This window comes from Gopherus flavomarginatus, chromosome 3 (genome assembly GCF_025201925.1).
Source record: "Gopherus flavomarginatus isolate rGopFla2 chromosome 3, rGopFla2.mat.asm, whole genome shotgun sequence".
NCBI classification, from domain to species: domain Eukaryota; kingdom Metazoa; phylum Chordata; order Testudines; family Testudinidae; genus Gopherus; species Gopherus flavomarginatus.
Genome location: NC_066619.1, coordinates 176,736,042 through 176,880,220, shown reverse-complemented (window position 1 = coordinate 176,880,220; position 144,179 = coordinate 176,736,042). Strand labels below are relative to the sequence as shown.

The 144,179-nt window shown below is 41.5% G+C and overlaps 1 protein-coding gene across 20 annotated transcripts; it reads right to left on the bottom strand.

The window, feature by feature from the left end:
- Positions 1-39,139: 39,139 nt before the first annotated feature.
- EMCN (endomucin) lies at positions 39,140-143,080 on the bottom strand. Of its 20 annotated transcripts, none has more exons than XM_050944474.1 (16): positions 142,924-143,080; positions 111,634-111,687; positions 108,578-108,631; positions 105,071-105,118; positions 102,300-102,347; positions 100,003-100,056; positions 97,156-97,209; positions 94,359-94,412; positions 82,021-82,089; positions 70,426-70,455; positions 66,444-66,497; positions 64,498-64,593; positions 62,627-62,651; positions 61,711-61,772; positions 45,655-45,728; positions 39,140-39,241 (listed from the first exon to the last, which is right to left on the bottom strand). In XM_050944474.1, the coding sequence occupies exons 1-16, from the start codon at positions 142,982-142,984 to the stop codon at positions 39,236-39,238; spliced, it is 843 nt and encodes a 280-aa protein (XP_050800431.1). In that variant the 5' UTR covers positions 142,985-143,080; the 3' UTR covers positions 39,140-39,235. The 20 variants fall into 20 exon arrangements, 1 of the variants encoding a protein (XP_050800431.1); XR_007773215.1 differs by lacking the exons at positions 39,140-39,241; positions 45,655-45,728 and adding exons at positions 54,177-54,405; positions 54,521-54,667; XR_007773222.1 differs by lacking the exons at positions 39,140-39,241; positions 45,655-45,728; positions 111,634-111,687 and adding exons at positions 54,171-54,405; positions 54,521-54,667.
- Between the last annotated feature and the right edge of the window lie 1,099 nt (positions 143,081-144,179).

The window sequence follows — 144,179 nt, the reverse complement described above, 5'->3', positions numbered from 1 at the left end:
TTAGATATATTCAAGTCATCAAGGGCTTAGTTTAGAGGCCTCCACCCTCACAGAAGGACCTTTACTCTTTCCAAGACTTGCAGCACTGCTAACCTGCCCAAAAAAGCACCAACCTGCAATGGCATATATACATTTGAACTCTCAGTTTACTGTGCCTTTGGAGATGCACAGGAAAACTTTCAGAGCAGCAAAGCAGTACTCTTGAACTCCTTTGCATCTTACAAGGTCTACAGGGATCGAGCCAGTGGCTCCTGAAGACAGACATGGTGAAACAGGGATATACAATACACAGAATTTAAGGCCAGATCTGCACTACAAAGTTTTGTTGGCATAGCTATGTCAGTCGAGGTGGGAAAAAATGACATCCCCCAGCTGCCATAGCTATACTGGCAATACCCCCAGTATAGACACTAGGGTGCCATCCAGAGTGCTTGGGTCAGCATAGCTAAAGCTGTTCAGGGAAGTGGTGACAGTGCTGGCAGGAAAACTTCTGTGGGCATATGTTCTGTAACACTTGAGGGCGCTGTTGGCAGAGCTAGATCAGGCAAGCCTGTGTAGACTTGCCCAAACGCTGAGAGATCCCACACATCCCATCAGGCCCTGGTTGGAATATACTGAGCACCCTCTTTTCCAGAGAGCCTGAAACAATAGTGTCAACAGCCCCATTCATCTCAATGGAGTATTAAAGCCTAATTACAATAATGTAATGCTAATAATGCTAGCTATTTCACTGCTGATCATTCTAGTAGAAACATCATGCTCATGTGGTTATCCATCCTTGGTGGATGTACTGGCAGATACCAGGGACAGGGCTATTTATTTTTGTTAAGGGTTACTGGAGCAGGGGATAAGGAATTCAACTCTATAAAGCAACTTCTAACATGTATTTATGAGTTCCATAAAAAAGAAAATCTGTGGCCCAATGAAAGTTTGAGGGAAATGTAAAGTAAATGGAATTTAATTTCCCTTTGAGTCAATTGTACTTATTTCACTTTGCCAGCTTTTAATCCATAGCCAGCTTCATAGCATAGGCCTGTGTGACGGCCACAGCCATTTATTCCAAGGCCTCTTTAAACATTTTTGTCAGCAATATATTTTGCAGTTAATCTGTGCCAGTATGATGCTACCTCCAGGCTACTTGCAGGAATGTGCTTTGGAGATTTTGGACAACATTTTTTCATTAATATATAAAAGCATCACAGATAAGACCCTGTCAAACAAAGTGCCTTTCTCAGCACTGAAAGTGGAGCATAATTACTGTACAGTTCGTGTGAGGGGGCTGAAGCTCTCAGTTGGAAAGACTTCAGAGGATATCTTGAGGCAGTCAGGCTAAAGGTTGAGTAAATACTGCAGTGTTCTGATACTCATTCACTACCAATTGATCGCCAGAGTTTGAAATGAACTCCCTAAACCGAGTGAAAGAATAATAATTACAAGCACTTCAATCTTTATCAGAGAGTATCAAATTATGGCACATCACAGTTAACTATACTAAGCATCATAACATTTCTCTGTTCTCTTTCTGTACCCATTACATGGTTTAAAGTGAGGTTAATGTTGGTTAAAAAAGGTACCAAATTGATAGCTTGGGGACAAAGTCCCAGATCCTAGAGTCTAAGGTATTTAGGTGCCTAAATCAATGAGAGTTAGGTGCCCAGATACTACTGATGATTAGATCAGAATTCCTCTGAACCCCAGTATTATTACAATACACAAAGCAGCACTGCCCATTTTGCTTGGATGTATTCCTGGAGCTATCACAACATGATCTTTAATTCCTGGACACGCCAGGGCAATCCTGGAGGTTTGGCAACCCTACACCCAGCACCGGCCAGTGAGTCTGATCTTGTACTATAGAAGCAATTTACTTCCGTCAGTGCAGCATCAAAGCCAACATGTCAGTCCTTAGGAGGAATTTCCACTAGGTGTGGTTCACACTCAATGCCCATTTAATACTTGCTCCCCATTGAGAGATGTTAGTATCTTATTCAACATACTGCAGGTTCCTTCCCTGGCAACAGTCCAGACTTCATTTACAGGAGTTTGACTACAGAATTTTGACATTATTACTGTAGAATCCCATGGAAACTTTTAATAAAGATGGGCTCATAACTAGGGATGAATGGATTCTCCAGAACTAGCCTTGGTCTCAAGTTTTGATGTTCAATAAGCCTCTCCTTTTATCCTATTATAGGTAGGATCTCAGCTGCCTGCTGCTACTCTTGTCTGAGGCTTCCAGTAGAATGGGTCTGCGCTGCTGTGCACTTTCGGTACTCATGGACAGGAAAGCATTAAAGATCAGCATAAGAAGGCCCAACAATGCTGACTGAGGTCAGGGGAAGAGTGTTGGAACCTCCTGCTAAAAAGTTTCCCTTTTCATGGGGAAAAAAGGGATTTCCGCCTTTCCTTTAAAGCAGTTGCAGTCAGGGTAGAAGGCTCCTCACAAACATACACTGGAGTGGAGGGAAGAGTAAGTCATGACAGAGAGCCTTCAAGTACTTAACTCATCTTGAGTTGCTTGTCTGAACTACACTTCTGGTAATTTGGAGATTTGCTAGTCACTATCATAACCTACTGCCCTTCAAGGAATCCACTCTGTAGCCATCACTATTCTTCCATGAATTCTCCCCTACACCCATAAAAGACCACTTTATTGCTTTACCTTTGATCCCACTTTGGGGGCATAGCAAATGTGCAGCCCTCTGCTTGGCCCCATTCAAACCTCACATGTGTTGGAGCTTCTCTCAAACAATTGTTTCAATGAGGCCTTAAAACCAAGTTCCTGTCTCTTATCTGAGGACTTTAAAGATCACATAGCACATTTTCTAGGAGTTTACCCTGTCTACCTGGTGGAAATTTTAGTTGCCTTTTTTGCTGTTCTATGCTATTTTTCCCCAGAGGTATCTGCATTTCACAGAAGTGCTGGGATCCTTACAGTTAAGGCATCCTGCCCTGGTTAGCTTAGCTCCCTCTTCCAGGCCCCTTAAGCACTCATAAGGCTCACAACACCCACCTCTTTCTGGGGCTGGTTTAATATCAGATTAAGGTCAGAGTTCTTAACTACAAAATAATCCAACCAGTCCTCAATAAATTCCCAATGGAAAGCCCAAAATCATAATTCAGCAGTTCGCTATCCTACATAGCTGTAATTAGCTCTTCCCTCTCAATACTACCTTCATTGGTCTATAAGTTTATTAGTATAGGAGAGAAATACAGTAATTGATAGAGGAACATAGCCCAACTTGTTCTCTTTTCATTTTATAGGAGTTTGACAGCAGTACAATTTGAGATCTAATCTGATGGTAATGCTACTACATTTGAGGTCTGACATTCACAGAGGGATTGAATTTTACAGACAAAGTAATTCAATACAATTGAGTGAATGGCATATTAAAATGTAGCCTTAATTATGCTATTGTGGTCTTAAATTAATCCTTTACCCTACTGTAGCATTGCTTACAAAATCTAGATTTGTTTAGTGTGTTTTTTTTAAGCCAGTGATATTACTCTTACATTGGATACTGCATTGATAATGTAAAAGATCCTTTGAAACTGACACTAAGAGCCCATGACCTAAGCAGTAACACAAGTTTTGACATATTCCCCATCCACATTGCAAACAAAGCAGGCATTAGACATAAGTACCCCTAATTGCACTAGACAGCCATATGCCAGAGTTAACTCATTTTTCAATTTGAACAAATAGGTTCATTCACCCAGTTCTAAGAGGCAGGTTTTAGCTACCTATGGCAGAGAGAATAGAGATGAGGTGACCACAAATTGAAAAGCAATCAATCACTATAGATGTGTCATGGAAAATGCACAATGTGGTGAGCATCTTGTAATAGACTCAGATTTCCACTATCCTGCATCTGCTGTGATGCCTGTATCACTGCAGTATGAGCACCAAACCACAGAGAACGTGCACATTGAGCGGTCCATTCTCTCCTGCTGTTTGGAGTTTTTTGTTTGTTTCCTGCCCCCATTTTGAGGCTTCTCAGCCTACTCTTAGCTGAGCTCATAATCATTACAGTGTCCAAATGTGCAACCTCTGCTACATGTCAGACCTCATGGAAATTACATCTTAAACCTCACGTAAATCAGAATGCCTCCATCAGGTGCAGTGTATGGAATATCCTTCCCATACTTAAAGTCCTCCCTTCATCTCCTCCTTCCTGTCTTGTGCCAGAGCTCCAGGACTTCAGCTACTTGGATTCATGGCAATTAAAGTTTTCTGCAAGTTGTACTTTAGAAAATAGAAGGGCCCAGCCTCCACTAGCATGAGCCCTCAGAGCTGCCTGTGTTGCCAAAAAATGGATCCCATCACTTAAAAAATTAACTCCCTAATTGCTCCAATATTTTCGTATCACTAGCTCTCACTGAGGACAAGAAAAATCACACTTAGTTTCCAGCCCAAGCCATTCCTGAAAGGAGACAAACTATAAAAACCTGGACAGTTTTCAGAGAGCACCTGATTTTTCCAAAGTGTCCTACCGCTTATAAATCTCTGGTCTGATTCTCCTGGAGTCCTCCTAAAAAGTTATATTCTGGCACTTAAATTTCAGACGCCTCATTGTTTGGAATATGCATAACAACTCTTAATCCAAGCTTTCCTACAATACCTTGACTCTCAGTTCCCTCTATACAACAGAAATCAAAGTCAAAATGAACCCTGACCTTGCCTGATACCAGTAGGGAAGGGAGGGAGAGAGATTGGCACTATTCTTAGTCTTGAGAAGCACTCATACGATGGAAATCTTTGCCTCTACAATAACCTCAGCTGGTTTAGTACATTTTTGGCAAAGTTAGTGTAGGGTGTCAACAGTAAGCTGGTGATAATCATTCCTATGGAGCAGTTACCATCCCTCCATAATTCATCATGTACATGGGAATGACTGTACAATACCCACTGTGCCTTTGGAATGCAAGCTCCCTGGGCAAGGACCAACTTTGTTTGAGCACAGAGCAGGTGCTGAATGAATCAATTAATGAGGGAAAGTGACGGCACCTGTGCAAAGTACTCTCAGGAGCAGAGCAGTTCTGAATTTTAATTCTGCCGATGGACATCTTAAGCCTGTTTGGAGTATCAAAATGGAGGAATGGATTTAGATTAAAGCTTTTGGCATGTAATTATGCATCAGGTTTTCTTGTTTTGCATTGCTGGGCACTAAAGTTCTCAGCCTCTATGTTGTCAAGTAGCTATTACATAATCCTGAAGCAGTGAAGAATGCACACACTGGATCTCACCATATTGGATTTCCATGTGTATTTGCAAAATTTTAGTTGGTGTCATTTTACATATATGCAGCAGCTGAAAACTAATTGATTCTGATCACGTTTGCTGTTTTAAATCAGGGAATCCCCATGGACTTCAGTGGAGTTGCACCAACATAATGCCAAAGTCAGTCATTGGCATCAAGCTTGCCAAGCTCTGCATACCCTGATTGGCTGGACCTTATTATGTTCTTCCTCCTGGATGCTGTTTTCCTTGGTCAGTGACCTCTGATGGTCTGTGCAATGTTCCAAACCAATTAACTTGACTATGAACTGCAGCCTAAATCCTGGTTTTATTAGTGTCATTGACACCTACTGGCTTTAACTGAGCCAAGATTTGACTTTGTTGCTGTATTATGCAAAATTAAGATCTAACAATCCATGTTCCTTATGGCTGGGAAAGGACACCAAAAACGTACCTGCTAAATTCCACAGCTATTTCTACAACTGTAACACTATCTGAGAGACAGCAAGTTGCTAGATGCACTTTAGATCCCTTCTATATCTGTCACTTTGGCAGCATTTGAAGCTGATCACGAGAAAGGCCGGGCAACAATCCACACTAGCAAAAATAGTTGCATGAAGAGAAACAAAACCATTGCTTTCCACTTTAAAGGCTTCCGCACCTCAAATCCAACCTTCAGCTCTGCTAAACTTCTCCAAAAACTCAAAAAAGCTAGCAATGCAAGAGGGGAGCAATTTCCATTTTAGCCAGACATACAGCAAGTCATTTGTCTAGCAAAGGCACTCTCACCACCCTATCTGGGACACTATGCAGAGGATCCTCCTGATGTCATTACTCCATTTAATATGTGATAATTACATTAGGCAATGTGGTGAGAAGCCACTCCACAGACTGTCCCACTGGGAAGATCCCCTTCCCCCCTACTCCAACTGTCCTGTGAGCAATGAACTGGTTAATGCAGGGATAACAAAAGACAAAGACACCAGCAGCTCACCCTATAAACATGACTAATCCTTCACTAGTTCATTTCATGTTTGTGTTGCAAAAGTAATTACTGGAAATCATCATTTTAGCATTGTAGTTAAATCCAATCATCATTGCGTAGACTTTCCACTGTACTCTACTTTTACAAGCTCAGTATTAAAGACCATTAAAAATGGATTTACATGTGAGCTTTGCACAATGTGTTTTTATTCTTGAATATAAACTGAACTTCCTCCCTGCCCACATGCTACATTTGCACCCTCTGTTGCTCCTGTAGGCCTGTGCTTGTTATCCAAGCCCAGAGTCTATGTACTCTATTCAAAGCAGGGGTTCTCAAACTTCACTGCACTGTGATCCCCTCAGGAGCGGCACCAGAGTTTCTGGCACCCTAGGCAGAATTCAGGGGGCGGCATTTTGTGCACTCCCCACGGGGTGCGCGGGAGCTTCCGGTTCCACTCCCGACGCACCACCGAAGAAGGACCCTCCGCTGAAATGCCACAGGCAACAGCGGCAGTCATTGAGCTGCTCAGTTGCCTGCCGCTGTTTTCTGCGGCATGTGGGTAGAAGGTCCTTCTGTGGTGATGTGACAGGACCAGAACCGGAAGCTCCCGTGTGCCCCATGGGGAGCGCACAAAATGCCGCCCCCCCCCGAATCCTGGCGCCGTAGGCGACTACCTAGTATCACCTAATGGAAGCGCTGGCCCTGGATCCCCTTCTGATAAAGAAAGTTACTACATGACCCCAGAAGCAGGAACCAAAACCTGAGCCTTGCTGGCCTAGGTAAAGGGGCCAAAGCCCAAGCCCCATCACTTCAGGGGAGGCCCCAAAGCAGAAGCCCTCAGGCTATGGCCCCAGGCAGTGAGGCTTGGGCTTCAGCCCCAGATCCCAGCAAGTCTTAACAAGCCCTGGGGTTTTGGACCCACGCTTTGAGACCAATTGTTATATTGATAAGTATCTCAGAATACACAGATAACCTAGCAGCTAAAAATCCTTTAAATATTTAAAGGGGGATGGGATCAGGTGCAGTCCAGCCAAGTAACTGAGCACTGCAATCCTTGCACTTAAGTAATTAGGGGCACAAGTGTGACCCGTGTAGGGAATAAAAGGCATAAAGCACCTCCCATGCCCCTGCCCAGCCTACTCATATTTGCAGGTTGCAGCACACAGGAGAGAAAACAGCAAGCAAGGATGGGGAGGGAACAGATCTTTGGCTCTGCTATTGAATGGACCAGTCAATGCAGTTGAGTCATTATGGAAGTAGTAATATGCCCTAGATATAGGGCTGGAGCAGATTACTTCCTTGCCCTCTGGAACAAGGAGAAAAAAATAATCAAGGGCAGTAAAGACCTTTATGGCCATCTAGTCTAACCTTCTGCATTGCACAGTGTGCAGAATTTCACCCACTAATTCTTGCATTAAGCACAACAACGTGGCTAAACTTGAGTTTATCTTTAGAAAGACATTGGCCTTGATTAAAGACCCCCAGAGATCGACAATTTACTATGTTCCTTGGCAATCTGTTCCAATTACTGTCACCATTAAAAATTTGCATCTCATTCCAGTTACTTGGCTGCCTTCAGCTTCCAGTTAGTTATAGCTCTGTCAGATGACTAAAGAGCTCTGATCTCTTTCTGCGTAGGTACTTCTGTACACCACTATCCAATAGCCTCTTCAACTGCTCTCCAGTGAAGTGTATAGATAGGCTACGCCTATACTGCAACTGGGAGTAAGCCAACTAAAAATGGTAGTATTGATACTGCAGCTCTGACAGACAAGCTGCACTGCTAGCGCGAGTCTGTCGACTGGTGCAGAAACACTCACTCCTAGTGGCAGAATAGACAAACCCTCAGTGATTTGTAGTCTAGAAAATGTGAATTACCATCTTGTAGTTTTTACTATCTCCCATCTGGCAGTTGAAGCCCAAACCAAACATGTAAATCTTGCTGAGAGATGGCCAACTACTCCAGTTTGCTCCACAGTCTCTCTGTGCTAGAGGAGAAGGCAGCTTATTGTCTACCCCCTTCCTAACATGCCCTGATGTGGAGGCCCACAAATTGCCTGAGCCCCCAGAACAGCTTTGCAGGATTCCTTCTGGATGACAGAAGAGGAGGGGCCTGGACCCATCCAATTCTTACAGCTCTGATTCCACACCCTAGACAGTTGCATTCTGGATTTTCTCTGCCTACCAACTGCCACCCCAGGGCCACTTCTTCCCTCATTGGTTATTTCCTGTGTCTATGGGGTCTGACTTTGCAGAACAATCCCTGGAACGGAAAATATAATTCTGGAGACTGATCCACAGACTTAAAGGTCACACCTTTTGTGACCATTGTGCCTACAGATTCACCTGAATTGTGAACTTAATTGTAAAAAGTTCTTTAAAGTATTACAATAACCTGTAACAAACATGGGTGGGAAAAGGTACAAAAGGAGACAGATTCACTGAATTAATCTAAGCAAAGGCTACATTAATATGATTCAAAGACTGTGCTGAAATGATGCTTGTTAAAAACAGAAAATGTGTAGCTGGAAGTTAATAAGCCAAAATAGGTATGTCAGCTATTAAGCCTAATTGGTGGACAAAATGAGGGGATGGGCTATTCCTACTTATCACTCCATTTTAGGATCCTTAAAAAGAAATGGAAAAAGAAAGACAAAGAACATACAGGTCACTTTCCTTCATGGCTGCCACTGCCACCGCACCCCCAGCCTTCATTATTCTGGTCCAGATGACATCATCAGCCCAACCAATGCCAGTGAATCCCAACCACCACCTAGGAAGGGAGCTATTACATTCTTTGATACTGTAGGATGCTGTCAAACAAGGGAAGGGTTTCCTTCTAAAATTATTTCCAGGGAAAGAACAAAAAAAATATTAAAATAAAAGCTATTTAATACTTAACATTTCTAATGTTTTAACTGTTTTTCCTTCTTTTATCTTTAATAAAGAATTTTAAAAAAAGGTTGTTAATGGTGTGTTTTCCCAACCCTGTGTCTACCTTGTCTAGTTAGATTGTACATTCTTCATTACAGGGACCATCTACTACTCTGTAGAGTGCCTAACACAAAAGGATCCCTGATCTTGGTTGGGGTCTATATTTGCAATTAGAACTTCAATATTAATATGCATTTCAGATATGAGGATAAGAAATTCTTTTCAGTTCTATCGTTAGCAACAAACCAGTTTGTCTGAAGCTAGTATTGCCCAGGCAAAATTCTCTGTAAGCCCTAGGTCTCCTGTTAATCAGTGCTTCTCCATGCGGCCACAATGAAAACATCCTACCTCACATCATGCAATACAATATGCAGTTCAATCCTAAGTATCCAGCATCAAGGTGCTCAGATAAAAATTCATTTTGGGGCTAGGCAGCGGTAGAAGCAAAAAAATCCCTCCTAAAAATGGTTAGCAAGAGTCACCACCTGGGTATCTACTTCTCTGAAGGTAGAATGAGATTGTGACCACAGGCATAAAGAAATTCAGGGAAGCAATGTCAGCTGATGCAGCTATACACACAGCAATATACTTCTCTATTGTTCTGTGAATTGCTCACAGCCTGCTAGCACACATGCGTTAAGGACAGAGGATGAAGAACACTTCCCACAGGAGGCTGTTGGCCTCACTTGTTTCTTAAAAGCAGAACTAGATATGCACTTCGAGAGTGTACTTCAGAGTAAAGACCCCGGCCAAGCTCAGCCTTAGCATTACTGCAAGTAGCTCTCCTAACCAGTTGAGTTACACCTGCTAAGACCAGAGCTGGATGTACCTTTTATGTGTAATTCTTGGCTGAAACTTTAAGATCTTGTTTTGCAGTAGGCAGGCACAAGATAAATGTGTTGTCAACAAAGACTCCCAAATGAGCAAAAGATATTCTCAAAATGAAACAGTGGCATCTTTTTCCAATCACCCCAGGGAAACCAGCCATCTTCTAGGTAAAAACAGATAGTGGTGGTGCTTCTAGTCACACTCAGCTCAGTCTATATGCATGAAGTCTGTGATATGAATGAGGTTGCAATTGTAACAGAGGAGAATATGGTCCCATAGCTTTATATTTGGTTCTAATCATATAGATTTCTCTATTAAGTCTAATTAATTCCTGGCTTCCTGTAAGAGACTTACATTAACTTTAGACAGTCTGTTAGGGCACTTATCCACAGATCTTCTCACCCACTATACTCTTCCAATCTCAGTCCTTGGCATGCAATTGCACATCAAACAAGAAGAGATATTGCACACCAGAAGAGTACTATGACAGCCATCAGGGAGGCTGCTTAGCACAGAAGGATAATGGAGGCTCCTCACCATTTCAAGCTAGACACTGAACATGTGAAAGTGAACCTACTACTGTCCAAGGCTGTGGTTAAAAACAGTGCCTTGAGAAAAGCAACGTGGCTCGCTCCCTCCCTCCCTCCCAAGAGAGGGAGACTAATAAGACCATGGAATTTTGCAATCCAAGTATAGGGGTATCTGGGTGAAAATTTATGGCCTGTGATGTACAGGTGGCTTAACTGGATGGTCTAGTGGTCCCTTCTGGCCTCGAACCCTATGAAAGTATGGAAAAGACTTGATCTATAAGTCTGTTCCCATGCTAGTGGTAGGCGCAGTCTCTGGAGAGAGGATGCATCAGGTAGCCAAAATTAAGCATAGTAACATTTTATTAATGGCCAAAGGAAAAAATTCCTAACAATTGCTGTGCTGACTGTCCTGCTGAAGTTTGACATTTAGACTCAAGTATAAGTCACTGTGCATGGGGAAATACTTGAGGAATGTTATTTTGTATGGTGGAGCACCAGAGGACTTCCTACCTGTCTAGCCAACAGGTGCAGCAATGACAGCAGCTACTAGCATCTTCAGGTGTCAGTTACCCAACACTAGAAGTGGCATGTATTAAAGAATCACACTGCACTTATTTCTTCTATTGTGAAATTTACACTGCTTATTAAAACTGAGCCTGATACCTGAGTCAGAGAGGAGCTTACAGTCATAATGAAACAAAAACTTCTACTGCTTCTGAAATTTGTGCCTTGGTTTATCACTTGTTTACCACAGAGAGGAGAGATGTGTCTTCTGGTAGTTCACAATCAGTCCAATTACACTGCTCTACAGCCAAAATGCTTCTGAAATGTAGTCCAACTTTACTAATTCTGGGTCACTGAGAATGAAAATGATGCTTAAAATTGTTGATTGGCTCTAGTTTTCAAGATATGCTATTGGGTCAGTATATACAACCCTTGACTTGGGAATGGCAGAGGATAAGTGAGTTATAAAGGGAAGGGATCTCAATTTAAACCAGAAATGACTAAAATACATCTTTGATTGGATCTATGAATAAATCTATGACTGGGTTTGGACAGTACTTGCTTTTTAGGCAAAACAATGAATGATGCAATCTGAAGCTGGTATTGCATCATACATGATATGAATTGCATCATGTTATTCCTAGAAGTCATGGATGATGCAATCATAACGAAGCTTACATCACTCTGCTGAACAAATTGCCTTATATCAGCTCTAGAAATCATACAGTGTCGTGCTCTCTTATTTGTCAGTGTTTGATTTTGCAAAGGGACACATTTCTGTTTAGCCAAAGTGAGCAGAGGTGCTTCGTACTTGTGTGAACAGTGCAGATAACTTCTGCTATGTTTGTGGTGAAGTGACTTTTGCATCACAAAAGTGCAGTATAACCACTATGGTTAAGAAAGCCTATCACCTTTCTTTTGGCTGCAAAATTGGAGATCAGGACAAGAGGTGGGCCCCACACATATGCTGCAACACTTGTGCAAGAAATCTTCGCCAGTGGTTGAACAGGAAAAGGAAATCTATGCCTTTTGCAGTGCCAATGATTTGGAGAGAGCCAACAGATCATACCAGCAATTGTTACTTCTGCATGGTGCCTCCAGCTGGGAAAGGTGTGTCAAAGACGAAGAAGTGGACTGTGCATTATCCAAGCATTCCATCAGTTATACACCCAGTATCCCATGGAGGAGGACTGCTGGTTCCTGATGCACCAGAATCATTCTCACTTGAGTCAGACGAGGAAGAGGATGAAACTTCTGGTCCTGAACCATCAATGTCACAGGACCCACATTTTCTCCCATCCTCCTCCTCTGAACCACACCTCATAACACAAGGTGAACTGAATGACCTTGCCAGGGGTTTGGAACTACCCAAGAGTAAGGCAGAGCTGTTGGGCTCCAGACTACAGCAGGGGAATCTCCTGGCAGGCTATCAGGGCAAATGGAGCCCATCAATGCTTGCAGACTATTGCTGGACAGTGACAAGAGATGCTCCATTTAATGAATACAAGAGACAAGCCAAGAAGTGCTGAGTAGACACTCAATAGGACTAAACTATGTACCTAATAGTTTTTTGCCTTTTGTTTCATAATAAATTTTATTTATATAACCCTTTTGCTGATTTTTAAAGTGTTACATGAACAGGACAGGTGAAATATCATCATGTAAAGCAACCATAAACACATGAAAAAACCTAGGTTTACAATTTATGATTAAAACTCTATCTACACAATATACATAGACATAAAATGTAAAAATCTTAGAAAGAGTAGCCAGTTGTTTTAATTGTCATATTTGAATTCAGCACATCAAAATACATAATAGCACATTTTATCTCTGAAGCAGACGACTTCTCAAAAATTGTAGACCAGTGTTATTAGAGGCCTACTAAAGCTGTGGAAAGCCTGGGGGTGGGGTGGGGAACCTGAACCCACCTGCTGCAACACATGGGTCTTATTGCCAAATTTAACTGTGCTATTTGTAATAGTACTGCATAACCTTACAGCAAATTGACAGGTGATTATTGTTAGCCTAGCACTGGGCTCTGGCTTGAAGGACAAATCTCTGCACTGGGGGCAAGGGGTTATTTGTGCTTTGTACCAAAATGTATCAAATTAGTTTTAAGACCTTGGATGGAAAATGCATCAGATTTTTTAAAGTAGCTCAGCCATCATTAATGCCTCTCAGAAATCCACAGAACTTATGAGAAATTCAAGAAGGATGATGCTATTTAAAGCCAGAATGCCCTTTAATCCCTGAAGTATAGTGAAAGACAGGCAAGAAAATTATTGGTATGTAGACTCTTTATAAACCCAGTCCAGGGAAGTTCAAAGCAGAGGAGACAGTAACATTCAGATGTCGTGTTCTTCATAACCAATCTCTACCTATATATTAAACATAGGCAAATGTTTTATTCCTAAGTTCTGATTGCTTTTGAGTGTTTCTAGGTTCACATTCTAACCTGGCCCCCTAATATGATTTCTTGCTATTACATTGCATTATATTTTATTAGGTAGCTGCTCAGCTAGATGTTCACAGCTTTAGATAAATCTGCTGTACTGTTCCCTGGACACTTAGGGCACAGTTCTGAACTTTTAAAGATTACCCTATTGACTTCAGTATCAATCAGGTATCATTTCATGGATGTAAGCAAGATCAGAATTAGGCGACTAGGGTTTACACCATCTCAAGTTCTTATCTCTGGTTTGCACATTCTGGAATCATGAATAGGACTCATTTTGCTCACAAACTGATCTTGCCACACGTGGAACTCTAGACAGCTGGTGTTGCTTCTCTGATCACTTTTAAAATTTAAGCTTGTCTACCAATGCACCCTCTGTTCCCTACATGAGCAAAAACCCAACATTTTCTCTGTAGTTTGTTTTATGGTCTGTTCTTATAAAAGTTTCCTCCTATTAGACAGTCATTCATAATAAACAAATCATGCATCTAATTCTGTGATGATCATGCCTAAAGGACTCTCAGTTCCTAAAAAGCTAAAATAAGAAACCTAAACACAAAAGCAATGAAGCTTCATGAATCAGAAGTGTAGCTACAGTATCAGAAATACCAACAGCTCACCTCCACCTGCAGACATATAATATGGCTGCATCAGCAGCTCTGGAATTCCAGTCCCATGTTACTTCTACAGGTCCTCTCTTATTTTGTATATTAGAACTTGCTTGTGGAAAGTTATCATTGACTTTTATGCAAGACACATTACCAACACAACCACTGCACCATAACAGAACTCAAAGCCAAGCAAAAAAACAGAACATAAACCAAAAGGATATGACAAATATAAGCCCTGACCCTGTTATAGAGTCCTGAGCCCACAAGACTTGCATCGATTTCAGTGACGGTTCTGCATGGATAGTTTTTGCAAAATTAGGCCTATAATACTCTTTATATGGAGGAGAACAATCCAGTGCCATGGAGTTTAGAAGTCATTCTAACAGATCAGCAAATCAGATTTTTGCTGTGCTCCTGCAAAGAACCTTTAAAGAAAAACCTATTCAAGCATTTAGTCCATGAAGATTTTTTTGTATTACTTGTTTTTAATTTTGATAGCAAATAATTTTATGCATTAAACAACTGAATGACTGATAAAAATAAATCTCAGAGCTACATCTCTTGGGAAAACCAACAGGATCTCCTCTGATGTTCTTCCACTAAAGTCCCCCACGTACACAAGATTATGCTCTTGATATGGCAATATACATAGATAGGGCCCTACCAAATTCACAACCATGGAAAACATCACGGACCCGAAATCTGCTCTTGTGCATGCTTTTACCCTATGCTATACAGATTTCATGGGAGAAACCAGCATTTCTCAAATTGGGGGTCCTGACCCAAAAGGGAGTTGCAGAGGGTCACAAGGTTATTTTAGTATTGCCACCCTTAATTCTGTGCTGCTCTCAGTTGGACAGCTGGAGAGCAGCAGCTGTTGGCCGGGTGCCCAGATGTGAAGGCGATGCCCCACCAGCAGCAGTGCAGAAGTAAGAGTGGCAATACTGTCCCACACCACCCTTATTTCTGCACTGCTGCCTTCAGAGCTAGGCAGTGATGGCTGCTGACTGAGGGCCCAGCTCTGCAGGCAGCAGTGCGGAAGTCAGGGTGGTAATGCCATACCATGGCATCCTTACATCCGTGCTGCTGCTGACAGTGGCTCTGCCTTCAGAGCTGGGATCCCAGCAAGCGGGCAGCCGGAGAGCAGCAACTGCTTGCTGGGATCCCAGCTCTGAAGGCAGAGCCGCTGCCAGCAGCAGCGCAGAAGTAAGGGTAACAACACCGCAATCCACCGCTACACCACCCCCCGCCACTTCTCCATTTTGGGTCAGGACCCCCTACAATCACAACACCATGAAATTTCAGGTTTAAATAGATGAAATCATGAAAATTATGATTTTTTAAAATTCTATGACTATGAAATTGACCAAAATGGACTGTGAATTTGGTAGGGCCCTATACATAGATGTCATTTGATACATGCAGGCATTCATCCAGAACTGCTGCAATTAAAGCTGGGCTACTCACATTAAAGAAAATTCCAGTGATCATATCTGCTAGGATACTGTGCCATTGTATTGAGCTGCTAGTGGGGCAGCCCCTTTTTGTCACACACGCACAATACTCTGTCACAACTCTCTAACTCTGCTAACAGGGATAGGACTAGGCAATACCACCATGAAACAAGTTGTTTGCTTTTAATATTAAGAATTAACACTTTAATGGAGCTTTGGCACATTATATATTGACTTAATTTTTGTTAATTTATTCTTTTCTGTCAAGCAGGACCCCAGGGTAGATGCTGTTGAAAAAAAGTTAATAAAGGTAGTGTTAAAGTATTCCTGTCAACACACATTCCTAACTCCCTGTGGATTCCTGAAAGAACTAGTTGCTGAAGACAGTTTTGAAGCCTGGTTGGGAAAGAGTTGTCTGGAGGGTGCTTCTATCACAGAACAGCGCTCAGCTTTTGGATATACCTTGGCCATAAGTCAGAAAGCATAAAACTGCCTGAAAAAAAATATCTGCACCATCAAACTCCAGAAATTTCCTTTTGGATCAGCATCCAAGCCTACAGTTTTAAGCTTAATTGAAAAACTACTTGTACAAAGATCAATAGTGCTGTGAACCAAAAGGCTTGCAGTTGTTGTAAAGATGAATAAGCCCACTAGTCATCTTTCATTATGGTTTATCCAGTTACTTTTTAGTATTTATAGGGCACCATAATACAAAAATAAAGGTAACATTCAATTTTATCAAAACCTGAGCTTCAGCTAACCCTACTATATTCCTAACAAGATAAGCAACATCATTAGACTGGGCTCCCACACCCTGGATCCCTTTACTGCAAACAGTGCTCACATACTGGGAAGTTCAACACCTACTTCTCTATTTACAGAGTGAACATTGGTTCCCTACAGCTCAAGGTTCCTACCTTCTCCCTCCCTCGGCACAGGGTGGGTGAACAGAGATCTCACCTCCCTGAGATCTTTGGCTTCTCCAGCTGTTCCTTCTAGCCTTGCCTATTCGCTATCTCTGTCAGCTGTCCTCAGTTGATGAGCTGAGCCACCCTGTTAATTGGTTAACCATTTGCTTTTTAATCGATTCTCTCCCTATTCTGGCACCTGTGGGGATGCTTACCCAATTTCTACAGGTGACAGCCTGTGAGTAGCTTGAGGCTGGCTCACCACTGTCACAGGGAGAAGTTGGAGAGAGTCATTTTTACTTTAGAGCTGATGAGGATTGAACACAGGACATCAAATGTTCATTTCTATAAGCATCTGGACCTAAAGCATACAGAAAGGTCTCTGGTTTTGTGGCACTCTTATTTAGCAGACTAGAAATTGTGTGGCTGCTTCATTTAATTTATTTTCCAAAAGCTGGATTTAAAATCAAATACAAAATGAATAGAAAAAATACCGATAAATTTAATTTCATACCAGTTCAGTTCATTCCTTATGCGAGGGCTGTACCGAGAAGTGGGTGAAGTTGGAAGGCTTGGCAGTTTGGTCTGAGATATCTAGGTATTTTAATACTAAAGGATGCAGGTGGAATTGTAGGGTGACAATCATTACTGGATATTTCTGTTAAAAATCACTGACAGTTAAATAATTAGTGTGATTTTAAACTCTAAAACCTAATGCTGAGAGTGAGAGTCATAAGTGGCCTGATTCTTTTTAAAGAAAGGAGACTAGAACCCAGAACTCCCATTGGTTTCAGTTACAGATGTTGGTGCACAGACCCCCTGAAAAACACTAATGGGCATTTAGCATATGCTGTGAGTGCAGGGTCAAGACCTAATTGTTCATGTAGGTACAGCTAGGGGTCAGTATGGTCTAAGTGGATAGGGCACAGAATTGTAAGGGCTTGTCTACACTTAAAACACTACAGCAATGCAATTGTGTCACTGTAATGCTTCAGTGAAGATACTACCTACACCCCTGGGTGGGGTCCTCCTGTCAGCCTAGGTACTCCACCTCCCTGAGAGGCAGGTTGACAGGAAAGTTCCCCTGTTGACCCAGAGTGATCTACATCAGGAGTTTGGTCCATTTAACTGTGTTCCTGAGGGGTATGGATTTTTCTTGCTCCTGAGCAATGTAGTTATAGTTCCCTAATTTCCTAGTGTAGGTCAGGCCTTAGAGTCTAAAATAGAATCTGTCACTGACACATTGTGTGCTTGGGGCAAGTCACTTCAATTTCCTGACAGGGAAAACTGGAAATCAGGAGATATAGGAATCTCTCTTCTTTAGAAAGGACTTTGATCTCTATGGATGAAAGTTACTATTCAAATGTTAAGTGTTATTCTCTGTTTGAGGTGGATTCCTGAATGTAGGAAAATTCTTTTCTCTAGTATAATTAAAGCTCCCAGTTCTTCTTCCCACATTCATCTTATGAGAAGATAGATTTCAGGATCCAGAATGTTCAGTTCCCTAACACCATCCATTAATTTTTCACTATTTCATCCATCAGATATGTTGTCTTTGTATATATTCTATAATAATTCATATTGGTTCAGAAACCTGCTGGTAAGATAGCAAGTTTTACATATCAGACCAGCCTAAGCAAAGGAAGAACATATTTGCATAATGGCTTCTACGCAGTTAAACAATATAAAACTAATTCTGCTCCTGAAATTGTTGCAGTAAACAGGCTTAGTCAGCAGCACAAGCTCAGCATAACGTAAGAGGTCCTGAACATTATTAAGGAAGCATTTATATCTCCAGAGGTCATCCCTCTATTGAAATCCACAATGAATTTCTGCTGTCCCAAATATCTTGAGATAACTCTAATTTGGGTACAGCAACGGCCCATCTTTCTGCTTTTTTCTCTTTCCTGTCATCACATCACTGGCCTTGCTCTTATCCCCCACCCCCCCCAAGTTGTATAATTCCCAAACTAATAGGACTTCTAATAAATATCAAGAGCTGTCATGGGGTACAGCACTCACCACTGGTCTGACATTTCCTCCTGGTCACTCTGAGCAGGAACTATTGAGCTCAGTCAACATCCTCTTATGCAGCTTGCACACTTATTTCATCTCTCACAGGTCTGCAGCTCTTCTATCAACCCAGGAACCACAACATCCTCTTTGTGACTCAGCCCTCCAGCCAGATCACACAGCACAGTCCCTCCTCCCTAACACTTCTAGGTAATCCTCCCTTTCACTCTCTCAGCAACTGCTACAGGAGCCCTAGCCCACCCTCTCCTCTGGGTTCCAGTCCAGAGACCCTCAACTCAGCATTTCTGGACTTTCTTCTCTTAGCCCTCACAGCTTTTTCCCTGGACTGTTTCCTACCACACCTGGCTCTCCTTCTTGCTCTCTAGCTGTATCAGCTCCAAAACCCTCATTCCAGGGAGCAACTACTACCTGTTTTTCTACTGCCTACCCCAGCAACCCCTTGCTGGGCAACACTGCTAGGCTTTATACTCACCTCCACCTGTTCCTGCCCAGCTGAGCCCACTTCTGATTAATGGCATGTTCTGCTCCTCCTCCAGGTGCACCCTGTGGAGTTAATTGGCCTGCCTGGCTACATTAACCCCTTTCAGTCCTAGGGTGGGAGAGGGGGTAGTCACCGCATAACAAGGGCTAAATGGAATAGTTTGGCTCCATCTGGATGCCTGTTGTTATTAACAACTCTTTGTATCTGTCAGTTTCCAAGTGCTCCCATTTTTGAACTGAGATGTAGTGAATCACCGATACAGTCTAGGTCCCACTGATGTCAACATTCCCATGGATTTCAGTGGTGCCAGGATTTTACCCCATATGATTTTAGGCTTAAATTATGCCTCTGTACTGGGATGTAGAGGAAGTGTAACATCTGAATTAGTCAACGGGCCTGATTCTTCCCTCTTCTGCAACTCATGTCATCTCTGTATCTGTGCAAAGGGAGTGTAGCATGCTACCACTCTTATCTGGTAGTGTTTTACACTCACTGTGCAGAGGTGTAAATGACCACACATGGCGCAGTACAAGGGAGAACCAGACCCAGAGTGCCTATGTACGATTTAATACCACCTAAGCTGCTGGAGAAGTGCAGTGAGAGGCTGCACAGGAGACACAATTTAAAAGGTAAAGCTCTGCGCTCCCAGTGCCGCACAGGTATTCTTGTGCCCTGGGCAGGGCCATAACCAGGGCAGGGTGAGGAGGGCAGCCGCCCAGGATGCAAAACCATGAGGAACAGCAGAAAAATGGAGTGGAAATAGAGGTGTCATGTAAAACCCCATGTGACGGGGGTTGGTCAGGCCAGCCCCACACGGCAGGACACACCTCTTCCACTTCAACTCACCTCAGCAGCCCGCCCACCCAGGCTGTCTGGATTGTAGGAGTGTAACCAAAATATCTGGGGGTGGGGGGGAGACCTGACCCTGCCTGATCCCTCCCCCATGTGTCACCTCTGGGTAGAAAAATGATGGGGAAAAACCATAGAGGGCTCAAATATGCTTGCTTGCCCCAGGTGCTAAAATGCCTACTTATGGCTCTGGCCCAGGGGCCAGGCCAGAGGCCCCAGCCTTTTCTCTACCCAGGCCTGGCTGCTTTGAGGGCACTAGAATGCAGAAGGCAAACTGTCTGTGCACTGGAGAAAGCTGGAGGAGGAATCATGAGGGAGTTCCTTGTGCCCTATCCTCCACCCCTGTCTCAGCACACCCACCCCAAAGGGCTAAGCATAATCTGACCCTTAGTATTTGCTTTCCTTTATTTTCTGAGGGTCTAGAAAGTGCAATTCAAATAACTTAGGAACTCCAGGAAGTGAGCGTTTTGATTCAATTGTTGTTCTGCTTGTAAAGTTCTACATGGCCTGGATGCACCAGAAGGGTTTATAGCATTTTCTTAGATCTACACACTGCCCCCCAGTGCAGCTTTGTCCAATGGCCTACTACTATAAGTCCTCTTTTCACAAGATGTTCTGCATATCCAAATAAATGTGTGGGTTTTTAAAGCACGTCCTATTTAGAACACCACCGCCAAAGTGGGCAAGTTAGGTAGGTTTGTTTGCAAATGATGCACTACTATGAAATATTCTATAGGAGAGAATGAAATCAACAACTTGTACTGGGAAAAAAGGACCTCAAGGACCATATCCTGCAAGCCCCTGCTCATTGAAGCCCTCAGTTACAGTAGCTCTTTCTGGCCTGCCCATTCTTTTCTTTTTCAAGTTTGTTTTTTTTTTAAAAAGTTTCCTTTCGCTCCCTTTGCATGGAAACTTATGTCCTGTTTTATCTTGTCTTTCATAAAACAAGTTAGTGTCTACTGGTGCCTGTTTAGTTTTGCAATTGTGGAAAAGGGCTTATTGTAAATCCTCCTTTGAATGAGCTACATTCTCTCCCTTCTGCATGTGCTGGCTCGACATTTAATAGTTGGTGAGGCCTGAAAGTTGTCAGTATTTGCAGCCTGAAAAGAGAAGTGCGCCACATGCTAATCCTAGAAAGTGTCCCAAATTATTAATGCCCCTAACAGAGTAGCCCTTAATATGAGAACATTGGCATTGCCAAACTGCTCTAGCTACCCCGGCATTTTGTCTTTGACAGGGGCCTACACCAGTCGTTCAGAAGGCCAGCTTGAGCTGAGCGGTGATGCCCAGAAGAGAACTGATCCCCAGGTTCTTATCAACTAAAGCCATGTGACCACAGGCCATTAGAATTCTTATGGCAGCTGTGCAATAGCACTATGCTGCTTTGCTATTCTGGGAGCAGTATAGCAGTAGCAATAAATTGTAAAGCATTCACATGTTTTATGAAAAAAGCATAAGGGCCAAATTCAGAGATTTTAGGTTACACTTAAGTAAGAGGTGTCTTCCAGGCCATTTTCATCACTGGTGTAACGCTATGGTTTGGAAAGCAAATATAAGTAGGGGTAGCACCTTTTTCTCTGGCCCATTGAAGTGTATCACAAAAAGCAAGTAACAAACCTTTGTGATGGTTGAGTTGAACACCAGTATTCCAACAGGAATAGCTTATACATCACAATCACACTTATGGAGCCTGTTGATCTTTCTGAGACTGTTTCTCTGACCACACTCATATTTCCACACTATGGGGATAGCAGCCTCCTTTTGGATTTACATTTGCTAATAGCAGGGTGTCATTTAGGCTTGCAATAGAGCTATTCTTGCTTTGAAGACTGTGAATTTCTACACATATGGAACAAGCCACAGTGGTTCTCAAACTGTGGGTCAAGACTCCGAAGTAGGGTGACCAGACAGCAAATGTGAAAAATCGGGACAGGGGGTGGGGGGTAATAGGAGCCTATATAAGAAAAAGACCCCAAAATTGGGACATCTGGTCATCCTACCCCGAAGTGGGTCATGACCCCATTTTAATGGGGTCATCAGGGCTGGCATTAGACTTGCTGGTGCCTGGGGCCAAAGCCCAGGGGCATCAGCCCCGGGCAGCAGGGCTTCGGCTTTAGCCCCCACCTGGGGTGGCAGGGCTCAGGTTTCGGCTTTAGCTGCCCACCTGGGACAGCACCTCAGCAGGGTTTGGGTGGGCTCAGGCTTCAGTTCCCTCTCCTCGGGTCATACAGTAATTTTTGTTGTCAGAAGGGGGTCACGGCGCAATGAAGTTTGAGAACCCTGAGCCAGCAAGAATAGTCGTTTTTGGTTTTTTGTTTGTTTGTTTTCAATGGAGAGAGAATGGCACGTGGAAAGGTGTAAGGCAGAAAAGCCAATACTCAGAAGCTGGTTTCAACTTTGGTCTTGAACAATTTAAATGATCTAGCAATAAGTAAATTAAAAATGGAGCTAAGCCATTTGGATTGAGGCATCTGGTAGAGATCATAAAAAGACAGAGGCAAGCGGTAAACACTGGATCCTAATTCAGATCTGCACTTCCTCAAATTTCAGCAGCGTTCTGCTCCAGGGTTTTGGTTTGGACCCAACTCCACTACAACTGTGCAATTCTGAGCGCTGAGGGTGGAATTGGATCTAATATTAAAGTCCAGATCTCTCTTCAAGCTGTGGATTTGAATCTACCACACCAACCCTGAGCTTTAAGATGCTTGAAATTCAGATCTGAATTTTATGGCTTGAGCTCAGCTGCATTTATGGGGCTAAAAAGATTTGAATCCCCCCAGCCAAAATCCCCCCTGGTGGAACACTATCAAATTGCTTAGTTCAATAACTTGTTATGATTATGAGCATTTCACTGTAGCTTTTAGGGCATTGATTATTTTGGATCCAATTACCTATTTAGTATACACCCACAGGATGAAATTCTGGTCCTACTGAAGTCAGTGGGGGGTTTGCATTCTCTTCCAGGATTCTGTATAAGGTATCTTGGCTTCTTGTAAGGATTGAGATCTTTGAAGGTTCAGCTCAAGAAGGCAGCTAAGCAAGTGGATAGAGCTGATAAGTCTTTTTGAAAACAAGGTCCTCCATGTTTGTATTGTAGAGAGACAGACAAACACCAGCAGGAATATGTTAAATACTATTAAAAGCAACTGAAAAAGAGTGAGTAAATTAACTCTTTCAGCCAAAAGGAGTTTGACATGGTTGACATTTACCACACATCATCTTCAATCATGTTCTCTTGAAGCCAGTGGCAGTTTTGCCATTTGAAGGGAGAATGAACAGGCTAATTAATTCAAGCACAACTTTACCTGTAATTATGCTAATATCCTTGACTGCCTCAGGACAGGTGACTATGATGAAACAGCAACCAAACAACAATTAAGATGAAGAATGAATTTAAAAAAAAAATAAAATTTAACTATTACTCATCTAAGTTGTCATAAAAATATAGTCTGTTTTACCCAACCCTGCAGCATAGTACGTAGAGTATATGTATACTTTAAACTGTAATTGTCTTGCCTTATAAAAGTCTATTTATATTTTATAACATATCCACAAGAAACACAGATTTGATTGAGTTTTTAATTTTCATTTTACATTGCTTGACATCTGAGTGATTCATTTTCCAATCTGATTGTTGCCTGAAAGCTTTTCATGTTTGCACACTTAGAATGCAGTGTGACCTGTGTGGCTGTTTCTTTAAAACCAGAGAAAGTTCAATCAATTATCCTTCTATCAAAGTCATGGGACTAACAAGACTTATTAAGACATGGCTATTAGGTGAGTATTATTAACTATGTCTATATTGGGTAGTTCATAAGGTATTTGCTTATGATCACCTCATCACAACAATTCCCTATGAAGAGAGACACAGCAGGACCTTTCTAAGAAAAAATGCTTGTGAATAAACACCTCCTTTGCATCCCTTCATAAACAAATCAATGCCAACACCACAAAGACATCACAGGTCACTTGTATACAAATAAGGCTGGATTGACAATCAACTGCATTTTCTTTTAAGCTTTTTAGTCAGTTTGTAGTACCAAAACAAAACAAAAAAATCCCAGCAAACTATATTGGAGTCAAAGCAGGAACAAACCACAGATCCTTAGAAATCATCATGAGGAAGCCACCAGGCAAAGCAAATTGTCATCAACTTCACAACAGATGTTACTGAGATTGCTGTAATAGAAGCTCTATGAAATGGATCTCTGCAAGGGTATGTGACAGATACTGGATCAAGAGCTTATCCTGAGACAACGCATATGATCGATTGGCTATAGTCATGGGGAAATTCTTTCCTTAACTGTTATAAAAATGACAAGAACTAAAATAGCTGAACTGAAATACAACCCCTGATAAAATATGATTGATGCAGAGGACCTCATTGGTATTATGGTGCATTGCTGAGGACGAGGATGTTTTCTCTCAGCTTCTATTTGGATCAGTTTGAACTTGTTACTAATATTAAAATAGCAGTTCAATAAATTAAGAAGATCTGATAATAGGGACACAGTTGAAGTAAGACTTTTATTTAACAAGCATATTCTGTATTTTAGTTACCAATGTAGATTGTCTGAAGCATCAGAATTAAAAAAGAAAATCAAGTTTACTTGTACTTATTTCTTCTGTTTGCTTACGTTTTGCATTGCACTCAGCTTGGATAATAAAAATCAGCCAGTCAAGTTCACCTTCTTGTGTTCATGCACAATGCTGCTGAGCTGAGCTTGCAAAACTACAGAGGAATATTTTAAAAATCCTTTCTTTGAAAGGTTTAAAAATCGTAAACATTTCTATTCACGTTCAATTCTGAGAAAACACTTCAAAAGAATGAAGCTTATCCTCAGCTCCATCACACCTCTATTATATTGATGGAAAAGAGGGTTAAAGAAAGTGGAGAATCAGGCTCCAAACCTAAGTTTCTCTTTATTTAGCAGCATCACTTTCAAAGTGAACCTGTAATCATTATCAGGGCTGGCGCTTCCATTTAGGTGACCTAGGCGGTCGCCTAGGGCACTAGGATTTGAGGGGGGCGGGCACCATTTTGCCACCCTTGGCGGCAATTCAGCTGCGGGGGGTCCTTCCGCACTCAGGGTCTTCGGCGGCAATTCTGCTGCGGGTCCTTCACTCACTCCGGGACCTGCCACCAAAGTGCCCCGAAGACTGGGAGCCGCGGAAGGACCCCCCCCCCCGCCGCAGAAATGCCGCCAACAACCGGGAGCGTGGAAGGACCCCTGCCTAGGGCTCCAAAAACCCTGGCGCCGCTCCTGATCATTTTGCATAACTGTACACTTCACTATCCTAAAGGGTGTCTGAGGGTGTGTGTGGCTGCTTTTCAGCTCATGTGACAGAAGGGATGTATGTTAAAGGAAACTACAATAGAGGCTGGAAACAGTGATAGCCTTCTCAAACTAAACAGAGTTACTATTGCTATGTTACCATCTTTTCATGTGCTGTATATTTATGCCTCCCTACTGTCTTTTTCACTCTGCATCTGATGAAGTGGGTTCTAGCCCACGAAAGCTTATGCCCAAATAAATGTGTTAGTCTCTAAGGTGCCACAAGGACTCATTGTTTTTGCTGATACAGACTAACAGGGCTACTCCTCTGAAACATTTCTACATGATATGGGGCAAAAAAGCTTTAAATTGCCCCATCTAGTGGTCAACAACAAATGATACATGAGATCTATTGGTGTGAATGGGTTTCTCAGAGGACGTTCAGAAAGGCTGTTGACATCTGATATAAACATTAACTGAACATTGGTGTTCTCAGATGAATACAGCTTGTCTGGTACAAATCTGAGTTCCATAAATTAAGAAGCCAAGGCAGGGGTCGGGGATGGGAATAACTAACCAGAAAACATGCTTAAGCCACTACAAACTGCTTTGCTTGACCATAACCCATTGGATATGGCAAACTACTAATTGATTCATTATTGAAATTGAAAATAGGCTTTTTTTAGATGTGTTGATTGGGAGTGGAATATATGAGGAAGCTATACAAGCTGGGTCTGTGGTTCTTCAGCAGGTTTGGATTGGGAGCATGGTGAACTAGACAGAGGAAATAACGTAAGGGAATAGAGGTAGCAATAAATATACTGTACATTCTATTTTATATTTGCATCAAGGCTCCAAGGCTAATATTGCAATAGCAGAGAAAGTGAGAGCCTGTAGCCCTACCGCAACAACCAGTTTCACAGATAGCAATGAATCTTGTCACATAACACTACTGCAGTGCCTTAAAAATACTGCTCTGCCATTCTTAGCTGTTGCATGATACTATTTACCATGCAGATCCAATGCAGCCATGAAATATGATGCATTTTGGGAAATGGTATGCTGAGATGTGATGTAAATATGCAGCAAAGTAAGTTTGTATAAGCAAAGCTTTGGCATTTTCTTTAAAACAAAGAAACAAACAAACAAATAAAGTGCTTTGACATGGCTTTTAGCTGTCATTTATTTTTCCATTCCCAATCAAATAATGTTCAGTAAGTATTTGCAGGCATTACTGTGTGTCTGGCCTAGAGAAAGACTGAGAATCTGAATGAGGGAGAAGAAAGCAAACATAGGGAGCCTAATTCTGTTCTCCCAGCAGTTCAAGTCAGGACTAGTGTCTATTTCACATCTCTGCACATTACATGTACTATTGCAAGGCTGAAGCTCATCTGTGCAGGAGACAGAGTATTCTTGGGGACTGCTGCAGGAAGTGGAAACTGGCTCAGAGCTTGCCATCTTCCAAACCATTGCATGATGCACGTCTTCAAGCTGGCCTTCATAAATAAGAGCACTTACCCACAGGGAAAAAAAAATAAAAACACAAACCCACCCACAATTTTCCACTTGGGACGAGGAAAGGAGAAAAACCACATGGGACAGATAATAGTCACTTTGCTTAATGCATTGTCCAGAAGGTATTCAGTAACCATGGTGTGGAAGCAGGGAAAGAAATAGAGGGTTTAAGTGCAGCCATTTAAGTGTTAGAGACAGAGCAACTGTTGAGCTAAGTTTTAGCCTAAGATCGCGAGTCCTGTAGAAGCAGGGCTCATGTCAGAAGAGAGTAAAAAAACAGCAAAATAGTCAGTGTAACCTAGCTTTAAAATAACAATATTTAAAAAAGAAAAAGTAAAAAAATACTAAAATAAATAGCAAATAGCCTAAATAAAATGCAAATGTTTTTTAATCAATGAACGTCACAAAGAGGTATAAATGCTTGTGTAATTTTGCTTGTATTTTGAAGAAATGGAGGCAAAAGTGCTCTCTGCCAGCTGTGTTCTTCCCTTGCAATTGCTTAAATAAAGCTGTCTCTAATTTTGTTGCTTCCACCATAAAAGTAAAGTTTGTTTCTTCCACAATGGTGATGGGAGCAATATAAGAACCTGAATAGATTAGAAGAGAGATAATGGAAGCCAAGTTTTCTTCAACCATAACCTTCTTCTCTAATATCTTCTTGGACTAAGTGCTATATTTTAATTCACTCAGTAAAACAGGATATTGCTAGAGATGGTTAAAGCACAGGGTGGTTTTGCAAAGCTAGCATTAGAGGTGGTTCACCTCTGGGTCCCATTTTATCTCAATGCCCAATGGGCCTAATTAATTACTTTTGCCCAGAGTTCTCAGCAAAATCTCAGCTATGCAGTAAGATTAAGTCATTGCCTTTTGCATTCACTATAAAAATCCCGATAAAGTACTCTGCTATGTATCCCATGCAGACAGCAACTTGGGAAGTCAGAGGGATGATCCTTGTTGCTGGTGGCCATCTCCCTGGCAAGTGGTCCAGCAGCACTCTGTTGCCTGGTAGCCAACCTCCAACTGCAGCTTGCCAAAATGTCTCCACAGAGGTCCACCTCCATGTCAACCTGGCAGTGCGGACCTGCCAACTCACTGTCTATGCTACATGAGTGTGTACACCCACAAACAACAATCCTGACAGAGAATGGAGGTGAATGGAAAGGGAACACCTGTTTTCATTCTCTTATGGGCATTAGTCTTAAGTCAGTCCTATGCTCTGACACGTACATGCTAGAAAATATCACTGTTCCATAGCGCACTACCACGTGCACATCAGGGAAGCTGCTATTGTTAGCTGGCTCATCCCATCCCTACAGGAGAGGCATGAGACAGATGTGTATTATATGTGTAGCAGCGGCCAAACCATCTTTTCTGGGCTGGGATATCCAACATTCACCACCTCAGCCAGTTCCAGCCTTTTTTCCCCACCTGTACCAGAGAAGAGCACTGGCTTCTGTATGAGGGCATGCCTAAGAAGGTAGAAAATCAGATTTTGAATTTGGAAGCGAATTTACTCCACATAGCCTTGCTTATTTGACCTGAAAGTTCAAGCACCTGGTGCCAGAAATGGACATATTGAACTTAGGATGTGCAGAATGACTGACGGAAACTAAGTAGTTAATGAATTTTGTTATTACTTTGTCTGGCTGATTTTCTTCTTTGAGATAGTCTCTTAAATAGGCTTGGTTTCACTAAGATAATCCATTAAATAGAAGGCTTGGTTTGGGGAAATCCTTCCAAATTTTGGATTCTTGGCAGTGTAGTACTTCCACTAAAAAACAAAATTAGCTGAAGTCCAAGCACTAAGTCTTTTGAAAGAGAAAGCTCTAGGGATTACACTAATGTGTTCACAGTGTTCCTTTCCTTTGAGTAAGACTTAGAAGAAGATCACTGGAAAATATGACAAAGACTGATGAGGATGATCAAAATCCAGCAAGATCAACTCCCCCAGTCCTTATTTAGGTGTAGTGCCCTAAGAGGTGGCTGGTTTTATGGCGTTTAATTGTTAACACAGGAAGAGTACATATCACTTTTCATATCCCCAAGGGACAAGGTAACATTTTACTTTGCTGCACAACTGTCCACCCTAGGGATGGGTCTGAGCTGCATAGTTCAGAGCCTGATTGTAACTTTCCTAAGGTCGCCAGCCCTAATCCTCACTGGGTACGTCTACACTATGGGATTATTCCGATTTTACATAAACCGGTTTTGTAAAACAGATTGTATAAAGTTGAGTACATGCGGCCACACTAAGCACATTAATTCGGTGGTGTGCGTCCATGTACCGAGGCTAGCGTCGATTTCTGGAGTGTTGCACTCTGGGTAGCTATCCAGTAGCTATCGCATAGTTCCCGCAGTCTCCTTCACCCATTGGAATTCTGGGTTGAGATCTCAATGCATGATGGGGCAAAAACAGTGTCGTGGGTGATTCTGGGTAAATGTTGTCACTCATTCCTTCCTCCGTGAAAGCAATGGCAGACAATCATTTCGCGCCCTTTTTCCCTGGATTGCCCTGGCAGATGCCATAGCATGGCAACTATGGAGCCCGTTTTGCCTTTTGTCACTGTCACCGTATGTGTACTGGATGCCGCTGACAGAGGCGGTACTGCAGTGCTACACAGCAGCATTCATTTGCCTTTGCAAAGTAGCAGAGACGGTTACCAGTCATTCTGTACCGTCTGCTGTGCCATTGTAAATTGGCAATGAGATAACAGTTATCAGTCATTCTGTACCATTGCTGCTGTCACGGGAGTTCCTGGCTGGCTTTTGCTGAGGTCAGCCGCGGGCGCAAAGACAAAAAGGGGAATGACTCCCCGAGTCAATCCCTCCTTTATGGTTTATCTAAAAATAGAGTCAGTCCTGCCTAGAATATGGGGCAAGTGTACTAGAGAACCAGTGTATCAGAGAACCAGAGAGCACAGCCACTCCATGTCAGATCCCGCAGAAATGATGAGCTGCATGCCATTCATGGGGGGTGCCCCTGCAACAACCCCACCCATTGCTTCCCTCCTCCCCTAACCTTCCTGGGCTACCATGGCAGTGTCCCCCCATTTGTGTGATGAAGTAATAAAGAATGCAGGAATAAGAAACACTGAGTTTTTAGTGAGATAAAATTAGGGGGAGGCAGTCTCCAGCTGTTATGATAGTCCAGGCAGCACATTAAACGGTGTGTGGGGGGGAAAAGCGCAGCATCTCGCTGCTATGATAGTCCAGGCAGCACAGAATCTTTTCTTTAGACATGAAAGCTTGGGGTGGGGAGTGATGGAACTCAGTCCCCAGTTGCTATGATGAGGACAGTTACCAGTCGTTCTGTACCATCTACCGAGCATGACCGGGAGTCATTCCTATTTTTATCCAGGCGCCCCCAGCCGATCTCACCTGAGGCCAGCCAGGAGCACTGATGATGAGGACGGCTATCAGCCCTTTTGTACGGTACTGTCTGCCACCGGGGAGGGGAGAGGAGAGGATGCTGCTATTCAGTGCCGCAGCACCGCATCTACCAGCAGCATGCAGTAGACATAGGGTGACATATAAAAAGTCAAGAAACTATTTTTTTCCCTTTTCTTTCATGTGGGGGGTGGTGGTGGTGGTGGTGGTGAAATTGACGACATATACCCTGAAACACCCTGGAAAACGTGTTTGACCCTACAGGCATTGGAAGCTCAGCCAAGAATGCAAATGCTTTTTGGAGACTGCGGGGACTGTGGGATAGCTGGAGTCCTCAGTACCCACTCCCTCCCTCCATGAGCGTCCATTTGATTCTTTGGCTTTCCGTTACGCTTGTCACACAGCACTGTGCTGTGGACTCTGTATCATAGCCTGGAGATTTTTTCAAATGCTTTGGCATTTTGTCTTCTGTAACGGAGCTGTGATAGAACAGAGTTGTCTGCCCATACAGCTATCAGACCCAGTATCTCCCGTACGGTCCATGCTGGAGCTCTTTTTGGATATGGGACTGCATCGCCACACCTGTGCTGATCAGAGCTCCACGCTGGGCAAACAGGAAATGAAATTCAAAAGTTCATGGGTCTTTTCCTGTCTACCTGGCCAGTGCATCCGAGTTCAGATTGCTGTCCAGAGCAGTCACAATGGTGCACTGTGGGATACCGCCTGGAGGCCAATACCGTCGATTTGCGGCCACACTAATCCTAATCCGATATGGTAATACCGATTTCAGCGCTACTCCTCTTGTCGGGGAGGAGTACAGAAACCGGTTTAAAGAGCCTTTTATATCGATACAAAGGGCCTCGTCGTGTGGATGGGTGCAACGTTAAATCGGTTTAACGCTGATAAATTCGGTTTAATCGTGTAGTGTAGACCAGGCCACTGTTTCAATTTTAACAGCTGAATTCAAGGGCCCCATCTCCTGCAGAAGAGCCTGCAAAAGAGAGTTCAGAAGCCTTAACTGTAACTAGACAAGGCCTTAACTGTAAAGCTTACGGAGCCCCTGAAGAGCAGCAGCATGCGATGGGTCACATACATTTGTTTTAATTTCTCAGAACCACTTTCATCTCCAGTTCTTAATTCTATTGCAATGTGCTTTGAAGCCGCTTTTGAGTCATTTACAACTAGGTCTTACCCTGCATGCAAAATGACTTTAATTATTACTTTGCTTTAAAAACAAAACAGAAAAACAAAATCGCAGATTTGCCTATATCCGAAGGCTGAGAGTCAGTCTTTGATCCAGATGCAGCCAATCCACATCATGTTCTGCTCAGTTGGCTTGTTGCTATTTTATGTTCTTCTTTTTGTGGTGTGTTATAAGGGCATTGTATTTTAGTTGTGTGTTTAGCTCCCCAAGAACTTCAAGCAGGGGTGGTGGATTTGCTAAGTAATATAAGAAAGTGAGGAGGGAGGACAAATGACAAATCGCATCAGTTAAAGAACACAGTAGTGCACAGAGAAATGTCCCACTGATCTAATCAGAGAGTTACAAGTTGTTAATAACAGCAACAACAGTATTAGCATAGTCATTCCTCTATTGAATAGAGCCACATCTGGAAAAATGTTAAATAATTGAAATTAGAAATGAAAAAAATCATCTAGCCCCCATGCCTGCCAGCATAGAATTGTTCCCTATAGTAGGTTTAGTTTTTTTCTTGTTAGAAGAATTTTGAGTCAGATTCTCTGCTGTAAAAGAAACTTTGAATTCCCTTTGTATTCCCTCAGTTCAGAGACTGCTCTGTGCAGTGCCATTCCCCTGAGTGCTGCTCTAACTTGTACCCCTATGGCCCCAAGGACTCATAACGGCAGCTGAGGATCTTTGGTGGGCAGACACACGCCAACCAGGCCCATTGTACTGGCATTGCTATGGTAGTTCTATGTTATCTGAGGAATCCCCTCCTCACAGAGAGGGGGGCATTTTCCAGGGGACAAATAAACTTTGCATTGGCAGGTTGGCACTAGCACAGCCTGAAGTCTGGCCCTTTATGTTTGCAATAGGTACAAAAATGCTGTTGTAAAGATAACTGTATGGCAGGTCTTGAATGAAACTGGAATATAGAGTGTTATTCTCCAGCACAGACATAACTATGCAGCACAAATTAAAAATACTAAAGAGAGAGAGAGTTTGAGAATTCTTGGTTTGTTTTCTTTCCATAGCAACAAGATCATAGATGAGGAAGAAAGTCTCTTTTAGGGAGAGATGCTACTAGTAGTAGCATAAAGAGAGGGGGTAGGATTAAGAGGAATGAGAGGGGTATGTTTATGTAAAGAGGGGGCATTACACATAGATGCAGGTATGATCTGTGCTCACATATAGACTGAATGAAATGAGAGGTTTAAAGACTGATTTGTGTCCTGACATCGGTGTGCAAATGGGAGAGAGAGCGAATGATGGGAACCTTCCCCATACAGGGGCTGAACACAGTCCCAGTTTGGCATTCAGGTAAGTGTAAGTGTGGACACAGACTAGCACCGTAAGGGCAGGGCCGGTGCAAGGAAGTTTCGCGCTCTAGGTGAAACTTCCACCTTGCACCCCTCCCCAGCTAACCCTGCCCCCCCCCCACGGCAGCTAACTCAGCCCCCAACTCGGGAAGCCCCCCTGCAGCAGCTACCCCCCCACCGTGACAGCTACCCCTCTCCCCCCTGTCCCCACCCCGGCAGCTAACCCGGCCTGGGGAGACTTCCCCCCACACCCGGCAGCTAACCCGGCCTGGGGAGACCTCCTGCGGAAACTAAGCCTGCCTGAGTAGCCAGCCCCAGCTCACCTCGACTCCGCCTCCTCCACTGAGCACATGGGCCCTGCTCTAATTCTCCTCGCTGCCCAGGCTTGCGGTGCCGATTGGAGGAGACTTAGAGCTGGGCTGTGTGCTCAGTGGAGGAGGCAGAGCGGAGGTGAGCTGGGGCAGGGAGTGGTTCCCCTGTGCGCCCCCCCTCGTTATTGCGGGCAACTCTCCCCCCCCCCAGCTCACCTCCACCTCCTCACCTGAGGGGGCTTTTAGGTGCCCCCAACCACTAGGCGCCCTAGGTGGCCGCCTAGTTTGCCTAAATGGTTGCACCGGCCCTGCATAAGGGGGCAAAGGAAGGACAGAGAGGTGGCTGGACTATCACTTGCCTTGAGTACGTTTTGCAGGTGGCTTTCTCCGTGCTGTCATTGTAGCACAGGGCCAGATCCTCAAAAATATATTTAGGTGCCTAACTCCAGTTGATTTCTATGCAAGTTAGTTTACTAAATACCTTTGAAAATCTGAGCCATAATGTCTCCCAGAGCTCTTGCTGGGGCTGTGTATCTCTGCACCATCTCCAACCCAGGGCAGTGCCTATATCTGGTAAACCATATACAACTGTTTAACACTACTAAGGCCACGTCCAGACTAGGAAATAAAATCGATTTTAGATACGCAACTTCAGCTACGAGAATAACGTAGCTGAAGTCGAATTTCTAAAATCGAGGTACTCACCAGTCTGGACGGGGCGGCATCGATGTCCGCGGCTCTCCGCGTCGATTCCGGAACTCCGTTCGGATTGATGGAGTTCCGGAATCGATGTAAGCGCGCTCGGGGATCGATACACCGCGTCCAGACTAGACGCGATATATCGATCCCCGAGCAATCGATTTTAACCCGCCGATGCCGCGGGTTAGTCTGGACGAGGGCTTAGTTATAGCCCATCCTTCCAGCAAGTTGGCACAGCACAATAATAAATCAACATTCTAAAGTGGGATCTGTTCAAATGTGTTAACCAGAGTTTCTAAAAATGAGCATAAACTCTAAAAGGCAGAATTAGCCAGAACTTTCAAGTCAACATTAGAAAAAATACTTCTTACAAGGCTGCCAAATCTTCTGTAAGTCTGGGCCGGAACAAAACCAAAGAAATGCAGACACCATATGAAATGTAGACACTCTATGGATAAGCACCTGGACTCAAGCTGAATGCTGCCTAATACAAACACCGAGCATTCTTCTCCCCTGACTAACTTGACTCCCAAGTGCTTTCTTAATCATGACTCAAGACCCAATATATCTTTGAAGGAGCTGAACATAAATTGTTTGCCGGTCAAAAATGTCCTTTATTCCTGAATTGCAGCAATGCACATTAATTGCCTTCTGATTATGTTCAGACTGTCGAAATTTTTGAATTGGTTCGTATTGCCACACAGAACAAATATAGGCAAGATTCATGCCTTGGATCTAGCTGTTGGTTACACAGAAGGTCAGACTAGATGACCTAATAGTCTCTTCAGGCCTAGGTTCTATTTCAGCCATGTTTTACTGACAGGTATCATCTCACTGGGCTTGATTTTGCATCTCACCTAGAGATTCCATGAGTGTTTTATGTGTGTAACTGTTTACCTTTCTGTTAATTTAAAGGCCTAGTTTCTCTCCTTGCTGGGTAGTTTGTGCCCCAGCTAGACCTTAAACATCACCCTTTTGGGATAACAGAGTCCCAAAAGGGACTTTTCTAATCTCTTTCCCTGGGCCACAGCACTTCCTCAAGCATCTGTCAATCTTCTCCATTGTACAACTCAAGTACCCTTTACTGGTCATCCAGAGAGAAAGCCTTGGCCCCTCAAAAATGAAGCAGGGGCAGGTCTGACCACTAGCTTGTCCCACTGAGAATATTTCCTTTGTTCTGCTACAAACATCCACTTCTTGGGCTAAATTAGCCTGTGAAATTAGCCTGGCTGTCTTCTGAAGCCTCTTCCCAGGCCTTTTGACAGAAGAGAGACAGAGCGCCTTCTCCTTTCCTACTCTCTCTCTTGCTGCTGAGACCGGCTCCTGCCCCTCTCTCTCCCACACTGAGAAAGAGAGCTCTTTATATCCCCAGCCTCTTCCCCAGTATGCTTTGCTGCAAGGCCTAAAACTCACTGGTGTTCCTTGGCGCCACAATGCCAAGAATGCTTTGCTGCAGAAACAGGGTAACACTTGGACCTGAGGCCTGCCTCATGCAGTGTGCAACAGGAAAACAGGGTCAGGTCCAGTATTTGTATTTGGTGTGGATTATATATTGTGTATTTGCAGAGAGAGAGAAGAGAGGTTCTTAATACAGATACAAAGTTTTATTGTAAGATTAACATTATCTGGACACTTAATGACAGTTTCTGCACACTGATTTTGCATAATCACTTATATTAATCTTCCACACTCACATTTCTCAGCTCTTTCAAACTGCCCTATAAAGAATGTGTGACGAAACACCTAGTTTACATTTACATGAAAACTCGGGCATAGATTCTTCTTTCCATTATCAATCCTCAGCAGTTAGGAAGATGAAGTGGGTATAATATTTTGTATAAACTCTAGAATTGCGCATTTTAGATGGCCTCACCTTTTGAAAGTACAGACATCATGATGCTTTTGCTCAGCCAAACTCCCTCGAGTCACTCAGATGATCCAGCACAAAGAACGCATGAGCTTTCGTGGATGAATTCGATGAAGTGGGTATTCACCCATGAAAGCTCATGCTCCAATATGTCTGTTAGTCTATAAGGTGCCACAGGACTCTTTGTTGCTTTTACAGATCCAGACTAATACGGCTACCCCTCTGATACTTATCTAAGCATAAAAGTTCAGCTGCAGTCTGTAGCACACTGGTTGTGGACTTGGTGCCCAGCTTTCACAGTGCTTCATAGAAAAGTTTTCCTTTGAGTCTCTTAGGGTACGTCTACACTACAGGATTATTCCAATTTTACATAAACTGGTTTTGTAAAACAGATTGTATAAAGTCGAGTGCACACGGCCACACAAAGCACAATAATTCGGTGGTGTGCATCCATGTACCGAGGCTAGCATCGATTTCTGGAGCGTTGCACTCTGGGTACCTATTCCATAGTTCCCGCAGTTGCCCCCGCCCATTAGAATTCTGGGTTGAGATCTCAATGCATGATGGTGCAAAAACAGTATCACGGGTGATTCTGGGTAAAAGTCATCACTCATTCCTTCCTCCGTGAAAGCAACGGCAGACAATCATTTTGTGCCCTTTTTCCCTGGAGCCCGTTTTGCCTTTTGTCACTGTCACCGTATGTGTACTGGATGTGTACACTGTCACCGTATGTGTACTGGATGCTGCTGACAGAGGCGATACTACAGCGCTACACAGCAGCATTCATTTGCCTTTGCAAGGTAGCAGAGACTGTTACCAGTCGTTCTGTACCATCTGCTGTGCCATTGTAAATTGGCGATGAGATGACAGTTATCAGTCGTTTTGTACCATCTGCTGCTGTCATGGGTGCTCCTGGCTGACCTTTGCTGAGGTTGGCCGGGGGCGCAAAGACAAAAACGGGAATGACTCCCCGGGTCATTCCCTCCTTTATGTTGTATCTAAAAATAGACTCAGTCCTGCCTAGAATATGGGGCAAGTGTACTAGAGAACCAGTGTATCAGAGAACCACAGAGCACAGCCACTCCATGTCAGATCCCACAGAAATGATGAGCTGCATGCCATTCTAGGGAGTGCCCCTGCAACAACCCCACTCATTGCTTCCCTCCTCCCCCAACCCTTCTGGGCTACCATTGCAGGGTCCCCCCTTTTGTGTGATGAAGTAATAAAGAATACAGGAATAAGAAACACTGAGTTTTTAGTGAGATAAAATGAGGGGAGGCAGCCTCGTGTTGCTATGATAGTCCAGGCAGTACAGAATCTTTTCTTTAGACATGAAAGTGGGGGGGCTGATGGAGTTCAGCCCCCAGTTGCTATGATGAGGATGGTTACCAGCCGTTCTGTACCATCTGCTGGGAATAACCGGGAGTCATTCCTATTTTTATCCAGGCGCCCCCGGCCAACCTCACCTGAGGCTAGCCAGGAGCACTCACAGGCTGATGACGAGGATGGCTACCAGTCCTACTGCACTGTACCGTCTGCCACCGGGGAAGGCAGGGGAGAGGATGCTGCTGTTCAGTGCCCTACCACCGCGTCTACCAGCAGCATGCAGTAGACCTACGGTGACATTGAAAAAAGTCAAGAAAATTTTTTTCCCTTTTCTTTACGGGTGGGGAGGGGGAGTAAATTGATGAGATATACCCTGAATCACCCTGGACAACGTGTTTGACCCTACAGGCACTGGGAGCTCAACCAAGAATGCAAATGCTTTTCGGAGACTGTGGGGACTGTGGGATAGCTGGAGTCCTCAGTCCCACCTCCCTTCCTCCATGAGCGTCCATTTGATTCTTTGGCTTTCCATTACGCTTGTCACACAGCACTGTGCTGTGGACTCTGCAACATAGCCTGGAGATTTTTTTCAAATGCTTTGGCATTTTGTCTTCTGTAACGGAGCTGTGATAGAACAGAGTTGTCTGCCCATACAGCGATCAGACCCAGTATCTCCCGTACGGTTCATGCTGGAGCTCTTTTTGGATTTGGGACTGCATCGCCACACCTGTGCTGATCAGAGCTCCATGCTGGGCAAGCAGGAAATGAAGTTCAAAAGTTCGCGGGGCTTTTCCTGTCTACCTGGCCAGTGCATCCAAGTTCAGATTGCTTTCCAGAGTGGTCACAGTGGTGCATTGTGGGATACCGCCCAGAGGACAATACCATCGATTTGTGGCCACACTAACCCTAATCCGATATGGTAATACCGATTTCAGCGCTACTCCTCTCGTCGGGGAGGAGTACAGAAACCGGTTTAAAGAGCCCTTTATATCGATATAAAGGGCCTCGTTGTGTAGACGGGTGCAGCATTAAATCGGCTTAACGCTGCTAAAATCGGTATAAACGCGTAATGTAGACCAGGTCTTAGATACAAGGTGAGACTCATCAAAGAGAAAACAAGAAGCTGATAATGCCTACCACTGGAAGAGCACTTTTCATTTTCAAAGTACTATACAAACATTAACTAATTAATCCTCACAACAGCCCTGTGAGTGGTAGGTAGGTGTTATTGTTGCCACTTTGCAGAGCAGCAAAACTAGAAAGAAGAGCTAAGTGACTTGCCTGAATGCACAGTGGAAAGAACTAGGATTAGAATGCTTGGTTCTCAATCCTGTGTTTAGACCACTAATCAGACTCGTGTGTCTCATTTTCATATTTCAGCAAATAAATAGAACTTGAATCAATAGATTGAGATTGATCAAATTATTGTAAATTCCAAAGGTTTGTATATCTAGAAAAGCAGGCCACATGGAGATAGCAGTACTATTTAGATACTTACGTAAGTGCTTTCTGAATTGAAATCTTCTGTAATTATCACTGGAAGGAATCATTAAATTTCCAGAGTTGATAAATAATGAATAGGAATTCCATGCATTACTCAGAATTGGAGAAACAAGGCCTATCACGGTTGTTATTCCCTTGACAAATGCAGCCTGTAGTATTGTAAATGCCTTGAGTCCTCACTGTACATTGGAGATTAAATCTGAAAAAATATTCTTACAGCAGATATAACAAAGTGACTACCCAAGGAACAGTAAAAAAAACAAACAAACTCTATAATATTTGTTTGTAATTCGTTTGCATTTTAAGGCCCATGTGCAGCAATTTACAGTGTTTTAAAAAAATCTAATGTAAAATGTAATTGGTAAAATCGCCCCCTTCATGGAAACAAACAAAAAACCAAAACCACTTTGATATTATCTCCAAGTGCCCCATCCTGCAAACATTTACTACCAGGTGAAGTGCTTCCTGCTATGAGTAGCCCCATAGAAGTCAATGGATGTACTTGTAGTGATAATTTTGCATGCTAGTGTTTGAAAGATCAGGCCCCAAGTCTGCAATCTACTACATATGATTTGAGAAGACTATTTATTGAGCATAAAAGAAAATATATTAACATATTCCTTCCTGTATGGGAAGAAAACTTTTCTATATACAAGAAAGACATCATTATTAGTCACACACCACCAGATTTTTACAATATTTGTATCATTTCTGAAAGTTTCTCTGCTTTAATATGTGTAGAAATAATAAATATGTACAGTACACCAGTTATGTAGCCATTAAGAAAACACAAGAGTCTTTCCAGCAGAAAACACGAGGCATTTAAAGTATGGAAATTAAGAGCTAATCATAGAACATTAACACAAATGTTCTGCCTGTCTATAGGAAGCTGCAGCTGATCCACATGTCCCCTGTGGAACTATAACTTCAGAGGGCAGTTCCTTTATTCTGTAGGAAGCTGCAGCTGATCCACACGTCCCCTGTGGAACTATAACTTCAGAAGGCAGCTCCTTTATAATGTGGCAAAAGAGGCAGCTTCACATCTGAAATGGCAATAAAAATCTCAAGATTATCATCCCTATTCAGATTAGTCAGTATCAACTATTGGCATACAAACAAGGTTGTTATATGGTGCCAAAATCAAAAGAAAACTATTGGAATTATAGATGGAATGTTTCTTCTCAATTGCTTACATCTGTAGGAATTCACATTATTTGTTCTCCCGGGGCAATATTTGATCAAAGGCCTCATTTGAGAACAAGGACTTGCCTCAGTTTATAAAATATTAATTGATTTCAACTGAGCAGTAATTTCTCACCAAATCTGTCTGGTCACTGAATGTGCAAATTCATGAAAGAAAACGTGCTCCTTTAAATCATTTGCCTACATCAGGCGCACATTGGTGAAGTCTAACCGAGCACCAAGCAGAACCCCAGCCTATAAGAGCACAGTGACCAAATTTCCCACTATGCCCATACAAAGACTGACCCTATGAATTTACTATTATTCTCCAAAAGGCCTTAGAATGAAGGACAGGGGCAAGTTTGGCTATTTGTACAATAAGACCCCCCCCAAAAATGACCAGTAAAAACACTGAGTGAATGCATTGTTTAGGAGCTGTTCCTGCTGCACTCATGAAAGCCAATGGGAGTTTTGCCACTTCCTTCAGTGCAAGCAGGACAGAGCCGTCTGTACATTTCTCATCTGTTGTTTCTTACCCATACTCATTCTGAGACCTATCCTGTGATGTACTGAGCATCAACTAACATTGGCTTCAAAAGGAGTTGAGAACCCTCCCTCCTCCGATAAGGAACTTTGCAGAACCATGGGTTCTTCCCCAGAAATGGTGCCTCATTAATATATTTTTCACTGGTAGGTACTGTAATTTAAATGCTTTCTTTTTTTTATCTACTAGAGATATAAACTGCTTCTTATGTAAGAAAAAGGTTTATGCATTTTGATCTGAACACTTTTTGTCTAAATGTACATAGTCTTTCTAATTCTATTTAAAGATTCATTTTTTCTGATTGTCTGCTTGCTATCCATATCTTCATGCAGGCTTTGGTGCCTTGCTTTGGCATGTATTGCTTGGTAGTCTATGCATCCTATGTTCCCCAGAATTGTATATGGTCCATTTGGGAAGTATATTTTTAAATTTTATTTGACTTTAGCTCTCTGTGCCTATACTGCTAATTCTCATCTATCCTAATATTGTGCAGCATGCTGCTCGTTGATTGGCTGCCAGCCTGAGCCCTGGAATGGCTGCGTTTCAGTGCTGTTGATTGTTTGAGTCCTATTCCTGCAATCAGACCCATGCGGTTAGACCTCTGAGCATACTTGGAGCACCAGTGAATCACTCATGTGGATCAGCTTGCAGGATTATGGTCCTGCTATATAAAGCTCAGTGTAGTAGAAAGTGCTGTATGAATATAAATGTGTTTGCATTATATACATGAATTATAGAAAGAAAATGTAACTTTTTTGCATGGTAATAGTGCTCAAGCTCTCTGTACACTACAAAAGCCACTTAAATGCCTCTGAAAATATTAATATTACTTTTAACTTAGCAGCTTCATTCACTCACAGCAATCAGGTTTCTTTTCAGCGCTACAGAACTGCTGCTCATTACTGCTTCCAGTGGAAGCTGTTATGACTTCTAGTTAAGGCAGCAGAGTCTTAAATGGCAAATAGCTGTGTACACTCAGGCCTTTATCTTCCTTGTTGCACTTCAAAAGGCCAGTCTGCATTCTGCAGAGAAGTATAAAGAGATATTAAAAACCAACAACCAATCAGCTAATTAAAATTGTGCACTTTGGCAGAGGCCCTTTGGGAAAGGTCAGACAAACAAAGGAAAAGTGTGGCCGCAGCCATCTTGGGAGAGGTGCAACAAACAAGGATTTAAGATAAGAAGATCTAGGTGTCTTGAAAGGAAAGAGATTCCCCAGTACAAAGATCTGTCTGCCCTAAAACAAAGACATGGCCACAAAAGAAATTAACTCTCCCTCCAGTAAACAAACTATGGATGTGGGTGGAGAAGCCCCAGTAACTAAGGCTGACTTGAAAGATCAACCATTTAGAAATCAGAACGATCAATAAAGGAGATGAGGGAAGAGTTCCAAGTCTCCTAAAGATATTTAAAAAAATGAAATTCTAATAGACACCGAGAGCAGATATAATTTAAATTAAGGGCTCCTTCAAAAGTAAACTCCCAATCAAGGGCAAGCTTCTTTTTCTGATCCTTTTTTTAGGGATTTCAGAAGGTTTAGGGAAGGGAGGATTATTCTAGGGGGATTTTAACAAAGTACTTAATCCCAATGAAATGTACACAGAGCAGCAAGTGCAAATTTGTTGCATAATTAAGAAAATAAGGACCTGGATGTATGTCTGGTGGGGAAAGAAACTGGATGTCTTCTACTCACGAATTCAAGGATTTATATGATTTAAATGTTCTAGGATGTTGGCTAATCTGGTCAAAAATCCTAATCCAGAAATGATATCTTGATCTGATCATGCTCCCTGCATATATTAATTTAAAAGATTGGGACTCAGAGGAAAAACAAAGGGCCTAACAGTACAATAGAACTTTGTTATATGACCCCCTTAAAATGTTCAGCAATATATGGGAAAAAAATTATAAAGGAAGGATCAATAAGTGTTTTGGGGATGCTCGAACGGCAGTAATGAGAGGGATAGTAACAAATATAGCATCATACCTCAAAAAGATGAGAGCTCTTGAAGAAGAGAGATTGGTTAAAGAACTTTCTGTTTTGGAAAGTAAACATAACTCTACAGGATCTAAAAAAGAGTGTATAAGAAAATAAAAGAGATAAGAGGGAAGATTAATCTGTCACAAAGAAGAAAAGCTGAGCAAACACATATATTAAACAAAGATATTATGAAAAGGGCAATAAAGTTGATAGGGTTTTATCCAGAAATTTAACAAAGAAACAGAATAAATCATCCATCCCTCTGATTAGAAATAAAAAGGCAGATTAGTGACTGGCATCAAACAGATCTCAGAAATGTTTGCTAACCTTTTCCATACTCGGTACACTTCAGAACATCCAAATCCTGAACTTATAAGTAGATATTTGAGAAGCATGAAAATGCCTCAGCTCTTAGAGGATGATGGGGCAGCTCTTGATAGGCAAATTGCTGCAGAGGAAGTTAAAGTTGTAATTAAGAATTTAAAATCCAATAAAGCTGCAGGTCCCAATGGGTTTTCTGAGGCGTATTATAGAGTTCTAATGCAATTGTTAGTCCTTATTTTAACTGAACTGTTTAATAGTTTAATAATATTGCCGGGGAATGACATTCCAGATTCACTGAAAAAGAGGCAAATATTGTGGTCGTTCCTAAAGAAGGAAAATACCTTACCAAGTGCTCATGCTACAGACCTATTTCTTTAATTAAAGTGGATACTAAAATTTATGCCAAGGTGCTAGCAAACAGATTAGGTGTTATCTTGTACAAATATATGCACCCTGACCAATGTTGGTTTGTTGCTGACAGGCATCTGTCTGATAATAGCAGAAGAACTCTGAATTTGATCTATAATGTGCATTCGAGCAGTTCTTCCTGTGCACTGCTTTTTTGGACACTGAGAAAGCCTTTGACTGGCTGGAGTGCGAGCACCTCAGACGGATTTTGGTAAAGTTTCATTTTGGAAATCAGTTTTATAGGGGCATATTGCCCCTACGTACTCATCCTCATACATCTGCTTTAGTTAATGGTCATCGATGCCTTCCTTTTAATTTGTCTAGAAGCATGAAACATGGTTGCCAGTTATCTCCCATGTTGTTTGCTTTGGCAAGGGTGCCATTTGCGATATACGTTTAGAAGCAGCCCCTTGATAAAGAGCATCAAAATGCCTTCTTGGATTAGAACACAAAATAAGTTTGTATTCTGACAACATCTTGTTATATTTGCAGGATCCAGAAGCCTAGATAGAAATTACAGATCAATTGGCTTTGGAATTTGGATAGCTATCGGGCTTCAAAATAAACCATGATAAATCTGAAATTTAGGACATAGTCCCAAAAGGATCAAAGTAAATTGTTATCAGCTATATACATTTAAATGGGTAAAGGAATCCTAAATATTTTAAAGAATAAATATAGTGGAGAAACAATTGTAGAGCACACTACCAGTTCGGGGTGTCTGCCCTGTTTTTGACAGTCTGCCCTGTGGTGAGCTCTCATGGTCATTGAGCCATTCTAGACAGCATGACAGTGCGCTATTAAAATTTGTATGGAAACATAAAAAACAAAAGGTGAGTTTTAAGCTTCTATGGCCTACAATGTGGGATGAACTCGCTTTCCCTAATCTGGCTTCTTATTATGCATCACCATTAAAATACATGATTCAAGTTAACACTAGACCATCCAAACATTGGGTATAACTCAAACAAAACAGAAGCCCAAATAAACGTATTCCTAGTAATTGTTGGGTTAAAAAGAAACGTAGGTCACCAAAAAAAAAAAAAAATCACCCATTCAACCAGACATCCTTAGCAGCTTTGGAGAAATTTAGTCAACACCTGTTGCTTAAGCCCTCTCTTTTATCTACTTTCATTAATGATCAGGAATGTACCCCTAGGAAGTAAAATGACTATTCAGTGTGGGTATGAGCTGAGATTACTCAATTCTCACAACTGTTCCTGGGGCCTGATCTGAAATCATACAAATATGAAAATCCCATATTTCCAATATTTACAACTCAAATGTTTTATTGTGAAAACTGGACACAGGGCAGCTCTATCTAGACCTTGAACCACATTTGAAGAGTTGGCCCAGGAACAAATAAAGTAAATAAATACAAGATTTAATTTCTAAGATGTATACAGTTTTGACTGGAAAAAAATATTGATAAGAAAACAACCCAGATGAAAAGATGGGAGAGGAATTTGGACAAAGAAACTGATCTGGATGACTCAGTGTCCATGTAGGAAAGGGGTTATGTGTCTCCAATGTGTGTAGCTCACAAAGAAAATGTTTATAAATTGCTATATAGATGGCATTTGACTCCATTATATTTTTGCTAATAGAGAGGTGCTCTGTTGGTGGGGTTGTGGTGAAAGAGTAAACATACTTGCACATCTGGTGGCTATGTCCAGGAACTGGAGAGTTTGGGGACGAAATTATTAAGAGATTCACTGACTGCTGACTTAGTGCTCTAGTAAAGGATCTGTATTTAAACAGCATGATAAATACATTTATTTTTTCTTGTAAGCAGCTAAACTTTGTTTTGCACATTAGTGGTAAAAGGTGACTCCTCATCCTATGGAATTGTGGTATAGTAAAATATGGACTGTCCTTTTCATGGAAAAGCTTTTACACTAAGTTTATACACAAGCTAAATGCCAAAAAGAGGAAAGATTTTTAGAAATGTAGGTACCCTTTGTAGTGTACCCAGAGTAGGAGATCTCCCTAACCAGCCAGCCAGAATCTTTAGCAAGGTTCTTTGAATATTAACCGGATCCTGAGTAATAAGTAATGTATGGAATAGCATGTTAACATTTTATTATAACTTTGCCTTAATAAAAAGTAAATAAAATATGATATAATAAAAATGACAAGTGATTACTGTGAAAAGAAGGGCAAGGGTACAACCACAGGGGGGAAAGATGGAAAGACATGACTGCCTGAAAAGACTTTATATTTGGAGACCACCACAAAGACCTTGATGGGTTTCAAGTTTTGACCTGGATGGATTCTCCAGAGACCCCTGTTTTCCTATATTCAAAAACGTGGGACAACATTCTCAAATTTAGGGTGACTGAAATCTAGCACCTTAATCCACATTGAAGCACCTAAATAAAAATGGACTAATATGTAGAGGTCTGAAATGTGCACAACTTCCTGTGAAGCCAGTGGGACTGAGGTCTTAGCACCCCTGTAAATCTGGCTGTTTTTATTTAGGCACTTAACTTCATATGTTTAGTTTGGGCTCACATACAAAAACGTAAAGCTCCACCCAATAGGAAATAATAGTCAACAGTCAAAGCGAAGAAATGCACTCGTTAGCCCCATCCTGCAAGGTGCAGGGTACCTCCATTTTCATTGGCTTCAACAGATATTGAGAAAATAGCACCTCTTAGAATTATTTCAGCACAAAGCAGGATTGACTCTTATTTCAGTAGAATGCTACACATGATATCAGCTGTAGCCCATATAGAAATCTTAACTTTTTGAGTACATGAGCGGCAAAATATCAGGCCAGAGCAATGGAGTAAAATTCTAATATTGCTTTTACAACATGGGGAAAACCCCCCAGCTAATTTGTGATTCTAGTTCATGAAAGTTTAAGCAAAATGGCCTTAAGGTTCTTTCTGACAGAAGTCATTAGTTTTTTCTGCTTATGATTTTTTGCTTTTTGTTTTAGCTTAACTGAACCATGCTAATGATAACAGATATTAATGAAAGTTACAGAAAACAGAATGAAAGAGCAAACATACATATTTATTGCCCAGGTGTGAGGAGGATTCATCATGTTGGTGAGTTCTATTCTTTCCCTGAGAGGAGTGCTCACCTAATGTAGAGAAGGTACATTTTGATTAATTAGGCACAGAAACATAATGAGAAACAAGTGCAGCAAGAATACATCACAGGCTGCTTTGCAAAATCAGCCCAGTTTCCCTGTCAGAATTACATTACATGCAACATTCTCCATTCCACTCCACACAGTGGATCTTGACTTGGCTATTCTATATTCTCTGTAGCTTCAATTTAGAAAAACAGGGATGGACTTAAGCATTCACTTAAGGCTTTCCTGAATTGTGGCCTAAGTGCTCATAAGTTCCATATATATCTGTTTTTCCAGAACACCCTATTTTCATTAACACGTGTATGAGAGGAGACTAATTTAAGGTCTATATAGTTAAATTACAGTGAAGTTTGAAACTTCCTTGTAAAAATGTATCATATTTATCATGATTACATACTGTATAAACATGAATCAATACAAATCAGAGGTGCAACGAATCCAGTATGTTCTATTCAACTGAAAACCAAATTGTAGCTATTTGAAATGAATAACTAATGGTTCAAGTGACCTTACGTGGGCAGCGATATATGCCGTACAATACAGTGCAATCTTCGGAGTTCAGCGGAGAGAGACCTTGATATCAACTGGGATTCTATTAGAACTGGTTGAAAAATCCAAAAGTAATTTTACAATAAAAATTGAATTTGTTTTGATTTCAAAGTGTTTAAAATGGAAACTTGTTTTGTTTTGTTTATTTGGATTTTTAAAAAAAGTTCATAATGTCTATCAAAAACATCAAAAAAGTTATTGAAATGGTTATCAACAAATGTTTGCTTACCAGCCCCCGACCCCAGTTTTTACTAAACAAAAAATATCAGGAACCGGTTCAATAGCTTTTTACTATACAGATGGGGGGAGAAGGGAGGGGAGGGGAAGGGAGGGAAGGGAAGGAAAGGGAAAGGGAAGAGGAAATATTAGAATAAAAGGTCCAGAGTTTTTTTGGTGAAAAATGGAGCAGTTCAACAATATCAAAATATTTTGTGACAATTTTTGTTTTCAGACAACTGTCAAAAATGTCAGCCAACTCTAGATGCAATACAGTTTTGTCTCAGCCAACTCCACAGATTTTTAAGGACCCTCCCTGACATCTTTATGGGTGATAACAGTCCCCCCGCCCCGCACAAACACTTGTTCTTTCTTCACCTGCATGTTTTAACCTTGCTCCACTTTTGGCCATCTGTACAGTATTAAGATAGGGAGTGGAAAGGAACACAACAAATAGAACTGGTTGAAAAAAGTGGGGAAGGGGAGGAATTCCACAAAAAAATTTGCCAAGATTTCTTTTGTAGAATTTCAAATTTTTCAAGATTTTCTGATCATCTCTTCTGCCAAAGGTACCCCATCCCTGTTACCCACCATGAAGACGTTATTAAAGAATCACAATGCCCCCACTGAAACAGGACAGTTCTAAAGCCTTGATCCAAAGCTGTTGATGTCAGTGTAAACGTTCCCCTTGATGCAAATGATCTTTGGCTCAGGATCTAAAATGAGGTGTGTTTCTTAGAACTAGCAATAATGACTGCTTCAGAAAGCTGAGTATCCAGACTCATCCCTGCCACTAGTAGTGAATTTGCTTCCTTTAAGGTCCAGGGAACACAGGACTACATTAGCCTCTCCCTAGATGGCAAAGACATTTAGTCCAGGCATGCTGCCTAACAGATGATCTAGCCAGTGTGATGTATATGACACCCAGAGAAGGACTGATCCACTCAAAAATTGCTAGGTGTCAATGTCCTCTTTGCAGGATCAATGAGCATCCACTGGAAATTTGATCTGACAGTGCAATGCCTCAATGTTTTTTTTTTAATTGGTTGTCTGTGTTAACATATCACCTGGTGGGGAGTTTTGTGGGTAGAATTCTAGAATAAACCATAACAATGCCTGCTCCATCTTTGCTCACATATTTGGATTACACATCCTTAGTAAACACAGTATTAGAGTCTATATCTATTACTCCAAACCAACAATTTAGTGAGGAGGACAGAATAGAATAGAATTTCAGAACAGAAAAGGGAACACAGGAAGTCTCTGAACAAAAGAAACTAAGGCAATAAAAGGACTGTTTCAGAAATAAGAACGGATTATGCCTCAAAGAAACTATAGAAAATTTTAGCATATACATGGAGCACCTGGACAAGCCTACAAATGGGATATTGGAAAGCAGGAAAAGGAGCAGTATTACAATTATTGGATCCAAGATGTTTGCTCTGCTGAATATCTTGAGGCACCAGGGGAAAAAAAACAAACAGAAGAAACTAATTTGAACGTTCTTATTTAAGTGTGAAGAGATTTTTATTAATCCAAAAAGAGTCTTAACTGAAAGATATTGTTCCCAAGACTGTAAAAAAATAAGTTTTGACTTGCGTATTTTATAGCAAGTCGAAAGGTTTGGTTTCCATGTGCATGTTAGAACAGCTGAGATTTCAATTTACTTGCAGAATTATTTAGCACTAAACTGTGCAGCATGTTGCTAAGTGTGGCTTACGGGGGAAAAGGTGTCTTGGTCAAAATCTCTGAATACAGTGAATTATTTTGAAAGTACTGGACACAGAATGCAAAAATATTGCTGTTCTCAAGCAGTCTAGATAGATTATATGGGCACATTGGGGGACTGTTGTTCAGAGAAAGAACATGATACAGGAATCACCAGAAACACCAAAATAGCTAGCCTTCAAAATCAGTAAGAAACTGACTTTTGTTTCCTTTAGCTGATTCAAGATTGTCTAGTGAAAGCTAAGCAGCATATTTAAGAAATTCCATCATTGGCGTAGGAGATGGAACATGCTGAAGGACTATATAAAAGAGTGTGAGGTCATCGGTGACAACTGACACAGAGCTGCCTCTCCCTGTATGTTTGTACAGCACCTAGCACAATGGGACCCCAGTCTCAATTGAAACATATACGTAATAGTGTAATAATACTAATGAATTTTCCCGGTGCCAGTTAATTACTGTTGAAAATTCATTTCATGATTGTCTACTCTGCTAAAATCACTGATGGAATTGTTATAAAAAGGAGAAAATGTGGGAATTAGGAGGTATTGACAGAAAAAAATTGATGCAGTTAAATATGTGTTGTCAGTTGCACAGGTGTAAGTGCAATGGGACCCCACTTTACCTGTGATCTTGACTTACAACACCTCTCCAGTTGGAGTAGGAATTATCTCATATAAATTGGCAGAGGCCAGTGAGAAGCCAACTGCACATAAATCATGCACAGCTACAAAAACTGAAAGAAATGATGCACAGATTAAGATAGAGGTCTGAGGTACAGTATTAGGATAATGGAATTACATAGATACTAGCCCGGAAATTTTATTTGACAACTAACTGTAAAGCCTTACTGAAATCTTAAGATTTTATTCCTATTACTTGTATCCTCCCTCTCTCTCATTCCCTTGCATTAGTTAAAAGAACAGGAGTACTTGTGGCACCTTAGAGACTCAGGGTATGGCTACACTTGCAGCTGTACAGCGCTGGGAGTTAAACTTGTCTTCGTACAGCCGAGTAGGGAAAGCGCTGCAATCTGTCCACACTGACAGCTACCAGCGTGCTGTCGTGGCCTCATTTGCAGCATCTGCAGCAGCACTGGGAGAGGTGCATTATGGGCAGCTATCCCAGCATTCAAGTGGCTGCAACGTGCTTTTCAAAAGAGGGGGGTGGGGTGGAGCGTGACAGGGAGCGTGGGGGAGAGAGAGAGAGTGGATTTTTGGAGCTGACACCGTGTCAGCGCCCTACCTTGCAAGTTCCGACCCCTTCCCCTACCCCTCTCTCACTCACTGAAAGCAAACAGCAACTGTTTTTTTCCCTCACAGATCAGATAAGCAGCCGCGCTGAAACGGACACCCCCCTCCCTCCTGCCCACCTTGGTGCTTCTCTTCTCAAGCCCGCTCCCTCCCCCTCTCTTCAAGCCAACACTAGCTGTGGGCATTCCAAAAGGAGCCCCCCTGCCTCTGCCCATTCACAGCAAACACTAGCTGTGTTTGTTTTTTTGATAACCAGCTCTGGAGCCCCGAGTTCACAACAAAACAAACAGAGGCATCACAACAAAACAAAGAGAGTTATCTTCACTTAAAAGGATTATGGGAAGCTTCCGGAGGTCAGTCACAGCGTAGTAAGATTATTCCCTGTTTACACTGGCATCCCAGCGCAGCGCTATACTCTTTATTCCTCTCGTGGAGGTGGAGTACAAGCAGCGCTGTAGCCACAGAGATGCAGCGGTGTATGTGCCTTGCCAGTGTGGACGGGGAGTGAGTTACAGCGCTATAAAGCCACCAATAGCGCTGTAACTCTCAAGTGTAGCCAAGGCCTAACAAATTTATTTGAGCATAACCTTTCCTGGGCTGCAGCCAACTTCATCGGATGAATGCAGTGGAAAATACAGTAGGGAGATATATATACACACAGAGAACATGAAACAATGGATGTTACCATCAGGGGTGGCTCTAGGGATTTTGCCGCCCCAAGCACGGCAGGCAGGCTGCCTTCCGCGGCTTGCCTGTAGAGGGTCCTCTTTTCCCGGAGCTTTGGCGGACCTCCCGCCTGTGGGAGGTCCATCGAAGCCGCGGGACCAGGCAAACCGCCAAAGGCACCCTGCCTGCCGCCCTCACGGTGACTGGCAGAGCGCCCACTGCGGCTTGCCGCCCCAAGCATTCACTTGGCGTGATGGGGCCTGGAGCCGCCCCTGGTTACAATACACACTCTAACGAGAGTGATCAGTTAAGGTGAGCTATTACCAGCAGGAGAGAAAAAAAAACTTTTTGTAGTGGTAATCAAAATGGTCCATTTGCAGCAGTTGACAAGAAGGTGTGAGGAACAGAGTGTGTGTGTGTGTGTGTGTGTGTGTGTGTGTGTGTGTGTGTGTGTGTGTGTGTGTGTGTGTGTGTGTGTGTGTGTGTGTGTGTGTGTGTGTGTGTGTGTGTGTGTGTGTGTGTGTGTGTGTGTAATAAACATGGGGAAATAGTTTTACTTTGTGTAATGACCCATCCACTTCCAGTCTTTGTTCAAGCCTAATTTAATGGTGTCCATTTTGCAAATTAATTCCAATTTAGCACTTTGATTACCACTACAAAAAAACTAGGATAGCTTCACAAGGAGTACTGTAATTCAGCATTGTCTTTGATATGGTCAGCATGGGCACTAACTAAAATTGTTTTTTGCAGCCTAGTAATTCAGATACTCTTATCAAAGTCATCAAGCAAAATTCAGGCACCAGACTATAGTCTGATATGCAGTTTCCTTCCTTCTGCAGCCAGTTGTCATCCTTAATCAGAATGGGGATGGAGGAGATAAAGAGCAGAACTTGGTTATCATGTGACGGTAAATACAGTTCTTGATTCAATAATGTATTTACTTGAAATAAATAGGAAATGTAGATCAGATGCTGGCTAATTGCAAAAAAGATTCCGCAGAGTCCCAAGTGACAGTGTCAGGCTGACATCTTTTGAGTAATAGCACAGCTGAAAACTTAAGTGTTGTTATTGAGTAAAACCATTAACCTGCAGCAAGCCAGGAGTCTCCAGCTATTACACCTAATGTACTAAAAAGTACACAGTACTAAATAAATTGATGATATGAAGGGGAAAATATTGTATTTAGTGAAGCAGTTTTTATTTGTTGAATGAAACTTTCACTTGGGTGGGGAACATATGGCATACGTAACACCCATGAACATGTTAATTAGTTCTTGTAAGTTGCTGCCATACACAGAGTGTCCTGACAGATCAGCTCATGAACATCTATTCTGACACTGTTATGCTTCTGACTTGTGTCTCATTGGTTGAGCGTATTGTGACTCTTTGCTCTACAGGGGAATTTTGGGTTCTGAAATAGACATATCTCTGTTCTATATTTTTTCAGGTACTTGAAATTTATAACAGAGATGTTAGGTTTCCAATTTGACTCAGGATGCTAATGTTGTTACCCTGGGGACAGATATGACAATATCCTGGACAAAATTTATGAAATCAAGTTAAACCTTTTTGAATTAAGTATTTTAGGAGTCCACTGTATTAAAAAGGCAAACTTACATGTACTATTGTGGTATTGTACAGAATTTCTTCAGGAGGAAGACAGGATTAATGCAATCTCTGGGAAGCATTAGGAACTTCAGAGGAATTTTTGGGACACTATATGTGATGTGCATTTCTTAGGAAGCACTTGCAGGGAAGTGAATGCAAATGACCCACAGAGGATTGCATTTTTTTTCATGCTTCTCCTTGAGCAGAAAGCCATTGTCAGGCTGATGAGCTATTCGCGCTCTTTTCAAAGCAAACTTGCTAAATGAAAAGAACGAGGAGTACTTATGGCACCTTAGAGACTAACAAATTTATTTGAGCATAAGTTTTCATGGGCTAAAATCCACTTCATTGGATGCATGCAGTGGAAAATACAGTAGGAAGATATATATACACAGAGAACATAAAAAAAAATGATCATCACTACAAAAGTTTTTCTCCTGCTGATAATAGCCCACCTTAATTGATTACTCTTGTTATAGTTGGTATGGCAACACCCATTTTTTTCATATTCTCTGTGTGTATATATCTTTCTACTGTATTTTCCACTGCATGCATCCGATGAAGTGGTTTTAACCCACCAAAGCTTATGCTCAAATAAATTTGCTAGTCTCTAAGGTGCCGCAAGTACTCCTCATTCTTTTTGCTGATACAGACTAACACGGCTACTACTCTGAAATCTGGCTAAATGAGTGACTCACAGGAGGCATGAAGGTTCTTGTTCTGAGCAAAGGGTGTTATGAACATGAACCCTGTGTGGGCTTTGAAGCACTGCTCACCTGCCAAAGCTCATGCTGGTGTTGGGGTTATCTTTGGTAAGCTCATTAGCCTGCATGCAGGTTCTTTTATTGTTTTTAATGTTTTATGTGCAATGCTTTATATCTTGCTTAGAAGGAACTGTGTGGTAATTTATAACTGTTGGTAATTACTCTGTTATCAGTCTCTGAAGAGAAGGCACAAGAAGACTACTTTGGGAGTCTGTCTTTTGCTGGGGATTCCACAGCATAGTCAGGGAATCATGCCGTCTGGAAATACCCTTGTCAGAAGTGAGAGAGCTGTGTGTCTCCACCCCAGATAGACAATGTCTGAGGAGATGGAAGCCCAGAGTGGGTGCCCTTTCTGAGCCACAGAGTGGGAATACATGTGCAGTTGCCTTGAACGGTGATAATCCCAAGCACAATACACATGCAGGACATAACCAGAGAAGCATGCGGAGTAACAGAAGCTGTCCTAAGGACAGGTCATCCAGAGGCCTTTATACTGCAGAGACAAGCACAAGGAGCTCTTTGAATTTAATAGGAGTGCTGCCCAAGTAAGCAATGTAGGCCATCAAAAATAAGAATCTGTATTTTGTGTTAGATTTCTATGGGATGTTATTAATGAGGCCAAGTGTGCTTCGGTGTCACTCCACCACAACATCTATCAGCAAAAAACCCAGCATGTGTAACAATAATTTTGGTATAAAGCAATTGCAGCATAAGTGTGTCCTGGTCTGATGAAAATGTAACAATAGAGGCTAATTTTTCATAAAAGTGCAAAAGACATCTGTGGAGACCAGAAGCTGTATGTTCATCACTGTAATTCTAAAATTAAAAAGGGAGGAAGAGTAAATAATGCTTGAAAATAGAACCGTGCTGAACTGAAAATGCAGCCACAGCAAAATGAGGGAGTGCAAAAATAAATTCAGTGATGACTTCATAGTTGATTGTGGCCTGTTCAGCTAGTAACATTCACAGTAACATACTAGGAAATAGGAGACAGTGTGAGGCAGGTAATAGTAGGGGGAAAATCAGGGCACAGGTAGCTCTCACTTGAACCCAACCCAGTGCTGATCTCCTGGCCACACTAGGCCTAACCAACCAATAGTTCCTTCTCACAACCAGCAGGACAGAGGTTCACAACAATGTCCAGTCAATATCCAGACAACAATGTCAGTTATGGGGCACAATGGACTAGAAAGATAAGGGATAAGTAGCTATCCACTGCTCAATAGCCAACCAGGGAAAGATGCAGAAAGAGGCAATTCCCCTGAGAGAAGGAGGTCTCAGGGTACAGCTGGCAAACCAAGTATCCTGAAAATTCAGGTGCATATATCATTCCCCAGTGCTGTGATCCCTTAGCAGTTCCCAGAGTTCTCCTCAGTGGCTGGGGTAGACTTTGCTTTAAAAACTCGTGGAAACACATACAGGACACAGAAATAACAAACAACAAAATAACACTCATTTAAAAACACAACCACAGAGATGTGCAGAAAAATGTGCAATTGGACTAGATAGCAGCACTCAGAGGTCTCAGTCAGAATTGTGTGGTGGGTGCTGTACAGAAAAATAAAAGACATTCGCTACCTGGAAGGCCATGTGGGGAATTTATTCTTCAATTTCTATGAGGAAACAACAGTGACAGGTCATTATAAAATAAGAGACAAACTAAGAGAGGGTGAGAGTAAAAATCAGACAGAAAGAAAAGAAGTACTTAAGGCCTGGCTTGACATAGCCCTGGCAAGGATGACTTAGTTGGGGTTGATCCCGCTTTAAGCAGGGGATTGGACTACATGACCTCCTGAGGTCTCTTCCAACCTAATATTCTATGATTGTATAATTTCTCCCAGGGGATGACTTTCCATGAACAGCTCCAAGACTATCCACCTTCAAGGAGAAAGACAAACAAAAAAAGGCATTGAAAGCACAGTTCACAATAACAGAAGCAAAGATTTACTAAGTAGTCAAAGTCACCACCTTAAGTACATGGGAATGCCTTTACCCTTTCCAGGCACTGAGTATGCCAGTGGTCTTCTGCCTGCTGACCTGCATTGGAAGTCTCCTTATAACAGAAAGAGGGAATAGAAAGCACTTCCTACATCAGAGGGGTTTATACTTTCAGGTGACCCTGGATTCCTTCCTGTAGATCCTAGAAGAAATGAAGGAAATGAGAGAGAATGAAACCACTAGTGCAAATTGAAAAATGTGGTCTAATGTGGAACCATTCCCCATAGCCAAACTCCCTTTGGCATGAGCAGGGCACCCAGGATTGAGCCCACACTGGGTCAAACACATTGAAAACCTCAGAAAACAAACAGGTGCCTTACCTCCTTAAGCCCCATCGTCCAGATGTGCATGTGCTTATCACAGAAGATGCCTAGGCTCTGGGCCTGTAGATGGAGGGATAATTCCTTGTCTTCCTCTGACGTGGTTCCAACAACAGCATGAGGGCATCATGTCTCGAGCACATTTAACCACAAATGTGTCCTGACAGAACAAATTGCTTAAACAAAACATTGACTCTCCAGTGGAGTGAAGATGGGGGTATGCCCTAATTGTGAAATGATGGAAAACCATGGATCCAAAACACAGTTGCATAGGCATTTGCTCTGAGAGCTGTGCTAAGTATTCAGGTGTAAGTGCCACAATGCACACATATTCCAATGTGTGGCGTGTTGAGTGAAGTAACAGACTCTTTTTTTCTGTCTCTCACTGACTAAATTCTGTCTCTCACTGTCTCTTCATCTCCTTCAGACACCACATGCAGCATTCCTTATCATAGAGAGGGAAGTTGCGTGTTATGGATCATAGAGGTCATGGTGGAGAACAGCATGTTAAACAGGAGAATGGCACAAAGAATTCACAGGCCACAGTACCAAAATAAAAATAAAAATCCATTCTGTCAAGTATCTCACATCTTCAGAATATGTAGCTCACATGACTGTGCATGGGACATACCTGTGGGCAATATCATGGAAACCTGGTAGGTTCAATTACAACCGTTGGATACTAGAAGACCTAAGATCATTAGTATTATTAATATCCAAAAGCAATGGTTGGAGATGCTCAAGTATACAATGGACCTGGGAAATACTGGAGAGTGTGGCTCTGTGTTCTGGGTTCGTGATTGGTTCAAATGTATTGTGCTATCCGTGAGCACCTTGAACAGAGAGATGCCTCTTTCCTTCAACATGGTTAATACCTAGGAATCATGGAACACTTACCAGGAAGGGGAAACAAGAACCAGCTGCGGGGAAATCACTATTCACAGACATCCATTCTGTCCCATTTCCCTCTGGTTGCATTCATCCTCTTGGGGAAAAGTATAGCAGCCCAAGAGAAAAGGAGAGGACCGTGCATGGAGTGAGTACCGAATTGCCACCAAAGACCTGGATGTGCCACCCCTTCCCATTGGCCGCCCCAAGCACCTGCGTGCTGCACTGGTGCTAGGAGCTGGCCCTGGAAGGAATGACACCTGGTGTATCAGAGTACATTCAGGTGTCTGGATTTCTCTAGGCAACTTTGCAATAACTTTTACATTGTCACATTCTCAGGAGACTTTATATTAAATATCATACTGGTGTGATAAAAATATCAAAGACCATTGCTACAGTCAGACAGCTGCTAGTGCAGCTACTCCAGTCTTGGTTCCAGAGTGATGATTTATGATCCATTATCTACGTATCAGTACAGTTCTACCATGTGCACTTCATATTTATGGGACATCCTCACTCCAAATACTATGCCTCAGGGCTTTCTACAGATCTGTGATCCACTTCTTTCAATTGCCTTTTAGGGAGGTTAATAAATACACAGTCTACAATGAAGTAGATGAGAACCCAGCTCCCACTACAAAAGGAGGTATCTAGGATGTCATGCTGGGGTTTTTAAGATGTTAGACAACTGTATCTGGGTGATGACTGTACTTGTCTCTCACTTGTCAGAAAATCCTGCATTATTACTCATTGTCTGGAAACATGCCTAAAGTTGAAATGTCATATATAGAACTCTGTGGTGAATGCTCAGTCCTAGACAGGAAAACCCAACGTAAGCACATACAGTCACAGTTTTCCTGGCTGACTGTTGTGATGCATGCTACAGTATGTGATGACTTCTTGTTGCTAGCATGCAGAGCCCTTCACATGCCACATAGTCAGCCTGGAGTGGCAAAGTTATATCTGTGCAAGCTCCATGTAAAGCTTTCCAAACTATACACAGTATCCAAAGTTCTTGTCCAAGTCAAATTTTCACCACAGGCTGCATTTATGCTCTCTCTCACTTCTCAGGTATTCTCATGTACTACTAAACTCTCACATGAAATCCAAACCTTATAGACATATAAGAAAAATGTGTGTGCTGAAGAATATTTGTTTCTAAAATGATGAGAACATTAAACTTAGTTTTACATAGTTTTCCTAATGTCACAAGGCCCATTGGCAGAACAAACGTATTTGGGCCAGCTCTTTGGTTGGAAGACATTTTCTGCACTTTTTCAACATTATTTGTAGATATCCCTCTGTATGTTCTAAAATTCTTCGCTACTTCTTTAAAGTATGATCCAAATGCACTGCTGAAATAGGCCAGTCTCCTTTGTTCTCTATTGCCAGAGACCAGATGCAAAATTCTGCCTTGACTCACATCTCATCCATGCAACCTCATTGAAGACAGTGAGTTTCCAGGATTGCATGTCAGGGCAAAATGTTTCCTGGTACTTTCATTTGCTTTTCTAAAAAGTCATTGTTCCTTCCTCATGTGGATAAATCCAAAAACACCAACTGTGCTTATTGACAAAGCTTACTTCAAATACAAGATCAAGATTAGCCATTTATGTAAACTTCCCAAAGCACACTGCCTCCATGGAATATTGAGTGACAATATACCCAATCAGTGAAACAACAGAAGCATTACCATTGGTTGAATATACACTTTGAGGGCAAGACACATCTAAAACCACTGAGAGATGATTAAGATACAGGAAAACATTTAAGCATGTGTTTAACTAACAAACTGAATAGCTCCATTGACTTTGATAGAACTACTCACACATGTACATTATTAGCTGCTTTCCTGGATTAAGACCCTCAACTTTTTGCAGATTACATATGCACCACAATAAAAACAATAATAGAGTCAATGGCAGCCAAAGTGAAGTCCTTTCAATGCTATTTGTGAAAATGAAGCTGGCTACACTACGATTTCCTCTTTAATTGAAAAAAGAACAGGAGTGCTTGTGGCACCTTAGAGACTAACAAATTTATTTGAGTCTTGAATTGAGTTGCTTTTCCTGAATCTAGTTTTAAAAAAAAGGAATGCATATAAAAGTTTATATGACAGATATGGCAGTTTCCTGCAATACCTTTGGGAGATCTTATTGAATTAAGCTTAAATAGCTTTGGAGTCCATTGTATTATAAATGCAAAGTTGATGTGCTACGTGGGTTTGTATGTAATTCCTCTTGGGGGGGAGATATGGCCAATGTAAACACTGGGAAGGATTATGAGCTTCAAAGGACTATTTGAAACAATGTGCCAGACAAGAATGAATTTTGGGACAAAGTTAAGTGTGTTTCCCAGGAAATCTCTAGGGGGAGGTGTGCGCAAAGGTAACACCTTCGATTATGCAAAAGGTCAGTCTTTGGAAACGACACCCTGAGCAGGGCACCTTTGTCTCCTGATTACCTATCCCTGGTCTCGAAAGTTCAAAGGCCCAAGCTATATGAAGAGGTGACTCTCAGATTCATGGAGGTGATTGTTCTGAGCCAGCAGCTGTTATGAACTTTTAACCATAGGAAAATCCTTTGGTGGAATTCAAAAGACGGATCACTTGCCAGAGCCCTTTTTGGAGCTGAGGAGTGATCTCTGGTAAACCTATTAGCGTGTGTGTAAGTTCTTTTCTTGTGTTTTAATATGTTTTTTCTGTGATGCTCTCACATGAATTTACATGCTTAGAAAGAACTGTGTGGTAACCTATAACTGTGGACAATTACACTGTTTATAGCCTCTGAGGAGAAAGCAAAATGCAGACGCAGGCCATTTAGGCAGCCTGGTAAAACACTCCATCACCAGGGAGAAAGATGTGGGTCTCTTCCCAAGAGAGTTGATGGCTGAGGAGCTGGGACCATAAACATGGGTGCCGCTGTTGGATCACTGAGGGGGAATGCAGGTGCACTGTGACAGTTTACATTGCTCTAGAATAACTTTTTCACAATGTAATTGTTTTTAGTATACTCACTAACTTAGTCTGACACTCCATACGTTTCTGTGTATCTGTGCTATTATGAAATGATTGTCTTTGGGCCCAAATCTGCAACCTGTATTCAAGTGAGTAAATCTTTCTTACATTAATAGATACTTTGAGGTGACTAGGACTTCTGTGAGTAAGGAGTATTTTCATCAGGTTTGTAATATGAATGGACCCTTTTTCAGATTTTTTAAAAAATTTAATTAAATTAAATCAAATCATTTTAGGAAACTTGGAAGAAAAATGCCCTTTATACCTGCGGATATGTGTTTAATTTCAGAATTTATTAAAATGTAGAATTTCATCAGTAAAAGAGTCAGGTGTATTAAATATGAATAGCATTAACTAGGGGGGAAATTCATGTTCCCTAAGTGGTTATGATTCATATCTTCCAAATATAGCAAACATACAGCATACCTCGGTAAAAGAGAATATTAAGCATTCTCTCCACAGAAGGAGTTCAGATAGCCAACTTGTGATCTAGAAGCTGATTAAAAAGACCTCAGGCCCCACCTTGTAAAACACGGGCACCTGATTCTCTTCTCATTTAACTGATTCAAAACAGGAGTAACCCACTGAAATCGATGGCGTTATTCCAGTGTTAAAATTGGTGAGAGGGAAGAATCAGGTCCTGCAGGTGTCCAAGAAATCTAGTAACTACCAGAAGCTTTATGCAGCTTTTTAAAGAAATACTGCAATTTTACAAACACACACACACACACACCCCACTCCAATCCACTTAAAATACACCTATGATCTCAGTTTCTAATAATACATTTTAAAAAACCCCCAAGCAAGCCCTGGAATTCAATTTTGTGTTTTCTAAAACCTGGATTCCATTTGTCTTGCAACAGCAGGCCAGGGTCAGTTAGAGAGTGAAGGAGTGTGGCTCTGCAGCCAGCCTAGGATAAATGGGTACTGCTCCAGCCAGGCAAAGCATTTGCAGCCTGATCTCTTTGACTGCAACAGGCCAATGGGAGCGACGGGATTTGCAGTGCAGCCAGTAGACCGCAGACTGTACCACTCCTTGCTGCCATATGTGTGAGGTGGTTTGGGTTGGCTACCAGTCCCCAGAAGATCACATAGGATTTTGAGGAGAGGGCACAGCAGCTATGTAGCAGCCCCTTGAAACTGCCACTGGGGGGAAGCAGCCAGCCAGGACCCATTAAAGACTCCAGGAAGAGGAAGAAGGGCGGAAACTTGAGGAACTCTTTCCCTGCAGATTTGTGGTGGCGAGTGTCTACAGCTGCGGTGGGGAAGGACCTATGTAGGTCAGGAAGGGTCCTGTATTGGGATGGGGAGGGAGTGAAATCTCAAATCTCATGAGGACAGATGTTCTCATGAGAAGTTTTGCTTTTTTTGGTGCAGTAACTGGGATTCAGATTAGCGTGGTCTGAGTCTTGATCTAAATCACTATCTGTCCTTCTGCATTTAACAATATTTTCTTGTAGCTCATAGTTCCACCCCAAGTTCTGTAGGGATATTATTTTATTATGCTTAAAACAAGGAAGGTTTAATTCATTTCACAAACATTACATATATCCTTTGTTTCCTCCTTCAGATTTTATGATGTCAATAATTTACAGTAAACAACATCTAGTTAGCGCGTGACAGAGTAAATTGTAACGTAAAGCCGTAATAAGGGCAGTATTTTGTAACAAAAGAGACTGTTGAGTGATAGAAGCAGAGCTGGGTGAATACTGCAAAAAAAGTAATTGCACACATTAATTCAAACCAAAAGTAGGAATTTTGGAGACAGTATTTGCAACTCCTTTTATTTGCTTTCTGCAAATACTCATAATCAGCCAAGTTTTGTTCACAAAAATATCTGCATAATGGGTCACACATGATTACACTCCTGGAAACGTTTCCTGGGTCATCTTAAAAGCCAAGGTCTTTGTGGGGATGAGAGTCATACAATCAGAGTAGAAACATAGCTGACTGTACATAACTTGAACAGTAGATTATAAACAGCAAATACTAGAAGTATGTTAGCAAGCAGTTTGCAAGCAACCATTTGCTGAAGAATTGTGAATAATGAACAAAGTCTGTTCACAGATCATTTGCCAACAGAAAAAGGGGATTATTTATCAAATATGTTAATAGTTCACCCTGCTCTACGTAAGAATGCAAGTCCCCCACATAAATAAATAAATAGATAGATAAAACAAAGAGGTGTTCTTGTGAAGTCACAAGGATCAATTATCCAGACTTACTACATTTCCTTGATTTGGGCTTTTGTTAATGACTGGTGTTTAAAGGGACAACAAAAACTTTAAAAAAAATCATGTTTTAAAAATTAAATTTGAACAAATTTTGAAAAAAAATTATTTTCACTATAATGTTTGGGTCTGATCCAAAGCCTATTAAAGAGACTCCCATTGACTTCAGTGGGCTTTAGAACAGATCTTTTACGTCTCTTTGGCATTTCTCTCAGCTGGGACAATGAGAATCAGTGAAGTCACCTTCTCAATGCTGCAATGCTTAGGCTGCAAATATTGCAGACCACTGTTTATTGAGTGGGACCACTGCTCTGCAACCGTTGTCCTTGAGTACTTGCATTTTAGGTCCTTATTCCATACGTGGCATCCTGACAACGTGAAAGTAGCTTCTGTCCACACCACTGGGTCATTTGGAGTTCTACTCAGGGAAATTGGCTATTCCAGGGGAAAACTGAACTTGCTCCTAGCATGGTGCAAATTCATAATACTAAATGTCATTATGATTGTTTCTAGGTTTAAGCTATAAACATAGCTTTAATCTCCTCAGACGAGCAATTTTTCCCCAACTGTCATTAAAGACAGAGTCTGCATTTACTTCAAGTCACTATTTGGCTGCTACTAAGGAATCATTTTGTGATTTTTTTAGGGGGTGGGGACAGCGTAAACATCAATTGACATCCAAACTCCTCTTCTCCCCAGCCTTTTCGATCAAAGAAAAGCATCCACTTACCCGTCTCAGAAGAAGTTGTCTTTACAGAAAGAAGTTTGACACCCTCTTTATCTGTTGTGGCTCTGTTTTAGTTGGGAGACATTTGAACAGACAATTAGCATCTGACTTCTGCATATTTGTCAGTGCAGAAAGTACTAAGGGTATGATCCTGTAACAGGATCCATCTTGGTGGATGTCATGTTGGGAATCCCCACTGACTTCAGTAGGGCTTTGCATGAGTACAGAGATCTTCTTGCATCACTCTGATTGTAGGGCCTAAACCAACATTTCTCAAAGTGGGTGTGCAGAGGGGAGGGCTAATGGGAGAAGCTGCTGTGGGATGAGAGAAGCTTCCTTTTCTGCTCCTGCAATGTCTCTAATACACCTGGCCCCAGAAGCAGCTCAGGCATACAGGGCTACAGGTTCAAGAAGCAGCTCACCAGCCAAGCTTTGTGTTTCTTCACTCAAAACACAGTTCAGCTTCATGGATACATGTCTCGGTCCCACTGAGTCAGCAGTGGACCCTCCAGCCATCCCAAGAAGCATGTACCCTGATGGATCTGTCTCAATTTTACTCTGTGGCAACACATGTACAGCTCATCGTGCCAATGCAGTCTAATTGAATGGAAGTGAATTAGTGAGATAGGGAATGGGGAGGAGAGCAAAAGAAAAAAAATGAAAGAGAAACAAGAGAAAAAAGAAGGGAGATGGGAAAGAAAAGGAGACAAAGAGGAAATGGACAGAAAAAAGCAAAGAGGCACAACTGTGCCCTGAAATACACACTCTCAAAATGGTGTTTCCCCCTTTTGGGTATTTTTATGGGTGTTAACAGTTTATTATATTTCAATGGAGAAAATTAAGAACATTCAGAAATTGCTGCCTTCACAAGAGCCACGTGACTAGGCTTAAAGGACTGCAGTGACATAGTTTAACTTACTGTTCAGTTCCAGTCTCTTGTCCCTCTGGAAGAAGAAACAAATGTGTTATTCTGATTGCCTAGATGTGGGCTAAATAACAAGCTGAAACACAGCCATGACTAGCATAACCCTATTTTGAGATTTTGTAGCTCTGCATCAAATATTAATAAAATAATAAACAAACAGGAATAACAACTTGCACTTATCATGCAGGGTCACCATAATTTGTAAAGGTGGCTAAGTATAATTATCATAATTTTTACAGAAACTCAGGAACAAGGATTAAATGACTCACAAAAGATCACACAACAAGACCATGAAGCTAAAGGGAAATGCGGTATGGTTTTTCCTGTATCGATTGTCCAAGTTACAATCACTGCCCATCAAAGAATAATCTCAGTTTTCATGGGTTTGTTCCAGGTCTTGCAAGCTTAATTTTGCAGCCATGCAATATTTGGAACTCCCACTGTCCCCACACACCAAGGACAGTTAGAGGCCTGAACTTATTGTTTGGGGCTTCTCATGTATCAGTATTTTCACATTGATCCTAATTTCATGGCGTTGGATCGACATAGAACATCAGAGTACAATGTGATGGACAGTATCATCATGGTGTGATTTGAGACACAAAAGTTTTCCCTTTCTTTTCATATCTGTAACATTCCAAAGTTACCATGTTGCAGTCTCTAGCCTTCTAGACAAGAAGTGGACACGGAAACAATGAATTATGCATGCTATGTATTCCACATTCTTTATTCTTGTCCTGTGGGTGGGTGGGTGGGTGAGGAGGATTAGATTAGATATATTTCTACAGCACTGGTTTTAAGAGTGTGGACGTTTAGTGAGCCTAGAGGTAGGCAAATACTTCAAAAGATGTCCACAAATATTCATTACAGTTTTAAAATGAATTTGCTTCGATTGAGTTTGTATTTGCAGGGGGAAAGTCAGAGAAATTCTCTCCACCTAAAATCTTCACTCCTTGGCAATGAAGATTCAGTAATTTTCCAGGCAAGGAATCATTTCCCTTCTATGTTTTTGCGGTCTGCATTGTCATTTTCAAAATTTATTACAACATGCTATTTACCTTGGCCTGTAGCTTCAAGGCCTTATTATAACTCCACATTTCCAGCCCCCAGGAATTTCACAGCTAAATCCCTGCACAGAGCTCCCAGCTCTTGCCAGCTTGAAAGCAGAGAGACCACATTATGGATTCAAATTTGTCTCTCCTACTTAATAACACACTGCATTTGCCTCTGGCCCACTAAGCTCATTCCCCAATATGTTTGGCAAAATTAATGTAGTAAAGTTATTTCTCCCTGTGAGCCTCAATATTTTATGGGTAATACTGGAAATGGTGGCAGACTGCTCTGTCCAAATCACTGCTTATTGATGAAAATACTGTTTTCCCTGGGATTTATGGTGGACAAGGGAAAATATAAACATGGGATCTCTCCAAAAAAAGGAAAAATCGATTTTTTCCCTTGTGCTTTGAACAGAGCTAAAATGAACACAGCTGATTTTAACAACAAATGCAACTTATTTTGCCCCTTGCTTTTCCAAGCAATTTCTCTCTGCAGACTAGAGTCATTGACAGCGTCACCAGAGCTGGCTGTTAGGTAACTGCTAAAGAAGAGAGAGCATTAAACATATTGGATTTGTGTGTTCTACAACAGGTGTTGTTTCCTCCTGTACATATACCCCATAGTGATCTTAATAAAGAAGTGTTAATTCCTTTTTTGACTAAATATTTTCAAATCAGCATGGTTATCTCTCCGAATACAATAAAATTTGTATGCTAGGTCAGATTTTAATACAAACATTTGCAGTGTTCATTTAATAAGGAGTAATATATCGAAGAGTTCCTGGCTGCAGAAAAATGTTCAACAAATACCTGTGGTTTTCCTCTGGCACATTCTGTACAAAGCCACCAGAATGAACACAGAAAGGGTTATTACTATCAAGGCAATCACAACTGGCAAAATAATATCTGCAAAAAGTGGAGAAAATTATTTTACCAACCACATTCCACTGGCATAACTTTAAACATATATAAACATCAAACAAATTAATTTCTTCTCTTAGCCCCTCCTCCATCAGTACAGCTGAAGCTATTAATTTCTCTTGAATCTTGTTACATTTGTTACTCCTCATGCATTCACTAGGTGTCAGCCTTGCAGCCTTTTTGAAAACCAGGCCTTTAGGCAACAAAGAAAGATTTAGTGGCTTTCTCCCCCATCCCTGATCATTTTGGAGTCTCTGTCTTAAATATCAGACTCCTAACAGTACAGAGTGTATTCACATGCACATGTCTTTAGGCCATTAAGGTTATAATTTCTTGCTATGTGGGAATACTCTAATCATGATAAAAATACAAAATGTTCACCTTGAGAGTTAATAGCCCCAATATACATTTTCAGCACCCATGTTCCAGGAACAATTAAAAAAAAAATCATGTACTGCAAACCAAGGCAGATTTGAAATTCAGTGACTAAAGTGATTATTTCTTCTTTAATATGGTAATCACAGAAAGACATGTAGGAGTTACACAGTTTAGTAATATTCTGCACAATACCTATGACCAGAGATACAAAAAGAAAGATTTCTTTTAAAAATGAGGCAGGTTGTCTCCTTTTATTATTTCCCACCATCTGTTGTTTCCTGACAGGTATTTCCCAGCCAAGCAGTAAGAATGTGTACAAGGAAAGATTTATGTAATAAGAGACAATTGCTGGAAAATGGCCCTGTTTCTCTCTAATTATAATTTTTCATGGCTCCATCCTTCACATTCAAGTTTAACAGGCTAGCCTGGTGGCCTAAAGGAGGGTTCTCTGCCCTGCAACGTGGGAGATTCTCAGACATACACTAGCACTCCCCAAGCTGATAGAGCACTGCATCAATTCAACAGCAACCTTCTCTCACTGTTTAAACAGTGGTATTGTCTGGATTCTGGGAAACTTAGCTTTATTTCCCAGACCACCGCCAGCTCTCTCCAGTCTAAGAGTGATGAAGAAGCAATAGATTCAGACTCTGGGGAAGAGCAGTAGGGGGATACATTGCATTATTCAATAGCAGTCTTTCTGACAGGCGAAGCACTAGCAGTGATACTACCTGGATCCAAAGGAAGAGCTGATCTAGATAAAAAAAGATGGTGGCCACTTAGAAGGACCTCCATGGTAGGGGGATAAAATGGGGAAGTAGAATCTTCATAGCTCCACCAAGGATGGAGTTGATCCTTTCCAAAAAGTTTCTTGAGGTGATTTAAAATATAGCTACATCTGCACTGGAGCTAAGTTTAGATCTTAGAGAAAACTGAATATGCATATAGCTGAGCAACTATTAAGAAGAGTAATAGAAAGCAGACCTGCAATAACACTTCCTCACAAGATGTACATGTGTTTTAACATATACAAGAAAGGGAGTAGCACCCTCAGACCAACTGCTTGAAGAAGTTTGGAGAATGCAACCTAGGACTGCACACATTTACCCTGTGCCTTGACTGGCTCTCTCAGTGCCAAATTAAAGGCATGTGAAAGGCAAGCAATTTAGTCCTGCAATTCCCCAGGTCACTTTTTCACTCATGTCCCATTGCCTTCAGTTCATGGGAATAATTGCGCAGCTCTGAGTTGAGAGTAGTGTTAGCTCAGTGCCCATTAAGCCTTGCTTCTCTATGAGTAAAGCCTTATAACAGAGACAGTTCAATCGGTTTCGTAATGGGGCCCATAATCCAGGAAGGACTGAGATAAGGCTTCTTATTTCATTGCTGTTCACTCACCTAAAACCAAACAGTTTCTACCAGCAAATTCTAAAGACAGAGAATGAAGAAACATATGTACTCACTGGAATATTGGTCATTATCCGCTTGTTTGTCATTGCTACCAGGACTGCCAGGACCTATTGGCAAAGAAACTAATTATCTCTCAGGTTAATTCAGACCTTGTTTTATAATAGCACCCCCTCTTTAATTTTATGCAACCAGTCCTGGAACAGGAGCACAGCTCCTTCCCTCCCGCCCCACCACTGACATATGTATTCTATAGAGAAGGTATCATTTGGGCTGACAAATTGCTTTGGTGACTTGGGCTCTGCAATGGGGAGGAGTCTAGCTGAGGGGAATCTGCTGTGGGCTAGGAGAAAATACTCATCAGGAATGTGCACTGTGAATGTAGCATAGCATCCAGCCCTGGGACCATCTGCGTGCTCTCTCTCTCTCTCTCTCTCTCTCACACACACACACACACTCTGAGTGTGCATGCCATACTGTTTTCAATGTTAGGAAGTTCCAGTACTGTTCAGTGTTTCAGTACACATATTTCCTGCCATGCAAAAAAAATAAATAAATAAAATAAATAAAATTGTGGGTGAAGATTAGATGTGCATCGAAAAGAGCAACGACGATAAGTCAGACTAAAAGAATCCACAGGCAGAAACCAACAATAAATGAAAGAACACAACAGGCTGAAACTTCAGAACTTTAAACCACTTTCTTGAGAGTCAAGCGTTTTCGTGGGAGATGAATGCTCTCTCTGCTGTGTTTATAGACAGAAATGGTTGGTTAGTTTAATCAGCACTAGGAGTTCTCTAGGGATTTTCCAGGATCTGTTTTCTAAGCACTGTTTTCTACCTTTGGGCACTAATCTGAATTGGAGTCAGCTATCAATTACCAAAGTAGTTTATTACCTCACTGCAGAAAGGTTAAAGAAAAACAAAATCACTGAATTTGAAAGAAAAAGCAAACACTTGTGCTTCCGTGCTTACATTTCACTGCACACACGACTACATTGTTTAAAAAAGGAGGTCTGAGTCACACAAGCCGTGGTATTGTGCACCTAGAACTGCGTGTCCAATTACTGCAACTGAGCATAAAAACTGAGCAAATGGCCTGTCTAAAAAAAGTGTTAGATGCCTAACAATAATAAAACAATAGCAGGACCGCCCAGAGGATTCAGGGGCAAAGCAATTTCGGGGGCCCCTTTGATAAAAAAAAAAGTTGCAATACTGTAGAATACTATATTCTCATGGGGGTCCCTGTGGGGCCTGCGGCCTGGGGCAAATTGCCCCACCTGCCCATAGTAAGGCATAGTATTTACATACAGATACAATATAAGAAATAGCTCTTCTATAATGGAGTAAAAAAAAGAGAAAAGTGGATTCAAGAGAGCTAATAGCACATAGAGTCATAGAGCTGAAGGCCAGAAAGGACCAATAGATCGACTCATTTGTATATCACAGGCCACCAACATCACCCTCACACTAAACCGAACAACCAAAAGTAAACCAAGGTATTACACAGCTCACAGGAGACTAGCCTATTATGTGTCACAGGCAGAGTATATAGTAGTGTTATGTATAATACATAGTATAGTTATTACTTTTTTATGTATGTTATGGTAGCCCCTAGAGGCTCCATTCAAGATGGAGTCCCGCTGTACCACAGACTGCGCACGCACAACACACAGACACACACACACGAGTAGCCATCTCAAAGTGCTTATAATCTAAATAGAGTGAGAAAAAGGAAAGCCCCATTTTACAGATGGAAATTGAGGCACACACAGAGATTAAGTCACTTTCCCAAGGTTGGAGGAAATCCGTGGTAGAGCCAGAAATTGAACTCAAAGCTCCTGAGGCCCAGTCCAGTGCCTTAAACTCTAGACTATCATTTTCTTATATTGGTACTGTAAACATGTAGGGATAGCAAATAATTGTAATAACAAACTGAGCGTGAAACCCAGCTAAGCCTTAGAGCAGGGGTCAGCAACCTTTCAGACGTGGTGTGCTGAGTCTTAATTTATTCACTCTAATTTAAGGTTTTGCGTGCCAGTAATATATTTTGAAGTTTTTAGAAGGTCTCTTTCTATAACTCTATAATATATAACTAAACTATTGTTATATGTAAAGTAAATAAGGTTTTAAAAATGTTTAAGAAGCTTGATTTAAAACAAAATTAAACTGCAGAGCCCCATGGACCAGTGGCCAGGACCCAAGCAGTTAAGGCAGTGATAGGCAACCTATGGCACGCGTGCCATAGGTTGCCTACCCCTGCCTTAAAGCATGGGCTGTCCCTTACTGTATTAATTTCAAACTCAAGGCCAGTCTTGAGGGAAGCTTCAGTTTTCAATCTATTCTTCTTAGGTTGCCATAACCGTGTGTTCAACTATAAAATAGTACCTTGCCTACAGCTGAAGAGGAGGAGAAGGGACTGGATTGCTTCTCTACAGGCTTGCTGGATATTACAGGTTTGTTGCATTTTTCAGATAACTTGAAACAACAGGTATTCACAGGAATGTTTATCATGCAACATGTCTGGTTGGCAGCTACACTGGGAGTCATGAGATCTGGATTTTATTTCAGGATCTGCTACTGATTGGCTGTGTGACCTTGGGAAAGTCACTTAATCTCACTGTTTTCCTTCCTATCCTATTTCTGCCTTGTCTAGGATTTTAAGATCTTTGTGGCAAGGATTATTGCTTACTATGTACTGGTACAGTGCTCAGCACAATGGGGCCGTGATTTAAGTGCTATAATATAATATAGCTAATCATCATCCAAGGTCCTTATCTCTGCAAAGTACAAGTTACCTCTTCTGGGGTGTCTGTCTGCTTGAAAATGAAAATGCAGGAATGGAATTCATAAGCCATCATAAAGAGCCTGAGATAATACTAATAACTTTCAGAATTCAGTGCTATCTCTTCAGATTTCTCAGAGGAATATTATCAAAACATTCATTACATTTCCTGTACTTGCTACAGCACGAATTAGGCAAGCAAACAGAAAGCACAAATTCAACTTATCATGGATACTTTTTAAATCCAGTAACAGAAACAAATTAAACAGAAAGGCTTGTCACAATAAACGTGGTCCCAGAACTCGGCATGCGTGTTCTCAGGTGTGAAGCTAAGGATTTTCATTCATTTTTGTGTTTTCTTCTAGCTCACTTCATTAAATGATGCATAGTAACACGCACTTATGTGACTGACTGAAGAATAAACCATTTACAGGACCAGTAGGATAAATCACATGGCATTATATATATATGAAACTCTCAATGAGAACTGCAACAGTTAAAAGGGATCTCTATTAAGAGGCTAAAATGGGTAAAGGTATACAAACTTGTACTCAATTATCAGTTTTATTAGCTAAAATTCTCCCCTATACCAGGCCCACCCACCTATACTCCCCGTCTGAATGTGAATTTGGAAGATGTTTAACAAACACAAAATGATCTGTGCAAGTCTTGGAGTATGGGGAGAGGGTTAGTCCTCCTGGTTGCAGGAGGGGAAGTTCTAGAAAGAGCTGGAAGACACAAAAGAACAGCATACAGAAGAGCCTGCTCTTTGATAACTCCAAAGAGCGGTCGAAAGGACAATACCAGCTGAGCGCTGGCACAGAAAACCGTTGCCCCCTGAGATCTGCCAGTACTTGCTAATTAAAAGAAAAGTGATACAAGAATTAACAGTGACTATAATAAGCATCTTAGAATATCTTGGCAAATATTTTATTCTTGTATTAATTTACCACTGCAACCTAATCTCTCTTTAGCCTTTTTAGAGAGCTTTAATTTTGTGCCTGTACCCTGTATGTTTTCAGTGTCTCCTGCTGCAATATTATGTTCAGTTGAATTATCAGGAGAAACTATTTCTTACAGCAACAAATATATGTCTCCTCTCCATTTTAGTGCTATACTTTGAACTCATTCTCTCTCCCTGGAGCTTCCTGGTGTCCTTTATATGTATGATTCCTCTTTCATTCTGTTCTCCCCTCCCTGCATTCAATTCCCTTTAATGAACGTGTAAGGACTAGGTTCTTTTCTCACTCTTACTTGGTGTTAATGGTGATTTCCAGTGTGAGCCTACAAAAAAAAAGACAAAAAGAACACTATGGTTAGCAGTTGCTTTAAGATTAGTGGCACCGTGCTGTGCGGATACTTGGAGGAAACTGCTTGCATGCCTTAGAAACTATTAAACTCCAAAAGCTGGTGTTGCTTTAAAGAATTTGAAACTTACTTTGTTTGAAAAAGTTTTGCCCTTAAAATCTCTTTGTTATATGATGGAGGAACAGGCTTTAAATTGAATGTCCATCCCAGCTGCAGTGAACATTTTTCACTAAGGGTGGCAAAGCTTTTTTGCATGATGCTTAGAAAGCTACAACTGGAAAGATATTAAATCAGTAGGACTTATTCATGAGGCGCTAGATAGCCACTTATTCAGTGAATTGCATGGGAGTGAGCTACAGAGTAACTGGAGTAGGCTTTCCCAGTATTGCATTGCTATTTTTGAAGCATCATGGGTGCATGTCACCATGCATCACTGTAGTAACACAAAGCAGTGCTGAGATGTAAGGCTCTGGCTACTTTGTGACTCTCTTCGATTCTGTTCAACATGATAGCTTCTCTCTTTCCAGGCTCAGCAAAAGAAGCTCTGGTCAGACCAATGGATTCTACAAAGAATACGTGTGCGTCCCCGACGATACAAGGGGGTAGGTATGATTACTCTAAGGATGAAATTCACCCTGTGCAGAGAGCCAGCACCAGGCCTATTTTGAGGATTTTAGTACATAGGCTTTGGGTTCACCCATGTACAGGTTGTGAATTTCAACCTTTTGTTTTAAGAGAGCTTAGATCCCTAGCGCAAAGTTATTCAGAATACATTGAGGGTAGAATTACCCTGTTACAACCTGTCTTTTAGGTTAAGTCTGTATTGCAACAGAATACACTGGAGCGGTAGCAAAAAAGGGGGAAGCAAAAAATAAAAGCATGTACATTTGAAAAAGAACAGTATCTAAATAGAAAACAAATAGCCCCTATCTTCACTTTTGCCCCCACTTCTTCCTCTATGTTTCTGCTACCTACAATCTGCGCAGTGAAACTTTTAGAAACAGCAGTACTTGCCTGTCCTGGACCCAGCGACTCTGCTTTCTAGCCATGTTATGAACAAACAGAGATCTCTCCTGCACGGTATGGAGCTGCTGAGGGCTTTCAGTCTGCTCTGCTCCTCAGAAGATTTAGCCCTCCAACTTGTTTTTAGAAGATAATATTAGGCACTGTGTACAATGAAGTTTCTTTTTTTAAAAAAAAGAAAACATAGTTCTAATTGCTTAATCTTAGCCTAAGAGCAAGAGTAGTAAGAGTTTAATCGTGTTCTCAGTGATGTAAGAGCTCCTGTCCACCTCTGATCATCTCATGTGACCATATTGCTGTAACCCTTGTTCCTCCTTGCCCCATTCTCTCCATAACTGCCAACTGACTCCTAGCTGGTGTGATAATAACAGATCTCCTACACTTATGCGACTGGGTGGGGGTGGAAGTGACCTTGCACAGCATCAGCAGGATCAGAGAAGCGTAAAGCCACTGGTGCTATGTGCCGTTTGGTTGTAGCCAAGGGCCTGTTTGCTGCAACTAATATATTCCGAAAAAGTTCTGAGACTACAACTTGAGTACGTGCCTTTCAGTAGATAGCTGGCATTTAACTGGCAAACATCTTAAGTGTCTTCAGTGCCTCATTGTGACAGGTAACTAGTTACTTCAGACCCTCAAGTGTCACAAACCCTTTAAAAATGAATATTCATTAACTGGCTTAGTGATTTTTGGCTAGTAGTCTGCAGAGCAGCAGGAGTAATGTGCATCATTAATGAAGAAGAAATGGACCTAATGCTTACTAACCTATTACTGTCAGATGCAACATTTACTCCAGTAATTGTGTGGTACAGTAATTCCTGTTCTTGTTAGAACGCTGCTGTGCCATGTCTAGACTAGAACATCTTTGGAAATTAAGGCGGCTTGTGAATATTTCAGATTTGGAGCCATGGATTGTCATCATATCCAAGAGTGGTCTTTATGATACACTGTTAAACTCTCTCACATGTGCATTGTGAAAGTCAATGGGAGTTGGGCACCAAACTCCTCTTTGAAACTCTCCCCTTTTATATATTGTTAGTGGAATGCTGACCCTTTAGTGTGACAGAGGCTTCCCCAGCATGGGCTAGCTGACTGTGACTATTTCTATCTGGTGTGCACCTCACTGTCATCATCCTTGTCTTGGTGGTCTCCAAACTGACTTATTGAAAGGGGGCTACTTTTAATGAATATTCAGAAGCTACAGATGGTGCAGGACACAAGGCTTGATAAATTAGTGGTGTGAAAAACAACAACCAGTCCTCGCTTACAGACAGCCCCCTCAACCTGAAGCAAATACTCACCAGCCACTACACACCACACAACAGAAACACTAACCCAGGAACCAGTCCCTGTATCAAACTGCGTTGCTCATTCTGTCTACATATCTATTAAAGGGACACCATTGTAGGGCCAAACCACATCAGCCACACCATCAGAGGCTCGTTCACCTGCACATCTACCAATATGATATATGTCATCATGTGCCAGCAATGCCCCTATGTCAGGTACATTGGCCAAACCGGACGGTCTCTACGCAAAAGAATAAATGGACACAAATCTGACATCAGGAATCATAACATTCAAAAACCAGTGGAAGAACACTTCACTCTCCCTGGACACTAAATAATAGACTTAAAAGTGGCAATTCTTCAACAACAAAACTTCAAAAACAGACTTCAGTGAGAAATGGCAGAGCTGGAATTAATTTTCAAACGGGACACTATTAAATTAGGCCTGAATAAAGACTGGGAGTGGATGGGTCACTACAAAAAGTAATTTTTCCTCTGCTGATACTCACATCTTCTTGTCAGCTGTTGGAAATGGGCAAGGTCCACCCTGATTGCATTGGCCTCGATAGCACTACAAAAGTAATTTTCCCTCTCTTGATGTTCACCCCTTCTTGTCAACTGTTAAGAATAGGCCACTTCCACCTTAACTGAATCAGCCTTGTTAGCACTGACGGCCCTCCTCCCCATCCATCACTTGGTATGGCAACTCTCATCTTTTCATGTGCTGTGTATTTATACTGCCTACCGTATTTTTCACTCCATGCATCTGACGAAGTGGGTTTTAGCCTACGAAAGCTTATGCCCAAATAAATTTGTTAGTCTCTAAGGTGCCACAAGGACTCCTCGTTGTTTTAACAACCAGATAGCAGCTGTTCTCCAAAGCTTGTAGAAGCTTCCAGTTTGCACCTGGGTTCAATTCAAGGTGTTAATTTTGATCATGAAAGTCCTACATGAGTTTGGCCTGGCTGCCTTAGAATCTGCCTCTTTCCACATGTGCTACCCTGGCCGTTGAGAGGAGCTAGGATGTTTTTGCTAACAGCCTCTAACTGGTGCTCTCTCAGCTCTGGAATTCTCTTCCTCCACTTGTCTGACAGCTCTGGAATTCTCTTCCTCCACTTGTCTGACTAAACAATTTTGTGTTTAGTGAAAGGCCTGTCTATTTTCTTAAGGCTCTTTCTTTGCAGGGTGATAGTGAGGACTGCAGTTCTCTGATTTTATCCTGGAGGAACCTTTAAGGAGAGATAGATTACAACTCTGCAAGAGAGACTGGCATGTGATCTGCACTCCAGCTCTTCTGGATGGTGAAGCAGCCCAAATGCTGCTTGAGGGAAAGCTGCCATAATTCAGAGCAACCTTCTGGCTACTCTAAATGATACCAAGGGCTAAATCAGCCCCTGGAGCAGACCAGAATCCTGGAGGTGTGTAAAGACACTTTCAGGGCCGGCTCCAGGGTTTTGCTGCCCCAAGCAGCCAAAAAAAGAAACCCCAAAACACAAAAACACCCCCCCCCCCCGCGATCGTGATCATGATCTGCGGCAATTCAGTGGGAGGTCCTTCGCTCCAAGAGGGAGTGAGAGACCCTCCACCGAATTGCCGCCAAATACCTGAAAGTGCCGCCCCGCCTTGGAGTTGCCACCTCAAGCACCTGCTTGATAAGCTGGTGCCTGGAGCCGGCCCTGGTCACTTTTGCCCATGTGCTGGCCTTCTGCATAATGGAGAATTACTCCAAGTGTAATCTTGAACAGTTCACTCATCCTCTGGTGTCCTACACTGCCCCTCTATAAAATGCAGATATTACTTACCATACAAGCATACTTACCATACCTAACGTCTGAAACACTACATAAGTGCTATTGGTTATAAACATTAGTATTACTAGCCAGAATATGCTCACTTAAACATAGAATGACTGCTGTTGTGTGTTTGTCTCTACACCACAAATGTAGTATGAAGGAATCATATGGGAAGAATGGGATCAAAATAAACACACAGATCTACCTACATATTACCTGTCCCCAAACCCTACTTTAAAAGAACATTACTAAAGTTACAAAGTCAAGCACACAGGAGTCAGGAAATGCAACCTTAATTTGGCCTTCTTGTACATAAGCAGTTTTTGTGTGTAATTTCATAGGTTTTAAAAAAAGCAAATTGAAAAAAATAGAAATCCCATCACGTGGCCTCATATTGACACCCACAGGGTTCAGCAGAAGGGTTGAAACCTTGAGATTCATCACAAAGATCTCTGCTGCATGCTGCCTGGGCACCAGGCGCTATCTATTTAGCTTAACACAGAGATGGTTAAGGGGTGACTTGATTACAGTCTGGTAAGTATTTACCTGGGAAACAAATATTTAACAATGGGCTCTTCAGTTTACCAAAGAAAGGTATAACTTGATCTAATGGCTGGAAGTTGAAAGTAGACATATTCAGCCTGGAAGATATATTTAAAAAAAAAAAGAGCTTAATTAACCATTGGAACAACTTATCAAGGGTCGTGGTGGATTCTCCATCACTGGCAATTTTTAAATCGAGATGTTTTTCTAAGAGACACACTCTTGGAATTATTGTGGAGGAAGTTCTTTGATCTGTGCTATGTTGGAGGTCAGACTAGATAATCACAATGGTCCCTTCTGGCTTTGGAATCTATGAATAATGCACACTGCTGTTCTGACAGTTCTCTGGTCACTTTGAAGACAGACAGTGAAGGGCATTAGAGGACTCTGAAACTATTTAAAGGGATACTACCCACTTTAGCAGCCCACCTTAGCCAGGGATTACAAAAATCACCTAACTCATGACCATTATTATGAAGTATCTTTTCCAGATGTGATCTGCATTCTACCAAAATAGAAAAGAGAAAATAGAGAATAGTGAAGAGAAGGGGAAAAAAAAAAAAGAATTGGGATCTGGGATCCCTACCCTCTCTCTTTTCCTTCCATCTCCAGTCAAACAACTGGCTTGTTTGTTCTGGAGGTGGCTCAGCAGTGGTATATAAACCCACATGTTCAAGGTGGCCAAAGCAGTAAATGTTTTCAGTTTGTATTCTCTAAATATCCAGCCAACAGACAGGTGTTTGGAGGGGTTATGCACAGCTGTTTTACAGAAAGAGAGATGGGAAGAAAGGCAGGAGTAAGATACTGTAGTTGTTCTGTCTGTTCCTAGTCAACCTCATCCTTTGGGGCTGTAAGTTAGAGGGGCAGATGCTCTGTATAAATAATCTGGGAAGACGTCCAGATTAATCATTGAAAAGTGAAGTGTACAACATTGGCTGCGCTCAATCCTTGTTGGGTGGTGAGCAAAACAATTTTTTTGGCACAACTGACCACAGTTTGGTTTGAAAATACCTGACTCAATCAATTCAGAGATAGTTAGAAGATTGACAGATGGTGAAAGAGACCAATAACTAACCTCCTTCCATTGTATTCTCAAAGGTCCTCTAACTAAATAGCCTCAATAGCCTGTAGTTTACTACTTCAATTTTGGAGGGCAGCCACATGAAACTGATACACAAGCAAAACAAATGCTTAAAATACAAACCTGACAGATTTCTCAGAGGGGATTATTGCAATATAAATCAGAGTAGAACAGAGAGTCTTATAAATTCCTCATTGGACTGACCATACTTTTATGTCTAGATCTATAATTATGTAAAACAAAACTTTGCTACATTTGACATATCCCAATCTCCTCAATTGATCGTCACATGCATCTTGTTGCTCAGAAGTTGCAGCCACTGCAGTAGCATTACCATAAAGACTCTGATAAGAGTTTCTATATAGTAGCTTGCTTGTGTACATGAAGGATCAAACCCCTGTGGCCTCACTCACATGAGTTATGCTGTTGGTTTTAGGGAGATTACTCCTGTGATTTAAGTGAGTGGGATTTGGTCTGATCTGTACAATGAAGGTACTCATAGTTGTAAGGGGTCAATTCATTTGACTATATCTTAAATCAGCCTATAGTAGGGATCACTTAATTCTAACACCCTGCTTGGTGGATCTACCCTCATATTGCCTTAACCTACAGAGTCCATGAGTCCTTCAGGAACCATCTCATGCATCCTTTGTTGTTTAAATCAAAAAATAAAATGGCACGCTATCTGGTATTGCTCATATTCAACTGGATTCTAATCCACCCCATAAATATCCTTCATCTGCTTAAAAAACAGAAGAATGATTAGCAGTATGTGCTCATTTGCTCAGCTGGAGGCATCTCAGAATGTACCATTTGTCTATTAGTATGTATATTATGAGGAAGGGTTAAAGTAAGGTAAATGTGTGCGTGAGTGGCGGGGGCAAGAGTGGAGTTTGCTCTCTTTTGCTAAAAGCCATGGGGAGCTCCCCTTCCTCTTGCTGGATTGGGTAAACAGAACTATCACAGAGCCCTCATACTCCTGAGTTGGCTGTTTCAATCTACTTTAATCATTGCATTACAGTATTATTGGTCTCTGATATTCCCTGAAGTTCTTATATAGGCTCCCCCCCTCATTTCAGCTGCTTTCCAGCTCTCTCAGATGTGCCTCCCACTGCCTAAGCTTTCTGGGAGAGCTAGCTGGAAGCTGTGAAGAAAATGTAGTTTCTGCAAAAATACTTTCAACGGGAAAATTTCAAGTTTGCGGAAGTTTGTTCCATTTCCTGTTGGGAAAAATCAAAACAACAAATATTTTGTTTCAAGCTGAGTAAAGCTAAATCAAACTATTTTGGTTGGTCAAACCAAATCTTAATATTTTATTTTGGATCAATTTGATATTATGTTTGTCCACCTGAACTGCCTATTCTCCTGGGCTGGACTACATTGCCCACAATGCACTGCAGTCTCCCATACATTTGAACTGCAACAATACATTATGGGAGATGTAGTCCAACCACAGAGTCTGGCCCCCTATTGGAGAATGGGGGCCTGAAGCCTTATATCACTGGAAATGGAGATCCCCAGCTTCTCAATGAGATACACAGCATTTGTTTTAGCTCTAGATAATGAACTATAAATTCATATGATTGTTAAAGCTATTTAACGGTTTCTGTTTAGTCTTTGATCTCTGAACAATTGGATTCATGGTAACTTTATAGGAGGAGAACTACAAAAACAACCAGTAACATTTCTAAAAAAGCTCTAAAACCTACACACAGTGTATGATGAGATGGGGTCGTATGAAGGTTTTACTGGTACTTGTTCACTGGTGGCTTTGCCACTCATGGGTATGTGGCTGTAGGGGAGGTGTATTGCCTCTTCGAGACTAAAGGAGTCCCCAGAGCCATATCTCATTGAGGTGATTCTTCTGCAAACAGAAGCAAGAGACAAAGGTGTGATTGGAAAAGTAATTTGAAGGTGGCTACTAACTTTAGGTAGGGTCCAATAAAGGAGTCTTAAATGTGGAAGGGGCAAGACGCCTTTCTCTCTCAGCCAGACAGCTGGAATCCTGGGAAAGGTAGTCCCCAGGCTGATGGGGGACATGAGGCTTCACAGCAGAGTAGCAAAGCAAAATTTTCTGTGTTTAGAAAAACCAAAAAAAGAATAAAACTTTCCTCGCAAACTTTACTATAGAACATAATTGTATAAATAATTTAATACACCCCAGCATCTATCAATCCATTGTTTCAATTTCATTTCAACATGTAGAATTTACCTGTGTTACTTAAAAAAAAATCAAATATCCTTAATTTAAAAATGGTGATTTATTTGTATTGCATTATATCAAAGTTGAAGATTACATATGGGGCATGACATATTTGCCAAAGGCTGTCAAGCAAACCAGTATATCAGAATAATTTCCAACAATGTATGTGCCTTGTGGCTTTTGTCCCAAACCCACTGAAATTAATGAAGACTCCCAGGGATTTCAATGGACCTTGGATAAGGTCCTTTAAAAATGACCAAAAACATCCTTGCTAAGAGGCTGATGATTATACATTTTCTTTAGCGACTAATTAAATATTTCATTGTATAGAAACATTGGACAAGATGAAGTACTGTGTTTACACTCCAGTTTTATACCTGTGTATAAGACAGGAATAATGCAGTGGTGAATGAAGTTCATCATGTTTAATCTAATCACATCAAAGAGCTACAATGGGCCCATAACTTAGTTTCATGCTCAGCTGATGCATCTCTCTCAACAGATATACTTTATAGGACTCCAACTAGAGAATAAGTCATTTGTGGGAGATCTCAAAGGTGTTAGCTACTCTTCCTGGCAAATACTACCACTTCTCCATCTCTAGCCAAAGTTCAAGATTTCATCCACATTTTGTTGCAATTTGAAAATCCAGTGTTACTTTCCAGTTTTCATTATCAGTTTGCCATCATATTTAATAAAGTTTTATCAGCTGCTCAAAGGATAGGACTTTCCCATCTCCAAGGAAAGAAAATAAGTAGTGGCTTTTGCATCTTACTCTGCAGTAGGTACTATGGAAAGCAAGCAGCAGTGATCTCCAAAGCTACAGCTAAACAGCTTTTAGCAGATCAGTTCATAGCATCCATGTATGTGGTTATCCATCTGCTTTGAACAGCTACTGAAGGGTTGCTGAGATCTGAAACATATGCATCTGTGTTAAGCTGGAGCTCACATCAGTTGTTATATTTCTATTAGTCAATGGAGCCTAGGGCTCTTTCTTACTCTATTCTTGGAGAATCTAGTCTGAGTTAGAACCATTTTCTGCCAGAAGTATAAGGCTAGGTAATAGTGTCTGCTCGCTTCTAAGAGAGCTGATTTTGAACTGTGCTGACAGCTGCTACAGACAGCAATCTGGATTGATCTTGGACTCTTCTATGATTTTTTTCTTCATTAAACTTTGGTGTTAAAGTTTGTGGGCCATATTTTCGTCTTAATTTACATGCAAGCAAAACCATCATCTTTAGTGGATTTGTACAGGGTATAAATGATAGCAAAATTTGGACCAGTAGGCATTAAAAGAAACCCAAATAGGTAGTTTGTGATTCCTCAACAGACAGTAGAGGTAAACCAGACAGAAACATTGGACTCACCAGATCATAACAAACCACTGTCCATCTAGTCTGTCCTCTACCTTCAGCCATGGCCAGCACCTAATGATTCAAAGATGAAACCTCTACACCAGCCAGTTGTACCAAGTGGCTCATGTGCTGTTGGGGTTACAGTGACATGGAGTCCACTTGCCCATTTAGCTAAGGGTGGCTCCAGGGCCCACACACAGTTGTAATCCCACAGGGATCACATGTTCCAAGAGTCACCTCACTACTGGCAACAACCCAGGTCTAAGTATTCTACTCATATTTAGTTGCTGTGAGAACAGATTGTTCTGGGGAACATGTATATTCCACAGTGGAGGATCAGTGAGAGAACATAATTTTCATTTATCTTTTTCGATACAATTTATTCAGCATGGGCAAAATTCATTCCTGTACAGAGGGATGGCCAAGGTACTGTTATGAACTGGGTGAAACGGAGTTAAAAGCTCCTTGAGACTGGGCATGAACACACCTTTCAATTACCAATACTGTCAGGATAAGTTAATTAGAAGCCCCTCCACCCAAGACAAAAGTGGTTCTCATCCTGCCCAAGAGTTTTGGGCAGAGGTGTTTTGCAGAGCATTGTCTGGGTAAGTGTGTGTGTGTGTTGGGTCAGGGTGAAGGGGAAAGGCAGAACACGCAGAAACACAGAGGAGAGAGAGAGAGACAGACAGACACACACACACACTCAGGGGCAGACCACAAAAGTCACTGTAGGTGCAGCTGAAAGCACAGCATGGGACCCTGGAAAAAACCTGGGGGGAGGTTATTTGGGTCAGGAGTGCTGCCGGAAAAGAAGCTTGGGCCTGTAAGCAATAGAAACTATTTCTTGTTACTTTGATTCCTACTGCATTCAGAGACACAGGACTTGGTACATTCTTGGTAGATAAAACTGCATCAAAGAAATACCTGAGGGTATGTATACATTTAAAACACTGCAGCTGCACTGCTGTAGTGCTTCAGCATTGACGCTACTTACGCTGATGGGAGGGGTATTTGCATTGGCGTAGGTAATTCCCCTCCCCGAGAGGTGGTAGCTAGGACAACGGAAGAATTCTTCTGTTCATCTAGCACTCTCTACACCGGGGGTTAGGTCATCTAGCTATATTTTTCAGGGGCAAAAATTTTTCCCACCCCTGAAAGATGTAGCTATGCCGATGTAAATTCCTAATGTAGATCAGGCCTAATGTGTCACCAATTTTAACTCTGAACTGGAACGACCTATTAGACCCTGAGTTTTTGGCTAGCTGCTCAGGTCAGAAGTAGGGATGTAAAATATCAAATGGTTAAACTGTTATCTGGTAAGTATTAGTCTAACCATTAACTCACCCTAATTGTTAAACCCCAGAGTGCCGGTTGGAGGGGCCTCAGCCCTTTAATCGGTTAGCTAGTTAAATGATATAATTTTTACCTTTTAAACAGTTAAATATTGTTTAAATAGCTACATCCCTAGTCAGAAGGGGTACTTATGTCTTACTTAAAACCTGATGTAAAGCCCACTGCAGTTATTTAGAAAGAAACCCATTAACTTCAGTGGGCTTTGGATCAGACCCTTAAGCCTATACTGAGGGCTGAAGTGGGCACGAAGTTATTCACAGGCCCTCTGCACTGGACCCAACGTGAGCCTAAAGAGGCAACCTAATGAGGAGATTCTCTTAATTCGATCTGTAATTTCCTTTACAGTTAAATCTCAACAGCTGATTTGGGGCCTGCAGTAATATCTAAGCCTTGTGTCTAATACACAGTATTTGGATCTCCTAAGTAGATGGAGCAGTTCTTGTGCCAATCCTCCAAAGAGGCTGACTCATTCAGATATAGCCAGTACTTATAAATGGAAGAGCTGCACTGAGCCTGCTAGAGATCTGGATTTTGATAAAACCCATAACTCAGATCTATAAGAGACTTAATTTGATGTAAGAAGTAGAAGGAGACAGTGTAAATCTGAGATCTCTGCTTATTACAAAGCCAGTGTTCTGTAATAAAATCCCCTGCTGGTTCCTCTTGGGCACTCAGCGATCCAGATCCGCCCTTCCCACTGACACATCACTGCAGTAATTCATCATGTGCTTATTCTGCCAGCTGCAGAAAAGATTTCTGCATGCTTAACAGGAGGAGGCTGAATTCACAGCAAAGCATCACAGCAGAGAAAGCAGGTTGCTGCTGTAAAACAGAGTCACATCATCGTTTAATGGGTCTGTTGTCAACAGTTGATTATAAATAAGCTTTTAAAGGGATGCCTTACCAGCCGTCATCCAAGTGGAGTCTGATGCTGCCGTCACAAAACTCCTTGGCAGTGATTCAGTTTTCCCTGCTGATATTTTGGTAGGATAAATGACAGTATGTTAACCACTGTTCTCAACACATATTTGTCAAAGGAATAATCAGCAGGAAAGCAAGGGGGAAAACTGGAGCTGTTCTGTAAATCTGCTGTCTGAGCATCAGGTTTTGCCTACTACTTGTGTCCAATAGCCCTTCATTTCTTTTAATGAACTGAAATTTTACATATATCCTCTCTTGATCTCAGGGTGAATTACCACTTATCTTATATATAATCCACATACATTTCAGTTTTTCCACATAGTGCATTTAATTTCCCTCCCCACAGGCTGCTAGCTAACTAGTTTTGATATTAGAACCACATCAATAAGCCAAAAATGATTGTGAAGTGCAGAGAACATCAAAACCAAAATTATCTGTGTGTAAAAAATTATGTACAGTCAACCATCTTAGCAATTCATAGACACACTTCAAAAATTGAGGCTACTTTGGCTAAGCATCTTTCAGGCCAAAAGAAAGTGTGCATTTCCAGTCAAAATCTTTCTATTTCCCGTAAGAGATTTTAAGTGGAAAACGAAGTGATTTCTGTGGAGCTTACACCTTACACATACACACACACACACACAGAGGACCAAATTTTAAACTAGGATTCACTCAGGTCTGTAATTTTGCACCTATAGCCAATAGCACATGCAGCTGATTGCAGATATGAATAAAACCCAGCTCTTATCAGCACAACTCAAAAGCACGTTATAAAGTCAGCCAGCATCATTATTCCCATTTAACAGATGGGGAATCTGAGGCAGAGAGCAAGGAAGTGACTTTTCAAAGATTACCCAGCAGGCCAATGGCAGAACCAGATATCCTGAGTTCCAGTCCAGTGCTCTATCCACTAGGGCATAGCCCAACATCAAAATCCTCAGGAATAGGAAAGCCCAACCCCCATTCAAATGAATGGTAAATCATTGTTCAAATAATCAAGGCAGCTTTGAAAACCTCGCAGTAAATGTCTACTTGATTGTGCCCCTTGTAGTCAGAGGTCTAAATTATATTAATTATAGTATGCTAATATTTATATACATACTTGATTGTGTCTGCTCTTTTGCACCTGTAGTTCACTACAAACAAAAATACCAGACACACACAGCGGGTGAGGTAATATATTTTTATTGGACCAACTTTTGCTGGTCAGAGAGACAAGCTCTGGATCTTACACACAGCTCTTATTTGGGAGTGTGGACTGCAGGGCAGATACAGTAGTTTTGATTTAGTAAAAGCTACTGGGGTTGTCCTCAAATACTAATAGAAGACAAAGGAGAGTGGCCTAATATGTTTGGCCTAATATATCAATAAATAGAGGGAGAGGGAAAGAGTGCCTGTGGAGGGGAAGAAATATAGTAGACTGAGAAAAGAGGCTATTTCATTCTTTCACAAAGCACACAGACTTTGTGAGGGCTTTTTCCAAATCTATAATGAAAGGTAACAGCAGCAACAGAAATAGTAGCAGAGATGAGGAGAGCTGTTAAATCTCTGCTGTGTGGATGGGATCATCTTCTGAAGCTTTTACCAGGGGTTGGCATGGGGAAAGTGGTTTCCCCAGTTAAAAAGCAATATATATGTTCTTTTGCAGAAAGTCCTCATTTTTAATATTGATCCAGCCTATTGGTTTTTTAAAATTTCATTAGGCAATCTTGAATTATTGTCATTTGTCCTCTGAGACACACTGAAGATGGGTAGTGGGAGGGAATGAAGAGTAATTGAAAAAGAAAGGCAGTGGCCAATATTCTAATAGACTAGTCTCCGTTTTATGGGCAAAATTCTGGTCTGTCTTTTGTACTTGTCAAAGAGGGAAATGAGGACACAGGAAACTTCCCTCCCTCATCCCTCCAGTGTTCAAATAAAGATGGTGGAATGCAGGTAATGAAGCCACAATCACCTTTCGTGAAAAATTATTAGGTCTCAAAATCTGTTTTCATTCTGCATCAGAACAAGAATGACTCACCCTAGAATAGCCAATTGAACATTTGGGACGCAGGAAACCTAGGTTCAAATTCCTGCTGTTAATCAGGCAGAATAGTGACTTTAAACTGAGTCTCCCACCCCAATCCCAGGTAAGTGATCCACCAGTCTTATTATTCTGCTGTATTGCTTTATTCAGAAATTCCATCCTGGACTTGAGAAACCTTCCCAACAATATTTGTGTCAAAACTGTTACATTTCTGCAAAACATTCTGGTTTTGATGAAATTGCATTTTGGGATGGAAAAAAAAATTGTTGATTTTTTTTAAAATCCAACACTACCCTTGCCCTCCAGAGACAGCTATATATTGTTTTATTAATTTGCAGATGCAGCTGGAGGGCGGGGAAATGGATGGAAGAAAGCTTGCTGTGTTTCTTCTGCCCCAGAGTGAGCATGCAAGAAAGGCCACCCTTCATGTTGTTTCCAATCAGAACCTTAACAGTGAATGAAAATTGAAATTACCCTACTTTGATTATGGGGCTAAATCCCACACTCCTTAATCAAAGTTCCCACAGATTTAAAGAGAGTAAAGGTTGGGTAAGGACTGCAAATATAATCAGGGAACATTTGCCTCTTTGGTAGTAGTCTATAAACGGGAATTAGTTGGTTAAATTTTAGTTTCTTGCTCCAATTGTTAGGGCTTTATAAGTAAGAAGATCACATAATAAGTACCACCCATTAAGTTGCAGACAGGATGAGGGTGTGTTGGGTGGACAAGGAAAATCATATCCGTTGAAATAGTCCTGAATTAAAATGTCAGCACCCATTTCAATTCAAATACCCACAAATTTTGAGGCCCTATATCTTTGGGCCTTTTCCAGCTCAAGACCATCTCTATGTATTAATGTATGTTTTGTTTATGGAATACACCACTCACCAGACTTCCCCTACTTTCTTTCTTCCTTATTGCTTCAAAATATTAAAGAGGTTTCCAAGCCTAGCCTACTCCAGGATGTCAATACTGACCACCACAGGGAACTAAGCTGCACAGACAGAAATGCTTTTCCTCGTCAGCATTTCCTCACATGCCAGGAGCCCTACCTGTCGGTATGTTTTAGTTTCAGATGGCTGTGCTGCACTGATACCCTTGTGTCAGGAACCTCTATCAAATCGAAAAGAGCTACATTAGTGATTTTTGCTTAGGGCTTTTGACACTTTCTCCCACACTTCAACAGTTTCTGCATTGGGGATGTTTTAGCCTGTTGTTCACCCATGCTTTCTGCAATAACAGCACCTGAATGGCTGGTCAAAATATAGTGGAGAAGGAGGACCAAATGCATTAGTCTGTTCAATACAAAGGCAAAGCCTGAATTTTGATGCATACAGACTTTGAAGGTGTAACTGACAAGTAAAAGAGAGGACTAATTTTCAGGCACAAAGGGTGTGGACTGAGAGTAATATTGTTACTATTGTTAACATTGTTAAAATTGTCACTCTTCCCTAGCCTAAATTATCCTATGCTCACTTTGAAGCAGTTAAATCCATTACATTATAGAACACAGATTTAAGGAAAGAACAAGAAGCCTTGATGACTTATACCATTTAGAACTAGACTCTACAATGTTTTGGAGAATATGCTGGGAAGCCATCACGCACCATTAGGGTGCTGGACTACACGACCAAATAAATATTTCCATCTTTAAGTTCTATGATAACTTAAAAAAAGAATATTTTAAAGGCCCCAATTCAGTGAAGCACTTAAGCAAGCGATATGGTGAAGTCCTTTTCTATTTGGTAAAGCATGTAAGCATATGTAAAAAGTGCATCCTTCTGTGTTTTGCTGAAACAGGGCCAAAGTATTATTCTAGCTTTGAAAAGTAATGGTGAAAATGGCATCTTCTTACTCAATAGATCTGCTCTGAGTCCAGGGGCGGCTCCGAGGGACCAGCGGACTGTCCACAGGCAAGCCACCAAGGCAGCCTGCCTGCCATGGTTGGGGCGGCAAAATGCCTAGAGCCGCCCCTGTCTGAGTCACATCTATTTACTTTAGGGACAAAAGTTTGTACTGAAACAGACAATCCAAAGACCTTATCATCCCACATCCTCAAATTACAAGGTTGTTCAAATCCAGTGCATTGGTTCAAAGCCATCTCTCCCATAAAAATAAAACACTTTAGTGTCTGAGCTACTGGAGTAGGACTTCATTATGGAGAGGTTTACTGTGGAATGAAGTATCTGAGAAGTAAACTTAATAGCTAAGAGAACACTTGGTCTCAAATCCCTAATTCTACCACCATAACTACATTGTTTGTGCTCTCTACTGTTCCACACTATTGTTTAGAAATGCAGCCTCCAATGGGTTCAGCAGTTGATCAGCAAAAGTCATCGCTTATCACTACTAGTTTTGTCACTTGCTTCTGTTATTGATGATGGAGATGTAGTGACCTATGTTAGTGGTTGTGAAGAGCTGGTCTGGGAAACTGGTTCCCAGGTAACATTTGAAACAACTGAAAGAAAGAACATTCAAGTTCTCTTTATTTTACTTATTCCCCACCCCCCGTAAACACATGTAGCTTCTCTATCACATATCTCTAGGCCCACTTGCATTACTATCTTTTTTAAAACACCATAATTCATCTAAATTGACAACATCAGCAATACTGAAAGAACTCCTCTCTCCATACAGAAAACCAGCAAACCAGAATACACCAACCATGCTCCCTAATAACTTACTCCACTAAGGAAAAGCCTATCTAAATACATGGGGTAAAAACCTAGCTACACGGAAGACAATAACAAAACTACTATTGATTTCAAAAGGGGCTGGATTTCACCCATTAACTTGGCAGCATATGAGGGCTGCTTGCCAAGAGTGCCCCTGTGACATTTGGGGGTTTATCTGGGATTTCCCACTCTGGTGTAGGCAAAGAACTGCAGAGAAAAGATGATGAGAAGGAGTGGCAGATTGGGCAATATGGAGACATTCCTGTGCTGGGTAGCTGAGCAACAAATGGAGTTAAAGAAACCCCTTCAGGTGTTTCAGATGACCCAGTGCACTGAGAGATAATCCTAGTTTTCCTGGCCAACAGAACAACAAAGCCTACAGCAATTTATTGCAGGTTAATTGCAGGTGCAGCAACAGCTCCTAGAGAAGCTGTTGAGTCCCTCAATAGGGAGTGATATCTAAGTGATAGACACAGGCTTGGGCAAAATGGGCCCAGTGAATGATCCCAATGGCTTTTTGTTTATGTTTGAGAAGGTGGCTTTGGGAGCAGGCTGGGAAAAGACGGTAGGGGGCTTCTGATTAGCTCCCTATCTCTCAGGAGAAGCTCAAGCTGTCTACATGGTGCTGAACAAGCTGCAGATTAGAATATCATAAAGGCAGCCATTTTAGATCACATGAGTCTGTTGGCAGGATGAAACAGGCAAAGGTTTCAAGCTGCATTGCACAAAAGTTATTAGACTGGACCAGCTGTTGCAGAGTCTCCCTGAGGTCACCAGGGTTTGATGCAGGGGCACCAATCTGCTACTTTAGAAGCTGCCATTAAACTCACTGTGGAGTTCACAGAGGCTGTTGTCCCTAGTAAAACAAACTGTCCATGTAAAGGGCATGACCCAGAGAGGAAAAGTGGGGAACAACCAACTATAAGAGAGGAGGAGGAAGGAAACCCTGCCCACAAACTATCAAATTGTTTGTTACCAGTGTTGGGGCTCAAGACTTCTGAAGAGGGACTGCCCCTACATGGACTGTAATCTTGCTGAGTTCTGTGGGTGGATGGAACCTTTGGGAAGCAGTCAAAACAAACGCGTACCGGCTCCATGAGAGTTGGCAGTGGGGAGCAATGAGGGACAAGGCCTTGTAGATTCTGACACAGGTGCTCATTGGTTAGGAGAGACAGGAGGAAGCCCTACTGGATGAAGCTGGGAGAAAGACTGAAACTAATGTGCATTCATGGGGAAGGGAAAGTCTGTCCAGTAGCCAGGATGTCTCTGGAGATTTGGGGAACATTTTGGTGGAAGCAGGGGCAGATGTCAGGACATGGCCCAAACCTGTGTTAACTGCAAAACATTTGAGCCCTTTTCCTTTGAGGAAGAAGAGAGATGCCCAGAGAAGCAAATGGCTAGAGAGGGAAGGACCGGAGCAGGTGAGACGACAAGAAAGAGGCCAAGAAACCGGAAGAAGCAGGACAGACTAGACCAAGAGACAAGCTAAGAACCAAATTCCTGGGGGAGAACCCCAAGGTAAAGGGATATGAAAAGGGGGAAGAAGTAGAAGCAGATAAGTTAGATGAAGATGGCGAAAGGCAAGGCAAAAAGGTTGAGGGCCGGAGAGATCCAGAAGCAAGGGCAACAACTTATTGACATCCAGGGTAAGGTGGGTAATATTGTAGATGGGGAGACTTCAAAAGTGGGCAAAAAGTCTGATGCAAAAGGTTGCCCATGGTGTGAAGACAGATGGGCAGACACTGAGAGGAAGAGGCTGCCCCTCCATCAGAATGTACCTTTTACAGATGGAAAATGGAGAGGGTGTCTACGAAGATTTTAGAGAGAGGCAGGTTAAAGAAATCTTGCACATGGGAGGGGACAGCAGCCCCTAGAGGAAAGAAAGGGCCCAGGGAGGAAACATTTTTTTAAAGGGGGGAGGGGGAGGTAAATGACAGAATGGGAGTAGCCTATGACTGGCTCACATGGGCCAAATTGGGAGACTGGACTGGATGATTAACCAGTTAAAGGGATTCAGGTCATTGGCTGGGGCTGTTAAATGGGAGAAAGGGAGGCTGGAAGAAGGGCAAAGAAATTCAGGATCTCAGAGAGGTGAGACCTCTTATTCCCCCACCTTGTGCCATCGGGGTATGTTGAAGCTTGAAAAAAGCCTTAAGGTGATGAGACACGAAGCTGCATAAGACATAAATGAAGTACACTGTGGTGAATTTACATAAGTGTGTGTGAGGACTGCCTGCAGAGGGAAATCCAGGGTGAGGAGCCCACCCTGCGACACTTACATTAATTTTATACTTAATGTAACACAGCAGGATTCATTGCAGCTGTTCATGATCAGAATCAGGCCCTTGATGTTTACTGAAGTGAAAGACTTACAGTTGGCAAGGGAAAGGCATATTGCAGACTGTAACTTTGCCAATGTAACTCAACTCCAGCTAGCTACAATACCACCTGTTATTTCAACCTTAGGTTTCTCTGGAGCACAGACTGCCAACTGTACTGGATTTTATGATCTGAGAAATTTTCCTCATAGGAGGTCCAATCCTGAAGTCCTTAGGCAAAATTTCAATGAGAATGCATCTCGTTGATAGTTTTAGCTGACTAGGGACCGAATGGCAACTTCAGGAGTGGACCCTGCATTTGGAAAGACTCCAAGAAAGAAGGAAAAAGGATATATGTTAAAATAGGTTAAAATTAAAAGCAGTACGTTTCTGGGGAGTGAGGGAGGGGTGGGAAGAGGGGAGTTCTGCTCTCACTGACATTGGTGTAAATCAAAAGTAACTATTTGCTTCAGTGGAGATATGACTTTTTATTTACATTGGTGAGAGAGCAGAATTGGACCCAGTGTTTGCACCCATGTTAATAGAAAAGACATCATCTGGAGGATTGATTAATATTTATTCTTTGGAGATTCTGGGATTGCTTACTCTATGGACAAACAAAACAAAACCAACTTTGGAATTAAAAATAGCTCTGGTCACGGGGATGGTAGGATCAGATGAGCAAGTCAAGTGTCCTTTGTCGTATTTGAAATCCACGTGACTGATTGACAGGATACTCAATTTAGCAACATAAATAGTCCGAGCTAATTAGTAAAATGAACTCAGTAGGTTGCAGCAGTCAGTCTGACTACTGACCAGTAATGTTGGATGTCTTCTGCAGGCTGAATTCTTCTGAGAGGAGGTGGGAAAGTTTAGTGAAAATGTTCAGCTGTTTCCAAGAACAAGCCTAGAGAAATAGTTTTGTTGTTTTGCTCATGTTAAAAAATTCTGGTAATCTTTTCTTTAATCAGATGTAGCACCCTTAATCTTTGGAGCAAGGACTAGAAATTTGGCAGGAAATGGCTGTTTTCTCAAGGATGTGCCTTCTTCCATCCTTATGAAAATTCACCAAAACTTGGCCTTTGAAAAAAATCACAGTTCATACATGCTTAACAGAGACTTCTTCAGTTTTAGCAGCTAAAATCTCTGAAGATTCCAGCCTCACTGAAGATACTCCATCCCCTCACAGCTTCTAAGGATGACAGACTTTGTTTTTTCAGTTTGCTTTTTTCTGAAAACCTAAGAACTTGCATTAAAAAACCCTATGTTAAAAGAACATTATTAGGATTGCAAAGTTCAGCCCTGAAAAGTTAGGAAATGCCAAAATTAAGGTTGCCAATACAACCTTAATTCATCCCTCCTTGTGCATATGCATTATGACACAGTCTTTAACTGCATGATCACATAGTATTTTTTCCACAGAACTCCTGTGTCATTCAGTGCATATGCTGGACTTATGCTACGGACAAATCAGAGTTGTGTAGTGAAGGAAACTGTTGTCTGTGGGACCCCTGCGCATCCATCCTGTGCAACAAACAAGGCAGAAATCCAGTGGAGAAAATAGCATGCAGTCATGTAATTAAAGACTATATTATAATGCATATGCACGATTAAGGTTGCACAGGCAGCTCAGAGGAGTTCAGCACAATTTTCTACTGACATTTATATTCCAAAACCAAAAAAACATCTTCTTTAAATGCATGCTCAAGTTTGTGGCGTAGAGAATCTCTCTCATTGTCTCATATGCACAGCAGGCGATAGAGACCGCTGAATCCCAGGCAAAGTGAAAACATTGAGACATTTGTACTGCTTATACTAATGGTTGAATCACTGGAAACTGAAAAGTAATATAAAGGATTGTGTTAGTGCAGACATCTTTCAGGTCTGTCTGGTGCTAAAATATGAAAGTTAATAATGTGCATACAAAGCATTTGTAACATTTAGGATCCTAATGCTTTCCCTTATGTTTCCAAAGATGTGCAGGATTTAGCTATATCACTCTGGCCTGGTCTATGCTGGGAGTGGGAGGTCGATCTAAGATACGTAACTTCAACTACAAGAATAGCGTAGGTGAAGTTGACGTATCTTAGATCAACTTAGTATCACTTACTTCGCATCCTTGCGGCGTGGGATAGACTGCCGCCGCTCCCTCGTTGACTCCGCTTCCACCTCTCACCATGCTGGAGTTCCGATGTCGATGGCAGAATGGTTGGGGATCAATTTATAGCGTCTACACTAGACATGATAAATCGATCCTCGATAGATCGATCACTACCCGCTGATTAGTACAAGGCCTGATACTATTCAACATTTTCATGAATGATCCGAAAGCAGATATATCATCACAGCTGATAGAATTTGTGGATGACACGAAGATTGGTGGTATGATGGGGCCAGGGTAAGCATACAGAGCTATTTGATCACATGATAAACTGGGTCCATTTGGATAAAATGCATTTTAATATACCCAAATGAAAAGTTATTCACCTAAGAACAAGCAATACAGGGCATGTCTACAGAATGGGAGTCTGTATCCTAGAAAGCAATAACTTAGAAAAAGATTTATGTATTGGTCACAGTAGTCAAGCAACTCCACATGAGCTCCCAGGGCGATGCCATGGTAAAAAGGGCTTATGAGATACTTGGATGTATAAAAAGGAGAGTAGTAAGTAGGGAAGTGATTTTACTTCTGAATACAGCATTGGTGAGACCAAATCTTGAATAGCATGTATAGTTCTGGTGTCCACATTGTAAAAAAGATATTAAAAAATTGGAAAGTGTGCATTACAAAGCCACAGAAATGGATTGAAGGCTGGAGAAAATGCCTTTAAGTGAGAGATTTAAAGAGCTTATTAAAAAGAATGTTGTATGGTGACTTGATTATAGCGTGTAAACACCTTCACAGGAAGAAAATACCAGGTACTAAAGGGTTCTTTAATCTAGCAGAGAAAGGAACAAAGAGAACTAAAGGCTGGAAGGAATAGTAAATATGGCAGGCAACCAGCCTGGCTTAACAGTGAAATCCTTGCTGATCTTAAACACAAAAAAGAAGCTTACAAGAAGTGGAAGATTGGACAAATGACCAGGGAGGAGTATAAAAATATTGCTCAGGCACGCAGGAGTGAAATCAGGAAGGCCAAATCACACTTGGAATTGCAGCTAGCAACAGATGTTAAGAGTAACAAGAAGGGTTTCTTCGGGTATGTTAGCAACAAGAAGGTGGTCAAGGAAAGTGTGGGCCCATTACTGAATGATGGAGGCAACCTAGTGGCAGAGGATGTGGAAAAAGCTAATGTAAGCGTTGCTTTTTTTTTTTTTTTTTTGCCTCTGCCTTCACAAACAAGGTCAGCTCCCAGACCACTGCACTGGGGAGCACAGTATGGGGAGGAGGTGACCAACCCTCTGTGGAGAAAGAAGTGGTTCAGGACTATTTAGAAAAGCTGGACGAGCACAAGTGCATGGGGCCAGATGCACTGCATCCGAGGGTGCTAAAGGAGTTGGCGGATTTGATTGCCATTGGCCATTATATCTGAAAACTCATGGTGATCGGGGGAGCTCCTGGATGACTGGGAAAAGGCTAATATAGTGCCCATCTTTTTAAAAGGGAAGGAGGAGGATCTGGGCAACTACAGGCCAGTCAGCCTCACCTGAGTCCCTGGAAAAATCATGGAGCAGGTCATCAAAGAATCAATTCTGAAGCACTTAGAGGAGAAGAAAGTGAACAGGAACAGTGAGCATGGATTCACCAAGGGCAAGTCATGCCTGACTAACCTAATTGCCTCCTATGACGAGATAACTGGCTTGGTAGATGAGGGGAAAGGGGTGGACGTGACTTTAGTAAAGCTTTAGATAGTGTCTTCCACAGTATTCTTGCCAATAAGTTAAAGAAATATGGGCTGAAAGAATGGACTATAAGTTGGATAGAAAGCTGGCTAGATAGTCAGGCTCAACAGGTAGTGATCAATGGCTCCATGTCTAGTTGGCAGCCGGTATCAAGCGGAGTGCCCTAAGGGTCGGTCCTGGGGCTGGTTTTGTTCAATATCTTCATTAATGAACTGGAGGATGGCGTGGATTGCACCTTCAGCATGTTTGCAGATGACACTGAACTGGGAGGAGTGGTAGATATGCTGGAGGGTATGGATAGGATACAGAGGGACCTAGACAAATTAGAGGACTGGGCCAAAAGAAATCTGATGAGGTTCAACAAGGACTCTGCACTTGTTATGGAAGAATCCCAGGCACTCCTACAGATTAGGCAGCAGTTCTATAGAAAAGAACCTAGAGGTTACAGTGGACAAGAAGCTGGATATGAGTCAACAGTGTGCCCTTGTTGCCAAGAAGGCTAACAGCTTTCTTGGCTGTATAAGTAGGACCATTGCCAGCATATTGAGGGACATGATTGTCTGCCTCTATTTCGCATTGGTGAGGCCTCATCTGTAGTACTGTGTCCAGTTTTGGGACCCACATTACAAGAAGGATGTGGGAAAATTGGAAAGAGTCCAGCAGAGGGCAACAAAACTGATTAAGGGGCTGGAGCACATGACTTATGAAGAGAGGCTGAGGGAACTGGGATTGTTTAGTCAGCAGAAGAGAAGAATCAGGGGGGATTTGATAGCTGCTTTCACTACCTGAAAGGGGGTTCCAAAGAGGATAGATCTAGACTGTTCTCAGTGGTAACAGATGACAAAACAAGGAGTAATGGTCTCAAGTTACAGTGGAGGAGGTTTAGGTTGGATATTAGGAAAAATGTTTTCACTAGGAGGGTGGTGAAACACTAGAATCGGTTACCTGGGGAGGTGGTGGAATCTCCTTCCTTAGAGGTTTTTAAGGTCAGGATTGACAAAGCCCTGGCTGCGATGATTTAATTGGGGATTGGTCCTGCTTTGAACAGAGAGTTGGACTAGATGACTCTTGAGGTCCCTTCCAACCCTGATATTCTATGATGCCATTATTCTACGGAAGCTGAAGCCAGAAAAAATTCAAATGAGAAATGAGCCACATATTTTTAAACAGTAAGGGTGATTAATCATTGGAACAAGCTACCAAAGGATGTATCTATTGAGGTCTTCAGATCAAGACCGGATGCTTTTCTGGATAATATGCCTTAGCCAAACACAAGTGATTGGACTCAATACATGGGGAGCTGAATGAAACACAATGGCCTGTATTATACATGAGGTCAGATTAAAAGATCTAATGGTCCCTTGTTGCCTCAAACTTCAAGAATCTATGAAACATCATTGATTAATGTGTCTGCTCTAAATAGATTATAAATAAGATTATAAAAGGATGTAGTCTTACCTGCAGTTGACTGAATACTCTTGGATGGTGGAGTCATAGATGAATTTTCTTGTGCTGATATTTTGATAAAAGAAACACTATTAGTCAGTTAACCACTGTTCTGAACAGATGTCTGTCAAAGGAATAATCAATAATCAAACAATGAAGGAAAAGGGGAGTCATTCTGCAGAGCAGCTCTCTTTGAGCAGGTAGTAATACTTTCCTTTAATGGTTTATAGATTAACCTTATCTTTTAAAAACTGCTAATTGTTTTGTGCATTTTGTGATGCGAAGAAATATTTTGATCTCTTTTGGAGTGTGTTTTCTAACAGCTTCGCTGAAGATTCCTGCAAATTTTGCAAGTGCATCTATTTTGTGCATTGTTACCTGTGAAGAGATGCCACTGCAAATATTGCTTGCATAATTAAGAAGTTTGTTTCAAACTTTGACTTCGTACCTTTTCTATTAACAGGTCTGTGTAAAGATTGTGTTCATTTGTGTAACAGCTACTAAACTCCTAAAATTATAGCAACTAATTACGGGGTGTTGAATATATGTAGTCCTGGGCATATCTTGATCTGCTATATTCCTGGATTCCATTCTGAGTGGAGAAGCTTGGCTTCTTGTATTATGGCCACATAAGTAATTGAATGAGAGTCCTTGGGAAAAACCAGGTGGGAAGCATTCAGAAGGAAACTCTTTCTTTGCTGGACTCTTCTCTTTTAAAAACATCCCAGTAGGGCGCATACTGGCATTATACTGCTTGAATCATCATCATTCTGATGAGATGTAAAATGTTAAGTAGCGAAAAATCTCACAGCACTCTTCAGAAGGGCAAGGATAATAACCTAATATCAGCATTCTGGTCAAATCTCAAGGTGCATATAATCTGCCTACCTGAAATTCCCTCTTTCATTCAATATCACATTCTTCTCTTCCTCCCCTAAAATTGAGATATTGTGTAGTTTTACAATATGCTTGGGAAAGATTTAGCACATTTCACCAAAAAAATGACTGCCTTTCAATGACAGTACATAAGGCCAAATTCTGCCCCCCGCTTCCGAGACACACCATTTCTTAATAGGAGTGTGTGCATGTGTCTGTCTGTTTGTATCTAAATGTAGAATTAGTCCAACAATTTATATAAAAACTATAATTTGTTATATTCAGTCATTGTGTCAATATTCTCTGATTCCCCCTGACATTTTCCTCTTGGTCACTCAGTGATACAGTTCTGCCCTTCCCGCTGATACAATACTGCAGTAATTCATCAAGCATCTACTCAGTCAGTTGACTTTGGAGTTCTTCTGCTGAAAAGATATGTGTCTGATTGGCAACAGCAGAACCAAATTCACAAGAAAGCATCACAAAACAGAGAAAGAGGCTGCTGCACAGAACAATGTCAAATCAACCTGATCTCATTCTATGCTGAAATTACAAATTTGGTTAATCTGGAAAAGCTATTCCTGATTAACTATTCCTGGATTAAACTAAATTGAAATAAGGCACTCTTATTCTGGTATAAAAGCGTCCATACTTGGAAATAGTCAGGAATAGTTAATTGGCTTTAAATACATTCTCTGCCTTCTTCCAAAGTAAATTTTCATGTGTAGATAAGCCCTTAGACTTTTGCAAGGCATTTGACTTAGTAATGCACAACATTCCAATTAAAAATTAGCACTATAGAATACCAATAAAGCATGTGATAAGTATCTAAATGACTGGTCTAAAACATTAGTTGTCAATGGGGAATCATCATCAAATGGTGTGTTTATCATGGGGTTCCCCATGGATCAGTACTAGGCCTGATACTATTCAACATTTTCATGAATGAACCAAAAGCAGATATATCATCACAGCTGATAGAATTTGTGGAAGACACAAAGATTAGTGTTATGATGGGGCCAGGATAGTCATACAAAGCTATTTGATACATGATAAACTGGGTCCATTTGGATAAAATGCATTTTAATATAACCAAATGAAAAGTTACACACTTAGAAACAAGCAATACAGGGCATGTCTACAGAATGGGGGTCTGTATCCTAGAAAGCAATAACTCAGAAAAGGATTTATGGGTCATAGTGGTCAAGCAACTCCACATGAGCTCCCAGTGCGATGCCATGGTTAAAAAGGCTTGAATGTATAGACAGAGGAGTAGTAAGTAGGGAAGTGATTTTACTTTTGAATACAGCATTGGTGAGACCAATACTGGAACAGGATATATAGTTCTGGTGTCCACAATGTAAAAAAAAAAAAGATGTTAAAAAATTGGAAAGTGTGCATTACAAAGCCACAGAAATGGATTGAGGACTGGAGAAAATGCCTTAAAGTGAGAGATTTAAAGAGCCTATTGAAAAGAAAGCTGTGTGGTGACTTGATTATAGTGTGTAAATGCCTTCACGGGAAGAAAATACCGGGTACTAAAGGATTCTTCAATCTAGCAGAGAAAGGCATAAAGAGAACCAAAGGCTGGAAGATGAAGCCAGACAAAATTCAAATGAGAAATAAGGCACACATTTTTAAACAGTAAGGGTGATTAATTATTGGAACAAGCTACCAAAGGAAACATCTATTAATGTCTTCAGATCAAGACTGGATGCTTTTCTGGATAATATGCTTTAGCCAAACGCAAGTGATTGGACTCAATACATGGGGAGCTGAACGAAACACAATGGCCTGTATTATACATGAGGTCAGATTAAAAGATCTAATGGTCCCTTGTTGCCTTCAACTTCAGGAATCTATGAAACATCATTGATTAATGTGTCTGCTCTAAATAGATTATAAATAAGATTATAAAAGGATGTAGTCTTACCTGCAGTTGACTGAATATTCTTGGATGCTGGAGTCATAGATGAATTTTCTTCTGCTGATATTTTGATAAAAGAAACACTGTTAGTCAGTTAACCACTGTTCTGAACAGATGTCTGTCAAAGGAATAATCAATAATCAAACAATGGAGGAAAAGGGGAGTCATTCTGCAGAGCAGCTCTCTTTGAGCAGGTAGTAATACTTTCCTTTGATGGTTTATAGATTAACCTTTTCTTTTAAAAACTGCCAATTGTTTTGTGCATTTAGTGATGCGAAGAAACATTTGAATCTCTTTTGGAGTGTGCTGTCTAACAGCTTCCTTAAAGACTCCTGCAAATTTTGCAAGTGCATCTATTTTATGCATTCAGTGACCTGTGAAGAGGTACTGCTGCAAATTTTGCTTGCATAACTAAGTGTATTTCAAATTTGACCACATATCTTTTCTTTTAAAATGTCATAGTTACATTTGTGTACCAGCTATTAAACTACTAAAGTTGTAGGAACTAATTACGGGGTGTTTAGTATGTAATCCTGGGCATATCTTGATCTCCTCTAAGTGGGCTATAATCCTGGATTTCATTCTGGGTGCAGAAGCTTAGCTTCTTATATTATGGCTAGATAGGTAATTGAATGAGAATCTTTGGGAAAAACCAGGTAGGAAGCATTCAGAAGGAGATTCTTTCTTTGCTGGACTCTTCTCTTTTAAAAACATCCCAGTAGGGTGCACACTGGCACTATGCTGCTGGAATGATCATCATTCAAATGAGATGTAAAATGTTAAATAGTGAACAATCTCATAGCACTCTTCAGAAGGACAAGGATATTTACCTAACGTCAGCCTTCTGGTCAAATCCCAAGGTGCATATAATCTGCCTACCTGAAATTCCCTCTTTCATTCAATATCACATTCTTCTCTTCCTCTCCTAAAATTGAAATGTGTAGTTTTACGACATACTTGGGAAAGATTTAACACATTTGACCAAAAAACTGACTGCTTTTCAATGACAGTACATAAGGCCAAATTCTGTCCTCAGATACACACACACACACACCCTTTTAATAAGAGTTTGTACGTGTCCATCTGTATGTATCTAAGAGTAGAATTAGTCCAATAATTTAAATAGAAACTATAATTTGTTAGATACAGTCACTGTGTCAATAGTCTCTGATTACCCCTGACATTTTCCTCTTGGATACAGTTCTGCCCTTCCCACTGATACATTTCTATAGTAATTCATCAATTATCTACTCAGTCAGTTAACTCTGGGGTTCTTCTGCAGAAAAGATATGTGTTTGATTGGCAACAGCAGAACCAAATTCACAGGAAAGCATCACAAAACAGAGAAAAAGGCTGCTGTACAGAACAATGTCAAACAAATCTGATTTCATTCTTTGCTGAAATTACAAATTTGATTAATCTGGAAAAAGCTATTCCTGATTAATTATTCCTGAGTAACTCCAAGTGTGGACACTCTTATTCCAGAATAAGAGTGCTTTATTCAAATTAGTTGAGTACATGGATTAAACTAAATTGAAATAAGGCACTCTTATTCTGGCATAAAAGCGTCCACACTTGGAAATAGTCAGGAATAGTTAATTGGCTTTAAATACATACTCTGCCTTCTTCCAAAGTAAACTTTCATGTGTAGATAAGCCCTTAGACTTTTGTAAGGCATTTGACTTAGTAACGCACAACATTCTGATTAAAAAATTAGCACTACAGAATACTAATAAAGCATGTGATAAGTAGCTAAATGACTAATCTAAAAATTAGTTGTCAATGGGGAATCATCATCAAATGGTGTGTTTATCATGGGGTTCCCCATGGATCAGTACTAGGCCTGATACTATTCAGCATTTTCATGAATGAACCGAAAGCAGATTTATCATCACAGCTGATAGAATTTGTGGAAGACACAAAGATTAGTGTTATGATGGGGCCAGGGCAGTCATACAAAGCTATTTGATACATGATAAACTGGGTCCATTTGGATAAAATGCATTTTAATATAACCAAATGAAAAGTTATACACTTAGAAACAAGCAATACAGGGCATGTCTATAGAATGGGGGTCTGTATCCTAGAAAGCAATAACTCAGAAAAGGATTTATGGGTCATAGTGGTCAAGCAACTCCACATGAGCTCCCAGTGCGATGCTATGGTTAAAAGGGCTTGAATGCATAGACAGAGAAGTAGTAAGTAGAGAAGTGATTTTACTTTTGAATACAGCATTGGTGAGACCAATACTGGAACAGGATATATAGTTCTGGCTTACAAATTGTAAAAAGAAAAAAAATTAAAAAATTGGAAAGTGTGCATTACAAAGCCACAGAAATGGTTTGAGAGCTGGAGAAAATGCCTTAAAGTGAGAGATTTAAAGAGCCTATTAAAAAGAAGGTTGTTCGGTGACTTGATTATAGTGTGTCAACGCCTTCATGGGAAGAAAATACCAGGTACTAAAGGGTTCTTCAATCTAGCGGAGAAAGGCATAAAGAGAACCAAAGGCAGGAAGATGAAGCCAGACAAAATTCAAATGAGAAATAAGGCACACATTTTTAAACAGTAAGGGTGATTAATTATTGGAACAAGTACCAAAGGAAACATCTATTGATGTCTTCAGATCAAGACTGGATGCTTTTCTGGAGAATATACTTTAGCCAAACAGAAATGATTGGACTCAATACAGGGGTAGCTGAATGAAATGTAATGGCCTTTACTATACACTCAGTCAGATTAAAAGAGCTAATGGTCCTTTGTCGCCTTCAACTTCAAGAATCTATGAAACATCATTGATTAATGTGTCAGTTCTAAACAGATCATAAATAAGATTTTAAAAGGATGTAGTCTTACCTGCAGTTGACTGAATGCTCTTGGATGCTGGAGTCATAGATGAATTTTCTTCTGCTGATATTTTGATAAAAGAAACACTATTAGTCAGTTAATCACTATTCTGAACAGATGTCTGTCAAAGGAATAATCAATAATCAAACAATGGAGGAAAAGTGGGGTCATTCTGCAGAGCAGCTCTCTTTGCGCAGTTGGTAATACTTTCCTTTGATGGTTTATGGATTAACCTTTTCTTTTAAAAACTGCCAATTGTTTTGTGCATTTTGTAATGCGAAGAAACATTTTGATCTCTTTTGGGGTGTTTTTTCTAACAGTCTCCTTAAATACTCCTGCAAATTTTGCAAGTGCGTCTATTCTGTGTATTCAGCGACCTGTGAAGAGGTACTGCTGCTAATTTTGCATGCAGGTTTGCCAGATCGCGGCTCTCACTGGCCGCGGTTCACTGCTCCAGGCCAATGGGAGCTGCTGGAAGTGGCGCCGACTGAGGGACATACTGGCCACCATTTCCAGCAGCCCCCATTGGCCTGGAGCAGTGAACCGCGGCCAGTGGCCCGGCCTGCCAGGGGCTTTCCCTAAACAAGCAGCGTCCCAAGTTTGGGAAACACTGCCCTAGGGAAAAACAAAACAAAACCAACTTTGGAATTAAAAATAGCTCTGGTCACGGGGGTGGTAGGATGAGATGAGTCAAGTGTCCTTTGTTGTATTTGAAATCCACAGGACTGATTGACAGGATACTCAATTTAGCAACATAAATAGTCCGAGCTAATTAGTAAAATGAACTCAGTAGGTTGCAGCAGTCAGTCTGACTACTGACCAGTAATGTTGGATGTCTTCTGCAGGCTGAATTTTTCTGAGAGGAGGTGGGAAAGTTTAGTGAAAATGTTCAGCTGTTTCCAAGAACAAGCCTAGGGAAATAGTTTTGTTGTTTTGCTCATGTTAAAAAATTCTGCTAATCTTTTCTTTAATCAGCTGTAGCACCCTTAATCTTAGGAGCAAAGACTTGAAATTTGGCAGGAAATGGCTGTTTTCTCAAGGATGTGCCTTCTTCCATCCTTATGAAAATTCACCAAAACTTGGCCTTTGAAAAAAATCACAGTTCATACATGCTTAACAGAGACTTCTTCAGTTTTAGCAGCTAAAATCTCTGATGATTCCAGCCTCACTGAAGATACTCCATCCCCTCACAGCTTCTAAGGATGACAGACTTTGTTTTTTCAGTTTGCTTTTTTCTGAAGACCTAAGAAATTGCCTTAAAAATCCCTACATTAAAAGAACATTATTAGGATTGCAAAATTAAGCCCTGAAAGATAGGAAATGCCAAAATTAAAGTTGCCAATACAACCTTAACTCATCCCTCCTTGTGCATATGCATTATGACACAGTCTTTAACTGCATGATCACATAGTATTTTTTCCACAGAACTCCTGTGTCATTCAGTGCATATGCTGGACTTGTGCTAGGGACAAATCAGAGTTGTGTAGTGAAGGAAACTGTTGTCCATGGGACACCTTCTTCATTTGTTGCAGAAAGTGGAAGGTGTGTAGTGGATGAGGAAAGCATTTGCAGGAAGAGAAAGGATGGTCCCATGGTTAAGACAGTTGAATGCTGCTCTGGAAACTGGATTCTATCCCTGTCTCTGCCAGAGTTCTTGTGTGATGGCAGGCAAATCACTTAAACTAAACTTTATATGGGCAGTTACTAATTGTGTGTTTCTCATTTACTGGCTGCCCAACTTGAGACCCTGTAGTCCAATTTGCAGAAGTGCTGAGTGCTCACAGCTGCAACGGAATTCAGTGGGAGCTGCACTCTGACATATGAATTGCTACATAATATTAAGAACTCTGAAAGATCATGTTCTAGACAGTTCAAATTGGGTACCCAAAATTAGTGGATATTTTGACCTTAATCTCTCTGTGCCTCAGCTCCCCATCTGTAAAATACAAATAATAACATCCCTTCATCTCACATAACAGTTGTAAAGAGAGATGAATAAATGATTGTGACGCCCTCAAATACTATAAGTCATCAGATTGCCAGAGAAAAACTCATAAGGAAATTAATAATTCTGTCTTCAGAGCATGATTTCAACAGTGTGCATGAGGCCATACATTGATCAATGAGGATAAAAGAAAATATTGAATAACTGCTCATCAATTGGGCGATATCCATCCTGTGCAACACATGAGGCAGGGATCCAGTGGAAAAGATAGTATGCAATCATGTTATTAAAGACTATATCATAACGCATATGCACAATGGGACTGAATTAAGGTTGCACAGTGAAAACCTTGAGAGCTTACCTGAAACATTTGTACTACTGCTTATAGTAACGGTTGAATCACTGGAAACTGAAAAGTAATATAAAGGATTGTGTAAGTGCAGGGCTAACTTAAAAAAAATAAGAAAATTAGTTAGGGAAGTGGATTGGACTGAAGAACTTGTGGATCTAAAGGCCTGGAATTACTTCAAGTCAAAGTTGCAGAAACTGTCAGAAGCCTGCATCCCAAGAAAGGGGAAAAAATTCATAGGCAGGAGTTGTAGACCACGCTGGATGAGCAAGCATCTCAGAGAGGTGATTAAGAAAAAGCAGAGAGCCTATAAGGAGTGGAAGATGGGAGTGATCAGCATGGAAAGCTACTTTATTGAGATCAGAACACGTAGGGATAAAGTGAAAAAGGCCAAAAGCCATGTAGAGCTGGACCTCACAAAGGGAATTAAAACCAATAGTAAAAGGTTCTATAGCCATATAAATAAGAACACAAAGAAAGAAATAGTGGGACCACTAAATACTGAGGATGGAGTTCAGGTTAAGGATAATCTAGGCATGGCCCAATATCTAAAAAAATAGTTTGCCTCAGTCTCTAATGAGTATAATGAGGAGCTTAGGGATAATGGTAGGATGACAAATGAGAATAAGGATATGGAGGTAGATAATACCACATCCGAGGTATAAGGCAAACTCTAACAGTTTAATGGAACTAAATCGGGAGGCCCAGATAATCTTCATCCAAGAATATTAAAGGAACTGGCACATGAAATTGCAAGCCCATTAGCAAGAATTTTTAATGAATCTGTAAACTCAGGGGTTGTACCATATGACTGGAGAATTGCTAACATAGTTCCTATTTTTAAGAAAAGGAAAAAAAAGTGATCCAGGGAAATACAGTCCTGTCAGTTTGACATCTGTAGTATGCAAGGTCTTGGAAAAAATTTTGAAGGAGAAAGTAGTCAAGGACATTGAGATCAGTGGTATTTGGGACAAATTACAACATGGTTTTACAAAAGGTAGACTGTGCCAAACCAACCTGATCTCCTTCTTTGAGAAGGTAACAGATTTTTTAGACAAAGGAAATGCAGTGGATCTAATTTACCTCAGTTTCAGTAAGGCATTTGATATGGTTCCACCTGGGGAATTATTAGCTAAACTGGAAAAGATAGAGTTCAATATGAAAACTGAGAGGTGGATAAGGAACTGGTTAAAAGGGAGACGACAATGGGTTGTACTGAAAGGTGAACTGTCAGGCTGGAGGGAGGTTACTAGTGGAGTTCCTCAGGGATCAATTTTGGGACCATTCTTATTTCATCATTTTATTACTGACCTTGGCACAAAAAGTGGGAATATGATAATAAAGTTTGTAGATGACACAAAGCCGGGAGATATTGCCAATACAGAGAAGGACAGGAATATCATACAGGAAGATCTGGATGACCTTGTAAACTGCAGTAATAGTAATAGGATGAAATTTAATAGTGAAAAGTGCAAGGTCATGCATTTAGGGATTAATAACAAGAATTTTTGTTATAAGCTTGGGACGCATCAGTTGGAAGTAACAGAGGAGGAGAAGGACCTTGGAGTATTGGTTGAACACAGGATGACTATGAGTCGGCAATGTGATATGGCTGTGAAAAAAGCTAATGCAATCTTGGGATGCATCAGGCGAGGTATTTCCAATAGAGATAGGAAGGTGTTAGTACCATTAGACAAGGCACTGGTGAGACCTCATCTGGAATAATTTGTCCAATTCTGGTCTCCCATGTTTCAGAAGAACGAATTCAAACTGGAACAGGTACAGAAAAGGGCTACTAGGATGATCCGAGGAATGGAAAACCTGCCATATGAAAGGATACTCAAAGAGCTTGGCTTGTTTAGCCTGACAAAAGGCAGCTGAGGGGAGATATGATTGCTCTCTATAAATATATCAGAGGAATAAATACGAGGGAGGGAGAGGAATTATTTAAGCTCAGTACCAATGTGGAGACAAGAACAAATGGATATAAACTGGCCATCAGGAAGTTTAGACTTGAAATTAAACGAAGGTTTCTAAGCATCAGAGGAGTGAAGTTCTGGAACAGACTTCCAAGGGAAGCAGTGGGGGGGAAAGGCATATCTGGCTTCAAGACAGCTTGATAAGTGTATGGAGGGGATGGTATGATGGGATAGCCTAATTTTGGCAATTAATTGATCTTTTGCTATTAGTGGTAAATATGTCCAATGGCCTGTGATGGGATGTTAGATGGAGTGGGATCTGAGTTACTAAAGAGAATTCTTTCCTGGGTGTCTGGCTGGTGAGTCTTGCCTACATGCTCAGAGTTTAACTGATTGCCATATTTGGGGTCGGGAAGGAATTTTTCTCCAGGGCAGACTGGCAGAGGCCCTGGCATTTTTTTTGCCTTCCTCTGCAGTGTGGCGCATGAGTCACTTGCTGGAGGATTCTCTGCACCTTGAAATCTTTAAACCATGATTTGAGGACTTCAGTAGCTCCGACATAGGTTAGGGGTTTGATACACAAGTGGGTGGGTGAGATTCTGTGGACTGCGTTGTGCAGGAGGTCATCCATAATGGTCCCTTCTGACCTTAAAGTCTATGATTCTATGAATAAAGGTTGCACAGGCAGCTCCGAGGAGTTCAGCACAATTCTCTACTGACATTTATATTCCAAATCCAAAAAAAAATCTTCTTTAAATGCATACCCAAGTTTATGCTGTAAAGAATCTCTCTCATTGTCTTACATGCACAGCAGGTGACAGAGACCGCTGAATCCCAGGCAGAGTGAAAACATTGAGAGCTTACCTGAGACATTTGTACTACTGTTTATAGTAATGGTTGAATCACTGGAAACTGAAAAGTAATATAAAGGATTGTGTTAGTGCAAACATCTTCCAGGTCTGTTTGGTGCTAAAATATGAGAGTTAATAATGTGGATACAAAGCATTTGCAACATTTAGGAGCATAATGTTTTCCCTTATGTTCCCAAAGATGTGCAGGATTTAGCTATACCATTACATTCACAGCAAACTGAAATTAGTGGGCACTGCATGGCTACATCACATGGAAGCACAGGGGTTTCTGTTGTAATGTTTGGTGGTATCAAGAGAATTATTCTAGTGAACAACTGATTTGCTAATTTCTTCTGAAGATGGCTCACCACTTCTTATTCAGTTGTTCATGCTCTAATTCTCTCACAGTGGAGTGAGAGCTACACCAGCTGTAGGCCTTGTCTATGTTTGAAAGACGTAGTGTTCTCTTGCTGATGTGGTTTATACCAGTTCCCCAACCAAAATGAGCTTGAATGGTAAATGTAACTGTGGTTACACTAGTCAAACTCCTAACCCATAAATTACACTAGCAGAAATTTTAGGTATAGGACAGCCTTAGTCTCATAAACAGTCCATGATTTGTTGTTTAGAGCATGGTCAAAGGAATGGGAGACAAACAACAACACATGGGTGTGCAGCATGTTCAAGGTATCTTGTGTCATCATCTACACCAGTGAAAAGCCAACTCTTGAGAGATTATCACAATAAATGGTGCTTTTTTTTAAAAGCAACAGTGGCTGGAACCAGGCAATTTTGTGAAAATCTTAGCTTTGATCACAAAAAATTTCTAGCCTTCATGGATGTGGAGAAAAGTTCTGAGAACATGATCCAAGTGCAAACTAAAGGCTCAGAAATTAGAAGACAAATTTAAAGAACCACCAAATTTATACATTTTTAAAAATCTTCTGATTTTTAAATTTTTTTTTTGCTTGAGTCATGATTTTTGCACACTGGGGCTGGCAATGTGACTGCACAGTGGGTGGAAAACACTACTTTTTTACACCCACCCCATACTGCTGCCAATGACTGCATAAGGTGCGGGGCAGCAGACAATCAGGGCCATGATAATCAAGTTTAGGCGAAGAGATCGGCTTAATTAGTAAATAGAAACAGCCGAGAGGCATAAAATCATCACACAGTGTGACATCCTGACGTTTGGCTTTGCATTATGACATATTGTGATGATTAACATTCTATGGTGTAGACATAGAGCAGCACACTGTTATTATGATGTGACTCCATTCATAGTACTCTCATGTCGTCCCCCTGTATTGGCTGCTGAGTAGAGCAGTCAGCTTTGTTCCTTTTGCTCAGCATACTGCACTCGCATTAGCATTTCTGAGACCAGCCAGATTGAGAGAGCTGAGATATGACCTGTAAATTATTAGCTGATTAAAAACCAGAGGAATCGGTGTGCTCTATACTATACTATAGACCTGTGAATGTAATATTAACAAAGCTGGCCTAAAATGGCAGAGTCATTCTTTCCTTGCCCATATTTCATAGTAGGGCAACAAAGCTCTGTTTAGACACCTCCTTTTCTATTAATCTAGGCTTTGTTTTGTAAAGTATGCAGTATATGGCATGAAATATATTGATAATTTGCTAATTCACATTTCTGGAAGATGCTAATCTCGATTTTTCTTTTCCATGGGGAAGGTCTCCAAACAATGGCTCCTTCTGAAGAAAGGTTCCTATTCCTCCAATTTTTTCATAGCCAGAAGTGCATCCTTTATCAAGTAAGCTGGAATATGGAAATATCCTTAGAGACCATGGAGGGAGAGGGTCAGATATGGGGCTTTTAAAAATATAGGAGAGCCTAATTTTTCACCTTATTTTATCATTTACTTTGTGCCAAGTGCATGCAAAATGATAAAGGATGATTTAGTAATATTTCATGCCCACATGGCACAGCTGTAAATGGTGACACAAGGCAGTGGGGAATCCAGCTCATTGTATGGTCTTAAGAGGTGATTCTCCCCCACCCCCATTAGTGATATCTGGCCATATCTGAACTGGTGGGCTAGAAATAAAAAACTCTGTATTCTACAAACCCTTGAGCCTCTCGGTCCTCTCCTGCATGCCCATTTGCTTACCATTTAGTGACTAGGTTCAAGCTGCAGCATATGGTGCTAGCTCATTGCATTACTTTGCTATGCACAAATTCTTTAATCTGAACTGCAAGGCAATAAGTGAAGTCTAACCATTAAACTTTCAACATGGTGCACAGGCTTTACAGCCTAGCAACTACTCTTGATGTTAACACAATCAAATAATATAATATCTATGTACCTCTTTGAAAGTGCAGGTTAAAGAACTCTATGCTAGAGGCAGTCACTCTGTCAATTTTCTCTGATTTCCCTTGACATTTTCCTCTTGGTCACTAAGTGAAACATTTCTGCCCTTCCCACTGATACATTACTGACACAAAAAATTAGTTCTCAATGGGGAATCATCATCAAATGGTGTGTTTATCATGGGGTTCCCCATGGATCAGTACTAGCCCTGATACTATGCAATATATTCATCAATGATCCGAAAGTAGATATATCATCACAGCTGATAGCATTTGTGGATGACACAACAATTGGTGGTATGATGGGGCCAGGGCAAGAATACAGAGCTATTTGGATGCCATGATAAACTGAGCCCATTCGGGTAAAATGCACTTTAATATAACCAAATGATAAGTTATACACCTAGGAACAAGCAATGCAGGCCATATCTACAGAATGGGGATCTGTATCCTAGAAAGCAATAACTCAGAAAAGAATTTATGGGACATAGTGGTCAAGCAACTCTACATGAGTTCCCTGTGTGATGCCATGGTTAAAAGGGCTTGAATGCATAGACAGAGGACTAGTAAGTAGGGAAGTGATTTTACTTTGGAATACAGCATTGGTGAGACCAATTGTAAAAAAAGATGTTGAAAAATCAGAAAGGGTGCATTACAAAGCCACAGAAATGGTTTGAGTGCTGGAGAAAATGCCTTAAAGTGAGAGATTTAAGGAGCTTATTTAAAAGAGGGTTGTGCGGTGACTTGATTATAGTGTGTAAATGCCTTCATAGGAGGAAAATACCAGGTAATAAAGGATTCTTTAATCTAGCAGAGAAAGGCATAAGGAGAACCAAAGGCTGGAAGATGAAGCCGGACAAAATTCAAATGAGAAATAAGGCACACATTTTTAAACAGTGAGGGTGATTAATCATTGGAACAAGCTACCAAAGGAAGCATCTATTGATGTCTTCAGATCAAGACTGGATGCTTTTCTGGATAATATGCTTTAGCCAAACACAAATAATTGGACTCCATACAGAGGTAGCTGAATGAAATGTAATGGCCTTTACTATACACTCGGTCAGATTAAAAGAGCTAATGGTCCTTTGTTGCCTTCAACTTCAGGAATCTATGAAACATCATTGATTAATGTGTCAGTTCTAAACAGATCATAAATAAGATTATAAAAGGATGTAGTCTTACCTGCAGTTGACTGAATGCTCTTGGATGGTGGAGTCATAGATGAATTTTCTTGTGCTGATATTTTGATAAAAGAAACACTATTAGTCAGTTAATCGCTGTTCTGAACAGATGTCTGTCAAAGGAATCATCAATAATCAAACAAGGCAGGAAAAGTGGAGTCATTCTGCAGAGCAGCTCTCTTTGAGCAGCTGGTAATACTTTCCTTTGATGGTTTATGGATTAACCTTATCTTTTAAAAACTGCCAAATGTTTTGTGCATTTTGTGATGCGAAGAAACATTTTGATCTCTTTTGGAGTGTGTTTTCTAACAGCTTCCCTGAAGATTCCTGCAAATTTTGCAAGTGCATCTATTTTGTGCATTCAGTGACCTGTGAAGAGGTACTGCTGCAAATATTGCTTGCATAATTAAGAAGTTTGTTTCAAACTTTGACCTCATATCTTTTCTTTTAAAATGTTTGTGTAAAGATTGTGTTCATTTGTGTAACAGCTACTAAACTCCTAAAATTATAGCCATTAACTACGGAGTGTTGAATATATATAGTCCTGGGCATATCTTGATCTGCTATATTCCTGAATTCCATTAAGAGTGGAGAAGCTTGGCTTCTTGTATTATGGCCAGATAGGTAATTGAATGAGAGTTCTTAGGAAAAACCAGGTAGGAAGCATTCAGAAGGAAACTCTTTCTTTGCTGGACTCTTCTCTTTGAACAGCATCCCAGTAAGGTGCACACTGGCACTATGTTGCTGGAATTATCATCATTCAAATGAGATGTAAAATGTTAAGTAGTGAAAAATCTCACAGCACTCTTCAGAAGGGCAATTGTATTAAGCTAACTTCAGCATTCTGGCCAAATCCCCAGGTGGATATAATCTGCCTACCTGAAATTCCCTCTTTCATTCAATATCACATTCTTCTTTTCCTCTCTTAAAATTAAGATGTTGTGTAGTTTTACAGTATGCTTCATAAAGATTTAGCATGTTTCACCAAAAAATTGACTGCCTTTCAATGACAGTACATAAGGCTAAATTCTGTGCGTACACACACACACACACCCCTTTCTTAATAGGAATGTGTTCATGTGTCCGTCAGTCTGTATCTAATGGTAGAATTAGTCCAATAATTTATACAGAAACTATAATTTGTTAGATTCAGTCATTGTGCCAATATTCTCTGATTCCCCCTGACATTTTCCTCTTGGTCACTCAGTGATACAGTTCTGCCCTTCCCACTGATACATTACTGCAGTAATTCATCAAGTATCTACTCAGTCAGTTAACTTTGAGGTTCTTCTGCAGAAAAGATATGTGTCTGATTGGCAACAGCAGAACCAAATTCACAAGAAAGCATCACAAAACAGAGAAAGAGGCTGCTGTACAGAACAATGTCAAACAAACCTGATTTCATTCTTTGCTGAAATTACAAGTTTGGTTAATCTGGAAAAGCTATTCCTGATTAACTATTCCAGATCCATTCCAAGTGTGGACACTCTTATTCCAGAATAAGAGTACTTTATTCAAAATTAGTTGAGTACATGGATTAAACTAAATTGAAATAAGGAACTCTTATTCTGGCATAAAAGCGTCCACACTTGGAAATAGTCAGGAATAGTTAATTGGCTTTAAATACATACTCTGCCTTCTTCCAAAGTAAACTTTCATGTGTAGATAAGCCCTTAGACTTTTGTAAGGTATTTGACTTAGTACTGCACAACATTCTGATTAAAAAATGGCATTATAGAATATAAATAAAGCATGTGACAAGTAGCTAAACGACTGATCTAAAAATTAGTGGTCAATGGGGAATCATCATCAAATGGTGTTTTTATCATGGGGTTCCCCGTGGATCAGTACAAGGCCTGATACTATTCCATATTTTCATAATCACAGCTGATAGAATTTGTGGATGACACAAAGACTGGTGTTATGATGGGGCCAGGGCAGTCATACAAAGCTATTTGATCACATGATAAACTGGGTCCATTCAGATAAAATGCATTTTAATATAACCAAATGAAAAGTTATAAACCTAGGAACAAGCAATAAAGGCCATGTCTAGAGAACGAGGGTCTGTATCCTAGAAAGCAATAACCTAGAAAAGGCTTTATTAGTGTTTAAAGGGTCATAGTGGTCAAGCAATTCCAAATGAGCTCCAAGTGTGATGCCATGGTTAAAAGGGATAATGAGATCCTTGGATGTATAAACCCGGGAGCAGTAAGTAAGGAAGTGATTTTACTTCTGAATACTGCATTGGTGAGAAAAATACTGGAATAGTATATATAGTTTGGGTGTCCACATTTTAAAAAAGATTGAAAAATGGAAAGGGTGCATAACAAAGCCACAGAAATGGTTCAAGGGTTGCAGAAAATGCCTTAAAGTGAGTGATTTAAAGAGCTTATTAAAAATAAGGTTGTGTGGTGACTTGATTATAGTGTGTAAACACCTTCACGGGAAGAAAATACCGGGTACTAAAGGTTCTTTAATCTAGCGGAGAAAGGCATAAAGAGAACCAAAGGCTGGAAGCTGAAGCCAGACAAAATTCAAATGAGAAATAAGACACACATTTTTAAACAGTAAGGGTGATTAATCATTTGAACAAGCCACCAAAGGAAACATCTATTGATGTCTTCAGATCAAGACTGGATACTTTTCTGGATAATATGCTTTAGCCAAAGACAAGTGATTGGACTCAATACAGGGGTATCTGAATGAAATTTAATGGCCTGTACTATACACTAGGTCAGACTAAAAGATCTAATAATATAATATTATATATGGAGATATACCTATCTCATAGAACTGGAAGGGACCCAGAAAGGTCATTGAGTCCAGCCCCCTGCCTTCACTAGCATGACCAAGTACTGATTTTTGCCCCAGATTCCTAAGAGGCCCTATCAAGGACTGAACTCACAACCTTCGGTTTAGCAGGCCACTGCTCAAACTGCTGAGCTATCCCTCCTCTCTTGTACCCTTAAACTTCAAGAATCTATGAAACATCATTGATTAATGTGTCTGTTCTAAACAGATTATAAATAAGATTATAAAAGGATGTAGTCTTACCTGCAGTTGACTGAATGCTCTTGGATGGTGGAGACATAGATGGATTTTCTTGTGCTGATATTTTGATAAAAGAAACACTATTAGTCAGTTAACCACTGTTCTGAACTGATGTCTGTCAAAGGAATAATCAACAATCAAACAACGGAGGAAAAGTGGAGTCATTCTGCAGAGCAGCTCTCTTTGAGCAGCTGATAATACATTCCTTTGATGGTTTATGGATTAACCTTATCTTTTAAAAACTGCCAATTGTTTTGTGCATTTTGTGATTCCAAGAAACATTTTGATCTCTTTTGGAGTGCGTTTTCTAACAGCCTCCTTAAATACTCCTGCAAATTTTGCAAGTGCATCTATTTTGTGCATTCAGTGACCTGTGAAGAGGTACTGCTGCAAATATTGCTTGCATAATTAAGAAGTTTGTTTCAAATTTTGACCTCATATCTTTTCTTTAAAATGTCATAGTTACATTTGTGTAACAGCTATTAAACTACTAAAATTGTAGGAACTAACTTTGTGGTGTTGAATATGTAGTCCTGGGATATCTTGATCTGCTCTAAGTGGGTTTCTGGGTGGAGAAGCTTGGCTTCTTGTATTATAGCCAGATAAGTAATTGAATGAGAGTCCTTGGAAAAGCCACGTAGGAAGCTTTTTGGACTCTTCTCTTTGAACAACATCTCAGTAGGGTGCACACTGGCACTATACTGCTGGAATTAAAATCATTCAAGTGAGATGTAAAACATTAAGTAGTGAAAAATCCCACAGTACTCTGCAGAAGGGCAAGGATATTAACCTAACGTCAGCATTCTGGCCAATCCCAAAATGGATATAATCTGCCTACCTGAAATTCCCTCTTTCATTCAATATCACATTTTTCTCTACCTGTCCTAAAATTGAGATATTGTGTAGTTTTACAATATGCGTGGGAAAGATTTAGCATGTTTCACCAAAAACTTGACTGCCTTTCAATGACAGTACATAAGGTCAAATTCTGCCCCCCGCCCCCAAGATACACCATTTCTTAACAGGATTGTGTGCACGTGTCCATCTGTATGCATCTAAAGGTAGAATTAGCCCAATAATTTATACAGAAACTATAATTTATAAAATGCCCTGGGATCCATCTCTAGGAAAGGATCTCTATGTGATGCAACATAATCACCATTAAAAAACTATTAGAATGAGAAGATATGCAAAGATGAAACAGCATATTAAAATATACCTGCTATAAAAATTTAGTGCAGTCACTACCCTTAAATTACCACAATGCTCTTGGGATATGGCAGTCAGGGGAAGGCCATTTAAAAAAAGAAAGTCTACACATCAATATATAGTTTAGACAATACCACTGTGCAATTTATTGCAGAACATCACAGGGATTAAAAGTGCACCACACTTTAAGTGCTGCACATAAATGCAATCCCAGCTTTCTTTAGCTAAAATAACATTTAAGTGGTTGCTTGCTTCAGCCAACTCCCAAATGTACAGAGCAGCTCATCCTGCCCACGTTCCTTTCCACCCCACCTTCTCTCTGACTAAATATAGTTAGTCAGTGCCCAGCCCCTGACTTCCCAGGGCACATCCCTTTTCTAGGGTGACTCATTGCTTGCCTACAGTTGGCTCTGCCTTGATACTTTACAGGTCCCCACGCTAAAGTCAGATATCTGTGATCTCTTGTTTAATTAGAATGACAGATTAACGCCTTCCCTCCTGAACTTCTGGGTGGGGTGAGAATAGTTCATCACATACCTCAATGTTTTTTTTTTAAAAAATACTGAATAACTAACAACGGTGGATCTAAACTCTTTCTCTAGTTGCTTGCTGTGGTATGTTCTCATGAGTGAATAAAACAGACTTGCTGAAGTCAACAATGCAACTGCAGCAAGATAAATTTATTTCACTTTGCTACACCACCATTATTTTAAAAAAATATGAGTAGGAGGACAACTGAATACAATTATACAAGAATCCAAAGAGGTTTAAGAATATGTAAAACAGAAAAATAGGTATCTAGCCCTGTTAATACAGGTTTCCAGATTTATGCCAACAATTAGAAGCATGCTTGAGATGTATGATGACCATTTGCTGTTCGTTAAAAATACATCAGGGAAGTGAGTTGCCTAGCAAAACAGTAGTTTGGCCTTGTGCATACTGTACTTCTCACTGAAAGCCAAAGAGGAATTAGGTCCTTATGAACAGTCTTGACAGAGGATCTAGGAAGCTTGATTTTACATGCGAGGCTAAAAGATAGATGTATACACGTTCCTGAGCTTCATGTTTCGAGTATAGGAATCCTAATGTGTTGATAGTGTCAATGGTAACAAACTGATTTAAGAATATAATTTAAATATTGCCATAATGATATAGAACAAAGGACTATATAGCCCAGTATCCTATATCTCACTGTGATGGGGCATGCAAACCCCACACTGGAAAGGAAGGGGTTAAAAAGCTGCTCTGGCCCCACCATGTGTGCAAAACATGCACAGGCTGGAGAAGGCGCTTGACTCCATCAGGGAACTGATAGGCATGATCCCCTGGGAGAACAACATGAGGGGGAAAAGGAGTCTAGGAGAGCTGTCTGTATTTTAAAGACGCCTTATTGAGGTTGCAGAAACAAGCCATCCCGATGTGTAGAAAGAATAGTAAATATGGCAGACAACCAGCCTGGCTTAACAGTGAAATCCTTGCTGATCTTAAACACAAAAAAGAAGCTTACAAGAAGTGGAAGATTGGACAAATGACCAGGGAGGAGTATAAAAATATTGCTCAGGCACGCAGGAGTGAAATCAGGAAGGTCAAATCACACTTGGAATTGCAGCTAGCAACGGATGTTAAGAGTAACAAGAAGGGTTTCTTCGGGTATGTTAGCAACAAGAAGGTGGTCAAGGAAAGTGTGGGCCCATTACTGAATGATGGAGGCAACCTAGTGGCAGAGGATGTGGAAAAAGCTAATGTAAGCATTGTTTTTTTTTTTTGCCTCTGCCTTCACAAACAAGGTCAGCTCCCAGATCACTGCACTGGGGAGCACAGTATGGGGAGGAGGTGACCAGCCCTCTGTGGAGAAAGAAGTGGTTCAGGACTATTTAGAAAAGCTGGACGAGCACAAGTGCATGGGGCCAGATGCACTGCATCCGAGGGTGCTAAAGGAGTTGGCGGATTTGATTGCCACTGGTCATTATCTTTGAAAACTCAGGGCGATCGGGGGAGGTCCCAGATGACTGGGAAAAGGCTAATATAGTGCCCATCTATTTAAAAGGGAAAGAGGAGGATCCAGGCAACTACAGGCCAGTCAGCCTCACCTCAGTCCCTGGAAAAATCATGGAGCAGGTCATCAAGGAATCAATTCTGAAGAAATTAGAGGAGAGGAAAGTGAACAGGAACAGTCAGCATGGATTCACCAAGGGCAAGTCATGCCTGACTAACCTAATTACCTTCTATGATGAGATAACTGGCTTGGTGGATGAGGGGAAAGCGGTGGACATGTTATTCCTTGACTTTAGTAATTTTTTGATATGGTCTCCCACAGTATTCTTGCCAACAAGTAAAAGAAGTATGGGCTGAAAGAATGGACTATAATGTGGATAGAAAGCTGGCTAGATCATCGAGCTCAACGGGTAGTGATCAATGGCTCCATGTCTAGTTGGCAGCCGGCATCAAGCGGAGTGCCACAAGGGTTGGTCCTGGAGCCAGTTTTGTTCAATATCTTCATTAATGATCTGGAGGATGGCGTGGACTGCACCTTCAGCAAGTTTGCAGATGACACTAAACTAGGAGGAGTGGTAGATATGCTGGAGGGTATGGATAGGATACAGAGGGACCTAGACAAATTAGAGGATTGGGCCAAAAGAAATCTGATGAGGTTCAGCAAGGACAAGGGCGCTTAGGATGGAAGAATCCTATGCACTGCTACAGACTAGGGACCGAGTGGTTAGGCAGCAGTTCTGCAGAAAAGGACCTAGGGGTTACAGTGGACGAGAAGCTGGATATGAGTCAAGGGTGTGCCCTTGTTGCCAAGAAGGCCTAATGGCATTTTGGGCTGTATAAGTAGGAGCATTGCCAGCAGATCGAGGGACGTTATCATTCCCCTCTATTTGGCATTGATGAGGACTCATCTGTAGTACTGTGTCCAGTTTTGGGCCCCACACTACAAGAAGGAGGTGGAAAAAGTGGAAAGAGTCCAGCAAAGGGCAACACAAATGATTAGGGGCTGGAGCACATGACTTATGAAGAGAAGCTGAGGGAACTGGGATTATTTAGGTTGCAGAAGAGAAGAATGAGGGAGGCATTTGATAGCTGCTTTCAACTACCTGAAACGGGGTTCCAAAGAAGATGGATCTAGACTGCTCTAGATGACAGAACAAGTAGCAATGGTCTCAAGTTGCAGTGGAGGAGGTTTAAGTTGGATATTAGGAAAAAACTTTTTCACTAGATCAAGCACTTGAATGGGTTACCTAGGGAGGTGGTGGAATCTCCTTCCTTAGAGGTTTTTAATGTCAGGCTTGACAAAGCCCTGGCTGGGATGATTTAGTTGGGGATTGGCCCTGCTTTGAGCAGGGGGTTGGACTAGATGACCTCCTGAGGTCCCTTCCAACCCTGATATTTTATGATTCTATGAAAAAGGGAGCAGAGCAGCTCAGGGGGTGGCAGACAGTGAAGGTTAAGAGATTTATATTCGGAGCTCCTGCGAAGGAGCACGGCAGGAGTTCCTGAGGTCTGTTTATAGGGACTCGGTCAACTCCTTAAAGGAGGAAGTCACACCTCTTCAAAGGACTTTATCTTTGAGTTCAGCTAATAAATGATTTTATCCATTGGGAAGAGAGGGGCTGGTAGGAAGTATCCAGGGAGGCAGAAGTATAGCACTTTGAGATACAGGATTTAGCGGCTTACCACAGGGCCCTTGAATGGAACCTGGTGGAGAGACTGGGCCTGGGTTCATGTACCACTACCTTGGGAGTGCCAAAGACAAAAAAGTCTACCCTTGGTGTGGGAAAATCTAGTCAAGGGAAGGCCTTGAAAACAGAAGAGTCTGGACCAAGAGACCCTGACCCAAGGGGAAGCCGGGAACCCCTTGCCCCAGAGGACTACGCCATTGCTGGACTTTTTATATACTCAAAACGTGCAGATGCAAATGAATGACCTGGCCTTAGGGATGAATTCATGCTTGACTTCAGATTCACCATACCCCCAAACATGCATGCTCCTACAGCTGTAGGTAAGCACCTGTCAGCTCTTTGAAAATGCTTACCTGACCTCCCCATGTCAGCAGTAATCCCTAATATAGCCAGCGGTGGGAGCATCTCATGCTTACAGGGCAGCAACTTCCTCACTCAAGCTTCTCTTGTTTGTGTTCCCCTGCCACTAAATGCAGACATGTGACCTAAGACTTTGCAATTCTTAAACCTGGGCAGCATGTTCACAGCATGATCCCTGAGCAGCTTGTAACTTTTGTCAAGTAAAGAATAGAGAAGATAGAGCTACTTTGATAGAGAGTCAAAAAATAATGAAAGAGCCAAAAGGACTAAAAATAAAACATAATGAGGGGGGAATAACAGGATGGTAAAAGAGGACAGAGGAAGGACAGGAGAGGTAGAGTAAAGAACAGAGGAAATGAGATGTATCGGAACTGTGTTGGGACATGATGCAAAGGGATGTGAAGAGAATGGGAACACCCATCTGCCGAAACAAGCCAAAGGGGGCTCCTGCAAAAATAGTTAGGAACCATTGTATACAGTGGTGGAACAACTCAGCAGAAATAAACAGTTGTAAATCAACAAGATTTCTTCCTCATGTGCTTATTATAAAATAAGAAAGTAAAATACTTTCAGAAGCATAGAGTAAACACAAATTTCAGTATGGTGTTCAACCTACCACCCCTGGGTGTGGAGACCTATTGTCTTAAAAATATTCTCTTCATTTTGCTTCAATCTTCACTAAAAAAATTAATTGTGAACAGATACTTAACATAATATTAACAAGGGGGAAGGAACACAAGCCAAAAGTAGGGAACAAACAGGTTAAAAAGTATTTAGAGAAGTTAGATGTATTCAAGTCAGCAGGGCCTGACAAAATTCACCCTACAGTATTATAAGAATTAGCTGAAGCCATCCCGGAACCATTAGCAAAGAGACCCTGCAGAATTATAGACCAGTCAGGCTAACTTTGATACCTGAAAAATACTAGAACAAATTATGAAACCATCAATTTGTAAGCACAGAGAGGATAACCACCAACATGGATTTGTCAAGAATAAATCATGCAAAACCAAACTACTTTCTTCGGTTTACAGTGTTACTGGCCCAGTGGATGTGGGGAAGAGGTAAACATGATATACCTTGATTGTAGTAAAGCTTTTGACAGAGTCTAGTTTGCACACTCTCATAAGCAAACTACAGGGATACGTGGGCTGGATGAAATCACTATAATGTGGGTGCACAACTGGTTCAAAGACCACACTCAAAGAGCAGTTATCAATGGTTCACTGTCACGCTGGGAGGAGGTAACTGGTGAGGTCCCACAGGGGTCTGTCCTGGGTCCAGTATTATTCAACGTTTTCATTAATGACTTGGATAATGAAGTGGAGAGTATGCTTATAAAATTGTCAGATGACACTAAGATGGGTGGGGTTGCAAGCACTTTGGCGAATAGGATAAGAATTCAAAATGACCCAGACAAATTGAGAATTGGTTGAAATCAACAAGATGAAATTAAACGAAGACAAGTACAAAGTATTTCACCTAGGAAGGAAAAATCAAATGCACAAATACAAAACGGGGAATAACTAGTGAGGTGGTAGTACTGCAGAAGAGGGTCTGGGGTTTATAGTGGATCACAAATTGAATATGAGCTGACAACAAGATGCAGTTATGGAAAAAGCAAATATTCTGGGGTGTATTAACAAGATCATTGTATATAACACACAAGAGGTAATTGTCCAGCCAGCACTGGTGAGCTTAGCTGGAGTAGCATGTCTAGTTTTGGGTTCCACATTGGACAAATTGTAGAGAGTCCAGAGAAAAGCAACAAAAATGAAAATGTTTGGAAAATCTGATCTATAAAGACAGGTTAAAAAAACTAGATATGTTCAGTCTTGAGAAAAGAAGACGGAGGAAGAGGGAAACTTGATAAATCTTCAAATATGGTAAGCTCTGTTATAAATAGGACCGTGATCAATTCTTCTCCATATCCACAGGTTACTCTAAATTCACCGCTCAATGTATGTCTACAATGCAGTGAGCCACCCAGCCCAGGTAGACAGACTCATGCAGGCTTGGCATGATCTAAAAATAGCCATGTGGACATTTTGGCACTGGCAGAGGCTCAGGCCACCCACTCAGGCTCAGATGCATGGGCCATCAGCATTGAAAGGCTAACCTCAATTTCCCCGAAGTCTGGAATTGTTTGGAGCCTTAGTTTTGGTGCAGAGCCATCTCTAAAGATATTACCCAAACGGTATTCCTTGAGCCAGTATAGATCACAGAATCTTTTCAGTGTAATTTCCTCGCAGTACACCATGTTCAATTGAATAATGTAGATAATAATAATTGTGGACAGTTCATTGTTGGAAAGAAAATGTGCGCATAAGAGGTGATTCAGATGATAGGATAGAAGAGAAGCCATGATGGAAATTTGCCGCTTCAATTACTCCTCTATTTGGATTTCTCATCTTTCCTGTACAGTTATTCCTAACAATGAGGGTATGTCTACACTGCAATGTAAGCCCAGGGTTCAAACTCAGGCTCAAACCTAACCCTCCTTCCAACCACACGCAAATCATACTAATGCAGGGCTTGGACGCAGGCAGGGATAGAGGATCCGAGCATAAGGCAAGCTGGGATCCAAGGTTTGAGCCCTATTGCGACACAGTGCTCTGGGAATCTGCCAAAAGTATCCCACAATCCCATGGGCTGACTTTTTGTTCTCTGGACAGTGAAATTTGTTGGATAGTCAAGTTTTCCCACAATGCACCACAAACAAAGGAAGTCTGAGATATGGGTTGTTGGACTTGGGCCCACTTTATGCAGTATAGACATCAGAGCTCCAGGTTGGGACCCAGGGTTCAACAGTTTCTAACCTGGGGTTATAAATTAGTGTAGATGCTCAAACCCTAGATTAACAAACCCATGGTCTGCTAACTCAAGTCCTACTAACCCTGGGTTTACATTGCAGTTTTGACATACACTGAGTGTTAAATGAATTTGAATGGGAGGAGTGGAAATGGATCACATTTCACTACAGCAGTCTCAATACCATGTAAGGAATGACATTTTAAGGGTAACCAGGATAATGACAATGAGTGGAATTCATTAAAGGAATTCTTCTAGCTCCTTCTCTCCAGTAGGCAACACGCTGTATATGGCTAGTTCATTTCCATCAGGTGTGACTTTTGTTACTCACTGCAATTAAGAGAGTCAACTAGTTCCATGAGCAGTTCACTACCAGTAATCAGCAGGGTCAAAAGTTCCAGATACTCTTAAGAGCAGAGTGGTTTTGATCTTTGGGTACAAAACTAACAACTCAGTATAACCCTCCCTATAATACTTTACTTTATAGGAAGCTCAAAAGTAACTCATCACTTAACATAGTTCTGTTCCTGAAAAATGCGACTTTAAGTGAAACGATGTTAAGAGAATCCAATTTCCTCATAAGAATAAATGTAAATGAGAGGGTTAGATTCCAGGGAAATTTTTTTCACCAGACAAAACACACACACACACACACACACACACACACACACACACACACACACACACACACACACACACACACAGAGTATAAGTTTTAAACAAAATTTAATACTGGTACACAGTGATGATGACTGTGAAGCTTGGATAAAGTAGAGGAGTCAGAGGGTGGGATATTTCCCTTACTGCTAAATGATGAACTAGCAATTGGCTGAGCCCTCAAGGGTTAACTCTCTCTCTACACAAGGCAGCAGGAATGGAGGGAGATATGGGTATTTCCCTTAAGTTCACTGCCTTGTTAATTAAATCAGCTTGCTGAGAAGGCAGCTGCCACAAGCTCCCTCTACCCTGAGCCCTGCTCTATGGAAGATGGGGTAAGCGGGGTGCAGGAGCAAGAGGGAGGGGGACACCCTGACATTAGCCCTCCTTTTCCTTCTCTCCCCCTGCACAGCAAGCAGGAGTCTCGGGGAGCAGCTCCAAGGCAGAGGGCAGGAGCAGCACATGGCAGTGGGGGGAGGGACACAGCTGAACTGCAGGCAGCTGCTGCACAGGGAACTTAGGGGAGCGAGGAGCTGATAGGGGGGTTGCCAGTCCACCCTGGGTTCCAAGCCCCCACCAGCTAGCTGCAACGGGCTGCTCTTCCTGCAAGCAGTAGACAAAGCAGGTGGCTGCCAAACAACATTAGAAGGGAGCATTACACAACTTTAAACGAGCATTTTCCCTAATTGATCAGCAACGTAACAATGAAACAATGTTAACCAGGATGACTTTAAGTTAGGAGTTACTGTACACCATTAAGACTGAAATCTTTAACCCCACTGTATGCCAAAGTCAAACAGCAACGGGGTGACAGATGATGGAGAATTCACATTTTGCACTGTACGAGGCTCTTATATTGCGATCTTGATTGCATGGCATTAGTAATTTATTACTATTTAACATTTAGATTGCAGTAATGCCTAGAGGTCAACCACATCAGGGCCCCATTGTGTTAGGTGCAGTACACACAAACATACTATTGATCTGAATTCTAGTTATTCAAAATATTTCTGAGACATTGAAAATAGTTAGAGAAATGATGGTTCAGTTAATCAGGAGTAACCTGAAAGTTATATATGCTGCAAGACAATGCTGAAATGTAGCCATAGTGTGTCAGTTAAGTGGTGTTTGAGTAAATGCTGTTATACCGTACTATACATATCAAAAAGATCAGTGGGCACCACAGAAATTCTGGGGAAAAGGATTTGTATCCCAAACAGAATGCACCATCAGGAGGTTTAAACCTAACTTTAATAGTGCCTCTTTAAAATCAAGTATGGTCACTATTTTCAACCTAGGCATTCAAAAATCATGAGATTAGAATAAAACTCATGAGTTTTTAAAAGTAATAAACTTGGGGTGGGGAGTTGTCTTCTGGTGTTTGGAGCCCTTTGGGTTCACATTTTCACCTTTTCTTTCACTTTCCTCTGTAACCACGAGGACTAAAAACTAACTTTTTAAAAAAATGTAAACGCTGAGGTTCTCATATGTTGAACCCAGGGGCAGGAGCTTTAGGGGAAACACCAAATACTGCAAGACTTATGATAAAATTACACTAAATGTAGCCATTTGTTAATTTCATAGGGTAAAAGACAAACTGCCTCCCAGTCTGTTTATATTTCTACTGCAAGCTCATGCAGCAGTTATAACACATTTAATGCACACATTCAAAAGTGCTTGCAATGGTAAACAGATATTACCAGCCAATTTGAAATTACATTGCTTATCACTAGCATACCTTACGTAGGCGCACACAATGTCATTCTAGTGCTAATGTGGATAGAAAGTGCTGGTGTTGCAGTGGCACCATTGCAAGTGGCGTTCGCAGCACAGTCCCTAATGCTCATGCAACCCTTTCTGTGACTACTCTGTGCACTCTCTCTTGTATTCCTGTTTTTTTCTAGCTCTGAGGTACTGCAATTTCAGTGATTTTATTCACACAAGTTTTCTGTTTTGGAAGCTGCAGTGCAATGATTGAAGGAAGTGGTTATATGTAGTGGTTCTCAGTCTGGGGTCTGGGGCTCCTTGGGGGACCGCAAGCAAGTTTCAGGGAGTCCACCAAGCAGGGCCAGCATTAGATTCGCTGGGGCCCAGGGCAGAAAGCCAAAACCTCATCACATGGGGCTGAAGCCTGGGGCCCTGAGCCCTGTCACGCAGGACTGAAGCCAAAGCCTGAGCAAGGTAGCTTCATTGGGGCCCCAGGCAACTGGCTTGCTTGCTACCCCCTCACATGGGCCCTAGTTTTATATGCAGAAAACAAGTTGTTGTGGCACAGGTGGGCCGTGGAGTTTTTATAGCATATTGGGATAGGCCTCAGCAAGAAAAACGTTGAGAACCCCTGGTTATATGGACAGGCTGAACAGATTCACAACGGCCAGGTTTAATTGCCCCATTGCAAGTTGTAAAGGGGCATTTTTCTAGTACAGACTAGACTAAAAAGTGTAAGCAAAGGAGACGTGCCAATTTCTTTACGCTTAGGTGCAGAGCAGCATAAAGCAATGGCCCACCCTCACTTCAGTTTGCCAAACAGATACCCTCCCCTTCAAATACCATCCCCCATAAAGGGCAAATTAAACCTCAGTTTTTAAACACACACACACAGTTGCAGACCCCTCTTCCAGAAGCAATGAAGAAGGGAGACATCCACTCCCACAGAAGGGGGACATTCAGGCCTTATTGGGAAGCTAGAAAGGCCAGAGCGTCTCAGGACGGCAGTCCTACTATGACCTGCTGAGGGTAGGGCAGCTCTCTGCTTTGATGTGGGAAGTGCAGGGAGTAGAAGCAGCTGGGAATAAGAGGAGGGAAGGGCAATGAGTAGATAGGAACCAGAACCCAAGCTACTGCAATGAGAAAGGGGGGTAACGATGCTGCTGAGAGGGAATCTAAGCCACACAGAACAGGAGGCCTCTTACCATGACAGCTGGGAGTGACCAAAGAAAGAAAGGGGTGGAAGCAGTGGAACCTGATGCAATTTCTCTACAAGAGAACAAAGAGTAGCAGGAAGTGAAACGTTGGTGTTGATACTTCTCCTTCTTCCCCTTCCCAGAACACGAGTACCACTCCTTGTGCGCCAGATAAACAGTCCATAAAAGCTATTTATATGCAAAGTGCACAGAAAACTGTTCCTACACAAAATACTATAGAACAGAATGAACAGAATAATAGTGATTCACTACTGGCACAGTGGCTTAAGATAATTAATGGCATATTGTCAGCTTACGAATCAAACTTTTGCCTAACTATTTTTACCCATTGTCATAAATAGCACTTAAAATAACTAATGGACTAAAGAAAAAGCATTTCCGTCACTTGCTATACAGTTTGCAAACTTTGTGCTCTGACAAAATCTAGTCAGTTTCACTGATACCCCCCTGTATAATCAGGCAAAAACCAATCAAAAATACCTACTACAGTATCTCCATCTCTGCATTTCCAATGAACTCTGTGTGCCCATGGGAAGCTCTACACTACAAACTTCAGCCAGCATAGCTCTCAGGGGAGTGATGAGATGCAGTTCTTAGCCAGCATAGCCATGTTAGCAAAAGCCCCTAATGTAGATGAGCTTTTGCTGGTATAGCTTTTTTCACTCAGGGGCTGGAGCTGAGATAAGCTATCCTGGCAAAAGCATGAGTTTTACTAGTACAAACTGCATCTACATTACGAACACTTTGCTGGTATAGTATAGCTATATGCGCAAAGTGTTTCCTGCATAGACCTGGCGCCTCGTACTATGCTGGAGTAGTACAAGGTCATTCTCTATTTTTGTGTATTACAGAGTGCCATACACCTTACCTGTGCTATATACTAGCAATGAAATGCTGTACTCAGCACTTCACAATCATCCGGGAAGCTGGGCTCTCAGTTCTAGAAAGATTTGGAGTTATTTACACATCCAAAACAGTGGTTCTCAACCAGGATATGTGTTGGGAGTACACAGAGGTCTTCCAGGGAGTACATCAACTCATTTAGATATTTACCTAGTTTTACGACAGGCTACATAGAAAGCACTAGCAAAGTCAGTACAAACTACAAATTCATACAATGACTTGTTTATATTGCTGTATGTACTATACACTAAAAAGTACAGTATTTATATTCCAATTGATTTATTTTATAATTATATGGTAAAAATGAGAAAGCAATTTTTCAGTAATAGAGTTGTGCTGTGACACTTTTGTATTTTTATGTCTGATTTTGTGAGCAAGTAGTTTTTAAATGAGATGAAACTTGGAGTAATGTGAGATAAATCAGACTCCTGAAAGGGGTAGTCTGCAAAGGATGAGAGTCACTGCTCCAGACGATCTCCCTCCCTTCTCCTTTTTGAGGGGGGCGGGGGAGAGAGGAGGAATTGTAGGACTCACTAAGGGATGATTTACCCACAGACTAGGACTGGTTTAACTAAATCAATTTTAAAATACAGTTTTGATTAAACCGGTGCAAGTTTGTGTGTAGACAAGGCCTCAGGCTCCTCCTGTGCACCATATGGAGGAGTAAGAGAGAACAAAGTGAAAACCCTTTTCCCTCACAACAATCAAGCGTGGGAATATTGATCCCCTTCCAACTCACCCCACCCAATAACTGAGAGAAGGCTATAGCACGCTGAAGCATGCTTAATTGCTACTATGTTGAGACCTTAATTGCCAAGCTTAATCCTGGACCATACTTTTAAAGAGATAAAATGGAAGTCCTAGAAGATCGAAATCTATAAAAAGAAACAGCCATTTTAAAACAAACAAGGTATTTTATTATAGTTAGTTTGTTTAGCACAATGTACTCAGTCCTGCACATTTCCCAAAAAAGCACAATGTACTTAGTCTTAACAGAGTCTGCTTTTTTGGCATAGTGTAGAAGATTGAAGACAGGCTATAGGACTCGTATACTGATGCACTTATCATATTCAGTTAAAAAGTTTGCCAAATGTACAGACAAGTATAAAGCTGCCTTCATTGCTTTACAGGCAGTTGTCATACAGTCACTAAACGGGATCTCTTGCTCAACTTTTGATAGTTAGGGTAAGATTTTTCAAAAGTACTTAAGTGACTTAGTGAAAGTCAATGTGACTTGGGCCTCTAAATTATTTAGGTGCTTTTCAAAGTTTTTACCCTAAAACATTTTAAGAATGTGAAGGGAAAGGAGTTAATAATTACTGAAAACTGGCTAATACCACTGCCCTGCATTGGATGGAATCAGAACCACTTAGCTGTTTGCCACAGGCTCTGTACTGCTAACAGCTTATTGAGATTCTCCATTAGATGGGAGGGCCTGTTCTTTTAGAGCAAAAAGATCTTAATTCTATTCTTTCTATTGCCCGGAAATACCAGGTGGTCAAGATGCACAACGGTGTGACAACTATGAAGTCCTACATAGATTTATTACAGTACTTTTTTTGCTTCCCCCAAATCAGTAAATTTTGTGTATGAAAATAAGTGGACAAAGGAGAACCTGAGTATGAGTCAATAGGTAGTTATCTTCTGTCATGCACTGTCACTGTAGCATGCAGTAAAACCATGGGTTTGTGGCTAGCTCTAAGCCCTGGTCTACACTACAGGGTTAGGTCAGATTTAGCTGCGTTAGGTTGATTTTATGATGACTGTGTCTACACAAGCAACCCCATTCCATCGACCTAAAGGGCTCTTAAAATCAACTTCTGTACTCCTCACCAGCGAGGGGAATAGCGCTAAAATTGACCTTACTGGGTCAAATTTGGGATAGTGTGGACGCAAATCGATGGTATTGGCCTCTGGGAGCTATCCCAGAGTGCTCCATTGTGACCGCTCTGGACAGCACTTTGAACTCCGATGCACTAGCCAGGTAGACAGGAAAAGCCCCGGGAACTTCTGAATTTCATTTCCTGTTTGGTCAGCATGGTGAACTCAGCAGCACTCAGCAGCACAGGTGACCATGCAGTACCCCCAGAATCGTACAGTGTAGAATGTTTCTACGCTCCCCCTATCATCTCCATCCCTGAGGTTATCGCAGATTAGAAGGCAAAAATAATGCACTCACAATGACATGTTTTCTGAGCTCATGCAGTCCTCCCGCACTGATAGGGCACAGCTTAATGCATAGAGGCATTCAGTGGCAAAGGCCAGGAAAGAATTAAGTGAGTGCAAAGAGCAGAGGAAGGATGCGATGCTGAGGCTAATGGGAAAGCAAACAGACATGATGAAGCATCTGTTGGAGCTGCAGAAAAGCCAACAAGAACACAGACACCCTCTGCATCCATGTATAACTGCCTACCCTTCTCCCCATGTTCCATAGCCGCCTCACCCAGACGCCCAAGAATGAGGCAGGGGGGAGGAGGTAGGGAGAGGCTCTGGGCACCCAGCTGCTCCACTCCAGAGGTTGGCCCAAGCAACAGAAGACTGTCATTCAAACAGTTTGATTTTTAGTGTGGCTACAATAAGCAATGTGGCCTTGTCCTTCCTTCCTCCCCACCCCACCTGGGCTACCTTGTCTGTTATCTCTTTTTTTTTAATTAATAAAGAAAGAATGCATGGTTTCAAAACAATAGTTACTTTATTTTGAAGGTGGAAGGGTAGTTGGCTTACAGGGAATTAAAATCAACAAAGGGGGCGGGTTTGCATGAAGGAGAAACACACACAACTGTCACACTGAAGCCTGGCCAGTCAGGAAACTGGTTTTCAAAGCCTCTCTGATACACAGCGCGTCTTGCTGTGCTCTTCTAATCACCCTGCTTTGTGGCTGCTTAAGGTCGGATGCTAGGCGATTTGCCACAACCTCCTACCCCGCCATAAATGTCTCCCCCTGACTCTCACAGATACTATGGAGTACACAACAATAACACTGGGAATGTTGGTTGTGCTGAGGTCTGACCAACAGTGCCAGTGAGCTTTTAAACAAAAAGGCACATTCTACCACCATTCTACACTTGTTCATGCTTGCTGTGGTATGGCGTCTGCACGGGTAACCCAGGAGAAAAGGCATGAAATGATTGTCTGCCGTTGCTTTCATGGAGGGAGGGGCGACTGACGACATGTACCCAAAACCACCCGCAACAATGTTTTTGCCCCATCAGGCATTGGGAGTTTAACCCAGAATTCCAATGGGCAGCAGAGACTGCGGGAACTGTAGGATAGCTTTCCACAGTGCACCACTCCGTAAGTCGATGCTAGCCACGGTAGTGAGGAAACACTCCGCCGACTTAATGTGCTTAGTGTGGACATACGCAATCAAGGGAATAAAATCAATTTTTAAAAATCTACTTCTATAAAATTGACCTAATTTTCTAGTGTAGACATACCCTCACAGAGTAAGACTCAACTTGGCCTAACGGTAAAATGCAGGAAGGGGTCATTGCAGCTGCTCCTAGTGTGTGTATTTTTAACATATCCTGTATCTGCTCACTCCAGCCACACCTACACTTGCCATTCTGCTGCTGACATTTCTCCAGAAGCATTTGTGTTTGGAGCTTCAGATACAGCCTGACTCCCACATGAATTTCTGTGGGAATGTTAGAAATTGCTTTCATAATTACTTTAATTCCATACTGAATTAAGTCCCTGTTCATCTTTTTCCACAATGCTTAGAATAAAGCCACAAGGACTAGAAGGTACAGAACATCTCAATATTAAAGAAAGCAAAAATGAGGTATTTGTTATCACTTTAGCCATTGGTGCATGCAGAGGATAAAATATCTCATATCTGTAACTGGGGCCAGACAAATGGCTGGGGGAATTAACTGACCATGGATATTGACTAAATGGGTCCACTAAGTAGTCATTGTTATTTTCAATCTGCACCAGCCAGAGAGTACAGTTGGGTTCAGATTCTAAATGAGTATCTTTCTCGTATGCTTTGATGTTGCAGGGGAGAGATGGGTGTCACTAACAGTTGAGGCAGTAGGTCAACACAGCATCCAGAACAGGGTGCTGTTAAGAGGCAATGAAGAAGCAGAAGGTAGAGAGCATGGCACTACTGCCACTGTCTGCTGAAAGAGATACAGCTAGATAAGGTGTCCTAGTGTAACCCACACACCTCTTGGGTGTGGTGCTCTGTCCCATGTAGTGGCACTGAGACCACTTAGAAATTAATAAATCTGCTACAACCTTAGCTAACAGCCATGTGGCTTTTAGCTCATGCAGTAGAGGCTCATGCATTTAGCTTCAGAGGTCCCAGGTTCAATCCTGCCCACCTACAACTGGGGTCTGTCAGCATTATACTAGCAGATTAAGTTACGTTCATCTCTAAATTTCAATGACATTACAAAGTAGGTGCAACCACATCACTAAATTAACATGCTTATGAAAAGGGGTGTATCAAGGTACTTGTATGTAGTGTTTCAATTATTGGTATTTGCATTATTTGCATTATTCTGCAAGTATTTTAATAACTGTCTTCCTCTTGATATTCACTGGAACTCCCATCAACCAACAGCTTCAAACAGAATCCAGTAATTCAGCAAATATACTTTTTGCACTCGATACCATCTACCGCAAATACAGTAATATACTATAGCACCCTGCTGTTAAAAGAACATCATTCACAAAAAGACACTCTGATGTTGCATTAATATAATAGAGTGTTTGGGCAGCCATCCTTTCAACACTAAAGTGATATATTTCCAAAGCTCACATGCTGTGCTACAAGCTGGAGCTAAATTCTGCAGCAGGGAGCCTTGGATTCTGTAGGACTCGGATTTCCACGGCAGCCCTCAAGCAAATTTTAAAATTGAAACTTTTATTGACCCCCCCTATGAAATTGAATAACTACCGTCATTAAAGTATCAGCAGTGTCATTTACTTTGATATTCAGTTCAATTGCACGAACGTTCAATTTTCAGTGTGCTGCAGCATTTTGTATTAGCAATACATCCGTATTGGAGAAGCTGTCAGAGGGAAGCTGAAAGTTTTGTCAGCTCTGAGAGAGATATGTGGAGTTTTTTGGCATCTGGGGAAGTAATTGGGCCAGAAGACAGTTGAAGCTATAGGCACAGCTGAAGGGATGAAACTACTCTTTCCCTTCTTCTCTTGAAGTGTTTCATGTGATCATTTTGGGGGATTAGGGTTGTTGACTTTCTAGTTCCTTGTTAGCAACTAGCTTTCCCACTGCTTCTAACAACAACTTTTCACTTAAATGGCCAGCTGCAAAACAATTAGCAAGTTTATATTATTTGATGTCCAAGTTCAATCATGCTGAGAATATGGGTAATGCCCGTAGCCTGAAATCATCTCTCTGAAATATCTACAGCCCTTGATATATCATCACTGTATTTGTTTACACTGCAAAGGATATCGTTGCAGCCTTAAAGGCTAAGATTTATTTATTTTTTAAATAAAAGTCTACATTCTGTGTTGGGTGGTGGAACCCGTGGCAAATTCTGCATCCAGGAAGTCCTGGGATATGCCAAATTGATTATTTCTCGTCATTATGAAGCAAAAAATTCACATCTCAGACCAGAAGGGTAATTACATTGTAAAATTGTATATAAATTATTATATAGAAAAGAGTTAGATTATTTGGCCAGGAAGGCAGCAGATGCTAAACTTACTGTCACTGTTTTCCCTGAACTAGCTAAAAGTCAAGGATTTGGGCATGTTAGTTAGTGTTGCCTCACTAGCCATACATGTCAAGCTCAGATACAGATCCCTTTGGTATATGAATATTCTGCTAAAAATGATAAGAAGAAAGAATTAACAACTCATTAAGACAACCAACGATTCAATTAATTTAACCCTAATACTTGAATTGCACCAGTGTTCTTCAGAAAAGCTTCAACTCTGTGCATTGAGATGTTAATACAAACTGAATGTGCTCTTTAAAAGGATTACGTATCTTATAGGATAGCAATGCTGGAGTATATCTCCCATGCTGGCAAGATGCACAATTTCATTAGAATGATAAGGCAAGGCAGAAAGACTACAGTCTATGTATGTGACGAGAAAATACCACTCTGGTACTTGCTTCTTGCTCTCCGCCACCTGCAGTGTGCTGCTATCTACAACCTACAACAAACACGCCAGAACGTGCTACTGCAAGTGAAAATGAGATTAAATGTTGTTTTGAAAATACTTTATCAACACATGGGAGGTGTGGGAGGGGGGCTCAACAGTCAATGTGAATTAGGTGCCTTACTCCCTGAGGCACTTCGTTGAAAATCCCACCCACATTTATTAGTTCAGTAAGTAATGCTTAGTACACTAGTATATTCTAGCATGGCAGCTGAAGAGTACATATAGTTAGGTGCTTGAATCCTCGGGTGCATGAGATCAGCATTTGGGAGTGGAAGTGATGGCTTTTGCCTTTTTTTTTTTTTTTTGCTCTCCCCTCAAACCTGTGGCTGGCGAATGGCTGATTCATGCCTGGCACTATTTAGGGCACTCTCGGCTCGAGCCCCATAAGCTGAAGCAGTGTAAGCCCTGTAAGGGCCATTATACCAGCCAAGAATCATAGTGTTCTCCGGCCATGCCCTCTCCTTTCCCAGACACAGTGGAAAAGGGATCAGCAACAGATGATATAGAGATGGTGTCATATTTAAACATGCCCAGCCCCACGTGTTTCCTTTTTGCTACTGGGTATGTCCACCCTTTGCTATGACTCCAGCTCTACACCACTGAGGAGTCCTCTGAGACAAAGCGAATTGCCAGTTGACCGTTTAAGAAGGTATTGTATAAAAGGGCTGCCACCACCATCAGGCTGCCATCCTGCATGACTGTGGAGATACAGGTGAGTCCTGTCTGTTTTCTGCTACAGTCCCTGAAGCCGACCAAGTTGCCCATCTTCTTCACCACAGATTAGACTAATGGTCATGTCCCCCTCCTGGAAAAGAAACATGGTCCCTCTCAGAGTCCAATTCTAGACCTGAACTCAGGAATAATTACTACAATTCAACCTTCAGCAAGCTCCTCCAAGTCAGAATTCTGCCCTCCGATCCCAAATTAAGGCAGTTTAAAATGCAGCTGTCCTCCAGCCCTGCACTCCAGGGCCCATCTTCAAGCCACACATCCATGAGTCAACAATTCCTCCAATTACTATGCCCCTATTCCAGGGCCTACACATCTCTGGCAATTCTCCATGCTTCTTGCATCTCTTCTCTCACATCCCTCAACTCAGCTGTTCTGCAAGTGGGGGTCCCTGCAGCATTCAACTCCTCGGGCCTCTTTGCTTGGAGTCCCACCCCTGCTCATGGGAACCTCCCTCCAGAATCAACTCTCTGGTTCCTGGCTTTAGCCTGCACTGACTGAGCTGGTTCTTCCCCTTTATCGAGGACTCTCTGCACAAGTCTCCTACTCAGCAGGGTTCCCTCACTCTGGCCATTTTTGTCCAGCAACTCCTGTCCATAGCACTCTCCCAACAGTTCTCTCTCTGCACTAGGAGTATGGCTACACTTGAAACTTCAAAGCGCTGCCGTGGCAGCGCTTTGAAGTGCGAGTGTGGTCGCAGCGCCAGCGCTGGGAGAGAGCTCTCCCAGCGCTGCACGTACTCCACATCCTCATGGGGTTTAGCTTGCAGCGGTGGGAGCCGCGCTCCCAGCACTGCAGCACTGTTTACACTGGAGCTTTACAGAGCTGTATCTTGCAGCGCTCAGGGGGGTGTTTTTTTCACACCCCTGAGCGAGAAAGTTGCAGCGCTGTAAAGCGCCAGTGTAGCCAAGGCCTAGGTCTCTTCACCAGCAGCTCTTAACTACTGCTCTCGAGTCTCATAGAGTTCTTGACAGGCAACTGTCACCAGCTCCTTACTGCTCCTTCCCTATCCCCTTTTCACAGCTGCTGCCTGAGTCTTCATAGAGGCCAGGTGCTCTCTATCAGGCCTAGTTGGGAAGGAACTAACCAATCACAGGAGAACTGGACCTATTTCCTCTTTAAGGGGCCTTATGCACTACTGGAGCAATTCAAATGGCTTATATCACAGGCCAAGATCTGGCCCAGGGATTCTAATACCCCAGTTTAAGAAAGAGATACCTGTTTCTTTGCATGCTGGCCTGGTCCTGGGCTTGCCAAGAGCAGATTATGGGATTTTATTAGAGCCTGGCCTAGATTCCTGACTTGCTGTATGGAAGCAACAGCTCCTGCACATCCACTGGGCCAAATTCTGCGTTAAATGATGCCCCTTGTAATCCTATTGAATTTTGACAGTTTTGCCGAGAGTTTTAGTCAGGGCAGAATTTCTCCAGCAGTGGCCATAGTTTTATAGCATCCCAACCCTGACAGACCTTTTTACTAACCAATTACAACGCAAATTTTAAAAATGGTATTTATAAAAAGTAAATGATCAGTCTTAAATTTGCTTCAGCAGAAAATCAGAAGTTCACTGCAGTACAAAATCAGTAACATCTCTCTGTGGGTTCATGCTATGTGGTCTGAACATTCTTTAAGCTATAATGATAGTTTCCTGGCAGAATGTCACCAGTTAGAACCTTCATTAGTCTAGTAGGAGACAGTATGTCTCAAAAGAATTTTGTCATTTATGTATCTACAGATTTTTGCAGAGGTTGGAGATAAGCATGTAGGTAAACAGAAGGTCAAACACTGAGCTTCTAACTCATTCTGTAATTAGGAAAAGCTCATTAACTTCAATGGATATTTTGCCTGGATAAAGTCCTCTGGATTTGGACCAGATATAGGAGACAGAAAAAAAAATACACCAAAATCATTTCAAGTGAGAAAATGTATGAAAGCAAGACAGCCTCTAGTTTGGTATTTTTAATATTATATAGTGTCATGTTTGCAGCCAGAGGTGGCTGAATTTAATATGCCTTAAGGATCCAGCTTCCATTTGTTCTGGCTGCACATCATGCCCTGCTCACCAGTCAAGTAAGCTATTTCTACTCTCAGCCAGGGCCAGAGCTTCCATCTAGGCGACCTAGGCAGTCGCCTAGGGCACTAGGATTTGGGGGGGTGGCATTTTGCCACCCTCAGTGGCAATTCGGCAGCGGGGGGTCCTTCCGCGCTCCGGGTCTTCAGCGGCAATTCTATGGTGGGTCCTTCACTAGCTCCAGGACCCGCCGCCAAAGTGCCCCAAAGACTGGGAGCCACCGAAGGACCCCCCCCCACCGCAGAATTGCCGCCAACAACCAGGAGCGCGGAAGGACCCCAGCCTAGGACGCCAAAAACCCTGGCGTCGCTCCTGCTCTCAGCTTGTGTTTCCTTATCTTATCCACTTGCATGGAACCTGACTTTGTGTTTGGGAGAAAAACATACTACAGAACAGAACAAAAATCGTAAGTTTACCTTTGAAATCCACAAGCCATTATTGGCCCAACATGAGACAGCAGTAATGAGTCAAAGGAATGTGTCAGGAGGGAGAAAACCACCTGCCCAGGAACTAAAGCTCAATTAAAGGCTAGAATAAATTCCATTTACTGCAGTTTGATGTTTGAAAATGTCCATCTTGCAAAATTGATTTCAGATGTCCTTACCTACTAACAACTGACAAACGCCAAAACGTTTAGAGTGCAAGTTCCGTTCAGTTCAGATAAGCATTCAAAATTCAGCCAATTACCCAAATCCTATTCAATTTCTTGAGTTTGCACAACTGAGCTGATGAGCTATTTCAGCATTTGACGTCTCAACCAAAACGGGGAGAAGGCGGGGAAGGAACACAGAATAGGAAGAAAACATATTCAAGTGTTGCAATAGCTCAAAAAAAATTGGTTCCCTTTTCATCTAGTTCCTAAAACAAATGAAGGTTTGTGTATTTGGGGACATGGGTGAGGGAAGGAGAGGAGAACAGTTTGTCCATCTTTTCTGGCTACAATTAAAGATACTTACAAACTTAAAGCACATCTAAATAGAAATGCAAACAACCATCACTTGAAAGTGCTCCTGTTAATTAGTATAATTTGTCTCAAGCTGCAAAGCTGGAATCCAGCAGTTTGGTTTGTCTGGTTATAGAGATGGGGTGACACACAAAGCTTAGTAGTGTTCAGATCTGCAGGATTTGGTTGAGGTCGATCTCATTTAGGGTTTGACACAAAGGCTAATGAAATCAATGGAAAGACTTCTAATGACTTCAGTGCCCTTTGGATCAGGCCTGTAGTGCCAAATTCTGCCCCACTTCCATCCCACACACCTGCCCACCCACACTAATTTAATAGTACCTTTCTCTTCAAGTATTCCTGTTTGTTTCAAATGCCTGATTTTGACAGGAGTGCTTGGAGGGCAAAGTGCTACCCACTGTCAGGAAGAGTCACAGAATCAGGTGCTTAGTGAATATATTTACTGTGCTTCGAAGAAGAGATGCATTCTAGAAGCGCTAGGTATTATTCTATAAGCACATGCTAACGCCTACACTGAAAAAAATTAGAGAACAACTTCACTTTAGTCATGGTTTATTTCCTTGGGAAAATAAACCTTGGTGCTGACTCAGAAGGAGTGTCAGTATTTGATCATCAAAGGGAGGGACCATCGAATCGTGGAGGTAAATGCGTGGTTACGCAGGTGGTGTCAGAGAGAGGGCTTTGGATTCATCAACCATGGAATGTTGTTCCAGGAAGAAGGATTGCTAGGAAGAGATGGAATCCACCTAACAAAGAGAGGGAAGAGCATCTTCGCAGGCAGGCTTGCTAACCTTGTGAGGAGGGCTTTCAACTAGGTTCACTGCAGGATGGTGACATAGGCCCTGAGGTAAATGGGGAAGTGGGATACCAGAAGGAAACACAAGGAGGGTGCAAACAGGGGAGGCCTCCTGATTCATACTGAGAAAGTAGGGCAATTGACTAGTTATCTTAGGTGCACGTACACGAACACAAGAAGCCTGGGAAACAAGCAGGAAGAATTGGAAGTCCTGGCACAGCCAAGGAACTATGATGTGATTGAAGTAACAGAAACTTGCTGGGGTAACTCACATGACTGGAGCACTGTCATGGATGGGTATAAACTGTTCAGGAAGGACAGGCAGAGGAGAAAAGGTGGAAGAGTTGCACTGCATGTAAGAGAGCAATATGATTGCTCAGAGCTCCAGTATGAAACTGGAGAAAAGAGTCTTTGGGTTAAGTTTAGAAGTCAGAGCAACAAGGGTGATGTGGTGGTGGTGGGCATCTGCTACAGACCACCAGACCAGGAGGATGAGGTAGACAAGGCTTTCTTCGGATAACTAACAGAAGTTTCCAGATCACAAGCCCTGGTTCTCATGGGGGACTTCAATCACCCTGACATCTGCTGGGAGAGCAATACAGAAGTGCACAGACAATCCAGGAAGTTTTTGGAGAGTGTTGAGGACAAATTCCTGGTGCCAATGTTGAAGAAACCAACCAGGGGTGGCGCGCTTCTTGACCTGCTGCCCACAAACAGGGAAGAATTGGTAGAGGAAGTAGAAGTGGGTGGCAATCTGGGCAGCAGTGACCATGAGATGGCAAGTTCAGGATCCTGACAAAAGGCAGAAAGGAGAGCAGCAGAATATGGATCCTGGACTTCAGAAAAGCAGACTTAGACTCTCTTAGGGAACTGATGGGCAAAATCCCCTGGGATGCTAATATGAGGTGGAAAGGAGTCCAGGAAAGCTGGCTATATTTTAAAGAAGCATTCTTGAGGGCACAGGAACAAACCATCTCGATGTGCAGAAAGAATAGCAAATATGGCAGGTGACCTGCCTGGCTTAACAGAGAAATCTTCGGTGAGCTTAAACCCAAAAATGAAGCTTACAAGAAGTGGAAATTTGGACAGATGATCAGGGAGGAGCATAAAATTTTGCTAGAGCATGCAGGAGTGTAATCAGGAAGGCCAAAGCACAATTGGAGTTTCTCCTAGCAAGGGACATGAAGGGTAACAAGACGGGTTTCTACAGGTATGTTAGCAACAAGAAGATGGTCAGGAAAGGTGTGGGACCCTTACTGAATGGCGGAGGCAACATAGTGATGTGGAAAAATCTGAAGTATTCAATGCTTTTTTTGCTTTGGTCTTCACCGACAAGGTCAGCTCCCAGACTGTTGCACTGGGCAGCACAGTATGGAGAGGAGGTGAGCAGCCCTCAGCGGTGAAAGAACAGGTTAAGGACTATTTAGAAAAGCTGGACATGTACAAGACCATGGGGCCGGATCTAATACAGCCGAGGGTGCTGAGGGAGTTGGCTGATATGATTGCAGAGCCACTGGCCATTGTTTTTGAAAACTTGTAGCAAATCGGGGGAGGTCCTGTACGATTGGAAAAAGACAAATATAGTGCCCATCTTGAAAAAAGGGAAGAAGAAGAATCCAGGGAACTACAGACCAGTCAGCCTTACCTCAGTCTCTGGAAAAATCATGGAACAGGTCCTCAAGGAATTCATTTTGAAGCAGCTGGAGGAGAGGAAGGTGATCAGGAACAATCACCATGGATTCACCAAGGGCAAGTCATGTCTGACCAACCTGATTGCCTTCTGTGATGAGATAACTGGCTCTGTGAATATGGGTAAAGCGGTGGATGTGATATATCTTGACTTTAGCAAAGCTTTTGATATGGTCTTCCTGTCATAAACAGATAGCTAAGGGTTAATGTCTCTTTCACCTATAACAAGGTTAACAAACAGTGACCTGAAACACCTGACCAGAGGACCAATCAGGAAACAAGACTTTTTCAAATCTGGGTGGAGGGAAGTTTTGGGTGTGAGTCCTTTGCTCTTGGTCTGTTCTCTTTCTGGGCTCAGAGTGACCACAGGAATCTCCAGGCTTTCTAATCTTCTGTTTCCAAGTTGTAAGTACAAGGATAGTAAGACAATAGGGTTTATATTGGTTTTTTTGTATTTACATGTGTGTAGTTGCTGGAATGTTTTAAATTGTATTCTTTTTGGATAAGGCTGTTTATTCATTTTTTTCTTTTAAGCAATTGACCCTGTATATTGTCACCTTGATACCGAGACCATTTTATGTCTTTTTCTTTCTTTTTATATAAAGCTTTCTTTTTAAGACCTGCGGATTTTTTTTTTAGTGGGGGCTCAAGGGGATTGAGTCTGCAGCTCACCAGGGAATTGGTGGGAGGAAGAAGACAGGGGGGAAGAGAGAATCTCTTTGTGTTATATTTACTAAGCCTGACTTTGCATACCCTCTGGGTGAGGGGAGAGAGAGATTGATCTCTCGGTACTTGTGTTTCAAGGACTTGAAGCAGGGAATCTCCTAGAGTACCCAGGATGGGGAAATCTGGGAGGAGGTAAAGAGGGGGAAGGGAAGTGGGTTATTTCCCTTTGTGGTGAGACTCAGAGCATCTGAGTCTTGGGGGTTCCCCAGGGAAGGTTTTGGGGAGACCAGAGTGAGCCAGACACTGGAATTCTGGCTGGTGGCAGCGATATCAGATCCAAGCTGGTAATTAAGTTTGGAAGTTTCATGCTAGCTTCTCATGTTCTGAACTCTAAGGTCCAGATTTGAGTAGGACAGTTATGACACTTCCACAGTATTCTTGCCAGCAAGTTAAAGTATGGATTGGATGAATGGACTATAAAGTGGATAAAAAGCTGGCTAGATCATCAGGCTCAACAGGAGTGATCAACAGCTTGATGTCTAGTTGGCAGCTGGTATCAAGCAGAGTGCCCCAGGGGTCAGTCCTGGGGTTGGTTTTGTTCAATGTCTTCATGAATGATCTGGATGATGGGATGAATTTCACCCTAAGAAAGTTTGCAGATGATACTAAGCTGGGGAAAGAGGTAGATATGCTGGAGGGTAGGGATAAGGTCTAGAGCGACCTAGACAAATTGGAGGATTGGGCTAAAAGAAATTAGATGAGGATCAACAAGGACAAGTGCAGGGTCCTGCACTTAGGATGGAAGAATCCCATGTATTGCTACAGGCTGGGGACCAACTGGCTAAGTGGCAGTTCTCCAGAAAAGGACCTGGGGATTACAGTGCACAAGAAGCTGGATATGAGTCAACAGTGTGCCCTTGTTGCCAAGCAGGCTAATGGCATATTGGGCTGCATTAGTAGCAGCACTGCCAGCAGATCGAGGAAAGTGATTATTCCCCTCTATTCAGCACTGGTGAGGTCACATCCTGAGTATTGCATCCAGTTTTGGGCCCCCACTACAGAAAGGATGTAGACAAATTAGAAAGAGTCCAGAGGAGGGCAACAAAAATGATTAGGGGGGCACATGATGTATGAGGAGATGCTGAGGGAACTGGGGTTATTTAGTCTGCAGAAGAGAAGAGTGAAGGGGGATTCCAAAGAGGATGGAGCTAGGCTGTTCTCAGTGGTGGCAGATGACAGAACAAGGAGCAATGGTCTCAAGTTGCAGTGGGGGAGGTCTAGGTTGGATATTAGGAAAAACTATTTCACTAGGAAGCCGGTGAAGCACTGGAATAGGTTACATAGGTAGGTGGTGGAATCTCCATCCTTAGACTTTTTTAAGGTCAGACTTGACAAAGTCCTGGCTGGGATGATTTAATTGGATATTGGTCCTGCTTTGAGCAGGGGGTTGGATTAGATGACCTCCTGAGTTCCCTTCCAATCCTGATATTCTATGATCCCATAGCTCACAGCTCTTTGGCCCAATTTCTCTCCCAGCTGCCCCATCTACCTGTCAGATCTTTTCCCCAGGTAATAGGTAGTTAGAAGCATGATGAATCAGCCCAGGAAGCATTTCTGTGCCAAGGTATATATTTATTTTGGTGCAGACTGGGATAGTGGGAAATGTGGTTAGGCCAGAGCCCTTTAATTCTAGAGTCGAGGAATTCCCAAGTCTACTGTGAAGTTTGGGATCCAGAAGGATGAAGAGAAGCCTTTAGACTAGAGTTGAGTTGTCAGGAAGGTTCTGGGGCTATTATTTTGCTATCAGTGGATCCTGAACATCTCTAGATTCATCCTGCCTCCAATAATACGCTTGTGGAGGGTGACTACCTGTCAAAATGCATGAGTGTCCAAAGAATTTCATATCCAAAACTCAATTGGAAAATTAGGAAAATATTGCTAGCTCACAGACTGTATTTAGATCCTAAAATTCTCCAGTTCTGTGGGGCTACCAACTTCTCTCTCTCTCCTTGTATTTGTTTCTTGCAGGAGATTGAGCTTGGTACCCATCAAGCTGCTGTTAATCCCTGCAGGCTAAGGAATAAGACAACTGCATGTCCTTTTGGGGAGAACATTCCAAAACACTGCAGATCATAATGTACTTTTATGTGTGTGGAGAGGTTCCAGACAAATTCACAAATCGCAAACATTACAATGAGAATCAGGCCCAAGATGCACAATTTGATGCAGTTCCAAACTTCTCCATAGTGTTGGGATGGGAGTGTTCACTTCTTAGGCTATGGTTTGGCTGAATCTATAATTTCAGCTAAATATAATTCTAAAATATGACAGGTTTCAGAGTAGCAGCTCTGTTAGTCTGTATCCACAAAAAGAACAGGAGTACTTGTGGCACCTTAGAGACTAACAAATTTATTTGAGCATAAGCTTTCGTGGGCTACAGCCCACTTCATCGGATGCATAGAATGGAACATATAGTGAGGAGATACATATACATACAGAGAACATGAAAGGTTGGAGTTCCCCTACCAACTCTAAGAGGCTAATTCATTCAGATGAGATATTATCAGCAGGAGGAAAAAAAAACTTTTGTAGTGATAATCAAGATGGCCCATATCAGATAGTTTGACAAGAGGTGTGAGGATACTTAACATGGGGAAATAGATTAAATGCATGTAATGGCTCAGCCATTCCCAGTCTCTATTTAAGCCTAAATTATGCTATCTAATTTGCATATTAATTCAAGTTCAGCAGTTTCTAATTGGAGTCTGTTTTTGAAGCTTTTCTGTTGCAAAATTGCCACCTTTAAGTCTGTTACTGAGTGACCAGAGAGATTGAAGTGTTCTCTTACTGGTTTTTGAATGTTATGACTCCTGATGTCATATTTGTGTCCATTTATTTTTTTGCGTAGAGACTGTCCAACTTTGTAGGAGGCACTGTCACAAAGTCTTTTGCCAGAATGTGGGAATACTTACACTCCATTGCACAAAAAGGGATGCACACAGGACTGTACAGTTTTGAGATGCATTTGAAGGCACCCAACACACATTAGGAAAGGGAGACGCAAAAAAAATGGCTCTGTCATCTCCTGCCTTCATTGGTAGTCAATACCTGATGCTTCAGAGGGTGATGTATGCCCTCCTCACACACCCTATAATGCTCCCAGACAATCGTGAAAGGCCATACATTATCTGAAGATCTGAGAAGGGGAGACCACTGAAAGTCTTCAGGGTACGTCTAAAGTGTAGCTGAATGCAACACTCCTACCCCTGGCAGATACTCAAGATAGCGGAGGTGGAGCTAGTTTGCTAAAAACAGCAGTGTGGGGGTTGCAACTCAGGGTCCTGGATCTGAGCTTGAGTGGTTAGCTAGAATTTCTGCAGCAGCTGCAACTTCCCACTCTAGCACGAGCCCCACCACCATGAGTCTTTCCACCCAGGTCACTGCTAGCTGCAACGAAAGCATACTCTCAGAGACTAGAGGAGCAGCCAGTTAGCTTTGAAAGGGCCACTTACTAGATCCCTAAGATGGGAAAGTAGTGAACATATGTCACCTGACTTAAAATAAAGTGAGGTTGCCATAACTGCATTTTACTTGAAGGGACACTGTCAACTTAAATCACAGTTACTGCCTGACATTTTTTACCTGCTGTTGTTACAAGGAACACCTAGGATTATTGAAATCAAATGAAAATAAAGGAAAAATAACCCTCATTTTTCTCAATTTGTACACTTTGCGCATTTGACAGAACTTTGTGCGTATAACAGTTTCACTCTCCCCATATAGTCTCTGAGTGGGTCTTTCACATGACACTAAGATAGAAAAATATTTTTAAAAATAGGAAAGTGGGATTATAAAATAACAGAAACTAGCAGGGGGATTCAGTTGCAAGTGTAGTACCTGAATTTGCTCATCTCATTTTTTGAAACTGATCTGATTTCAAGTTGACAGAGTCCGTTAAATAAGATTGTGTCAAACATGAGTTGATTTCTTTCTGTCCTCCACAGATTATCAATTTATGAAGTTTTGCAGCTCCTCTCATGTTTCATTTGTATGGTAGAGATGGAGACCTATAACTTGTATTTTTCCACCCATGGTCTTCATTTTTTCTTATTATTTTACCAATGGAGTTTCAGCACGTCTGCCTTGAGTTTAAGATTTTTTTTTAACAGAATACAATAGTTAAAAGCAAATGTCCATTACTTGATGATACTTGCCAATTCAGCATGATGAGCTCTACCCTGCTGCTGCACTACCCAATCATTCCCAATTAGCTGCAGGAGAGGTGTTAGGAAATTCATTCTACAGAAATAGTAGCTCTCCTTTGCATCCCCTTTAACCTGTACATGTTGCTTTCTAATAGGCTTTTACAAACAGCACTGTTGAGCCTGCTCCTACTGAACTAATTCCACCTTGCTTTTCAAAAGACCTGCAATGAATTCAAGGTTTAACAATGGCAGGAAGGCTGCTCCTTCTAACCCCAGCAGACAGAGCATAAACAGCAGCCTGAACACGTACTTTCAGAGTTCATACTGACCTGGCAGGGTTTGAAAAGCAAAATTTCCTGTAGCAACAGCATTACATGTCAATGTCAATCATGTTTTTAACAGCAATGAGCCAGAAGAAAAACACAAGTTACACCACACAAGACACACTTGTTTATTTGTGCATCAATTTCTAACACGTAACCCAAGTAAAAGTTTGAGGACACAGTGCCTGCAATTACTTAACCCTTTAATAACAGAATTTCTGTTCACTGGTTAGTAGCCAGCCATTGAAACCCGTCTGCTCTAGTGACATCTATAAAAGCTATGACTACAGATCTCCTGCATAATGGGCCAACAAAATGAGAGAGAGGAAAATCAGCTTTGTTTTCAATCCTTGATAAAGATGACAAGATAGTTTAAATTACAGTTGCTTCCCCCGTCATGAAAAGTAATTTATTCTGCTTTGAACGTACACAAACTTTTACGCAGAAAAATATTAGAAAAAGCAGGTCAATGATCATTATGCCACCTAGTAACATCAAGTATTTAGAGGCGGGAGTCAATTTTTCACATTGCAGAACTCCAACATTACTGCCCTGGGCATTGTGGGATTACACTGGAGGAATGCTACAAGTCTACATGTATTTGTGGTCAACATACGCTGGCTTCTGATAAGCAGACTTGCCCAAATTCATTGCTGGTGTAATTCCAATGAAGTCAGCAGGGTTACACTAGGACACGCTGAGTCCACTGTAAGTTCCCCAATGTGTTAAATGGTGTTTTCAAATCTGACAAACATTTCAAATCCTTTTAAAAATCCCCCAAAAGATATTTTTCAAAGGAGATGGGGGAAAACATTTTTTGAGTAAGTAGCTTTTCCCACTCGCTAGGTGCTTTTAATCCCTCAGGTTTGGGAGGCTCATGATAGCTGGACAGAGATATGCCACAGAAACCGATTGGTCACTATACTATTTTCAATATAGACATTTAATTCGATTAAAATCCATTACCCTCCTTGCAGTGCCTCTTCCTCCAAATGCAGTTACTCAGCCCATACATGTGGGAATGAACCACTGAGCTGCTATAGTACACTGAGGTGAAGCCTTCACTAGCAGAAACCCATAAAGAGATAACTGTGCCCAAGGGCACTTAGCTGCTTACCAAGAAAGTCAAAGGAGTGAGAGAACAGTGCACTCTTACCATTTGTGGTGCAGATGCTGAACACAGCCACGGAGAGAAGGGCAGCTCCAAGCAGCTTCATGCTTGTAATCTGTCGCACTGGAATTCCCTTGCAGAGCCAGGCAGGGTGTGTTCTCTCTCTGTGAGGCAGGCCCTAATTGGTAAGTGGAAAAGGTGTGCAGAGACTGTGCAAAGTCACTCCCCATTCCAGCTTATTTTGGGGACTTTGATAAAGAACAGGAGGAAATGCAGCATATTCCCTCTGAGAGTTCAGTACAGAGGAGATTTATTGTTTCAGTCCTTACAGGAACTCATTTCCTTTGGCAGTCAACTGTGTTTTTGTTAATACTTTAGTTTGGGGTTTTTTTCAGCCCAGAGGTCAGGAAAGGTTCTAAACAGAGGTAGATCTTTCTTTAGAATATGGTGTACATCAGACCAATTTTCGTAACATTTTTGGATATTTTTAAAACGGATTTTTATTAATAGTGACAGTCCAAACAAGAGCCATTTTATAAATACAGAGCAAACTGCAATTTAATATAGTCTGCAAATGAATAGCAACATTTTAAGACAGGAAACCTTGGAATCCCAACTGCATGGCCAGAGATCACTCAGAATCAAGTGAGCACCAGGTGGCCTGGCATACAGGTAATTGCTTCTGGTCTTCTCCAAAGAGAAGGGAATGCATCGTGAATCCAGAATACCCTTTCCTTACCCTGAGGTTATGTCCCAGGATGGGAAGATCTAATTATGAAATGCAGTCTGAGTAAGTTATACTCTGCATTTGATATGAAATGGCAAGTCATTTTAACAGCCACATTCCATAGCCAGAAGGAGAGGCATTTGGACTGCCTATGAGAAACTTAGATTGGCTAACTCCCATTCTGTACTCAGTGCAGCAGCATTCAAATGATTCTTGGTCAGTCACTACTGATAGTGCTGGTCATAAATGGGCTAAAAAAACCTTCTGTTTTTCTCTAAAAATGTTGAAAATTTCAAAACCAGCTCTAATCACTGCATCCAGAATCTGACTCATAGTACCACGAGATATATTCTTGTTCTGCTGTACAGTGATTTCTAATCTTAATTCACTGCACCTTGTGATGAGACTATATCCTTAAAAGTGTAACTCTCTACCAGGCTTTCTAATGAGCTAGAGTCCTCCTCTACTTTGACCTCCCCGCCTCCTCCTCCTCAAAAGAGAATCTGGTGGAGCTCTGTGGTACAGCCATTGGTGCCAGCTGTTAAAGGGTTCAGCAAAGTGTGTCAGCAACTCT

Bases quoted from the DNA above. Each gene is read 5' to 3' on its own strand.
- EMCN (XM_050944474.1), bottom strand. From the start codon at position 142,984: ATGAAGCTGCTTGGAGCTGCCCTTCTCTCCGTGGCTGTGTTCAGCATC. The intron at 62,652-64,497 runs GTATTTGTTGAA...TTCTTCTTCCAG, and splicing joins GTGCCAGAGGAAAACCACAG to AGGGACAAGAGACTGGAACT. The intron at 61,773-62,626 runs GTAAGTTAAACT...CAACTAAAACAG, and splicing joins CAAGAGACTGGAACTGAACA to AGCCACAACAGATAAAGAGG.